Here is a 144,179-nt window from a genome sequence, read left to right as displayed (position 1 = left end):
TTTGCCTTTATACAAAGGAACTATGCATGCTCTCTGCCAATCCCTAGGTACCTTACCCTCTTCCATACATTTATTAAATAATTGCACCAACCACTCCAAAACTATATCCCCACCTGCTTTTAACATTTCTATCTTTATCCCATCAATCCCGGCTGCCTTACCCCCTTTCATTTTACCTACTGCCTCACGAACTTCCCCCACACTCACAACTGGCTCTTCCTCACTCCTACAAGATGTTATTCCTCCTTGCCCTATACACGAAATCACAGCTTCCCTATCTTCATCAACATTTAACAATTCCTCAAAATATTCCCTCCATCTTCCCAATACCTCTAACTCTCCATTTAATAACTCTCCTCTCCTATTTTTAACTGACAAATCCATTTGTTCTCTAGGCTTTCTTAACTTGTTAATCTCACTCCAAAACTTTTTCTTATTTTCAACAAAATTTGTTGATAACATCTCGCCCACACTCTCATTTGCTCTCTTTTTACATTGCTTCACCACTCTCTTAACCTCTCTCTTTTTCTCCATATACTCTTCCCTCCTTGCATCACTTCTACTTTGTAAAAACTTCTCATATGCTAACTTTTTCTCCCTTACTACTCTCTTTACATCATCATTCCACCAATCGCTCCTCTTCCCTCCTGCACCCACTTTCCTGTAACCACAAACTTCTGCTGAACACTCTAACACTACATTTTTAAACCTACCCCATACCTCTTCGACCCCATTGCCTATGCTCTCATTAGCCCATCTATCCTCCAATAGCTGTTTATATCTTACCCTAACTGCCTCCTCTTTTAGTTTATAAACCTTCACCTCTCTCTTCCCTGATGCTTCTATTCTCCTTGTATCCCATCTAGCTTTTACTCTCAGTGTAGCTACAACTAGAAAGTGATCTGATATATCTGTGGCCCCTCTATAAACATGTACATCCTGAAGTCTACTCAACAGTCTTTTATCTACCAATACATAATCCAACAAACTACTGTCATTTCGCCCTACATCATATCGTGTATACTTATTTATCCTCTTTTTCTTAAAATATGTATTACCTATAACTAAACCCCTTTCTATACAAAGTTCAATCAAAGGGCTCCCATTATCATTTACACCTGGCACCCCAAACTTACCTACCACACCCTCTCTAAAAGTTTCTCCTACTTTAGCATTCAGGTCCCCTACCACAATTACTCTCTCACTTGGTTCAAAGGCTCCTATACATTCACTTAACATCTCCCAAAATCTCTCTCTCTCCTCTGCATTCCTCTCTTCTCCAGGTGCATACACGCTTATTATGACCCACTTCTCGCATCCAACCTTTACTTTAATCCACATAATTCTTGAATTTACACATTCATATTCTCTTTTCTCCTTCCATAACTGATCATTTAACATTACTGCTACCCCTTCCTTTGCTCTAACTCTCTCAGATACTCCAGATTTAATCCCATTTATTTCCCCCCACTGAAACTCTCCTACCCCCTTCAGCTTTGTTTTGCTTAGAGCCAGGACATCCAACTTCTTTTCATTCATAACATCAGCAATCATCTGTTTCTTGTCATCCGCACTACATCCACGCACATTTAAGCATCCCAGTTTTATAAAGTTTTTCTTCTCTTTTTTAGTAAATGTATACAGGAGAAGGGGTTACTAGCCCATTGCTCCCGGCATTTTAGTCGCCTCATACGACACGCATGGCTTACGGAGGAAAGATTCTTTTCCACTTCCCCATGGACAATAGAAGAAATAAAAAAGAACAAGAGCTATTTAGAAAAAGGAGAAAAACCTAGATCTTTCTTTCAACACACTGGCCGTATCCCACCGAGGCAGGGTGGCCCAAAAGGAAAAACGAAAGTTTCTCCTTTTACATTTAGTAATATATACAGGAGAAGAGGTTACTAGCCCCTTGCTCCCGGCATTTTAGTCGCCTCTTACAACACGCATGGCTTACGGAGGAAGAATTCTGTTCCACTTCCCCATGGAGATAAGAGGAAATAAACAAGAATAAGAACTAGAAAGAAAATAGAAGAAAACCCAGAGGGGTGTGTATATATGTGCTTATACATGTATGTGTAGTGTGACCTAAGTGTAAGTAGGAGTAGCAAGATATCCCTGTTATCTAGCGTGTTTATGAGACAGAAAAAGAAACCAGCAATCCTACCATCATGCAAAACAGTTACAGGTTTTTGTTTCACAGTCATCTGGCAGGACGGTAGTACTTCCCTGGGTGGTTGCTGTCTACCAACCTCTACCTCTACCTCTCCATGCATTCACTCAACATTTCCCAAAATCTCTCTCACTACACTTCTCTCTTCTCCAGGTTCATATATGCTTACTATAACCCACTTTTCACATCCAACCTTTATTTTACTCCACATAATCCTTTATAGTTCCTCTTTCCTGCCATAACTTATCCTTCAACATTATTGCTTCTCCTCCTTTAGCTCTAACTCTATTTGAAACCCCTGACCTAATCCCATTTATTCCTCTCCATTGAAACTCTCCCTCCCCCTTCAGCTTTGTTTCACTTAAAGCCAGGACATCCAGCTTCTTCTCATTCATAACATCCACAATCTTCTCTTTCTTATCATTTGCACAACATCCACGCACATTCAGACTTTCCACTTGACAGTTTTCTTCTTATTCTTTTTACTAATTATCACAGGAAAGGGGGTTACTAGCCCATTGTTCCCGGCATTTTAGTTGACTTTTACAACACGCATGGCTTACGGAGGAAAGATTCTTATTCCACTTCCCCATGGATATAAAAGTAAAAGTAATAAGACCAAGAACTATTAAGATAAAATTAAAGAAAACTCAGATGAGTGTGTATAAATAAACATGTACATGTATGTGTAGTGTGACCTAAGTGTAAGTAGAAGTAGCAAGACGTACCTGTAATCTTGCATATTTATGAGACAGACAAAAGACACCAGCAATCCTACCATCATGTGAAACAATTACAGGCTTTAGTTTCACACTCACCTGGCAGGACAGTAGTACATCCCCTGGGTGGTTGCTGTCTACCAACCTACTACCTATATATGTATGTATGTAATTTTTTTTTTTTTTTTTTGTCGGCCCAGGAACTTTTTGATAGCACCTGATATGGTAATGCACAGACTATACAATAATCCATAGGCATTCTACATATGTAACTTCTTTCAGATATTGAGGCTGTACCTGAGGAGATGGTGTGCAAAATCTGCATGGATAGTATAATTGATTGTGTTCTACTAGAATGTGGACATATGGTAGCTTGTACCCAGTGTGGGAAACAGATGTCAGAGTGCCCTGTTTGTCGCCAGTACGTTGTTCGTGTTGTTCGCACTTTCAGGGCCTAAAGAACTGATATTCACTATTGGACCTTTCACTTTGGCCTTAGTATTTTAATTGATAAGTATTAATATTCTTTGGGGACTCCAAATAAATTCTGTGTTTTTTTAGTTGTGGGGATATGAAATAAAGGTAATTTTTATTGAATTTTGCACACTTGATGTTTCCTGATGTGTTATGATGCATATATAGTAATTGCTGTAGAAATGAAAGGATGAATGAGCTTGGAAATGGGACATCATAAAGAATACAGATTTAGGTAATAGGTTGTGGATTTGGTGTAGTAATTATGGTCGCATGGAAAAGGATTAGTTTGTATTTAGTAAATATAAATTCTGTTTATTTTAATCTGTAAATTTAGTAAAAAACAAAAAGATTGAAAAATGTAAAAATCCTAACTGAATAAGATGGATGTAAATGGTATTGGTGATGCTGACAGACTAAAATGCTGTGCACACATTTATTCATAAATGTCCTGAACTGTACGCAAGTGTCCTTTTCCAGTGAATTTGGAGTTTTCAAAGGGGGATAATTACTTATGATGAATTCTTTATATATTTTAAAACCAGATATGTAAGTACATACTTTTTGTCATTAACATCTTAAGAACTAGCTGTGCATGCTTGAATTTCTCAAGTTTCTTGAAAAATAATTAAAATGTCACTTTATCAATAGGTACAGTACTAAAAATTGTCAGTTTATGTAAATACCTTCTGACAAACATTGTTTATTGTAAACATTTACTGTTTCTCATTGGTATGTAATGTTTTACCAAATTGTTCAGTTATGACCAAGTGCAGAGGAACTAAGTGTGATTTGTAAGTAAAATGTTGTGATCAGACATTCTCAGTGCCAGTTAAGTGTGGTAATGTATGTGAATGGTATATAATACCCGTAAGTTGCAGAATTAGGCACATGCAACATGTGGGTGTGTGTATTTGTAGAAGTTTCACCATCCAGTGGCTTTAATCAATACAATACAGTGACATAATGTGAAGAAAGTAGAACTGTATAGAAAAGATTAGGTAATCAGTCCCTCAAGACTGTGGTGCTCTTCAGTTCAAAGGTTGAGGGACTGATTACCTCATCTTTTGTATATAGTTCTACTTTCTTCAGATTATATCCTTGTATTGATAAAACCACTGGATGGCAAAACTTCTATAAATAAAGATACCCAAATGTTATACATGTCAAATTCTTCAGTGTGGTAGTACATTTTCCTCTCATTGCACCTACTAATTCACTTGGTCAATTGATGTTTAACACCTTACATTCAGCAATTTTTAAACTTGCATTAGCTGTTTCAAGACTACTATAAAATCTTCAACCTTTATCAATTACTGTGCAGCCAGATTTTGTAAGACCTTTTTTTTTTTCCAGATGTTTACTTCAGATATACAGCATTAATATAATACTCAAGCTCATTGAGAACTTGATTGTCAGTTTTCATATTTTGCTCAGTCAGCATTCTTCATCTTGCTTTAGTTTCTGAAAATATTTTAATTGTAATGTATTATTTCTCTGTAATGAAATTGTGTGGAATACTAGTGCATATATAAAACTTCTGAGACTTTATTTTTCCAAAGTGAGGTTGCAACTTGCCTACTTAAGTTTGAAATGTTTTGTTTTATTCTGGCCCTGATAAACAGGGGATGGTATTCACTCTGAAGGCATAAATTGCCAATTTCTGTAAATTTTTAATTTGTTTGAATTGTTCAGACTAACCTGCGCACATAAAAAAAAAGAGCTAGTACTTTGTGGTTTATGAAGTTTTAACTGAATTTTGTATAGATGAATGATTGATACAAAGAGTTTATACCTCAGTTTAGCATGTGTAGTAATCTTTGTTTGGACTTGAGAGGTTTATTGTTGAGTTGATTGATTAATGCATTCGCTTTAGTGTTGCAACACTAGGGAAGACTTACTTTTATTAAAAAATACAAGTGTAAGTGGTATAATATATTAAAGAACATCATCCAATGTGGCAGTTAGTTGTTTATTGATAAGTGAGCTACAGAAAGTACTCTATATATACAGCATTTTCCAGCCTTCTAACCCCCCCCCCCCCAAAAAAAAATACTTTTGATTTTGAAATGAAGCTAATTTGGCTTGCAGGAAATGTCTTTTGTTTTACTTTGTACTACAATATTGTGCATGTCGTATTTAACATTTCTGGAAAAGTGCAGTGAAGAATTTTCAAATACACAGTTAATTTTCTTTTTCATGTTTCTCTGTGACTATGTAAACTTGGAAGTTGATAACTTTTACCACACAAGTCCCTCCCATAATGTGTATATAGTCTGAATAATAAACATTACATGCATATTTTGACCATAATTTAGTTTCTCCTTGGGTATACTGTGATTGGATAATACCATAATTATTCAGTTTTACAACAAAATTGTATTAAAATTCATCTTTTAAACACACCATTTTTTTTTTCTTTTAATGTTTGGAAAATGCTCATTTATTAAATTGTCCTACCAGAAGTGCTGAGGCAATACTCTGACCTGCAGAATCCTTGCACTCTGAGAGTGTACGTACTGTGCTTCCCACCTCCAGGAACTGGCTGATCAGATTGTCCTGAAACCCTTCATAAATATTGCAGATATTTTGTACAAGAAAGTTTTGGCTTTGAGCCATCTTTGTTGTGGGATATATCTTGCCATTGCTTTCCCTCCAAACCAATTCAATGTGCTCATAGACCTACTTTTACCTCAGTTTCAAATACCCTCCTGCAGCTTGCCTGCCTCCTTTTTCTCGGTCCTTAATCCCTACCATCCAGCTCACCCAGCACTTTCCTGCCACTTCTAGGAGGTTAGTGGCAGAGGTTCTCAAGCCCATGCTTCTTCCCACTCCTCAAGTATCCCAGGTCTTTTACAGTCCACTCTAATGATTACATTGAAATCTTGATCCTTCCAGTGTCCCTTATATCTTGCTTTATCCTTCAGTGCTTTTCTAAAACCAATCCTCCTTCCTTCCCTTTCCCTACCTAAATGAAGGGGCAAGGAAAGAGGTTACACCCATTTCACTCCCCATGTCAATTTCTATACAATTTTTATTCCTTTGCAAAAGTTACAATGTGTGATTTACATGTTATAAAATGTTAAGTACAAAGAAAGCCAGTAACATGCCTGAGCATTTTGGGCAGAGTAATCCTAATGTTTATGCACTACTTATAACCAGACATAGGTTATAGGGTGATAAATTTTTATTATTCATTATTTTACCTTATTACTAAAGTGAGGTAGACAAAAACAACGAACAAGACTCCAGGTCTCCTCTAAGACAGCGATTCCTCCAAAGATTTTGAGTAAAAGTTCACACACTCAAATGCATTAAACCCTGTTATGATGCCAGACAGTGATTATGTATGAGTGATGGTGAAAGTGTTGAATGATAATGAAAGTTTTTTCTTTTCTTTTTGGGTCCCCCTGCCTTGGTGGGAAATGGCCAACATGTTACAAAAAAAAAAAAAAGTTGGTTAACAAGTTTGGTAGGGTATGTAAAGGAAGGAAATTAAAAGTGAATATAGGAAAGAGTAAGGTGATGAGGATAAAAAAATAAGGTAATGGAAGATTGGATATCAGATTGAAGGGAGAAAGTATGGAGGAGGTGAATGTATTCAGATATTTGGGAGTGGATGTGTCAGTAGATGGGTCTATGAAAGATGAGGTGAATCATAGAATTGATGAGGGGGAAAAGGCGAGTAGTGCACTGAAGAGTCTGTAGAGACAACGTTATCCATGAAAGCAAAGAGGGGAATGTATGAGGGTATAGTTATACCATCGCTCTTGTATGGGTGGTGAATGTTGCAACAAGAAGGCTGGAGACAGTGGAGATGTCATGTCTGAGGGCAATGTGTGGTGTGAATATACAGTAATGTAGAGAATCTGAAGTTGGGAGATTAGAAGGTGCGGGATTACCATAACTATTACCCAGAGGGCTGAAGAGAGGTTATTGAGATGGTTTGGGCATGTACAGAGGATAGAATGACATAGAATGACTTAGTGTATAAATCTGTAGTGGAGGGAAGGTGAGGTAGGGGTCAGCCTAAGAAAAGTTGGAGGGAGGGGGTAAAGGAGGTTTTGTGTGCGAGGGGCTTGGACTTCCAGCAAGCGTGCATGAGCATGTTAGATAGGAGCGAATGGAGACAAATGGTTTTTAGGACTTGACGTGCTGTTGGAGTGTAGGCAAGGTAACATTTATGAAGGGATTCAGGGAAACCAGCAAGTTGGACTTGATTCCTGGAGATGGGAAGTACAGTGCCGACACTCTGGAGGAGGGGTGTTTTTGTTGTAGTTTTATAACTGTAGTGTCAGCATGCCTCTGGCAAGACAGTGATGGAGTGAATAATGGTGAGTTTTTCTTTATTGGGCCACCCTGCCTCAGTGGGAAACGGCTGATGTGTTAATAAAAAAAAAAAAAATAATTTGTGGGTTATCTGTGAACCCACCACCTTGTACTGTCTACCTTGCTGAGTGTCTTGCTTCGCTCACTGTCTTACCTATAGTATATTTCAGGCTTCTTAAATCTCCCAAGTTCAACACCTTGACCTAGTGAACAAGTTAATCGAACTAAAAAAAAAAAAAAAAACACCCATCCAAGGAGGTACTACCATCCTGTCAAACGAGTGAAATGGAAAGCTGTTTGTTTGCACTTTGGCAGGATTGCTGATCTTTTCTGTCTAATGAACAGGTAAATTTTACAAACTTCTATTTACATTCAATATACAGTGGACCCCCGGTTTACGATCAGCTCCCAATGCGACCAATTATGTAAGTGTATTTATGTAAGTGAGTTTGTATGTGTATGTTTGGGGGTCTGAAATGGACTAATTTAATTCACAATATTCCTTATGGGAACAAATTCAGTCAGTACTGGCACCTGAACATACTTCTGGAATGAAATAATATCGTAAACCAGGGGTCCACTGTATACATAAAGCCCTTTACTTTCCTATATGCTTCTTAATACTATACTTAATCTTGTAGTACAGTATTTCATTGCTAACCTAGGAGGCCTAGTCAGAGAGAGGCTACAGAAAAGGCAATCCCCAGAACTAATAACACACATCTGTCCTCCTGGAAGTGCAGGCCTCTGAGAAAAAAAAAGTGATCACATTAAGCATTGAAACCCAGATACTCTCAATGAAAAATACTGTAGATAAAAATCCCATAGACTGCAAAAAAAACTGTTTCGTTATCTAATCTACTTGGTAAACACGTTGATCAACTCTAGCATCAGCTAGCTGAGTTAGTAATAAACTGTATGATAAAGCAGCCTTGATACTGTTAAGGCTCTTTATCAAAGAATTTGCCCTTGCCTCCATTTCCTAGGACTGTATGTACCTGATTGCCTCCTAGTCTTTCAGTGACTGTATGACCCCTATGGGTTTTGCACTACCCCTAAACCCCTGTGAAGGTAATAAAAAATAATGCCATAAAGAGCCCAGTGTTCCACAAACGATCTCACAAGAGCCCTATCATAAACACTTTTAAATGTAATTCAAGAAGAGTTGACTGTAATTATCTTGTTACCAAAAGTGCAATCATGTTAGGCAAACCCAAAGTTAACTTCAGTCTTGAGATTTCATAACCTCTCAATAAGGAAAGATTAAATTCTGTCTTCTTTAAATCAGGAAAGAGAAATTTCTGCAAAAACACTGCCTTGCAAGAAGACCCAGGTTCAATTCCCTGAAACATGCATGCTAGGGAATTGAACCTGGGGCCTAGTGATTGTGAGACTAATGCTCTCGCCAGTGAGGTATACAGTGAAATGTCTAGCATAGGTAAAAATATAAGGTCCTGTTCCAGTCTAAGAGACAACAAGTATAAACCTCTAAGCTACATGTATTGAGATGTACCTGCCTAACTAGAGATTAACTAGCCATGTTTTGCTCCTGTACCCCTCAAAGGAGGTTCCTTGATGCTATAATATCTATTTCTACAAGTACATGTACAAGGTATACAGGCCTAGCTGACATCAATGACATACTACTATATAAAAAGTCGCTTGTTATGCTGAGCATTTCAGGCAAATTAGGTCAGTTTTGTCCCAGGATGTGACCCACACCAGTCGACTAATACCCAGCTACCCATTTTACACTGATGGGTGAACAGGGAGAGCAGGTGTCTTACGGAAACACATCCCTAGTGTTCTCCAGCCATACCAGAGATTTGAACTCCAGACCTCAGTGTGTGAGCTGGTGAGGATCCTTTGATCTAGGGAATTGGATCTGTGTTCCAGTTCCCTGAATTGAGCCTGAATACCTCCCATCCTCCCCACAGGCGCTGTATAATCTCTGGGTTTAGCACTCCCCATGATTATAGTAATAATCTCTTACTGTAACATTTTTATACTAGCTTCATAAGGTATTTAGTCCCGTTGAAAGGCTTGTAATTATCTCGTATTCCCCAGGCACTGCAGTATTTAACCCTATAAGTTTAGTGCTACCTCCTAAATATTTTTTATTAGTCAAAGCTCTTCTTCTTTTTTTTTTTAACGTGACAAAGTACATCCGTAAGTGAACAGCATACGGAAAGGCCTTCATAGTATACTATCAAATCTTGGACGTACAGCCTCTGCTCACTTAGCGACGTACATGTTTACTGTCGACTCGGACTAACGACTGACTGACCAGTATGCCTACCTAAATAATTTGTATTAGAGCTGATTTCCTCTTACGACCTGCTCGACATACGACCATTCGACTTACGACCGTGTTTTTTATGCCAAATTTCTGGCAAATAAACAACTGTTTGTGTTGTACACAGCGTTTATCCTAAACCTTACAGTATAAAATGCAGTACTAACAGCATAAAAAGTAAAGTAAAAAATGAAATGCCAAAATAAAACAATAAAATAGTCATTACAAAAATGTGGTGTTGATATTCTGTAGTAAGGTTCGACTTACGTCCATTTCGACTTACGACCGGTTTGTATCCCATGGATATAAAAGGAAAAATAATAAGAACAAGAACTATAAAGATAAAATAAAACTCGGATGAGTGTGTATAAATAAACGTGTACATGTATGTGTAGTGTGACCTAAGTAGAAGTAGCAAGACATGCCTGTAATCTTGCATATTTATGAGACAGACAAAAGACACCAGCAATCCTACCATCATGTACAACAATTACAGGCTTTAGTTTTACACTCACTTGGCAGGATAGTAGTACCTCCCTGGGTGGTTGCTCTCTACCAACCTACTACTACTACTATGTGCGAGTTATTTGTGTATCGTTCCAGTCACGGTATTGTGCCTTTTTTGTTATTTACTATCATTTATTATAATAATAATAATAATTACACCAACTTTTATTATATTTTCCCTTTATTACCTCTTGCATACTCTTAACACTTACTGCTCTCTGATTTTTACAATTTTAGCACACCCTGCCCTCCAGTGCTGTATGACCTTTGTGCAGTCTGTGACCCTAGTGTAGTACAGGTGCTATACAGTTGGCATGCAGTCTTAATGACCTTAGTGTAGTAGATAGAATTTAAACCCCTAAATATGTATATATATATATATATATATATATATTTTTTTTTAACAAGTTGGCTGTCTCCCACTAAGGCAGGGTGACCCAAAAAGAAAGAAAATCCCCAAAAAGAAAAAACTTTCATCATCATTCAACACTTTCACCTCACTCATACATCATCATTGTTTTTGCAGAGGTGCTCAGAACACAACAGTTTAAAAGCATATATGTATAAAGATACACAACATATCCCTCCAAACTGCCAATATCCCAAACCCTTCCTTTAAAGTGCAGGCATTGTACTTCCCATTTCCAGTACTCAAATCTGGCTATATAAAATAGCCAGTTTCCCTGAATCCCTTCACTAAATATTACCCTGCTCACACACCAACAGCTCATCAGGTCCCAAATAACATTTGTCTCCATTTACTCCTATCGAACACGCTCACACATGCTTGCTGGAAGTCCAAGCCCCTCACCCACAAAACCATCTTTACCCCCTCCCACCAACCTTTTCGAGGACAACCCCTACCCCACTTTGCTTACCTGAAGACCTGGAGAGGGTTTCAGGGGTCAACGTCCCCGCGGCCCGGTCTGAGACCAGGCATCATGGGGGATCAGGGTCTGATCAACCAGGCTGTTACTGCTGGTCGCACGCAAGCTGACATACGAACCACAGCCCGGTTGGTCAGGTACTGACTTTAGGTGCCTGTCCAGTGCCTTCTTGAAGACAGCCAGGGGTCTATTGGTAATCCCCCTTATGTATGCTGGGAGGTAATTGAACAGTCTTGGGGTCCCGGACACTTATTGTGTTGTCTCTCAGTGTACTCGTGGCGCCCCTGCTTTTCATCAGGGGAATGTTGCATCTCCTGCCGAGTCTTTTGCTTTCATATGGAGTGATTTTTGTGTGCAAGTTTGGTACCAATCCCTCCAGGACCTTCCAAGTGTATATTATCATGTATCTCTCTCGCCTGCATTTGAGGGAATACAGATCAAGGACCTTCAACCATTCCCAGTAGTTTCGGTGCCTTATCGCACTTGTGTGTGCCGTGAAAGTTCTTTGTACACTCTCCAGGTCTGCAATGTTGCCAGCCTTGAAGGGGGCCGTTAGTGTACAGCAGTATTCCAGCCTAGAGAGCACAAGTGATTTGAAGAGAATCATCATGGGCTTGGCGTCCCTAGTTTTGAAGGTTCTCATTATCCATCCTATCATTTTCCTAGTGGATGAGGTAGATACATTGTTGTGGTCTTTGAAGGCGAGATTCTGACATTATCACTCCCAGGTCCTTCACATTACTTTCTGCTCTATTGTATGGTTAGAATTTGTGGTATACCCTCCTCTTCAAGGGGGGCTCCTTGGCGTGGTGAAGAGGCTCTTGGTCTGAGGAATTAGCCCTGTCGGTCTTCTTCCTCAGACCGAACCTAATTACCCCCCATTCTCCCCTCCCCTATCCCATCCTCCCCATCCTCCCCTTTTTCCATTCCTCCTCCTCCTCCTCACCCCTCCCTTTTGCCCTTCCTCTTTTTAGCCTTCGTGATTTCTCCCACAGGCGCGCTAGTTCCTAGGTAGGGGAAAGGACACCGGGGTCCATCCCATTCCGTTGAGGTTTCTTGGCGGTGGCGTAGTTTGCCGTGGAATCTGGATTGCCTAGGGATGTCCCGATCCCTCTCCGGTATCCCGGAGTAGCTTTGGGTGTCTTTTGGGCGACGGGTGTATCTCTGGAAGCCACCTTTCGGATTCCGGGGGTGGTGGCTGAAGGAGGTATGCTTTGTGGCGGATATCCGGCCGCCCTCTCTTTTGTCCACCGAGGTAGCTCGGCAGATGTGAGGTTGCTATCCCAGATTGCTGGTTTACTGGCATGAAGGGTAGGGTATGGCACGGGTTCCATGCTGCATCTGCGCTACTAGCGGTGTCGAGTCCTCTTGGGCGCGGAGGGAGATTTCTGGCCCTTTCATTCCTCCTAGGAACTATCCCTCCCCGGTCCCCCCTTTTTTTTTCTTTTTTTTATTTTTATTTTCTTTTCTTCTTTCTTTTTTTTTCTTAAAAACAAAAAGAAAGAAGTAACCTAACCATGGCAGCCCTAGTCCATGAACCTGGTACCCCCGGGCCCCTTCTTGATACCGCACCCCGTTCTGACCCCGCCTCGTCTTTGGACCACTCTTCAGACATTCCTCATGCCTCTGTACCTATTGCCGGTGCTGTTTCCTCACCCGCTTCAGGTACTGAGGCCTCGACTGACTCCTTCGATTTATCAGACCTTCGCTCTCCTCTGACTATGCTTCCAGCCTCTCCCTCTACGGTGCGGCAATTTTCAAATCGCCGACCCGTTCCACGTCGGACCAACTCTGGTCCCACGCCTAAACGTCAACGACAATTACCTGCTGATGATACTTCTCCACCTTCACCTTCTCGTTCTTCTCAGAAACGATCGACACGTCCTTCACTACCTTTCCACGCTCAGTTTCAGACTGAACAGTGGACTAAATTCTTCACTTTACGACCAACTTCCTCTACTGCCTATCTTTCTGACCATAGTATTGGCAAGGCACTCCTACGCCATGTTGGTAAAGATATTTCTTTTCATGCTCTTAAGAGCGGTACGCGCATCATTACCGTACAGAATGCTACCCAGGCTCGTGAGCTCTCTCGTCTTTCCCATATAGATACTGTTCCTGTCACCCTTGAAAAACATCATTCCCTCAATTCTTGTAATGGTACCGTTATTCTGCCCCATACCATAGTTCAACAAAATTTCCAGACATGTGGCACCGACATTCTAGAACAGCTGGAACTCCAAGATCTCCCAATCCTCAAGGTAGACACTTACGTTCTTCCTGCCCGTGGGCGGAGACGATATCCTAGCAATGTGGCTCGTTTAACTTTTGACAGCCGAGAACTCCCATCCTCCGTTTATATAGCAGGACATCGGTTACAAGTTCGAAAGGTGATCCCTACACCACAACAGTGTAGAAATTGCTGGCGATTTGGCCATCCAGCGAAATATTGCAGATCTATCGCCGAATGCCCAGTCTGTGGTGCCGATGACCATTCTAATACGTCTTGCAATCGATCTCCCTCTTGCCTTAACTGTCATGAGGCTCACCCTTCGTACTCTCGCCGTTGTCAGGTCTATTTAAACGAGCGGGAAATCCGTTACCTCAAAGAGACAGAAGGTCTCCCTTATGCCATGGCAGTTTCTCATCTCCGCCTCCAAGGGAGACTCCCACGTGTTTCTTATTCCCGTGTTTCAAAACGTCCCCCCACTTCTGGTATCCCATCTTCTACACCCACCTCTGTGGTTACCTCTCCCATAATCACTCCTGTATCTAATCCTTTTGCTGTCCTCGGCTCAGACGTCCCTACTTCAACGCCTCAGTCTAATCTCGCTTCTTCGAGTTCTCTCTTACAAGCCTCAGTATCGACGAGACCTCGTACGACACCTCTTCCCAATCGTCCCTCTACTTCTCAAAAGTCAAAAAAAGGTCCGGTAACACCTCCTACCCATCTTCCACCTCCTCATTTTACCCTCCCTGTCTCTGTCCCTAGTTCTTCCCCTCTCACTGGCTCAGTTACAAGTGCAGAGGTTCACCCTCCTCCTCGTAATGTACCTTCCTCCCCTGTTCCCTCCCAAGTTTCTTCCTCTTCTGCCACCTCCCAGGTTCCTGTCTCTTCTGTCCCCTGCCACGCTTCTCCAGTTCCCTCCACCCTTTCGCCCCCCCCTACCTTGGTACAGTCCAATACAGTTCCAATCTTTACTCATCCTCCCCCTACCATTCCCAATATTGTCTCCCATACGACATCTCTGAATTCCGAAACACTTGAAGCAATCTCTGAATATACTGCAGAGACCAAACCATCAATGGACACTGATCCACCTTCCGCTCTTTCTCTCTCCTCTGCTCCATCTGCGCAACTCCTTTCTTCACAGCGCACCGTTCCTTCGCTGCTTGAACATTTTCCACTGCCTCCGCATGTGGACTTTTCTAACCCTTCTAGTCCGTAGGAACCCTTACCTGTGGATTTCAAGTATCTTTATCATTGCCAATCATGGCCTTTTTACAGTGGAATATACGCGGCCTCAGGGGTAATCGGGGTGAGCTTCAGATGTTACTCTCCCAGTTTGCCCCTGTCGGTGTTTGCTTACAGGAACCAAAATTACACTCTGCTGTTATTTCTCACATCTCAGGCTATAATTTATTGTATTCTTCAGATCCTTTTCCTGATGGGACCTTTAATGAAAGTGCCCTTCTTCTCCGCACTGATATTCCGTACCATCAGCTATTTATTCATACTTCGCTGCATTACACAGCAGCCCGTATCCACTTACATAGGTGGTATACGCTCTGTTCTTTATATCTCTCTCCTTCTCGGGCATTATCTATTCCGGATTTTGCCTTCCTTGTTTCGTCATTACCGCCACCGATTCTGTTACTTGGTGATTTTAATGCCCACCATTTCCTCTGGGGAGGGTCTCACTGTGATTCCCGTGGAATTCAGTTAGAGGCTTTTCTTACCACCCACCCCCTCCATGTTTTAAATACAGGTACTCACACCCATTTTGATCCTCGGACTCATACTCTCTCTTGCATCGATCTCTCAGTTTGCTCTTCCTCCGCCGCATTAGACTTTACTTGGTCTGTTCTCCCGGACTTACATGACAGTGATCATTTCCCAATCATTCTTACTTCCCCTTCATATTCGCCACCTCTTCGCACCCCACGCTGGCAATTTAATCGGGCAAATTGGAACCTTTACTCACACCTGACTGTTTTTAAAGAGGTTCCTTCTTCGTCCTCCATCGATGAGCTTTTACACCTCTTCTCGTCCTCCGTTTTCACCGCAGCTTCTCATTCTATACCCCAAACTTCGGGCAGGCATTCTCAGAAATGCGTGCCTTGGTGGTCTCCTGCTTGTGCTCGTGCAGTACGTTTGAAACGCGCTGCATGGGGCAGGTACCGGTACAATAGAACCACAGAGCGACTCCTTGATTTTAAACAGAAGCGTGCGATCGCTCGCCGTGTCATCCGTGACGCTAAACGCACTTGCTGGCGAGATTATGTCTCCACCATCACCTCTGCTTCCTCTATGAGTGCAGTCTGGAAAAAAGTACGAAAACTGAGTGGTAAATATTCTCCTGACCCGGCTCCTGTTCTGCGGGTTGCCGGTGTTGATATAGCAAACCCACTAGATGTTGCCAATGAAATTGGCAATCATCTGGTCCGTATTTCTCAGGGACTCCATCTATGCCCCTCATTTCTTTCCTCAAAGTCTGCCAGAGAGTTAGCACCCTTGGACTTTTCTTCTCTCAGAGAAGAACAGTATAATGTGCCTTTTACACTTCAAGAACTGGAGGCAACACTCTCAGCTTGTCGATCATCGGCAGCTGGGCCCGACGACATTCATATTCGTATGCTACAACATTTACATCAGTCAGCCCTTGCAGTCCTATTGCGCCTTTACAATCTTATTTGGTCACAAGGAGTTCTTCCACAGCTGTGGAAATCCGCCATTGTTCTCCCTTTCCGCAAACCAGGCACTACGGGACATGAAACCTCCCACTATCGTCCCATTGCTCTTACCAGTGCAGTTTGCAAAGTAATGGAACGTCTAGTAAATAGACGTTTAGTGTGGTATTTAGAGACACACAACAGTCTCTCCACTCGTCAATATGGCTTTCGTAAGGGACGTTCTACCATAGACCCCTTACTGCGCTTGGATACGTATGTTCGTAATGCCTTTGCGAATAACCACTCAGTTATTGCCATATTTTTTGACCTTGAGAAGGCATATGACACAACTTGGAGGTATAATATTTTAGCCCAAGCCCACTCCTTAGGCCTTCGAGGCAATCTACCATCCTTCCTTAAGAACTTTTTAACTGACAGGCATTTCCGTGTTCGGGTTAATAATGTGCTCTCCCCGGACTTTGTCCAAGCTGAAGGTGTCCCCCAGGGATGTGTTCTGAGCACAACACTTTTTCTCCTTGCTATTAATGATTTGGCCTCTAGTCTTCCATCAAATATTTGGTCATCACTCTATGTTGATGACTTCGCTATTGCCTGTGCAGGCGCTGACTGTCACCTCCTTACAGTTTCTCTCCAGCATGCAGTCGACCGTGTTTCCAATTGGGCCACCACACATGGGTTTAAATTTTCCAGCACTAAAACCCACCAAATCACTTTCACTAGACGCTCTGTCATCTCTGATCATCCTTTGTACCTCTATGGCTCACGTATCCCTGAACGTGATACAGTCAAGTTTCTGGGCCTCCTCTTTGATCGTAGGTTATCCTGGAAACCTCACATTACCTCTCTGAAGGCAACTTGTCACAGCCGGCTGAACCTTCTTAAAACCCTTGCTCATCTTTCGTGGGGAGCTGATCGTCGAACCCTCCTTCACCTACATTCCACCCTTATTTTATCGAAACTTGATTATGGTGACTAGATCTATTCAGCGGCATCTCCTGCTACTCTCTCTAGCCTTAACCCCATTCATCACCAAGGATTACGTTTATGCCTTGGTGCTTTTCGCTCTTCCCCTGTCGAAAGCCTCTATGCAGAAGCGAACGTTCCATCCTTATCCAATCGCCGTGATGCCCATTGCCTGCGCTACTATGTATGCTCTCATGATCTCCGCAATCCTTCCATTTATAGAATGGTCACTGATATTAGTAGATATTCTTTATTTGTTCGCCGCCCCTGCTTACTCCGACCCTTCTCTCTTCGCCTTCATTCGCTCTTGTCTTCTCTTCAACTACCACCTTTCTATGTACATGTAGCATCTCACTTTTCCCTACCCCCCTGGGAAGTTCCAGCTGTTCGAGTCTGTTCTTTCTCCCTCCCTTGCTCGAAAGTCCAACTGTCTACGGTCGCTTCCCGCTCTCTTTTTCTTGACCACTTTCACTCTCATTCTCATGCCATTGCTGTGTACACAGATGGCTCTAAGTCTTCTGACGGCGTAGGATTCGCAGCAGTGTTTCCGGACAGCGTCGTACAAGGGCATTTACTATCTTCAGCTAGTATTTTTACTGCTGAATTATATGCCATCCTTACAGCACTTATCCGTATTGCATCTATGCCTGTGTCATCATTTGTGGTTGTCTCAGACTCCCTTAGTGCTTTACAGGCTATAAAAAAATTTGATACACCTCACCCCTTAGTCCTCCGTATCCAACTTTGGCTACGCCGCATCTTTACTAAGCATAAAGATATTGTTTTTTGTTGGGTCCCTGGTCATGTTGACGTACAGGGCAATGAACAGGCAGACACTGCTGCGCGGTCAGCAGTACATGACCTACCAGTTTCTTATAGAGGTATTCCATGTACGGACTATTTTGCTGTAATATCTTCCCACCTTCACACCCGTTGGCAACAACGTTGGTCTACTATGCTCGGCAACAAACTTCAGTCTATTAAACCGAGTATAGGTTACTGGCCGTCTTCTTATCACCAGTGTCGAGGTTGGGAGACTACTCTCTCCCGTCTTCGCATTGGCCATACTCGTCTTACTCATGGATATCTCATGGAGAGGCGTCTTGCTCCTCTCTGTGAGAATTGCCAAGCTCCATTATCAGTCAGCCACATTCTGTTGGACTGCCCACTTTATCAACGAGCACGCAGAATTTACCTCTGTCGTCGTCTTCGCCCCGCTGCTCTCTCTTTACCTTCCCTTCTCGCTGATGGACCCACCTTTCATCCGGACTCTCTCATTGACTTTTTGACAACGACTGACTTACTTCACAAATTCTGATACTTTCAGCCCTTTCTACTTGTATCTCTTGCTACCCTCTACCCCCGTACTATCCCCTGCCCCGCTGTTTTCTGTAACCTGCTGATCATCCCCCCTCCCTTCTGCCATCCAATTCCCTTGCTTCCTTCCCTACCCTGCAGCGCTGTATAGCCCTTGTGGCTTAGCGCTTCTTTTTGATTATAATAATAATGTGGTATACCCTGACACATTATTAATTTTTTCAAGTTTTCAATATCTGAGTAGTTGAAATTTCTCCTTGTTGAGCTTCAAATTGTTTTGAGTGGCCCATTCGAAGATTTGGTTGATGTCCGCTTGGTCTCACATTGTCTTCAATGGAAGTCACTGCCATGGTGATCCGGGTGTCATCCGCAAAGGAAGACACGGAGCTATGGCTTGCATCTCTATGTCAGAAATGAGGAAGAGGAATAGAATGGGAGGAAGTACTGTGCCTTGTGGAACAGAGCTTTTTACCATGGCTGCCTGGGACTTTACTCTATTTACTATTACTCTTTGTGTTCTATTTGTCAGGAAGTTGTAGATCCATCTACCAACTTTTCCCATTATTCCTTTATCCCGCATTTTGTATGCTATTACACCATGGTCACACTTGTCGAAAGCTTTTGCAAAGTCTGTGTATACTACATTTGTATTTTGTTTATCCTCTACAGCATCCAGGACCTGTCATAGTGGTCCAGTAGCTGGGACAGGCATGAGCGACCTGCTCTAAACCCGTGTTGCCCTGGGTTGTGTAACTGATGGGTATCTAGGGGGTTGGCTATCTTGCTTCTTAGAACCCTCTCAAAGATTTTTATGATATGGGATGTTAGTACTATCCTTCCCCTACAGATTTATACACTATCCATGTCATTCTACTTTGATCTATTCTCTGTAAATGACCAAACCACCTTAACCCCCTCTTCAGCCCTCTGACTAATACTTTTATTAACTCCACACCTTCTCCTAATTTGAACACACTGAATTCTCTGCATAATATTTACACCATGCATTGCCCTTACACAGGACATCTCCACTGCCTCCAACTTATGTCATCTCTCACCCTAATCTTGCCACCCTCAACACCATTGTTAATGAGGAGCTGATCAAAATATCGACTTGGATGACAGCCAATAAACTTACGCTTAATGCTGACAAAACCTACTACATTATGTTTGGTAGCAGAGCAGGAGATGCGCAAATTAACATTAAGATCAACAACACTCTAATTGCCAGGCATAATGAGGGCAAATTCCAAGGCCTATACCTCGACAACAACCTGAACTTCAGCACCCATATCCAACACATAACCAAAAAAGTATCCAAAACAGTTGGGATCCTCTCCAAGATACGATACTACGTGCCGCAAAATGCCCTTCTCACACTATACCACTCACTTATTTATCCATACCTCACCTATGCTATTTGTGCTTGGGGATCAACTGCAGCAACACACCTAAAACCAATAATAAACTAACAAAAAGCCGCAGTAAGAATAATCATTAAATCCCATCCCTGGCAACACACCCCCCCACTCTTCATAGATCTAAACTTACTCCCTGTTCAGTTTACCTGGAGTTTACCTGGAGAGAGTTCCGGGGGTCAACGCCCCCGCGGCCCGGTCTGTGACCAGGCCTCCTGGTGGATCAGAGCCTGATCAACCAGGCTGTTGCTGCTGGCTGCACGCAAACCAACGTACGAGCCACAGCCCGGCTGGTCAGGAACCGACTTTAGGTGCTTGTCCAGTGCCAGCTTGAAGACTGCCAGGGGTCTGTTGGTAATCCCCCTTATGTATGCTGGGAGGCAGTTGAACAGTCTCGGGCCCCTGACACTTACTACTGTGCAATCTACATCTACAGGACCTTAAATTCCAATATTAACCTTGACCTAAAACGCTTTCTTGATAGTTGTGACAGAACCCATAGGCACAACACCAGACGCAAACATCTCTATGACATTCCCCATGTCCGACTAAACCTTTACAAAAATTCAATGTATGTCAAAGGCCCTAAAATCTGGAACACCCTACCTGAAAATTCTAAAACTGCAGACACATTCATCACCTTCAAAACTACCATCAGAAAACATCTTATCTCCCTGATACACCCTGTCAACTAATTACACGAATACCACCTGGTGGTTAACACTTACACTTTCACTCACCCATTTGACCATAAACAGAAATATCAATCTCAATCTCAAAATAATGAATCTTAACTAGTCATAAGTTGACCTGTGATACTCCAATACTGAAACTATGTATAGTGCCAAAACAAAAGCATTCACATTGCTAAACTCACAAACTAGTATTTAGTCACTTAGCCATAATACCAACTTACCTCATAATTTTGTAATATTTTAAACCTAAGATTTAATTTAAGTCTGCCCGAAATCCCTAGCCATGCTAGGTGTTCTAGTGGTACACTCTGTAATTATCATTTTACTACATGTAAACCACACAATAACCAAATTCTGTAAACTCAGCATTGTAATCCTTATAGAGAATAAACTTTGAATTGAATTGAACCGCCTCCTCGCTACAGCATTTACAACCCAAGCTTCACACCCATATAAGAGTGTTGGTACCACTATACATTCATACATTCCCTTCTTTGCCTCCATAGATAATGTTTTTTGTCTCCACATATACCTCGATGCACCACTCGCCTTTTTTCCTTCATCAATTCTGTGGTTAACCTCATCCTTCATAAATGCATCTACTGACAAGTCAACTCCCAAATACGTATCTGAAAACATTCACTTCTTCCATACTCCCTCTCTCAAATGTGATATCCAATTTTTCTTTATCTAAATCACTTGATACCCTCATCACCTTACTCTTATCTATGTTCACTTCCAACTTTCTACCTTTACACACACTCCCAAACTCATCCACTAACCTTTGCAACTTTTCTTTAGGATCTCCCATAAGCACAGTATCATCAGCAAAAAGTAACTGTGTCAACTTCCATTTGTACTTGATTCCCCATAACTTAATTCTGCTTTTCTCCCCAACACCCTAGCATTTACTTCTTTTACAACCCCATCTATAAATATAAACAACCATGGTGACATTACACATCCCTGTCTAAGACCTACTTTTACCAGGAAGTAATCTCCCTCTCTTCTACACACCCTAACCTGAGCCTCACTATCCTCATAAAAACTCTTTACAGCATTTAGTAACTTACCACCTATTCCATATACACATACGTACTTGCAACATCTGCCACATTGCTCCCCTATCCACTCTATCATATGCCTTTTCTAAATCCATAAATGCAATAAAAGCTTCCCTACCTTTATCTAAATATACATTTCACATATATGCTTCAATGTAAACACTTGATCTACACATCCCCTACCCACTCTGAAACCTCCTTGCTCATCTGCAATCCTACATTCTGTCTTACCTCTAATTCTTTCAATTATAACCTTACCGTACACTTTTCCTGGTATACTCGGTAAACTTATTTCCCCATAATTTTTACAATCTCTTTTGTCTCCCTTCCCTTTATATAAAGGGACTATACATGCTCCATGCCAATCCCTAGGTACCTTCCCCTCTTTCATACATTTATTAAACAAAAATACCAACCACTTCAGCACTATATCCCCCCATCGTTTTAACATTTCTATCATGATCCCATCAGTTCCTGCTGTTTTACCCTTTATTCCCTCAAGGAAGGTTCCTTGATGCTGGTGAGGGGCTCTTGATCTAGGGAACTGGATCTGTGCTCCAGTTCCCTGAATTAACTCTGAATACCTTTCACCCCCCTCACGGGCGCTGTATAATCCTACGGGTTAAGTGCTTCCCCCTTGATTATAACAATAATAATTTACCCCTGATGCTGGTTAAGGCTTTCAATCCAAGGAATTGGATCGAATCTCCTTTCTTGGATCAAACCTGATTACTTCCCATTCATCAGGTGCTCTATGACTTAGGATTTAGTGCGCTTCCCATGAGTGTAATAAAGAATATATAGAACCTCAACCAAGAATACAGTATATAATTAAAGAAGATAAACTATCAATTAAGAATAAACACTTCATTAAACTACGTCAAAATAAACACACTAATAAAGAATAAAACTACGTCAAAGAATAAACTACAATAGTCAGCGCTGTATGACCCTTGTAGGTTTAGCGCTTAGTTTTGACTACACTAGTATGTCAAGCCCCTCAAGGAAGGTTCCTTGATGTTGGTGAGGGGCTCTTGATTTAGGGAATTGGATCTGTGCTCCAGTTCCCCGAATTAAGCCTGAATGCCTTCCACATCCCCCCCCCAGGCGCTGTATAATCCTCCGGGTTTAGCGCTTCCCCCTTGATTATAATAATAATAATAGTATGTCAAGAAAAACTACGTCAATAAATAAATAAACTACGTTAAAATACTCCTTGATGCTTGTGAGGGGCTCTTGATCTAGGGAATTGGATCTGTGCTCCAGTTCCCTCAACACACAACCCAGGATATAAATAACCATAATTTAAACCTAGAAGAGCTGTATAATCCACCGGGTTTAGCGCTTCTCCCTTGATTATAATAATAATAATAAACCTAGAAGATGATTGATCACGTTGACCCTGATCTAAACCTCCATAATCTGACACCCAATCAAAACCTATTGGAAAGTAACTGCCTTTATTACACAGCATCACAAGCCAGCACTATCCTGAACAATGCTAAAAGTCTATCAGTATTTAACTACATCATCAGGTCCTTAAGCAAACACTATGATGACCTCCTGGCACTCCTTGAATCACTAAAGACACCCTTCTCCTGCATTATTCTTACTGACACCTGGCTTAAGCAGGACACAATAGATATCTACCCTCTACCAGGATACACAGCAATTCACAACTGCAGACCATACCAAGTTGGGGGTGGTATTGCAATCTATTACTCTAACCAATTATCTTGTATTAGCACCACATGCTTTAGTGATGAATATGGAGAATACATTTTTGCTAATTTTACTGTAAAAAAACTCAAGACACCTATAATAATCGGTGCCATTTACCGGATACCCCACACAAACATCCCAAATTTCAGTGAGAAGCTAAAGGAACTAATAACAAACAGACAAATGAATAAGCACCACCTTCTCTTAGCTGGAGACTTCAACATCAACCTTGGCATACTAGATGATCAGTGTAGACAGCCTGTACTGTCAGAACACACAGCCTAGCCATCTGCTCTCACTAGTTCATATTTCGCGGCATTTAGGTGCTGCCCTCTGTAGGCTCACCCAGGTCGGTGGGAGGCTCAGCCCAGCCGCTCTCACTCCTCGGCCGACTGACTTGAGAGACACAGGTGCTTCCCCTCCACGGACTGGCTCGCGGTCACTCCCTCACACTGCCCGTTGTGTACTCACTCCTGCCCAATTAAAGCCAAACTAGTCCACGGCCATATCATTGCTACCTACGCTACCTTCATCGGCACTAAACCGCTGTTCAGCAGTAAGAACAGCAATAACAGTGGTGACAGCGGAGTCAGCGGCATTGTGAGCCTCCTCAGGGTGGAGGGGTCAACACCATCGGTCGACGCCAGTCAACATCATCCGTCGTCATCCAACGCCCCTGCTGGCCTAAAGAGTTATCTGTTACTCCCAGTGTCTTGACGGGACCTGAGATAGATCTTCGTCCTAGATTTTTTCCACAAAATCTGGACATAGGCATCACAGCGTCACCTCCAGCCTTAGCAGTCACGTGTTCACCTCATCGCCCTCTCTACAGCCCTTCAACACTCTCCAGCACCATTCTCCTGCCTCCTACAGCGTCCCTACGCCCTTCTCAGCTACAAGAAGTAGAGGTGAGGTCGTTTAGTGTGTTGGCTTCGTGTGGCTTCCCGCGTGACCACGAGGCAGCTCTGGGGTTGGTCCATACCCTAGACAGCTTGTACACATACCAGCCTCCTCTACAGCCTTCTCTGCTACGCAACGATGTCCATCTCGCCGTCCATGTGTGTTGTGTTCTTCCCAGTTTCCTCCAAGAAGTTCTACCTGGCTTAACCACGTGGGAACCCAGTTGGCTTAGCCCCTAAGACAGCTCAGTTCAGCCCCCACGCCGTCTACAGCAGCTCGTGACTCATCATTGTGTCTACAACTACTCGGTGTCTACGTATCTCCAGCCAGTGCAGTTTTTTTTTCAGCCCTGCGGACAACCTGTATATAGAAGATTTTAGTTCCAGTGCTGACGTCTCCGGACTCTCTCCTCGATGAAACAGCGAGGGCAAACCAGTTTTCTCTTCCCCTGGTTGGGAGAGTTTTTTTTTTTTGCCTGTTACATTTTTATGTCCATTTTTGATTTACTAGTGAGCAAAAGCCAGTCCCTCTCTGGGGTAGCTAGTGTATGTAATTCCTTTATACCTACGGGCCCACCAGTATTGTCACGTCGGGACGACGCGAGGTGCGTGGCCGAGCAAATGTAGACAGCCTGTACTGTCAGAATACACAGCCTAGCCGTCTGCTCTCACTAGTTCATATTTCGCGGCATTTAGGTGCTGCCCTCTGTAGGCTCACCCAGGTCGGTGGGAGGCTCAGCCTAGCCGCTCTCACTCCTAGGCCGACCGACTTGACAGACACAGGTGCTTTCCCTCCACGGACTGGCTCGCAGTCACTCCCTCACACTGCCCGTTGTGTACTCACTCCTACCCAATTAAAGCCAAACTAGTCCACGGCCATATCATTGCTACCTACGCTACCTTCATCGGCACTAAACCGTTGTTCAGCAGTAAGAACAGCAATAACAGCCTGTAACTGATTTCATCAACAATATGAACAACACACTTCTCATACCAACAATAACTAAACCAACCAGGCTCACTGAAACAAGTGCAACCATAATAGACCACATATGGACCAATATACTAGCCCCCCTTAAATCAGGGATAATCACAGATAGCACTACAGACCACTACCCTACCTTCCTCCTGACAAACATTAGTAAACCACCACTTGAATACAACAAAGTCTCATTTAGACTCCATGACGAGGCCTCAATAAGGAAGTTCACAGCTGACCTAGAGACTGTTGCTGGCCTACAGAATTCTCCAAGGCCAATGGTATTGACGATTGGACAGACATTTTTCCTAACAAATTACTTAGACTATACAACAAACATTGTCCTATAAAAACGAAACAGATCACAAACAAACGGCTTGGTTGCCCATGGCTAACCAGCACCATTCTGAAATCCATTGACAAGAAACACCAATATGAAAAGCAATATAGACAGGGCTTAATACACAAAGATATTCTTAAACACTATTCATCAGTTCTCACCAAAGTAATAAAGAAAGCCAAACAACTATACTACTCCAGTAGATTCACTGACACAAGAGGAGATATAAAAAAAGACCTGGAAAACACTCTCAGATTCTAGGGACCCACAAACTGAAAAAACCAAGAATATTGTCCTAACTAAACCTAATGAAACACCACTACATCCCACTGACACAGCTAACAAGATAAACGACTTCTTCTCAACCATAGGATCTAATCTCGCCAATAAAATCCCACATACTAATGCCCATGCCGGGGACTACCTAGATGGGAATTTCCCAAATTCCTTCTATCTTGCACCAACTGAGCCCACGGAAGTCACCGAGATTAGTCAGAAATAAGTCACTCTGTCTGACTTTTTTGGGTTATCCTAGGTTCTCTACACATATGCTGCTATGTATGATAATTCTATGTAACTGTATTGTGTATACCTGAATAAATTTACTTACTTACTTACTTACTTACTTAAAAATAACTCAGGGAATCTGTCTCATGTCCCACCATTACTGTACAAGCGAGTGGCCCATGTCCTTTCGCATGCTATTTCATTACTTTTTAACAAGTCACTAGAAACTAGTACCTTCCCGAAACTACTCAAGATGACAAGGGTTACACCAATACATAAAGGTGGTGACCCTACAGACTTAAACAACTATAGGCCAATATAAAACTTACCATTGCTATCCAAAATCTTTGAGAAACTCGTGCACAGGAGGCTATATTCATTTATAAGGGCACAAAACATACTCAACCCCTGCCAATTTGGATTCAGGAAAAATAAAAGCACTAATGATGCAATCATAAAAATGCTAGATCTGCTTTACACAGCATTGGAAAATAAGGAATATCCACAAGGAATTTTTATTGACCTAAGAAAAGCTTTTGACACAGTAGACCACGACATCCTACTCCACAAACTTGACCATTATGGTATAAGAGGCCATGCGCTTGCATATTTCAAATCTTACCTTACTAATAGGTATCAGTATGTCACCATTAAAGACACAGCATCAACAACACGGCCACTTGAGACTGGAGTTCCGCAGGGAAGTGTTCTTGGGCCCCTGCTCTTCCTCATTTACATCAATGATCTTCCAAACGTATCCCAACACCTGAAACCCATTCTTTGCTGACGACACGACTTATGTCATCTCTCACCCTAATCTTGCCACCCTCAACACCATTGTTAATGAGGAGCTGATCAAAATGTCGACTTGGATGACAGCCAATAAATTTACGCTTAACACTGACAAAACCTACTATATTATGTTTGGTAGCAGAGCAGGAGATGCGCAAATTAACATTAAGATCAACAACACTCTAATTGCCAGGCAGAATGAGGGCAAATTCCTAGGCCTATACCTCGACAACAACCTGAACTTCAGCACCCATATCCAACACATAACCAAAGAAGTATCCAAAACGGTTGGGATCCTCTCCAAGATACGATACTACGTGCCGCAAACTGCCCTTCTCACACTATACCATTCACTTACATATCTATACCTCACCTATGCTATCTGTGCTTGGGGATCAACTGCATCAACACACCTAAAGCCAATAATAACCCAACAAAAAGCTGCAGTAAGAATAATCACTAAATCCCATCCCTGGCAACACCCCCCCCCCCGCCACTCTTCATAGATCTAAACTTACTCTCTGTTCAGTACATCCACACTTACTACTGTGCAATCTACATCTACAGGACCTTAAATTCCAATATTAACCTTGACCTAAAACGCTTTCTTGATAGTTGTGACAGGACCCACAGGCATAACACCAGACACAAACATCTCTACGACATTCCCCGTGTCCGACTAAACCTTTACAAAAATTCAATGTATGTCAAAGGCCCTAAAATCTGGAACACCCTACCTGAGAACTCTAGAATTGCAGACACATTCATCACCTTCAAAACTACCATTAGAAAACATCTTATCTCCCTGATACACCCCGTCAACTAACTACACAAATACCACCTGGTGGTTCACACTTACACTCGCTCACTCATTTGACCATAAACAGAAATATTAATCTCAGTCTTAAAATAATGAATCCTGTGATACTCCAATACTGAAACTATGTACTGTGCCAAAACAAAAGCATTCACATTGCTAAACTCACAAACTAGTATTTAGTCACTTAGCCATAATACCAACTTACCTCATAATTTGACTACCGCCCACAGGATGGGTATGGGGTGCATAATAAACATATTAAACTAAAACCTCATAATTTGTAATATTTTAAAATTAAGAATTAAACTAAGTCTGCCCGAAATGCCTAGCCATGCTAGGTGTTCTAGTGGTACACTCTGTAATGCCTAGTCATGCTAGGTGTTCTAGTGGTGCACTCTGTAATGCCTAGTCATGCTAGGTGTTCTAGTGGTACACTCTGTAATGCCTAGTCATGCTAGGTGTTCTAGTGGTACACTCTGTAATGCCTAGTCATGCTAGGTGTTCTAGTGGTACACTCTGTAATGCCTAGTCATGCTAGGTGTTCTAGTGGTGCACTCTGTAATGCCTAGCCATGCTAGGTGTTCTAGTGGTACACTCTGTAATGCCTAGTCATGCTAGGTGTTCTAGTGGTACACTCTGTAATGCCTAGTCATGCTAGGTGTTCTAGTGGTACACTCTGTAATGCCTAGTCATGCTAGGTGTTCTAGTGGTACACTCTGTAATGCCTAGTCATGCTAGGTGTTCTAGTGGTACACTCTGTAATGCCTAGTCATGCTAGGTGTTCTAGTGGTACACTGTAATCATTATTTTACTACATGTAAACCACACAATAACCAAATTCTGTAAATTCAACATTGTAATCCTTATAGAGAATAAACTTTGAATTGAATTGAATTTGAATTGAATACCTTCCATCCCCCCCACAGGCGCTGTATAATCCTACGGGTTTAGCGCTTCCCTTATTTATAATAATACGTTAAAGTACACCAAAGAATAAACAACATCAATAATAAAGCAAACAGTCAATAAACATTATATAAAATGCCTTAATAAACTATTTTAATAAACATTAAATAATACACTAACTTAAAGAACAAACTACCTTAAACCTCTATTAAGAATAACTTGTGTGAAAGAATAACTATATCCTAAATAAACCAAGAATAAACTATCTTAATGAAGAATAAACTACGTCAATAAATAAGATTACGTGAATAAAAAAACTACAAAGAATAAACTACACCAATGATTAAACTATCAATAAAGATTAGCTACGCCAATTAAGAATAAACTTCGCCAATAAAAATATAAACCTACAATAAAGAATAAACTACACCAATAAAGACTAAACTACGTCAATAAAGACTAAAAACTACCTTAAAGAATAAAATCCGCCTAAAATAAGCAAGTTCCCAGAATAAACTACGTCAATAAAGACTAAACAATATACACAACCTAACCAACAAACACCACAAAAAAACACCTAAACGAAATAAACCAAAATAAAATATTACAATAAAGCGAAACAAGAATATATTCCCACTAATAAATGAATGAATCTCCATCCCCGAGACAAGGATCCTATTTAAAAGAATCAAATCCTCTTATGAGTTAATTATAAAGGATGTGATCCTCCTGTGAGCTTATGATCCTCCTGGGTCCAGTTTGTTGTTGTCTGGGTCAGCTGGACACAGGAAGACGCTCAATTAAAATGGACCAACATTTTCTATGACATTTAGAGCGAAATGGCGTCTCTCTGGAGGAAACTACGTGAGTTATGTGCTGGTGGGATTGTTGTAGTTGTGGTGGTAACTGGTAGTAGTGTTGGGATTGTTGTAGTTGTGGTAACTTAGTGGTGGTAGTAGTGTTGGGATTGTTGTAGTTGTGGTAACTTAGTGGTGGTAGTAGTGTTGGGATTGTTGTAGTTGTGGTGGTAACTGTTAGTGGTGGTAGCTATGTTGGGATTGTTGTAGTTGTGGTAGTTATGTTGGGATTGTTGTAGTTGTGGTGGTAATTGTTAGTGGTGGTAGTTGTTGGGATTGTTGTAGTTGTGGTAGTAACTGTTAGTGGTGGTAGTTATGTTGGGATTGTTGTAGTTGTGGTGGTAACTGTTAGTGGTGGTAGTTATGTTGGGATTGTTGTAGTTGTGGTGGTAACTGTTAGTGGTGGTAGTTATGTTGGGATTGTTGTAGCTGTGTCAGTAACTACCCACAAAGGGGTCAGTAAAGCAACAGCAAAGAACTACAGACCAATAGTACTAACATCCCATATCATAAAAATCTTTGAAAGGGTCCTAAGAAGCAAGATCACCACCCATCTAGAAACCCATCAGTTACACAACCCAGGGCAACATGGGTTTAGAACAGGTCACTCCTGTCTGTCTCAACTATTGGATCACTACGACAAGGTCCTAAATGCACTAGAAGATAAAAAGAATGCAGATGTAATATATACAGACTTTGCAAAAGCTTTCGACAAGTGTGACCATGGCGTAATAGTGCACTAAATGCGTGCTAAAGGAATAACAGGAAAAGTCGGTCGATGGATCTATAATTTCCTCACTAACAGAACAGAGAGAGCAGTCGTCAACAGAGTAAAGTCCGAGGCAGCTACGGTGAAAAGCTCTGTTCCACAAGGCACAGTACTCGCTCCCATCTTGTTCCTCATCCTCATATCCGACATAGACAAGGATGTCAGCCACAGCACCGTGTCTTCCTTTGCAGATGACACCCGAATCTGCATGACAGTGTCTTCCATTGCAGACACTGCAAGGCTCCAGGCGGACATCAACCAAATCTTTCAGTGGGCTGGAGAAAACAATATGAAGTTCAACGATGAGAAATTTCAATTACTCAGATATGGTAAACACGAGGAAATTAAATCTTCATCAGAGTACAAAACAAATTCTGGCCACAAAATAGAGCAAAACACCAACGTCAAAGACCTGGGAGTGATCATGTCGGAGGATCTCACCTTCAAGGACCATAACATTGTGTCAATCGCATCTGCTAGAAAAATGACAGGATGGATAATGAGAACCTTCAAAACTAGGGAGGCCAAGCCCATGATGACACTCTTCAGGTCACTTGTTCTATCTAGGCTGGAATATTGCTGCACACTAACAGCACCTTTCAAGGCAGGTGAAATTGCTGACCTAGAAAATGTACAGAGAACCTTCACGGCGCGCATAACGGAGATAAAACACCTCAATTACTGGGAGCGCTTGAGGTTCCTAAACCTGTATTCCTTGGAACGCAGGCGGGAGAGGTACATGATTATATACACCTGGAAAATCCTAGAGGGACTAGTACCGAACTTGCACACGAAAATCACTCACTACGAAAGCAAAAGACTTGGCAGACGATGCAATATCCCCCAATGAAAAGCAGGGGTGTCACTAGCACGTTAAGAGACCATACAATAAGTGTCAGGGGCCCGAGACTGTTCAACTGCCTCCCAGCATACATAAGGGGGATTACCAACAGACCCCTGGCAGTCTTCAAGCTGGCACTGGACAAGCACCTAAAGTCGGTTCCTGACCAGCCGGGCTGTGGCTCATACGCTGGTTTGCGTGCAGCCAGCAGTAACAGCCTGGTTGATCAGGCTCTGATCCACCAGGAGGCCTGGTCACAGACCGGGCCGCGGGGGCGTTGACCCCCGGAACTCTCTCCAGGTAAACTCCAGGTGGTAGTTATATTGGGATTGTTGTAGTTGTGGTGGTAACTGTTAGTGGTGGTAGTTATGTTGGGATTGTTGTAGTTATGGTGGTAACTGTTAGTGGTGGTAGTTATGTCAGGATTGTTGTAGTTGTGGTGGTAACTGTTAGTGGTGGTAGTTATGTTGGGATTGTTGTAGTTGTGGTGGTAACTGTTAGTGGTGGTAGTTATGTTGGGATTGTTGTAATTGTGGTGGTAACTTAGTGGTGGTAGTTATGTTGGGATTGTTGTAATTGTGGTGGTAACAGTGGTGGTAGTTATGTTGGGATTGTTGTAGTTGTGGTGGTAACTGTTACTGGTGGTAGTTATGTTGGGATTGTTGTAGTTGTGGTGGTAACTGTTAGTGGTGGTATTTATGTTGGGATTGTTGTAGTTGCAGTGGTAACTGTTAGTAGTGGTAGTTATGTTGGGATTGTTGTAGTTGCAGTGGTAACTGTTAGTAGTGGTAGTTATGTTGGGATTGTTTTAGTTGTGATGGTAACTGCCAGTGGTGGTAGTTATGGTGGTAACTGCCAGTGGTGGTAGTTGTGGTGGTAACTGTTAGTGGTGGTAGTTGTGTTGGGATTGTTGTAGTTGTGGTGGTAACTGCCAGTGGTGGTAGTTATGTTGGGATTGTTTTAGTTGTGGTGTTAAGTGCCAGTGGTGGTAGTTGTGTTGGGATTGTAGTTGTGGTGGTAACTGCCAGTGGTGGTAGTTATGTTGGGGTTGTTTTAGTTGTCGTGGTAACTGCCAGTGGTGGTAGTTGTGTTGGGATTGTTGCAGTTGGGGTGGTAACTGCCAGTGGTGGTAGTTATGTTGGGATTGTTTTAGTTGTGCTGGTAACTGCCAGTGATGGTAGTTATGGTGGTAACTGCCAGTGGTGGTAGTTATGTTGGGATTGTTCTAGTTGTGATGGTATCTGCCAGTGGTGGTAGTTAAGTTGGGATTGTTCTAGTTGTGGTGATAACTGCCAGTGGTGGTAGTTATGTTGGGATTGTTTTAGTTGTGGTGGTAACTGTCAGTGGTGGTAGTTATGGTGGTAACTACCAGTGGTGGTAGTTGTGGTGGTAGTTGTGTTGGGATTGTTGTAGCTGTGGTGATAGCTATGTTGGGATTGTTTTAGTTGTGGTGGTAACTGCCAGTGGTGGTAGTTGTGTTGGGATTGTTGTAGTTGTGGTGGTAACTGCCAGTGGTGGTAGTTATGTTGGGATTGTTTTAGTTGTGGTAACTGCCAGTGATGGTAGTTATGGTGGTAACTGCCAGTAGTGGTAATGTTGGGATTGTTCTGGATGTGGTGGTAACTGCCAGTGGTGGTAGTTAAGTTGGGATTGTTCTAGTTGTGGTGATAACTGCCAGTGGTGGTAATTATGTTGGGATTGTTTTAGTTGTTGTGGTAACTGCCAGTGATGGTAGTTATGGTGTTAACTGCCAGTGGTGGTAGTTATGTTGGGTTTGTTCTAGTTGTGGTGGTAACTGTCAGTGGTGGTAGTTATGTTGGGACTGTTATAGTTGTGGTGGTAACTGCCAGTGGTGGTAGTTATGTTGGGATTCTTGTAGTTTTGGTGGTAACTGCCAGTGGTGGTAGTGTGTTGGAATTGTTGTAGTTATGGTGGGAACTGCCAGTGGTGGTAGTTGTGTTGGGATTGTTGTATTTGTGGTGGGAACTGCCACTGGTGGTAGTTGTGTTGGGATTGTTGTAGTTGTGGTGGTAACTGCCAGTAGTGGTAGTTGTGTTGGGATTAATGCAGTTGTGGTGGGAACTGCCAGTGGTGGTAGTTGTGTTGGGATTGTTGTAGTTGTGGTGGTAACTGCCAGTGGTGGTAGTTGTGTTGGGATTGTTGTAGTTGTGGTGGTAACTGCCAGTGGTGGTAGTTGTGTTGGGATTGTTGTAGTTGTGGTGGTAGTTGTGTTGGGATTGTTGTAGTTGTGGTAACTGCCAGTGGTGGTAGTTATGTTGGGATTGTTGTAGTTATGGTGGTAACTGCCAGTGGTGGTAGTTGTGTTGGGATTGTTGTAGTTGTGGTGGTAACTGCCAGTGATGGTAGTTATGGTGGTTACTGCGAGTCACAGTAATTAAGTTGGGATTGTTCTAGTTTTGGTGGTAACTGCCAGTGGTGGTAGTTATGTTGGGATTGTTATAGTTGTGGTAACTGCCAGTGGTGGTAGTTGTAGATGAATGGTTCAGAGAACCGACATGTTGATAAATTAGACACATGTGCAACTCTTGGGTATCTTTATTGAGGAAACGTTTCGCCACACAGTGGCTTCATCAGTCCATACAAAGGAGAATCTTGAAGAACAGGAGGAGAATGAGGTAATCAGTCCCTCAACCTTGAGTCGATGTGGTCAGTCCATTAATCTATTCAAGATTGATGGACTGACCACATCGACTCAAGGTTGAGGGACTGATTACCTCATTCTCCTCCTGTTCTTCAAGATTCTCCTTTGTATGGACTGATGAAGCCACTGTGTGGCGAAACGTTTCCTCAATAAAGATACCCAAGAGTTGCACATGTGTCTAATTTATCAGGTGGTAGTTGTGTTGGGATTGTTGTAGTTGTCGTGGTAACTGTTAGTGTTGGTAGTTGTGTTGGGATTGTTGTAGTTGTGGTAACTGCCAGTGGTGGTAGTTATGCTAGGATTGTAGTTGTGGTAGCTGCCAGTGGTGATAGTTATGTTGGGATTGTTCTAGTTGTGGCAGTAACTGCCAGTGGTGGTAGTTGTGTTGGGATTGTTGTAGTTGTGGTGGGAACTGCCAGTGGTTGTAGTTGGGATTGTTCTAGTTGTGGTGGTAACTGCCAGTGGTGGTAGTTATGTTGGGATTGTTTTAGTTGTGGTCGTAACTGCCAGTGATGGTAGTTATGGTGGTAGATGCCAGTGGTGGTAGTTATGTTGGGATTGTTATAGTTGTGGTCGTAACTGCCAGTGGTGGTAGTTATGTTGGGATTGTTGTAGTTGTTTTGGTAACTGCCAGTGATGGTAGTTGTGTTGGGATTGTTGTAGTTGTGGTGGTAACTTAGTGGTGGTAGTTGTGTTGGGATTGTTGTAGTTCTGGTGGTAACTGCCTGTTTTGGTAGTTATGCTAGGATTGTTTTAGTTGTGGTGGTAACTGCCAGTGTTGGTAGTTATGGTGGTAACTGCCAGTAGTGGTAATGTTGGGATTGTTCTAGATGTGATTTGAACTGCCAGTGGTGGTAGTTAAGTTGGGATTGTTCTAGTTGTGGTGATAACTGCCAGTGGTGGTAATTATGTTGGGATTCTTTTAGTTGTTGTGGTAACTGCCAGTGATGGTAGTTATGGTGTTAACTGCCAGTGATGGTAGTTATGTTGGGATTGTTCTAGTTGTGGTGGTAACTGTCAGTGGTGGTAGTTATATTGGGACTGTTATAGTTGTGGTAACTGCCAGTGGTGGTAGTTGTGTTGGGATTGTTGTAGTTGTGGGAACTGCCGGTGGTGGTAGTTGTGTTGGGATTGTTGTATTTGTGGTGGGAACTGCCACTGGTGGTAGTTGTGTTGGGATTGTTGTAGTTATGGTGGTAAGTGCCAGTGGTGGTAGTGTTGGGATTGTTGTAGTTGTGGTAACTGCCAGTGGTGGTAGTTGTGTTGGGATTGTTGTAGTTGTGGTGGGAACTGCTAGTGGTGATAGTTTTGTTGGGATTGTTGTAGTTGTGGTGGTAACTGCCAGTGATGGTAGTTATGGTGGTAACTGCCAGTCACGGTAGTTAAGTTGGGATTGTTCTAGTTTTGGTGGTAACTGCCAGTGGTGGTAGTTATGTTGGGATTGTTGTAGTTGTGGTGGTAACTGCCAGTGGTGGTAGTTGTGTTGGGATTGTTGTTGTGGTAACTGCCAGTGGTGGTAGTTGTGTTGGGATTGTTATAGTTGTGGTAACTGCCAGTGGTGGTAGTTATGTTGGGATTGTTGTAGTTGTGGTGATAAATGCCAGTGGTGGTAGTTGTGTTGGGATTGTTGTAGTTGTGGTGGTAACTGTTAGTGTTGGTAGTTGTGTTGGGATTGTTGTAGTTGTGTTAACTGCCAGTGGTGGTAGTTATGCTAGGATTGTTGTAGTTGTGGTAGCTGCCAGTGGTGATAGTTATGTTGGGATTGTTCTAGTTGTGGCAGTAACTGCCAGTGGTGGTAGTTGTGTTGGGATTGTTGTAGTTGTGGTGGGGACTGCCAGTGGTTGTAGTTATGTTGGGATTGTTCTAGTTGTGGTGGTAACTGCCAGTGGTGGTAGTTATGTTGGGATTATTCTAGCTTTGGTGGTAACTGCCAGTGGTGGTAGTTATGTTGGGATTGTTTTAGTTGTGGTCGTAACTGCCAGTGATGGTAGTTATGGTGGTAGCTGCCAGTGGTGGTAGTTATGTTGGGATTGTTATAGTTGTGGTGGTAATTGCCAGTGGTGGTAGTTATGTTGGGATTGTTGTAGTTGTGGTGGTAACTGCCAGTGATGGTAGTTGTGTTGGGATTGTTGTAGTTGTGGTGGTAACTGTTAGTGGTGGTAGTTGTGTTGGGATTATTGTAGTTGTGGTGGTAACTGTTAGTGTTGGTAGTTGTGTTGGGTTTGTTGTAGTTGTGGTAACTGCCAGTGGTGGTAGTTATGCTAGGATTGTAGTTGTGGTAGCTGCCAGTGGTGATAGTTATGTTGGGATTGTTCTAGTTGTGGCGGTAACTGCCAGTGGTGGTAGTTGTGTTGTGATTGTTGTAGTTGTGGTGGGAACTGCCAGTGGTTGTAGTTATGTTGTGATTGTTTTAGTTGTGGTGGTAACTGCCAGTGGTGGTAGTTACGTTGGGATTGTTCTAGCTGTGGTGGTAACTGCCACTGGTGGTAGTTATGTTGGGATTGTTTTAGTTGTGGTTGTAACTGCCAGTGGTGGTAGTTACATTGGGATTGTTCTAGCTGTGGTGGTAACTGCCACTGGTGGTAGTTATGTTGGGATTGTTTTAGTTGTGGTCGTAACTGCCAGTGATGGTAGTTATGGTGGTAGATGCCAGTGGTGGTAGTTATGTTGGGATTGTTATAGTTGTGGTCGTAACTGCCAGTGGTGGTAGTTATGTTGGGATTGTTGTAGTTGGGGTGGTAGCTGCAGGTGATGGTAATTGTGTTGGGATTGTTGTAGTTGTGGTGGTAACTTAGTGGTGGTAGTTGTGTTGGGATTGTTGTAGTTCTGGTGGTAACTGTCTGTGGTGGTAGTTATGCTAGGATTGTTGTAGTTGTGGGAACTGCCAGTGGTGGTAGTTGTGTTGGAATTGTTGTATTTGTGGTGGGAACTGCCACTGGTGGTAGTGTTGGGATTGTTGTATTTATGGTGGTAAGTGCCAGTGGTGGTAGTGTTGGGATTGTTGTAGTTGTGGTGGTAACTGCCAGTAGTGGTAGTTTTGTTGGTATTGATGTAGTTGTGGTGGGAACTGCCAGTGGTGGTAGTTGTGTTGGGATTGTTGTAGTTGTGGTGGTAACTGCCAGTGGTGGTAGTTATGTTGGGATTGTTGTAGTTGTAGTGGTAACTGCCAGTTGTGGTAGTTGTGTTGGGATTGTTGTAGTTGTGGTGGGAACTGCCAGTGGTGATAGTTATGTTGCGATTGTTGTAGTTCTGGTGGTAACTGCCAGTGGTGGTAGTTTTGTTGGGATTGTTGTAGTTGTGGTGGTAACTGCCAGTGATGGTAGTTATGGTGGTAACTGCCAGTCACGGTAGTTAAGTTGGGATTGTTGTAGTTTTGGTGGTAACTGCCAGTGGTGGTAGTTATGTTGGGATTGTTATAGTTGTGGTAACTGCCAGTGGTGGTAGTTATGTTGGGATTGTTGTAGTTGTGGTGGTAACTGCCAGTGGTGGTAGTTGTGTTGGGATTGTTGTATTTGTGGTGGTAACTGTTAGTGTTGGTAGTTGTGTTGGGATTGTTGTAGTTGTTTTAACTGCCAGTGGTGGTAGTTACGCTAGGATTGTTGTAGTTGTGGTAGCTGCCAGTGGTGATAGTTATGTTGGGATTGTTCTAGTTGTGGCAGTAACTGCCAGTGGTGGTAGTTGTGTTGGGATTGTTGTAGTTGTGGTGGGAACTGCCAGTGATTGTAGTTATGTTGGGATTGTTCTAGTTGTGGTGGTAACTACCAGTGGTGGTAGTTACATTGGGATTATTCTAGCTGTGGTGGTAACTGCCAGTGGTGGTAGTTATGTTGGGATTGTTTTAGTTGTGGTCGTAACTGCCAGTGGTGGTAGCTATGTTGGGATTGTTGTAGTTGTGGTGGTAACTGTTAGTGGTGGTAGTTGTGTTGGGATTGTTGTAGTTCTGGTGGTAACTGCCTGTGGTGGTAGTTATGCTAGGATTGTTGTAGTTGTGGTGGTAACTGCCAGTGGTGATAGTTATGTTGGGATTGTTGTAGTTGTAGTGGTAACTGCCAGTGGTGGTAGTTATGTTGGGATTGTTGTAGTTATGGTGGTAACTGCCAGTGGTGGTAGTTATGTTGGGATTGTTGTAGTTATGGTGGTAACTGCCAGTGGTGGTAGTTGTGTTGGGATTGTTGTAGTTGTGGTGGTAACTGCCACTGGTGGTAGTTATGTTGAGATTGTTGTAGTTGTGGTGGTAACTGCCAGTGGTGGTAGTTGTGTTGGGATTGTTGTAGTTGTGGTGGTAACTGCCAGTGGTGGTAGTTCTGTTGGGATTCTTTTAGTTGTGGTGGTAACTGCCAGTGATGGTAGTTATGTAGGCCAGACCAACAAGGGGGTGGCACAGCCATATACTACTCAGACCAACTAGAATGTATCACTAATACTTGCACAAGAGATGAACATGGGGAATATATAATAGCCAAATTCAAATCCAAATACCTACGAAAACCTCTCACATTGATAAACATCTACAGAGTTCCACAGTCAAACATTAGCCAATTTAGTCAAAACCTAGGAAGTATGATAACTGATGCACGCATGAACAAAGATCACTTACTACTCTCAGGTGACTTCAATATAAATCTCCTGCAAGACCAGGACCCACACGTTACTGAATTCACAAACACAATGAGTAACTGTATGTTGCTACCAACAGTAACAAAACCTACAAGAGTTACAGAGACTAGTGTTTCCCTACTTGACCACATCTGGACCAACACCATATCCCCTTTAAAATCAGGCATAATTACAGATAATACCACAGACCACTACCCTACTTTCCTCATAACAACTCTTGGTAAATTACCCCAAGACACTACTAAAGTCACCTTCAGACTTCACAATGAGGCAGCCATTAATAACTTCACAACAGCATTAGCAAACATTGATTGGCACACTGAGCTAGAAATCAATACAGATATTGACGAATGTATTAATAATTTTCTAAAAAAGACTCAATACCTCTATAACAAGCACTGCCCTAAAAAAACTAAGCAGATGACAGCTAAGAGACTGAACAGTCCCTGGCTAACACCCAGCATTCTCAAATCCATAAATACAAAACACCAATATGAAAAACAGTACAGAATGGGTCACATAACCAGAGACCAAACAAAACGTTACTCGTCAATCCTAACCAGCCTGATAAGAAGGGCAAAAAAATTGTATTATGAGAACAGATTATCCAACTTACGAGGTGATATAAAAAAGACCTGGAAAACCCTATCAGAAATTCTGGGAACAAAAAAGATATCACGAAATAGCGAAATAAAATTAGCAAAATCAGATGAACCCCAACTCCCACCAACAGAAACAGCAAACAGACTCAATGATTTCTTCTCCACTATAGGACAAAACCTTGCCAATAAAATCCCAAGCTCAGATACCCCACCAAATGACTACCTCACCGGCAACTACCCGAACACACTGTTCCTAGCTCCGACTAACCCATACGAAGTCTCCCTTATTATCAACGCACTAAAAAACAAGGCAGGAGATTTAAATACCTTACCACCCTTTATATACAAAAAAGTGTCACAAGTGCTATCACCAATCATTGCAACACTCTTTAACAAATCCATTGAATCCTCCACCTTCCCTACAGTACTCAAAATAGCAAGGGTCACCCCGATCCACAAAGGAGGAGACCAAACAGAGTTGAATAACTATAGGCCAATATCCAACTTACACCCTCTCTCAAAAATCTTCGAAAAATTAATTCATAAACGAATCTACTCCTACCTTATCTCCCAAAACATACTCAACCCCTGCCAATTTGGATTCAGGCCTAATAAAAATACTAATGATGCTATTATACACATGCTAGAACATATATACACTGCAATAGAGAAAAAAGAAGTCCCACTGGGGATCTTCATTGACTTACGTAAAGCTTTTGATACAGTTGACCATGACTTGCTCCACGTAAAATTATCACACTATGGTATAAGAGGGCACTCCCTCAACTACCTCAAGTCATACCTCAGCAACAGAAGCCAATATGTGTACGCAAATGGGGCAAACTCTTCTGCACAACCAATTACAGTTGGTGTCCCACAGGGAAGTGTCCTTGGCCCTCTTCTCTTTCTCCTATACATAAATGACCTACCAAATGCTTCTCAATTACTCAAACCCACACTATTTGCTGATGACACAACATACGTCTTCTCCCACCCGAGCCCAGTCACGCTAGCCAATACTGTAAATACCGAATTACAGAAAATATCTACCTGGATGAGTACTAACAAACTTACACTAAACATTGACAAAACCTACTTCATTCAGTTTGGTAACAGAGCTACAGATGTCCCTCTTAACATAATGATAAACGGATCACCTATCACAAAGCTAACAGAGGGAAAATTCTTAGGAATCCACCTTGATAATAGACTCAAATTTCATACACATATACAACAAATTTCTAAGAAAATTTCCAAGACTGTAGGCATACTATCGAAGATACGGTACTATGCTCCACAGTCAGCCCTCCTGGCCCTATATCACTCTCTTATTTACCCCTATCTCACCTATGGAATTTGTGCATGGGGCTCAACAACAAGTAACCATCTCAGACCACTAATTACCCAACAAAAGGCTGCAGTTAGAATGATAACAAATTCTCACTACAGGCAGCACACTCCACCAATATTCAATACACTCAACCTACTCACCATACAAAACATCCATACTTATTACTGCACCTATTACATACATAGAACACTCAACTCTGATATTAACCCTCCCCTCAAACATCTCCTTGCCAACCTCAACAGAACACATGACCATAACACAAGGCACAGATCACTCTTTGATATTCCTCGTGTCCATCTCACGCTATGCAAAAACTCAATGCACATAAAAGGCCCTAAAATCTGGAATTCATTACCTGTAAATATAAAAGAAACACTACCTGTTTATAAATTCAAGTCTCTTCTCAAAGATCACTTACTCACCCAAAACCAAATAAATACTGAATAACTGAACCTTATAAATTGTATATCTTAAATGTTTCTCACAATTATATCACATAAATGTTAAACCTAAAACCCAATCTAACTTTATTATTTTTTAAATTCACTACCTAACAGAATACTCCATTCTACTGAATTTACAACAATGCATGCAACCATATGACCTGTCTTTGTAATACTCACTTGTGCTTTATAGTAATCAGTTTACATTAATGTTTTTCACTGATTTCATCATTGCTTAGTTAATCTTAAGTTAATTTTAAGCCAGCCCGTAATGCTATGCATAGTATATGCTCAAATTATAAAATAAATAAATAAATAAATAAATGGTGGTAGCTGCCAGTGGTGGTAGTTATGTTGGGATTGTTCTAGTTGTGGTGGTAACTGCCAGTTGTGGTAGTTATATTGGGATTGTTATAGTTGTGGTGTAAACTGCCAGTGGTGGTAGTTGTGTTGGGATTGTTGTAGTTGTGGTTGGTAACTGCCAGTGGTGGTAGTTGTGTTGGGATTGTTGTAGCTGTGGTAGTAACTGCCAGTGGTGATAGTTATGTTGGGATTGTTGTAGTTGTGGTGGTAACTGCCAGTTTACCTGGAGTTTACCTGGAGAGAGTTCCGGGGGTCAACGCCCCCGCGGCCCGGTCTGAGACCAGGCCTCCTGGTGGATCAGAGCCTGATCAGCCAGGCTGTTGCTGCTGGCTGCACGCAAACCAACATACGAGCCACAGCCCGGCTGATCCGGAACTGACTTTAGGTGCTTGTCCAGTGCCAGCTTGAAGACTGCCAGGGGTCTGTTGGTAATCCCCCTTATGTGTGCTGGGAGGCAGTTGAACAGTCTCGGGCCCCTGACACTTATTGTATGGTCTCTTAACGTGCTAGTGACACCCCTGCTTTTCATTGGGGGGATGGTGCATCGTCTGCCAAGTCTTTTGCTTTCGTAGTGGGTGATTTTCGTGTGCAAGTTCGGTACTAGTCCCTCTAGGATTTTCCAGGTGTATATAATCATGTATCTCTCCCTCCTGCGTTCCAGGGAATACAGGTTTAGGAACCTCAAGCGCTCCCAATAATTGAGGTGTTTTATCTCCGTTATGCGCGCCGTGAAAGTTCTCTGTACATTTTCTAGGTCGGCAATTTCACCTGCCTTGAAAGGTGCTGTTAGTGTGCAGCAATATTCCAGCCTAGATAGAACAAGTGACCTGAAGAGTGTCATCATGGGCTTGGCCTCCCTAGTTTTGAAGGTTCTCATTATCCATCCTGTCATTTTTCTAGCAGATGCGATTGATACAGTGTTATGGTCCTTGAAGGTGAGATCCTCCGACATGATCACTCCCAGGTCTTTGACGTTGGTGTTTCGCTCTATTTTGTGGCCAGAATTTGTTTTGTACTCTGATGAAGATTTAATTTCCTCATGTTTACCATATCTGAGTAATTGAAATTTCTCATCGTTGAACTTCATATTGTTTTCTGCAGCCCACTGAAAGATTTGGTTGATGTCTGCCTGGAGCTTTGCAGTGTCTGCAATGGAAGACACTGTCATGCAGATTCGGGTGTCATCTGCAAAGGAAGACACGGTGCTGTGGCTGACATCCTTGTCTATGTCGGATATAAGGATGAGGAACAAGATGGGAGCGAGTACTGTGCCTTGTGGAACAGAGCTTTTCACCGTAGCTGCCTCGGACTTTACTCTGTTGACGACTACTCTCTGTGTTCTGTTAGTGAGGAAATTATAGATCCATCGACCGACTTTTCCTGTTATTCCTTTAGCACGCATTTTGTGCGCTATTACGCCATGGTCACACTTGTCGAAGGCTTTTGCAAAGTCTGTATATATTACATCTGCATTCTTTTTGTCTTCTAGTGCATTTAGGACCTTGTCGTAGTGGTCCAATAGTTGAGACAGACAGGAGCGACCTGTTCTAAACCCATGTTGCCCTGGGTTGTGTAACTGATGGGTTTCTAGATGCGTGGTGATCTTGCTTCTTAGGACCCTTTCAAAGATTTTTATGATATGGGATGTTAGTGCTATTGGTCTGTAGTTCTTTGCTGTTGCTTTACTGCCCCCTTTGTGGAGTGGGGCTATGTCTGTTGTTTTTAGTAACTGTGGGACGACCCCCGTGTCCATGCTCCCTCTCCATAGGATGGAAAAGGCTCGTGATAGGGGCTTCTTGCAGTTCTTGATGAACACAGAGTTCCATGAGTCTGGCCCTGGGGCAGAGTGCATGGGCATGTCATTTATCGCCTGTTCGAAGTCATTTGGCGTCAGGATAACATCGGATAGGCTTGTGTTAATCAAATTTTGTGGCTCTCTCATAAAAAATTCATTTTGATCTTCGACTCTCAGTCTGGTTAGCGGCTTGCTAAAAACTGAGTCATATTGGGACTTGAGTAGCTCACTCATTTCCTTGTTGTCATCTGTGTAGGACCCATCTTGTTTAAGTAGGGGCCCAATACTGGACGTTGTTCTCGATTTTGATTTGGCATAGGAGAAGAAATACTTTGGGTTTCTTTCGATTTCATTTATGGCTTTTAGTTCTTCCCGCGATTCCTGACTCCTAAAGGATTCTTTTAGCTTAAGTTCGATGCTTGCTATTTCTCTGACCAGTGTCTCCCTACGCATTTCAGATATATTGACCTCTTTTAGCCGCTCTGTTATTCTTTTCCGTCGCCTGTAAAGGGAGCGCCTGTCTCTTTCTGTTTTACATCTACTCCTCCTTTTTCTTAGAGGAATAAGCCTTGTGCATACATCGAGTGCTACCGAGTTAATCTGTTCTAGGCATAAGTTGGGGTCTGTGTTGCTTAGTATATCTTCCCAGCTTATATCGGTTAGGACTTGGTTTACTTGGTCCCACTTTATGTTTTTGTTATTGAAGTTGAATTTGGTGAATGCTCCCTCGTGACTAATCTCATTATGTCGGTCTGGGGCTCCGCACATACATGACTGAACCTCAATTATGTTGTGATCTGAGTATATTGTTTTTGATATGGTGATATTTCTTATCAGATCATCATTGTTAGTGAAGATGAGGTCTAGTGTATTCTCCAGTCTAGTAGGCTCTATTATTTGCTGGTTTAAATTGAATTTTGTGCAGAGATTTAAAAGCTCGCGTGAGTGTGAGTTTTCATCAGAGCTGCCTCCTGGTGTTATTACTGCAACAATATTATTTGCTATATTCCTCCATTTTAGGTGCCTTAAGTTGAAATCCCCCAGGAGCAAGATGTTGGGTGCAGGAGCTGGAAGGTTTTCCAGACAGTGGTCAATTTTTAACAGCTGTTCCTGGAATTGCTGGGATGTTGCATCCGGAGGCTTGTAGACTATCACAATGACTAGGTTTTGGTTCTCGACCTTTACTGCTAAAACTTCCACTACATCATTTGAGGCATTTAGCAGTTCTGTGCAAACAAGTGACTCTGCAATGTACAGGCCAACCCCCCCCTTTTGCCTGTTCACTCTGTCACATCTGTATAGGTTGTAACCTGGGATCCATATTTCGTTGTCCAAGTGATCCTTTATGTGGGTCTCAGTGAAAGCCGCGAACATTGCCTTTGCCTCTGCAAGCAGTCCACGGATGAAAGGTATTTTGTTGTTTGTTGCTGGCTTTAGACCCTGTATATTTGCAAAGAAGAATGTTATCGGACTGGTGGTATTGTTGGTACTGGGGGGGGATTTTTTTTCCGGCATTAGTATCTGTATCTGTTGGTTTGGAGTGGAGGCCATCGACTGTGGTTCCACTCCAGGAATGACTGGATTTGGTGTACGATTTCTGCCATTTCCTGCCAGTTTTTTTTCCTTCCTGGCACTAAAAAACCTCTCCCTCTTGAGTGGTTGTGGCTACCCAGGTTTTCCCATGGCCTGGATGTTTTGTATCTTTTTGTCCCCTTTAGATGGTATGCCTGGCAATTTAAGTTATAGCACAGTCTTTCCTGTACTGAAGAGGTACACAGTTCAGGGTGAAAAAGCTTACAGGAAGGGAGTTTGCATTTTCCTGTTGTCATATGGGCATGGCATTTCCTAGGGTGGTCATAGTTGCACGTCCCATCTGTTTTTCCAGATTTCCCATGCCAGCAGATACCGAGTGCATAGTATGTGCACAGGCTTGGTTTCCGTTTGCCTTGGGTTTCTGTGACTGTATTCCCTGTTGGTGCATGTTTCCCTGTCTTACTTCTATCCTCCCTAGCACCAACAATGGAGCTCCCACCATTTGTTTTTGGTAATATATCCTCACTATTGCTAGTGGAGTCCTCTTGTTTGCTATTTCCTGCGGTATTTCTAGTTTGCAATATTGGTTTTATCTTATCTTTGACTACACTTGTTTCCCTACTATGGCTCCTGTCCCCTATGCGGTCATTCATATGTATTCCTTCCTGCGTATAATTCCCGACTACCTGGACAAAATCTCCAGCTTCACCATTACTGTCTCCCAGGACAGCATCTCCAGCTTCCCCATTACTGTCTCCCAGGACAGCATCTCCAGCTTCACCATTACTGTCTCCCAGGACAGCACCTCCAGCTTCACCATTACTGTCTCCCAGGACAGCACCTCCAGCTTCCCCATTACTGTCTCCCAGGACAGCACTATCAGCCCCCCATTTACTGACTACCAGGACATCATCTCCAGCCTTATAGTTTCTGACTACATGGCCAGTATCAAGGGCAGTACCATTCAGCCCAGACTTTTTATGTTCCCATCTGTTGTAGAAAGCTTCCAGGTTTTCTATGAAAGCAGCTTTGATGTTGACCTCTTTTAATACCCTTGTGATTTTAGTCCACAGATTTATCTCATTTGGGCATACCCAAAAACACTTCCCTGTTTTAATACTGCTTGTAGCTAGTTCTTGGATATCTGCACAAGGGGCGTGACACCAATTTCCACAGAAATGACAATTTATGCATGTGGAAGCCCGTTTGTTTGACTGACCACAGACTACACACAGCTTCATAATGATTTGAATGGTTGATTTACTGCAATTCTACTAGCAACCTCTTGAATATTCTATTAATAACCTGCTAGGTGGTGCACAACGAAACCGTTTGAAACCAGTCCAGGGTTCGGACCAGTCAAGGGTTCGGACCAGTCAAGGGTTCGGACCAGTCTATCTGATCTGATCAGTGGGTCACTTATTTAAACCATACTGGTCGGTGATTTGAGCTAACACATGAAGGATCTACTGGAAATTATCTACCCGAGTAATATGTGATTTGATTGATACAAAAGTATAACTTGCGTGTTGAAGAGCCGGTGACTGCTGGCACTCCTACAATGACGAACGGTCGAGCCTCCACCTTTGTTTATCAATCGCTGTATCTAGCTTCTCTATTTTTTTTTTTTCCGTCTCCACCACAATAAATGCTATATTATCACTATAGTTGACTGGTGCAAATTTTGGAGGAAGGGCGCTTTTTCTGTAGTAATAATTGCTTCTCGTTGTGTATATTGCGACCGCTGGTAACTACAGGTTATATGAAATTCACAGTAACGTCTGGTATTTCAAGAAAAAGAAACTAATGAAAGTCACTCCACTTCACTAAGTACCATTATAATACTGGTTAGTTGCTACTACAACACTGTATTCTGCTATTCACTGGTATCACTAGATTATATGCGAGTACACTAGCAGGCCAGGAAGATTATTAAAAACAGCTGACCTGTGGTAAGTTTCTGGCGACTTCTGGCACCTGCCTCTATAGGCTTATCACTTCATTTACAAATTCACCTGTTTTCAAATGACACTTTAGCCTTTATCATCAATATACTAGGGAGCCACTGTAGTATACACTATACACTATGTATACTCAATGCTTTCAGGGAGACTTTCTTTCCTCTGACACAAAGTTCAATATTATTATTTTTCCACACGGGACAGGCCTATGATTCCCCTCTGGCAGTAGTGGTGGTAGTTGTGTTGGGATTGTTGTTGTGGTGGGAACTGCCAGTGTTGGTAGTTGTGTTGGCATTGTAGTTGTGGTGGTAACTGCCAGTGGTGGTAGTTTGGGATTGTTCTAGTTGTGGTGGTAACTGCCAGTGGTGGTAGTTATTTTGGGATTGTTTTAGTTGTGGTGGTAACTGCCAGTGATGGTAGTTATGGTGGTAACTGCCAGTGGTGGTAGTTTTGTTGCGATTGTTCTAGTTGTGGTGGTAACTGCCAGTTGTGGTAGTTATGTTGGGATTGTTATAGTTGTGGTGGTAACTGCCAGTGGTTGTAGTTGTGTTGGGATTGTTGTAGTTGTGGTAGTAACTGCCAGTGGTGGTAGTTACATTGGGATTGTTCTAGTTGTGGTGGTAACTGCCAGTGGTGGTAGTTGTGTTGGGGTTGTTGTAGCTGTGGTGGGAACTGCTAGTGGTGATAGTTATGTTGGGATTGTTGTAGTTGCAGTGGTAACTGCCAGTGGTGGTAGTTGTGTTGGGATTGTTGTAGTTGTGGTGGGAACTGCCAGTGGTGATAGTTATGTTGGGATTGTTGTTGTGGTGGTAACTGTCAGTGGTGGTAGTGTTGGGATTGTTGTGGTTGTGGTAACTGCCAGTGGTGGTAGTTATGTTGTGATTGTTGTAGTTGTGGTGGTAACTGCCAGTGGTGGTAGTTATGTTGGGATTGTTGTAGTTGTAGTGGTAACTGCCAGTGGTGGTAGTTGTGTTGGGATTGTTGTAGTTATGGTGAGAAGTGCCAGTGGTGGTAGTTGTGTTGTTATTGTTGTAGTTGTGGTGGGAACTGCCAGTGGTGGTAGTTGTGTTGGGATTGTTGTAGTTGTGGTGGGAACTGCCAGTGGTGGTAGTTGTTTTGGGATTGTTGTAGTTGTGGTGGTAACTGCCAGTGGTGGTAGTGTTGGGATTGTTGTAGTTGTGGTGGTAACTGCCAGTGGTGGTAGTTGTGTTGGGATTGATGTAGTTGTGGTGGGAACTGCCAGTGGTGGTAGTTGTGTTGGGATAGTTGTAGTTGTGGTGGTAACTGCCAGTGGTTTACCTGGAGTTTACCTGGAGAGAGTTTCGGGGGTCAACGCCCCCGCGGCCCGGTCTGTGACCAGGCCTCCTGGTGGATCAGCGCCTGATCAACGAGGCTGTTGCTGCTGGCTGCACACAAACCAACGTACGAGCCACAGCCCGGCTGATCAGGAACTGACTTTAGGTGCTTGTGCAGTGCCAGCTTGAAGACTGCCAGGGGTCTGTTGGTAATCCCCCTTATGTGTGCTGGGAGGCAGTTGAACAGTCTCGGGCCCCTGACACTTATTGTATGGTCTCTTAACGTGCTAGTGACACCCCTGCTTTTCATTGGGGGGATGGTGCATCGTCTGCCAAGTCTTTTGCTTTCGTAGTGAGTGATTTTCGTGTGCAAGTTCGGTACTAGTCCCTCTAGGAATTTCCAGGTGTATATAATCATGTATCTCTCCCTCCTGCGTTCCAGGGAATACAGGTTTAGGAACCTCAAGCGCTCCCAGTAATTGAGGTGTTTTATCTCCGTTATGCGCGCCGTGAAAGTTCTCTGTACATTTTCTAGGTCGGCAATTTCACCTGCCTTGAAAGGTGCTGTTAGTGTGCAGCAATATTCCAGCCTAGATAGAACAAGTGACCTGAAGAGTGTCATCATGGGCTTGGCCTCCCTAGTTTTGAAGGTTCTCATTATCCATCCTGTCATTTTTCTAGCAGATGCGATTGATACAATGTTATGGTCCTTGAAGGTGAGATCCTCCGACATAATCACTCCCAGGTCTTTGACGTTGGTGTTTCGCTCTATTTTGTGGCCAGAATTTGTTTTGTACTCTGATGAAGATTTAATTTCCTCATGTTTACCATATCTGAGTAATTGAAATTTCTCATCGTTGAACTTCATATTGTTTTCTGCAGCCCACTGAAAGATTTGGTTGTTGTCCGCCTGGAGCCTTGCAGTGTCTGCAATGGAAGACACTGTCATGCAGATTCGGGTGTCATCTGCAAAGGAAGACACGGTGCTGTGGCTGACATCCTTGTCTATGTCGGATATGAGGATGAGGAACAAGATGGGAGCGAGTACTGTGCCTTGTGGAACAGAGCTTTTCACCGTAGCTGCCTCGGACTTTACTCTGTTGACGACTACTCTCTGTGTTCTGTTAGTGAGGAAATTATAGATCCATCGACCGACTTTTCCTGTTATTCCTTTAGCACGCATTTTGTGCGCTATTACGCCATGGTCACACTTGTCGAAGGCTTTTGCCAAGTCTGTATATATTACATCTGCATTGTTTTTGTCTTCTAGTGCATTTAGGACCTTGTCGTAGTGATCCAATAGTTGAGACAGACAGGAGCGACCTGTTCTAAACCCATGTTGCCCTGGGTTGTGTAACTGATGGGTTTCTAGATGGGTGGTGATCTTGCTTCTTAGGACCCTTTCAAAGATTTTTATGATATGGGATGTCAGTGCTATTGGTCTGTAGTTCTTTGCTGTTGCTTTACTGCCCCCTTTTTGGAGTGGGGCTATGTCTGTTGTTTTTAGTAACTGAGGGACGACCCCCGTGTCCATGCTCCCTCTCCATAGGATGGAAAAGGCTCGTGATAGGGGCTTCTTGCAGTTCTTGATGAACACAGAGTTCCATGAGTCTGGCCCTGGGGCAGAGTGCATGGGCATGTCATTTATCGCCTGTTCGAAGTCATTTGGCGTCAGGATAACATTGGATAGGCTTGTGTTAATCAAGTTTTGTGGCTCTCTCATAAAAAATTCATTTTGATCTTCGACTCTCAGTCTGATTAGCGGCTTGCTAAAAACCAAGTCATTTTGGGACTTGAGTAGCTCACTCATTTCCTTGCTGTCATCTGTGTAGGACCCATCTTGTTTAAGTAGGGGCCCAATACTGGATGTTGTTCTCGATTTTGATTTGGCATAGGAGAAGAAATACTTTGGGTTTCTTTCGATTTCATTTATGGCTTTTAGTTCTTCCCGCGATTCCTGACTCCTAAAGGATTCTTTTAGCTTAAGTTCGTTGCTTGCTATTTCTCTGACCAGTGTCTCCCTACGCATTTCAGATATATTGACCTCTTTTAGCCGCTCTGTTATTCTTTTCCATCGCCTGTAAAGGGAGCGCCTGTCTCTTTCTATTTTACATCTACTCCTCCTTTTTCTTAGAGGAATAAGCCTTGTGCATACATCGAGTGCCACTGAGTTAATCTGTTCTAGGCATAAGTTGGGGTCTGTGTTGCTTAGTATATCTTCCCAGCTTATATCGGTTAGGACTTGGTTTACTTGGTCCCACTTTATGTTTTTGTTATTGAAGTTGAATTTGGCGAATGCTCCCTCGTGACTAGTCTCATTTTGCCGGTCTGGGGCTCCACGCATACATGTCTGAACCTCAATTATGTTGTGATCTGAGTATATTGTTTTTGATATGGTGACATTTCTTATCAGATCATCATTGTTAGTGAAGATGAGGTCTAGTGTATTCTCCAGTCTAGTAGGCTCTATTATTTGCTGGTTTAAATTGAATTTTGTGCAGAGATTTAAAAGCTCGTGTGAGTGTGAGTTTTCATCAGAGCTGCCTCCTGGTGTTATTACTGCAACAATATTATTTGCTATATTCCTCCATTTTAGGTGCCTTAAGTTGAAATCCCCCAGGAGCAAGATGTTGGGTGCAGGAGCTGGAAGATTTTCCAGACAGTGGTCAATTTTTAACAGCTGTTCCTGGAATTGCTGGGATGTTGCATCCAGAGGCTTGTAGACTACCATAATGACTAGGTTTTGGTTCTCGACCTTTACTGCTAAAACTTCCACTACATCATTTGAGGCATTAAGCAGTTCTGTGCAAACAAGTGACTCTGCAATGTACAGGCCAACCCCCCCCTTTTGCCTGTTCACTCTGTCACATCTGTATAGGTTGTAACCTGGGATCCATAGTTCGTTGTCCAAGTGATCCTTTATGTGGGTCTCAGTGAAAGCCGCGAACATTGCCTTTGCCTCTGCAAGCAGTCCACGGATGAAAGGTATTTTGTTGTTTGTTGCTGGCTTTAGACCCTGTATATTTGCAAAGAAGAATGTTATCGGACTGGTGGTATTGTTGGTACTGGGGGGGATTTTTTTTCCGGCATTAGTATCTGTATCTGTTGGTTTGGAGTGGAGGCCATCGACTGTGGTTCCACTCCAGGAATGACTGGATTTGGTGTACGATTTCTGCCATTTCCTGCCAGTTTTTTTTCCTTCCTGGCACTAAAAAACCTCTCCCTCTTGAGTGGCTGTGGCTACCCAGGTTTTCCCATGGCCTGGATGTTTTGTATCTTTTTGTCCCCTTTAGATGGTATGCCTGGCAATTTAAGTTATAGCACAGTCTTTCCTGTACTGAAGAGGTACACAGTTCAGGGTGAAAAAGCTTACAGGAAGGGAGTTTGCATTTTCCTGTTGTCATATGTGCATGGCATTTTCTAGGGTGGTCATAGTTGCACGTCCCATCTGTTTTTCCAGATTTCCCATGCCAGCAGATACCAAGTGGTGGTAGTTATGTTGGGATTGTTGTAGTTGTGGTGGTAACTGCCAGTGGTGGTAGTTGTGTTGGGATTGTTGTAGTTGTGGTGGGAACTGCCAGTGGTGATAGTTATGTTGGGATTGTTGTAGTTGTGGTGGTAACTGCCAGTGGTGGTAGTTGTGTTGGCATTGTTGTAGTTGTGGTGGTAACTGCCAGTGGTGGTAGTGTTGGGATTGTTGTAGTTGTGGTGGTAACTGCCAGTGGTGGTAGTTTTGTTGGGATTGTTGTAGTTGTGGTGGGCTCTGCCAGTGGTGGTAGTTGTGTTGGGATTGTTGTAGTTGCAGTGGGATCTGCCAGTGGTGGTAGTTGTGTTGGGATTGTTGTAGTTGTGGTGGTAACTGCCAGTGGTGGTAGTGTTGGGATTGTTGTAGTTGTGGTGGTAACTGCCAGTGGTGGTAGTTGTGTTGGGATTGTTGTAATTGTGGTGGGAACTGCCAGTGGTGGTAGTTGTGTTGGGATTGTTGTAGTTGTGGTGGTAACTGCCAGTGGTGGTAGTTGTGTTGAGATTGTAGTAATTGTGGTGGTAACTGCCAGTGGTGGTAGCTATGTTGGGATTGTTGTAGTTGTGGTGGTAACTGGCAGTGGTGTTGTGTTGGAATTGTTGTTGTGGTGGTAACTGCCAGTGGTCGTAGTTGTGTTGGGATTGTTGTAGTTGTTTTGGGAACTGCCGGTGATGGTAGTTATGTTAGGATTGTTGTAGTTGTGGTGGTCACTGCCAGTGGTGGTAGTTATGTTGGGATTGTTGTAGTTGTGGTGGTAACTGCCAGTGGTGATATGTTGGGATTATGGTAGTTGTTGTGGAAACTACCAGTGGTGATAGTTGCATTGGGATTGCTGCAGTTGAGATTGTGGTTGTTATAGTGGGAACTGCCAGTGGTGTTAGCTATGTTAGGATTGTGGTAGTTGTGGTGGGAACTGCCAGTGGTGATAGTTGCATTGGGATTGTTGTAGTTGAGATTGTGGTTGTTATAGTGTGAACTTCCAGTGGTGATAGTTACATTGGGATTGTTATAGTTGAAATTGTGGTTGTTATAGTGGGAACTGCCATTGGTGATAGTTATGTTGGGATTGTGGTAATTGTAATTGTGGTAGTTATGGTGGGAATTGCCAGTGATAATAGTTATGTTGGGATTTTGGTAATTGTAATTGTTGTAGTTATGGTGGGAACTGCCAGTGGTGATAGTTACATTAGGATTGTGGTAGTATGGGTTGTGGTAGTTATAGTGGGAACTGCCAGTGGTAATAGTTACATTGGGATCAAATCAAAATCGTAATCAAAATTTTTATATCCTTGTGCGGTATACAATGTGTAGTTTACATGTATAAAATTATTGTTATGCACAAAGCCTCTATCATGCATGAGCATTTTAGGAAGATTAATCCTTATGCTTGCACACTACTTAAAACCAGACATTGGTTATGGAGTGGCAAATTTTGGTTATTTATTACAAAAAATAGGTAGCTAAAATATTATATTTAGAAAGATTTAGATTAGAGGTAGCAAAAATTATTACAATCGGTACAATTTACAGTTGTACAATAATACAGTTTTAAGTTAAACTGATTTAGTGATCTTAAGTTAAATGGGATTTCTTGAATAGTTCCAAACTGGTTCTATGATTTAAAGCTGTGGAAAGATTATTTAAGAGATGGTTAAGAAAAGGAAGTACAGTGGACCCCCAAGTTTCTTGATTAATCCCTTCCAAAGAGCCTCCCGAAAGTAGAAATTCACGAAACTCGAAACCATTTTCCCCATAAGAAATAATGGAAATAAAATTAATCCGTTCCAGACACCCAAAAATATTAAAATAATTTTTTTTTTTTAAATTAAATAAATATTTACATACAGAAAACAATCAGAAATCAAGTACTACATGCATATAAAAAATAATAACATTACACTTACCTTTACTGAAGGCTTCTGGGTGGATGGAAGATGGGAGGGGATAGGAGGAAGGTGTACACTATTGTTTGGAAGGAGAATCTCCTTCCATTAGGACTTCAGGTAGCAAGTTCTTTTCTGGGGTTACTTCCCTTCTTCTTTTAATGCCACTGGGAACAACTTGAGAGCCACTGGACCCCTGTCGCACAAAATATCTGTCCAGAGAGGTCTGTTTCTGGCATTTCTTTATGATTTGCCTGAAGTGGGACAAGGTTTTGTCACTGAACATGTTGCAGATGTGGCTTGTTTCAGCTTGGTCAGGGTGATATTTTTCAACAAAACTTTGCAACTCATTCCACTTCGAACACATGTCCTTAATCACCGAAGAAGGCACCTCCTTCACTCTCTTTTTCTCCTCTGAAGCAAGTTCCTCATATGTGGTCTGATGCTGTTCCAGTTGAAGCTCTTGCAGTTTGTCAGTGGTTAGCTCTTCCCTGTGGTCCTCCACCAACTCTTCCACATCCCGTCACTCACCTCCAACCCCATGGACTTGCAAAGTGCCACATCACCTTCCACAACAGGCAGAGGGTCAACAGGGTCAGGGTCTGCCTCAAACCCTTCAGAGTACCTCTGGATTGTGTTCTTCACTTTCTTTACCAAAGGCCTTGCACTAGCTTTCCTTGGGCCCTTGGTGACTTATTTAGCAGTTGCAATCACAAAAAACAATGGATTATTACGTATGAACCCGCGGGAGGATGGTCACATGTTGGTAAACAATGGCACACTGAGCATGAATGGCATGCTCTAATCACGAAACTCGAGGCCAAATTTTACCAAAAAAACTTGCCGAAAGTCGAATTTCACAAAAGTTGATGCTGCCGAAACTCGGGGGTTGACTGTACTTGGATGAGTTTTTTTTTTTTTTATAAGAAAGTGTTGTTGTAGTTACATTTGGGTGACGAGGTGATTTTAATTATAGCTCTAAATTAATTGGCAGATAGGGGACCTTTTGCTGATTTGGGCAATGAATTCCAGATCTTGGGGTCCTTTATGCATGTATTTTTGCATGAATGAGGTGGACATCAGGGATGTTGAAGAGTGTTATGTCTGTGTGTTATGTCAAAGGCCCTAAAATCTGGAACACCCTACCTGAAAACTGTAGAACTACAAACACATTCATCACCTTCAAAACTACCGTTAGAAAACATCTTATCTCCCTGATACACCCCATCAGCTAACTACAGTGGACCCCTGAGTTTCGTGATTAATCCGTTCCAGAGAGCCTGCCGAAAGTCGAAATTGCCGAATGGCAAAACCATTTTCCCATAAGAAATAATGGAAATAAAATTAATCCATTCCAGACACCCAAAAATATTAAAATAATTTTTTTTTTTTTTTTTCAAATTAAATAAAGATTTACATGCTGAAAACAATGAGAAATCAAGTACTACATGCATATAAAAAATAATAATAACATTACACTTACCTCTACTGAAGACTTCTGGGTGGACGGAAGACGGGAGGAGGGGATAGGAGGAAGGTGTACACTATTGTTTGGAAGGAGAAACACTTCATTAAACCAGTCTAGGAAAATATCCCTTGTGACCCATGCCTTACTGTTAGCCTTCCACATCACACACAAATTACTCTTGGCGACACTGTATTTCTTGAACACTCTGGGATTTTCAGAGTGATACACCAGTAAAGGCTTCACTTTAAAATCCCCACTAGCTTTACTACAAAACATGAGAGTAAGCCTATCCTTCATAGGCTTGTGTCCTGGGAGTGCTGTTTTCTCCTGCGTGATGTAGGTCCTCTTTGGCATTTTCTTCCAAAAGAGGCCTGTTTCATCACAATTAAAACACTTGTTGGGGTTTGAATTCTCCAGTGTCTATGCACTTCTTAAACTCCTGTACAAACTTCTCAGCTGCAATTTTGTCAAAACTGGCAGCCTCACCATGCCTTATCACACTGTGAATGCCACTACGCTTCTTAAATCTCTCAAACCAACCTTTGCTGGCCTTAAAATCACAAGCATCACCACTTGTTGCAGGCATTTTCTTTACGAGATCGTCATGCAACTGCTTTGCCTTTTCACATATTATCGACTGCGTAACACTATCTCCTGCTAACTGTTTTTCGGTAATCCACACCAACAATAACCTCTCCACTTCTTCGAGGATTTGTGATCTCCTTTTTGTCAGCATATCTACCCCTTTTGCAACAACAGCACACTTTATTTCCTTTCCTTTCGCCATGATCGAAGTGATGGTTGAATGGGGTTTGCCATACATCCTGGCAAGCTCTGTAACACGCACTCCACTCTCATATTTTTCAATGATTTCCTTCTTGAATTCAATCGTGTCTCTCACTTTCTTTACCAAAAGGCTTGCACTAGCTTTCCTTGGGCCCACGGTGACTTATTTAGCAGTTGCAATCACAAAAAACAATGGATTATTACGTATGAACCCGCAGGGTGATGGTCACATGTTGGTAAACAATGGCACACTGAGCGTGAATGGCATGGGAGACTGGCTTTGTGTGCGTGGTGACAGGCGGAAGGGTACCAGACAGTCACCAAATCACGAGTCTAATCACGAACCGCGAGGCCAAATTTTGCCGAAAAAACTTGCCGAAAGTCGGATTTCACGAAAGTCGATGCCGCCAAAACTCAAGGGTCCACTGTACATAAAAACCACCTGGTGGTTCACACTTACACTCAATCACTCACCCATTTGACTATAAGCACAGAAATACGAATCTTAATCTTAAAATAATGATTCCTAACTAGTCATAAGTTTGCCTGTATAGAATATAGAAACTGTGTATTGTGCCAAAACAAAAGCATTCACATTGCTAAACTCACAAACTAGTATTTAGTCACTTAGTATTTAGTCAACTTACTCCATAATTTGTAATAATTTAGGGTTAAGAATTAATCAAAGTTTGCCCGAAATGCCTAGCCATGCTAGGTGTCCTAGTGGCCCCCTCTGTAATTAGTATTTTATTACATGTAAACCACCCAATAACCAAAATCTGTAAACCCTGCATTGTAATCCTTATAGAGAATAAACTTGATTGATTGATCAAGGAGAAGTTTGAGAGAAGGGTTTATATTTGAGTTTAATGTTTTATATATATGCTGTGGTATCTTGACATTGAAAATTAATCTGTTCCAGAAGGTTGTTCAAGTACTGTAGTGAGTTGTACAAATATTGAATCAATTTTTCTCATAAGAAATAATGTAAACTAGATTAATCCATTCCAGACCCCAAAAAAATACCAGTTATAAAATATTTTAAGTGAAAATATTGCTTATTTAAACCTGTATAATAATATTTGCATGCATAAAATTGTACATGAAAACTAAAAAAAAAAAAAATACTTGAAAAAAAATGAAAATTTAACTGCACTTTGCCTTTACTGAGGAGTGCTGATGGCCTAAGAGGGAGGTGGAGAGAGATTAATGTTTGGAAAGGTTGTCACCTTCCATAAAAACATCAGGTAACTGCCCGTCTGGTGATTTTTCTCTTCTCAGTCTCTGTGCAGTAGCACTTGAAGATGTTGGGAATTCACTAGCATCTGATTTTTATCTTTGCTAAAGAAGCTGTCCAGTGTTGTCTGCTTTTCACGGCTTTTCAAAAATTTTCTAAAGTGGTGAACAACATTGTCACTGAACAGGTTGGTGCTCCTGTTCACAACAGTAATGTTAGGAGGCCATTTTTCCACCAGGCTCTGTGTTTGAGCCCTGTGATAACCCAGTAAAGTCAAAGTCAGTGTGTCATTAGGTACTGTCTGTCTTATTTTCATTGGGGTCTTATAATCTTGTCCTCCAGGATACAACCTACAACAGTTGGCTAACTATTACTGCTAGGTGAACAGAGGCAGCAGGTGTAAGGAAGTGCCCTCAGGTTGTGAGCTGAGGACTCACTTCCAACCAAGCTTTGAGCTCAAAAGGTAAACTGAAAATGGTTCATAATATACCTTGTAATGAGAAGCCCATTTGAACAGTAACTTCAGTGAAGGTATATCCTGTGATCCATGCATAAAATGCTCTGTTATAACAAGGGGATTTCTGCAAGCACACCAAAATGTCAACCATCTCAGTACAAACATTGCATCAATTGCAGCAATGGTTTCAAGTTGGAAAAATTCAGATTCAGGAAGGATATAGGAAAGCACTGGTTTGGTAATAGAGTTGTGGATGAGTGGAACAAGCTCCCGAGTACAGTTATTGAGGCTAAAACGTTGTGTAGTTTTAAAAATAGGTTAGATAAATACATGAGTGGGTGTGGGTGGGTGTGAGTTGGACCTGACTAGCTTGTGCTGCTGGGTCTGGTACAGTGCTCCATCCTTGAGTGGGGATGACCAGACTGGGTGGGTCATTGGGATAATCCGGAGGGTGGGTCATTGGTCTAATCTAAGGGGGGGACATGGACCTGCTCTGCATGGGTCAGTAGGCCTGTTGCAGTGTTCCTTCTTTCTTATGTTCTTATGATGAAATAAAAATAGTATAATTATTATTATTCATATGAGGATAATTGATAGTGAACAGTAGTAAAAAATTGCCAAGTTAAAGCTCCTGTATAGACTGCAGTGCCTGATTACTCCAGCAAACAAGGTCCCATATTTAGCTCCTGTATAATGTAAGGTAGACCACTGCTGTTCTTCATGGTATTCTGCCATAACAAAAAATGAAAAACATTATAAATTTGCCAAAATGAGAAGGGGACATTTATTTTGGATCTGGATCCAAAAGAATATGTAGGCCTGGATGAAAGCATTTGAAGCTCAACTTTGTATACAAAATTGCTAACAGTCAGTAAATGGAATATCTTGCTGCAGTTTCTAAAAGGTTTGGAATTGAAGCAGTTTAACTCTTCACTGCTGATAACTTATTAATGTAAAATGTGAGTGACTTTGAGCTTAATCTCCTGATATATTTAAGGATATTGGTCTCTTAAGATAGCAAGAGAGAGAGTGCTTCTTCAGCTGGCTTCAAAACTCATGTTTTGTAGTTGAATGTTTGGTTTAGTTTTGGGCTGTGTATATCCAAAATTTGGCACTTTTACTGAAGAAATCAAGACATTGGTGATAATGTGAATATATCTTCTGATTCACATCAGATCTTCAACACAAATACATGTATTTAACTACTTGAGAAACTTATGCCACACTCTGTACTGTCTTTTCTCATGCATTGATATAGAAGGAGCTGTGGTTATGCAATACAAGGGTACCTTTTAGGGATCACACAGCGACTGAAATACATATTTTTTTTTTCCATTTGAGGTTGATCTTCACTAGATTTTTATTGAATTGTTACAGGTGGGGGAGGCAGTGGAGGAGGGAGTCCCAATCATGTGAGCTATGCCAGGAGAGGTCTCCCACCACAGGCTGGTCAACAAGGTGCCCAGTATGCATCCCAGGATGCAGGTGCTCCTGTCATGAATTCCACCCAGATCATTCGGACAGCACCGTACACCATCACTCAAGCTGATGAGCAATGTTTTATGTGTGATGTTGGTGAGTGGATTTATGTCATCTCTATATGTGACAAACATTGTTTTGTGTGTGATGTTGGTGAGTGGATTATGTCATCTCTATATGTGACAAACATTGTTTTGTGTGTGATGTTGGTGAGTGGATTATGTCATCTCTATATGTGACAAACAGTGTTTTATGTGTGATGTTGGTGAGTGGATTTATGTCATCTCTATATGTGATGAAGTGTGAAAGAAAAATATTTAAATTTTAAAGAATAAAGAATAAAAGAATAAAGATTTTATTTCTTTGCAAAGGGTGCAATGTATAATTACAATTTTGATTTGTTAAGTACAAAGAAAGCCACTATCATGCCGGAACACTTCGGGCAGACTGATCCTAGTACATAATAACTACTTATGTCTAGACAAGATGAGAGTGGTTAACCTTTTAATAAATCTTTATTTTATCTTAATACTAATGTGAGGTAAAGGTGGAGGTTTATGAAAATAATTATCTTGAAGCTGCACTTAACCCCTTGACTGTCGCAACCCCCAATCCTGAGGTGTCTCCTGGTGTCGCAAAGTTTAAAAAAAAAATTACTTTTTCTTATGAAATAATAGAGAATCTTTTCCCGATTGTAATGATACCAAAAAAAACGAAATTTGATGGAAAACTGACGGAATTATGCTCTCGCGAAGTTAGCGACCTCGGCGATATTTACAAATCGGCGATTTCGCCCACTTTGAGCCCTATTTTCAGCTGATTCCGTTGTTCCTGTCGACCAAACTCATAGCTATTTCTTTAGAACTCTATTTTTTCTATCGATTGAGTACAAGAAACTGCCCATTTACCGATTTCAACTACCCAATAATGTGGTCAGAAATTTTCAATTTGGCCAATTTCACGAAAATTAAAAAATATGACAATTTCAAAATAAGGTCCAGAATGAACAATGCAGACATTCCTGGCTCTAAAATAACATATTCTTTGTTCATCAGTCATGTCTCCAGGCCCCTCTGATATTACTCTTGCTTTCTATTTTGAATTTTTATTCAAACAAAAAATAGAAGACTTACTATTATGCAGACTACTGCAATACTGTAATTATTGTATAAATAACATCAACCCATTCATGACTGCATATTAGAATGGCTAGTTGGACATTTATTGGACAATGGCATCATTTGTTTACTTCTGAACATTGGCAAAAATCAAACATTTCCCCTACTTTGAGCTCCATTTTTAGGTTCTTTTTATAGTAAAATCAATCAAAATCACCTCTATTTCTATAATATGTTTTCCATTCTATCAAATGAGACCAAGAAAACGAGAATACAAACATAAATACTATATGAAAATAGACCACAAAGTCGGCATTTTAATTAAAAAAAACGGTCGGAGTTTTTTTTTTCTCATGCACTGCGTGCTCCAGGATTTTTTTTATGTGGTGCACACTGACCACACAGACCCATTCTCTCACATGTGGGCCTACCAGCTTTCTCCTGCTTGATTTGAAGCCGCTAGAATTTATGAGTATATATTTATTTATTTATTTATTTATTTATTATAAATTTGTGCACACATACAGAGGTACAAAAAAATACAGATAAGAGCAGTATGCCAAAGCCACTTATACTATGCATAGCATTACGGGCTGGCTTAAAATTAACTTAAGATTAATTAAGCAATGATGAAGTCAGTGATAAAACATTAATGTAAACAGATTACTATAAAGCACAAGTGAGTATTACAAAGACAGGTCATATGAAGGATTCTGTTAGGTAGTGTATTTAAAAAATAATAAAGTTAGATTGGGTTTTAGGTTTAACATTTATGTGATATAATTGTGAGAAACATTTAAGATATACAATTTATAAGGTTCAGTTATTCAGTATTTATTTGGTTTTGGGTGAGTAAGTGATCTTTGAGTAGAGACTTGAATTTATAAACAGGAAGTGTTTCTTTTATATTTACAGGTAATGAATTCCAGATTTTAGGGCCTTTTATGTGCATTGAGTTTTTGCATAGTGTGAGATGAACACGAGGAACATCAAAGAGTGATCTGTGCCTTGTGTTATGGTCATGTGTTCTGTTGAGGTTGGCAAGGAGATGTTTGAGGGGAGGGTTAATATCAGAGTTAAGTGTTCTATGTATGTAATAGGTGCAGTAATAAGTATGGATGTTTTGTATGGTGAGTAGGTTTAGTGTATTGAATATTGGTGGAGTGTGCTGCCTGTAGTGAGAATTTGTTATCATTCTAACTGCAGCCTTTTGTTGGGTAATTAGTGGTCTGAGATGGTTAACTGTTGTTGAGCCCCATGCACAAATTCCATAGGTGAGATAGGGGTAAATAAGAGAGTGATATAGGGCCAGGAGGGCTGACTGTGGAACATAGTACCGTATCTTCGATAGTATGCCTACAGTCTTGGAAATTTTCTTAGAAATTTGTTGTATATGTGTATGAAATTTGAGTCTATTATCAAGGTGGATTCCTAAGAATTTTCCCTCTGTTAGCTTTGTGATAGGTGATCCGTTTATCATTATGTTAAGAGGGACATCTGTAGCTCTGTTTCCAAACTGAATGAAGTAGGTTTTGTCAATGTTTAGTGTAAGTTTGTTAGTCCTCATCCAGGTAGATATTTTCTGTAATTCGGTATTTACAGTATTGGCTAGTGTGACTGGGCTCGGGTGAGAGAAGACGTATGTAGTGTCATCTGCAAATAGTGTGGGTTTGAGTAATTGCGAAGCATTTGGAAGGTCATTTATGTATAGGAGAAAGAGAAGAGGGCCAAGGACACTTCCCTGTGGGACACCAACTGTAATTGGTTGCGCAGAAGAGTTTGCCCCATTTGCGTACACATATTGGCTTCTGTTGCTGAGGTATGACTTGAGGTAATTGAGGGAGTGCCCTCTTATACCATAGTGTGACAATTTTACGTGGAGCAAGTCATGGTCAACTGTATCAAAAGCTTTACGTAAGTCAATGAAGATCCCCAGTGGGACTTCTTTTTTCTCTATTGCAGTGTATATATGTTCTAGCATGTGTATAATAGCATCATTAGTATTTTTATTAGGCCTGAATCCAAATTGGCAGGGGTTGAGTATGTTCTGGGAGATAAGGTAGGAGTAGATTCGTTTATGAATTAGTTTTTCAAAGATTTTTGAGAGAGGGTGTAAGTTGGATATTGGCCTATAGTTATTCAACTCTGTTTGGTCTCCTCCTTTGTGGATCGGGGTGACCCTTGCTATTTTGAGTACTGTAGGGAAGGTGGAGGATTCAATGGATTTGTTAAAGAGTGTTGCAATGATTGGAGATAGCACTTGTGACACTTTTTTATATATAAAGGGTGGTAAGGTACTTAAATCTCCTGCCTTGTTTTTTAGTGCATTGATAATAAGGGAGACTTCGTATGGGTTAGTCGGAGCTAGGAACAGTGTGTTCGGGTAGTTGCCGGTGAGGTAGTTATTTGGTGGGGTATCTGAGCTTGGGATTTTATGGGCAAGGTTTTGTCCTATAGTGGAGAAGAAATCATTGAGTCTGTTTGCTGTTTCTGTTGGTGGGAGTTGGGGTTCATCTGATTTTGCTAATTTTATTTCGCTATTTCGTGATATCTTTTTTGTTCCCAGAATTTCAGATAGTGTTTTCCAGGTCTTTTTTATATCACCTCGTAAGTTGGATAATCTGTTCTCATAATACAATTTTTTTGCCCTTCTTATCAGGCTGGTTAGGATTGACGAGTAACGTTTTGTTTGGTCTCTGGTTATGTGACCCATTCTGTACTGTTTTTCATATTGGTGTTTTGTATTTATGGATTTGAGAATGCTGGGTGTTAGCCAGGGACTGTTCAGTCTCTTTGCTGTCATCTGTTTAGTTTTTTTAGGGCAGTGCTTGTTATAGAGGTATTGGGTCTTTTTTAGAAAATTATTAATACATTCGTCAATATCTGTATAGATTTCTAGCTCAGTGTGCCAATCAATGTTTGCTAATGCTGTTGCGAAGTTATTAATGGCTGCCTCATTGTGAAGTCTGAAGGTGACTTTAGTAGTGTCTTGGGGTAGTTTACCAAGAGTTGTTATGAGGAAAGTAGGGTAGTGGTCTGTGGTATTATCTGTAATTATGCCTGATTTTAAAGGGGATATGGTGTTGGTCCAGATGTGGTCAAGTAGGGAAACACTAGTCTCTGTAACTCTTGTAGGTTTTGTTACTGTTGGTAGTAACATACAGTTACTCATTGTGTTTGTGAATTCAGTAACGTGTGGGTCCTGGTCTTGCAGGAGATTTATATTGAAGTCACCTGAGAGTAGTAAGTGATCTTTGTTCATGCGTGCATCAGTTATCATACTTCCTAGATTTTGACTAAATTGGCTAATGTTTGACTGTGGAACTCTGTAGATGTTTATCAATGTGAGAGGTTTTTGTAGGTATTTGGATTTGAATTTAGCTATTATATATTCCCCATGTTCATCCCTTGTGCAAGTATTAGTGATACATTCTAGTTGGTCTGAGTAGTATATGGCTGTGCCACCCCCTTGTTGGTCTGGCCTACAGTTGTGTATGGCTGTGTAACCAGGAATGGCATAGACATCTGTACTATCAGGCTTTAGCCAGGTTTCAGTTAGTGTAATGATGGACATATTGGCATGTAAGGAATTTAGTAATGCTATGAGGTCATCGTAATGCTTGCTTAATGATCTGATATTGTAGTTAAAGATAGTTATGTTGTTGTTGGCACTGAGAAGTGCCTTTGATTGTTCTGCAGTGTAGTAATTACAGTAACTGTTTGATTCATTTAAGTCATTAAATAAGAGGTTGGTATCAGGATCAATGCTTGTAATCATAAGATTTGTAGTGAATCTATAGTTAGAATTAAGTATAAAACAAAGTAAATAGTCTTAAGCTAAAAAAAAGCACCTGAATTATTTAACAAATGTAAAATAATGAGCTAAGGGACTAATACAAATAAAGTGATGATCATATAATAGTGCTTGGGAATATGATAGTAGGTAGTACTATAAAGGTAATTTTTTAAAGTTATAATTATAGTTTAAAATTATAATAAAAAGGGACTAATATAGGTTGTGAATAAATGAGCTTTGGAATATAATGGCAAGATTGTGAGCTTATTCTACTTTAGCACCTGAGAATAGCACCTTGATTATTTTAACAGTTGTGGATATATAAACTAGGATAGTTATATAAAGCTAAAATAAAGGAGAAAATATAAAAGGGACTAAAATTAAGTAATGGTAAGCAAAGTTAAATGGACAGATGGTAGGAATTATAATATAAACTTATAATATGAAAATACAATTTGAAATGGTACTTGCAATTGCACTAGAGTCTGGTATGGGTTGTTGACAAGATCAAGGTTATAACTATAGATTTAAATTGACAAAATAAAATTCACAATTAAAGTACAAAAGAATAATAGTAAAAAATCACAATGGTAATGTCTTGGTTATAATATGATAGTAAGATGGTAGACAGGTACCCAGGTACACAGGTACAAAGGATAATACAAGGTTGGGGTTGAATATAAAAACTTGAAAATTTGGCAACAAAATGTTATGGGAAGTATAAAATAATGTTTAATGTACAAAAGTAAAATTGACTGGTAGTAAATATGGTGTTTAATAAAATTTTAGTAAGTAATAATGATTACAAAAAAGTGAAATAGTAATGTTTATTTCATTCAATATTGCACTGGTAGTTATACTTGAGGTTATATGGCAGTACAAGGTAATTAAGAGTAATCTAGGATAGTAAATGTGGTATTAAAACAGGTAAAGGTAATTAGTCAAGTAATGGTTATTAAATGTCAAAAATGTTAAGAGTAAATTGAAATTTTAGTAAAAATGATATTTATTAATTTTAGTAAGTAATATCAATTGTAGTATTTAAAAAAAATATGAGGTAGTAATATGGACAGAGAAAGTATCAATTCAGCTAATGTTCAAGCGAACAATAGTAAATAAGAAAATCACATAAGGTGATTTATGCTTACTAGTAAAATCACAAAATGAGGTAGTTGATTATTTAAATACTAAGAGATTGTACAATGAAATTTGAACAATAATGGAGCAAAACATACACTACACTACGTAGACTTTTAAGTTGGACACGGTACCTTGTAAGACGTATGTATACGGCCGCGACAGTCAAAGGGTTAATAAAAACAATATTACAATTAATGGTTCAAACAGTAATATTTCATGGATTGGCAGATGTTTTAATAGACTAGAGGTCATATATAATATTTGGAAGAGTTGCTTCAAACTGTTTAGAAGTTGTTTTGGTTGGTTTGGTTAGTATTGAAAGATGAGATGATTTTTAAGCATAGCCTTAAATTTGTATGTAGTCAGGAGATCCTGTACCTGTTCAGGTAGTGAATTCCAGATCTTCGGGCCCTTTATGTGCATTGTATTTTTTCATAGTGTGAGACTTGTGTGCATTTTAACCCTTTCGGGGTTTCAGCCATACTAGTATGGCTGAAAGTTTTCCATCAAATTTCATACTTTTGGTGTCATTATGATCGGGAAAAGATTCTATCTTTTCATAAAATTTTTTTTTTTTTTTTTTTAATTTTTGTCGGCCCTGAGAACAAGTCTCTGAGAGGGCCTGGCGACCCTCAAAGGGTTAAATAAAGAAACTTTAGGGGCAGATTGTATATCCATTATGAGGAACTCTTCTCAGAAGCTTTTTAAAATTAGTCAGCCCATTAATGTTCTGTATATTTTAAGTAAATCTAATCATAAAAACTGTAAGTGAGATTTTTTTTTTTTTAACAAGTTGGCCGTCTCCCACCGAGGCAGGGTGACCCAAAAAGAAAGAAAATCCCCAAAAAGAAAATATTTTCATCATCATTCAACACTTTCACCTCACTTATACATAATCACTGTTTTTTGCAGAGGTGCCCAGGACACAACAGTTTAGAAGCATATACGTATAAAGATACACAACATATCCCTCCAAACTGCCAATATCCCAAACCATTACTTAATAAGTCCTAAGTTTCCTCTCCTAGGTGCTGGTTATCTATGAATTATTTAGGTAGATATTTTATGCATTCATGTTTGTGTGTCATTTTTTTTTAAATTAGAAGGATCTAATTTTGGTCAACCTTTGCAGCTCAAGAAAGAGTAGACCCTCTTGTTGTTGAGTCACAGTTTGTGAAGACAATAGATGACATTCTCAACAGTCCCTCTACTCTACCATACTTCATGCAGTTTCTTCAAGGTTGGGGTGCTGATAAGTATGCGCGGTTTTGGCTGGATACCAACAACTTTAGAGCTGCTGCCATAACGCGTATTAGTAGCCAAGATTTTCAAAATACCTGTGATAAACCTACTTCCATGGTTGGTAATGTAGCTGATAAATTTAATGAAAAGAATTGTAATAAAACACCAGACAGAGATGAAGGAATATATTGTGAGAGTAATAGTCAAGTCTATAATACACAATCACCTGGAAAAGTTAGTTTGGGTTGCTTGAAAGACAACCGCCACTGCCAGAACAAAAATCTAATACTGCCAGATCTGGTAAGTGGCATTAAAAATGCGAGTGACGTTACTCCCCTTAACACTCCTGATGGAAGCTCTTCGAATGTGTTAACTTGTCAGGCTCGAACTTCTCACCAAGAACCAGTTAGTGTTAGAAAAAAAGAAAAGGCATACATCCAAAAAAAGAATATTGAAACCGAGTGCAGCAAGAGTGTGTTGCAAGACAGTAGTGTGGAGGAGAGGAGTAACTCTCGACCAAGTGCCTCAGTGTCCCACCAGGCTCACAAACTAAGACAAAGTATAGCAGATGATGCCATGAGAATTTTTAACAAGTATCTGGCCAAGGAGGCGGAATGTTCGGTGGGAGTGAGTGATGCCATTGTATATAACATTTTCAAAGCTATTTCTGTTGTACAGGAAGATATTGATGCCGATTGCTTTGTGCCAGCTCAGAAGATTGTCATCACTGCTTTGCAACAAGAGTAAGTTGTGATTACATTCACCATCTTTCTAACATTTAAACACTCATTACTTTTACAAACACATTCATTTTATATTACCTTTTCACATTAGTTCATGTAAGTAATGGAGGGATTTGGATGTATTTCTAGTAAATTGTAGACTGACCTTTTATAAAACCTTTTTACTCTTACGGCTTTTTGCCATAACTATTTTTATAAATATGAAAGTGAATCCAGACAGTTGTTATTCCTACTTATGAGCAAGTGTGAATGACCCTCTTGCATATCCAGAATTGCACTGCTTCACATCTCATCTCCTCACTTTCCTTGGGAATGAGTCAGGGCTCTCCAGTTAGTTAAGGATATGAGTTTCCCTGCTGGCTGGAGGCAATAACAACAGTTTCACATATAATGTGCACCTCCTTAATGGAGCCTTGGAGTACTGAAGGTTTAAACTACTATGGTGACATCATCCCTCTTGTAGGCCTACTTTTATTGGAAAATATTTCCGTTTTCTCTAACATACTCAAACATGAGCCTCACTTTCCACATAGTTTTTTTTAACGCATTAATTTTACATGCTAAGAGCTGTTATCCTACTTCAGCTCATTTCAAAGCTTAGCCCTGTTATACTCCAAGGTAAAATGGAGAAGAATCCCTCCTTCCTAAGCCATGCATGTCATAAATGGTGACTGAAATGCTGGGAGCAAGGGATTAGTAACCCCAATTCCTATATAAATTACTAATTGTTGAAATAATAAAGCCTTTATAAAGTGTTTTTATTTTTCGGGTCACCGTGCCTCGGTGGGAGACGGCCGGTGTGTTAAAGCTATGTTATATTAACCCTTTGACTGTTTTCGACGTATAAATACGTCTTACGAGCCAATGTTTCTGACGTATATATACTCAATAATTCTAGCGGCTTCAAATCAAGTGGGAGAAAGCTGGTAGGCCCACATGTGAGAGAATGGGTCTGTGTGGTCAGTGTGCACCACATAAAAAAAATCCTGCAGCACACATTGCTTAATGAGAAAAAAAAAACTCTGATCGTTTTTTTGGAATAAAACGCCGACTTTGAGGTGTATTTTCGTATAGTATTTATCGTTGTATTCGCGTTTTCATGGTCTTAGGTGATAAAATGGGAAACATATTACAGAAATAGAGATGATTTTCATTACTTTTACGATGAAAACGACCTTGAAACTGAGCTCAAAGTAGCGGAAATGTTCGATTTTTACCAATGTTCAAGAGTAAATAAATCACACCACACGTCCAATACACGTCAACTGGTGAGTCTAATATTCTTTCACTAGTGCACTGATATTATTTATACCATTTTTACAATAATGCAGTCGTCTGCATAACAGTAAATTTTGTATTTTTTTGTATGAATAAAAAATCAAAATAGAAAGCAATAATAATATAAGAGGGGCCTAGAGATGTGACTAATGAACAGAGCATATGTTATTTTAGTGCCACGAATGTCTACCTTGTTTATTCTGGACCCTATTTTGAAATTGGCATCTTTTTTATTTTGCGTGAAATTGGCCAAATTGCCAATTTCTGACCACCATATTGGGTAGTCCAAATTAGTAAATGGGAGGTTTCTTGTACTCAGCTGATAGATAAAATGGAGTTCTAAAGAAATAGCTATGAGTTTGGTCAACTGGATCAATGGAATTGGGTGAAAATTGGGCTCAAAGTCGGCGAAATCGCCGATACGCATATGTCGCCGAGACCGCTAACTTCGCGGGAGCATAATTCCACGAGTTTTCGACCAAATTTCGAACTTTTGGTGTCATTACCATCGGGAAAAGATTCTCTATCATTTCATAAGAAAAAATAATTTTTTTTTTTTCAAAAATTGAGCGACATAGAATGACAGTTTCAGAGAGGGGCCTGAAACAGTCAAAGGGTTAACCCTTTGACTGTTTCAGTCGTATATATACGTCTTACGAGCCACCATGTTTGACGCATATACGTATACTCATAAATTCTAGCAGCTTGAAATCAAGCAGGAGAAAGCTGGTAGGGCCACACGTGAGAGAATGGGTGTGTGGTCAGTGTGCACCATATAAAAAATCCTGCAGCACACAGTGCATAATGAGAAAAAACTGACCATTTTTTTAATTAAAAGGCGAACTTTGTGGTCTATTTTCATATAGTATTTATGGTTGTATTCTCGTTTTCTTGGTCTCATTTGATAGAATGGAAAGCATATTATAGAAATAGAGGTGATTTTGATTGATTTTACTATAAAAAGAACCTAGAAATGGAGCTCAAAGTAGGGGAAATGTTTGATTTTTGCCGATGTTCAAAAGTAAACAAATGATGTCATATTCCAATAAATGTCCAAATAGGCATTCTAATATGCAGTCATGAATGGGTTGACATTTTTTATACAATTATTACAGTATTGCAGTAGTCTGCATAACAGTAAATCTTCTATTTTTTGTTTGAATAAAAATTCAAAATAGAAAGCAAGAGTAATATCAGAGGGGCCTGGAGACATGGCTGATGAACAAAGAAAATGTTATTTTAGAGCCAGGAATATCTGCATTGTTCATTCTGGACCCTATTTTGAAATTGTCATATTTTTTAATTTTCGTGAAATTGGCCAAATTGCAAATTTCTGACCACATTATTGGGTAGTTGAAATCAGTAAATGGGCAGTTTCTTGTTCTCAGTCAATAGAAAAAATGAAGTTCTAAAGAAATAGCTATGAGTTTGGTTGACTGGAAAAATGAAATTAGCTGAAAATAGGACTCAAAGTGGGCGAAATCGCCGATTCGTAAATATTGCTGAGGTCGCTAACTTTGTGAGAGCATAATTCCGTCAGTTTTCCATCAGATATCGTTCTTTTGGTGTCATTACAATCTGGAAAAGATTCTCTATCATTTCATAAGAAAAAAATAATTTTTTTTTTAAGGGGGTTGGGGGGGTATTTTGCGACACCAGGAGACACCTCAGGATTTGGGGCTGCGACAGTCAAGGGATTAATGGTATACAAAGTCAGTAAGTGAATGATTAATACATTTGGGTAGCTTTGTAGTGGAGATGTTTCACCAGACAGTGGCTCTCTAAGTCCAGTACAGAGAATAATCACTCTTTGATGTTCCTCGTGTCCATCACACGCTATGCAAAAACTCAATGCACATAAAAGACCCTAAAATCTGGAATTCATTACCTGTGAATATAAAAGAAACACTGTCTGTTTATAAATTCAAGTCTCTTCTCAAAAATCACTTACTCACCCACAACTAAATAAATACTGAATAATTGTATCTCATAAATTGTATCTCATACATGTATCTCATTATTGTATCTCATAAATGTCAACCTGTGACCCAATCAAACTTTGTTACTATTTAACTTCATTACCTAACATAATACTCCATTCTAGTGATTACACAGCAACACAGTAAATGACCATATGACCTGTCTTTGTAATACTCATTTGTATTAAATTGTTATGTTTTACAATAATTTTTGTACCACTGAATATATCATTGCTTAGTTAATCTTAAGTTAATTTTAAGCCTGCCCATAATGCTCTGCATACAAGGTGCTTTGGCATGCTGCACTTTAAAAATTGTATTCCTTGTACTTCTCTGTATCATGTTCAAATTAATAAATAAATAAATAAATAAAAATAAAATACTGGAGATGGAAGATCATGTGAAGCAGCAGCTTGAGGGGAATTATTCCATCGGTCTTGTAGGAGTTGGTCAGTCCCAAACAACAACTATTGAGTCTGACAGACTAATCACCTCAAAGTACTACTTCATGCCTTCTTCCACTGTCTTCAATATTATTCTCTGGATTGGACTGATAAAGGCACTGGTTGATGAAATATCTTCACAGTAAAGATAGCCAAGTGTTGTACATGCACTTCTTTCACCAAAGATGTCACTTCTCACTTACTGGTAATTGCCATTTTTCTTTGTATTTTCAAGATTTTTACCAAAATTCCTGGCTAGCGATTACTACCTCAAACACCAAATTGACGTCCTCACCAGCGGGTCAGTGCGACTAGCAGATATTCTCTACAGTGACTCGGCCTTCCCCTATTTTATGGAGGTTTGTATTTATGATATCCAGGTAAGAGATTTACTTTTGAGAGGAATAAAATAGATATGTACTGAATGTTGGAGCAAGGAGAAGACTAGAGGCAGTGGAGATGTCATGTTTGAGATTAATGTGTGGTGTGAATATTATACAAGAATTTGAAGTGTTTAGTTGTCAAAGGTATAATTCAGAGGGATGAGAAGGAGCTGTTGAGGTGGTTTGGGCATTTAGAGAGGACGGAGAAAAATTGGACAACTAGTAATAGTAATAAAAATAACAATAATTTTTTTTTTCTGCTGTATATAGGTAATATAGTTTACATTATTTTTTATTAATACCTTTGAAGAGTTTCGAGAGTTTATCTACTCTCTGAGCCCGGCCATGGGCCAGGCTTGTCTGGTGCTTGCCTGGTCAACCAGGCTGTTGCTGCTGCAGGCCCGCTGTCCCACATATCCATCACAGCCTGGTTGATCTGGCACCTGGTAAAGATACTTGTCTAGTTTCCTTTTGAAGGCTTCTACACTTTTTCCAGCAGTGTTTCTGATATCTTCTGGGAAGATGTTGAAAAGTCTGGGGCCCCAGATGTTGATACAGTGTTCCCTTATTGTCCCCACTGCACCCCTGCTCCTCACTGGGTTTATTTTACACTTCCTCCCATATCTCTCACTCCAGTGTGTTGTTATGGCAGTGTGCAGATTTGGGACCAAGCCCTCGAGTACCTTCCAGGTATATATTATCATGTACCTCTCTCTCCTCCGCTCCAATGAGTACATGTTTAAGACTTGCAGGCGTTCCCAGTAGTTTAGGTGCTTTACTGGCTCAAGTGTGAGCCGTAAGTGTTCTCTGTATTTGTTCCAGCTCCGATAATTCTCCTGCCTTGAATGGGGCCGTCAGCACTGAGCAATATTCTAAGTGAGGGAGCACTAGCGATTTGAAGGGTGTCACCATCAGCATTATTTCCCTTGTGTTGAAAGTTCTCAATACCCACTCTGTCATCTTCCTGGCTGTCGTGATCTTTGTCTTGTCATGGTCTTTAAAAGAAAGGTCCGTTCCTAACGTTCTATTTGGTGACCCTCTTGAGTGTTGTATATAGTGCTCCTTTTGAGTTCTTCATTCTTTCCATACCTAAGCAGCTGCAACTTATCACCATTGAACGTCATGTTGTTCTCCACTGCCCACTGGAAAACCCTGTTTATGTCTTCCTATACTTTTTCAGTGTCCTCTACTGTACTGACTTTCATGCTTATTTTAATGTCATCTGCAAATGATGATACAAAAGTGTGCCGGGTGTTTTTGTCTATGTCTGCTATAAGGATAAGGAACAGCAAAGGTGCCAGGACAGTGCCTTGGGGTGCTGAGCTTTTGACCTCACTGATGATGGATCTTGCCCTGTTCACTACTACTTTTTGTGTTGTGTGTGCTAGGAAACTGAAAATCTATCTGCCTACATTCCCCGTAATGCCCATGGCCTTCATTTTGTGCGCTATCACTCCATGATCACATTTGTCAAACACCTTTGCAAAATCTGTGTAAATCACATCTGCGTTTTGGTCGTCTTCCAGTGCCTCCGTAATTCTGTCATAATGGTTCAGCAGCTGTGACAGGCATGATCGTCCTGCTCTAAAACCATGCTGGTTTGGGTTATGTTGGTTGTGCTGGTCCATGAAATTTGTAACCTGCCGTCTCATCACTCTTTCGAAGATTTTTATGATGTGAGAGGTTAGGGCTACTGGTCTGTAATTTTTAGCTAGTGCTCTACTACCTCCCTTATGCAAAGGAGCTATGTCTGCACTCTTTAAAGCCAAAGAATACATTGACCATTTCCCACCAAGGCAGGGTGGCCCAAAAAATAAAAACTTTCATCATTCACTCCATCACTGTCTTGCCAGAGGCATGCTTACACTACAATTGTAAAACTGCAACATTAACACCCCTCATTCAGAGTGCCAGCACTGGACTTCCCATCTCCAGGAATCAAGTCCGGCCTGCCAGTTTCCCTGAACCCCTTCATAAATGTTACCTTGCTTACACTCCAACAGTGCATCAAGTCCTAAAAACTATTTGTCTCTATTCACTCCTATCTAACACGCTCATGCGTGCTTGCTGGAGGTCCAAGCCCCTCACATACAAAACCTCTTTTACCCCCTCCCTCCAACATTTCCTTGGCCGACCCTTACCTAGCTTTCCCTCCACTACAGATCTATACACTCTAAGTCATTCTATTACATTCCATCCTCTCTGCATGTCCAAACCATCTCAGTAACCTCTCCTCAGCTCTCTGGATAATAGTTTTGGTAATCCTTCACCTCCTCCTAATCTCCAAACTGCAGATTCTGCATTGTATTCACACCACATTTTACTCTCAGACACGACATCTCCACTGCCTCCAGCCTTCTCCTTGTTGCAACATTCACAACCCATGCCTCATACCCACACAAGAGCATTGATATAACTATACTCTCATACATTCCCCTCTTTGTTTTCATGGATAAAGCTTTTTGTCTCCACAAACTCCTCAGTGCACCACTCACCTTTTTCTACCTCATCAATTCTATGATTTACTTCATCTTTCTTAGATCCATAAACTGATATGTCCACTCCCATATATCTAAATACAGTCACCTCCATACTCTCTCCCTCCAGTCTGATATCCAGTCTTCTGTTACCTATTTTTTTATCCTCATCGCCTTACTCTTTCCTATATTCACTTTTAACCTCCTCCTTTTACATACCCTACCAAACTCATCAACCAACCTCTGCAACTTCTCTTCAAAATCTCCCAAAAGCACAGTATCATCAGCAAAGAGCGACTGTGACAGCCCGCACTGCATTAGATTCTTTATCTTTTAACCCCACACCTCTTGCCAACACCCGAGCATTCACTTCTCTTACAACCCCATCTATACATATGTTGAAGAGCCATAGTGACATCACAAATCCCTGTCTAAGCCCTACTATTACTGGGAAATAATCCCCCTCTTGCCTGCATACTCTAACCTGAGTCTCACTATCTTCATCAACACTCTTCACTGCTTTCAGTAACCTACCTCCTATTCCATACATTTGCAACATCTGCCACATTGCCCCCCTATCCACCCTATCATATGCCTTTTCCAAATCTATAAATGCCACAGAAATCTTTTTACCCTTATCTAAATACTGTTCACCTATATGTTTCACTGCAAACACTTGATCTACACACCCCGTACCCTTCCTAAAGCCTCCTTGTTCCACTGCTATCCTACTCACCGTCTTACTCTTAATTCTTTCAATAATAACTCGACCATATGCTTTACCAGGTATACTCGACAGACTTTTTTCTTTTTTTCAATAAACCGGCCATATCCCACCAAGGCAGGGTGCCCCGAAAAGAAAAACGAAAGCTTCTCTTTTTAAATTTAGTAATTTATACAGGAGAAAGGGTTACTAGGCCCTTGATCCTGGCATTTTAGTTGCCTCTTACAGCATGCATGGCTTACGGAGGAATAATTCTGTTCCACTTCCCCATGGAAATAAGAGGAAATAAACAAGAACAAGAACTAGAAAGAAAATAGAAGAAAACCCAGAGGAGTGTGTATATATATGCTTGTACATGTATGTGTAGTGTGACCTAAGTGTAAGTAGAAGTAGCAAGACGTACCTGAAATCTTGCATGTTTATGAGACAGAAAAAAAGACCCCAGCAATCCTACCATCATGTAAAACAATTACCGGTTTCCGTTTTACACTCACTTGGCAGGACGGTAGTACTTCCCTGGGCGGTTGCTGTTTACCAACCTACTACCTACAACTCAACAGACTTATTCCCCTATAATTTTTACATACTCTTTTGTCCCCTTTGCCTTTATACAAAGGAACTATGCATGCTCTGCCAGTCCCTAGGTACCTTACCCTCTTCCATACATTTTTTTTTTTTCAACAAGTCGGCCGTCTCCCACCGAGGCAGGGTGACCCAAAAAAGAAAGAAAATCCCCAAAAAGAAAATACTTTCATCATCATTCAACACTTTCACCACACTCGCACATTATCACTGCTTTTGCAGAGGTGCTCAGAATACAACAGCTTAGAAGCATATACAGTACGTATAAAGATACACAACATATCCCTCCAAACTGCCAATATCCCAAACCCCTCCTTTAAAGTGCAGGCATTGTACTTCCCATTTCCAGGACTCAAGTCCGACTATATGAACATAACCGGTTTCCCTGAATCCCTTCACTAAATATTACCCTGCTCACACTCCAACAGATCGTCAGGTCCCAAGTATCATTCGCCTCCATTCACTCCTATCTAACACGCTCATGCACGCTTGCTGGAAGTCCAAGCCCCTCGCCCACAAAACCTCCTTTACCCCCTCTTTCCAACCCTTTCGAGGACGACCCCTACCCCTCCTTCCTTCCCCTATAGATTTATATGCTTTCCATGTCATTCTACTTTGATCCATTCTCTCTAAATGACCAAACCACCTCAACAACCCCTCTTCTGCCCTCTGACTAATGCTTTTATTAACTCCACACCTTCTAATTTCCACACTCCGAATTTTCTGCATAATATTTACGCCACACATTGCCCTTAGATAGGACATCTCCACTGCCTCCAACCGTCTCCTCGCTGCTGCATTTACCACCCAAGCTTCACATTCATATAAGAGTGTTGGTACTACTATACTTTCATACATTCCCTTCTTTGCCTCCATAGATAACGTTTTTTGACTCCACATATACCTCAACGCACCACTCACCTTTTTTCCCTCATCAATTCTATGATTAACCTCATCCTTCATAAATCCATCCGCCGACACGTCAACTCCCAAGTATCTGAAAACATTCACTTCTTCCATACTCCTCCTCCCCAATTTGGTATCCAATTTTTCTTTATCTAAATCATTTGATACCCTCATCACCTTACTCTTTTCTATGTTCACTTTCAACTTTCTACCTTTACACACATTCTCAAACTCATCCACTAACCTTTGCAATTTTTCTTTAGAATCTCCCATAAGCACAGTATCATCAGCAAAAAGTAACTGTGTCAATTCCCATTTTGAATTTGATTCCCCATAATTTAATCCCACCCCTCTCCCAAACACCCTAGCATTTACTTCTTTTACAACCCCATCTATAAATATATTAAACAACCATGGTGACATTACACATCCCTGTCTAAGACCTACTTTTACCGGGAAGTATTCTCCCTCTCTTCTACACACCCTAACCTGAGCCTCACTATCCTCATAAAAACTCTTTACAGCATTTAGTAACTTACCACCTATTCCATATACTTGCAACATCTGCCACATTGCTCCTCTATCCACTCTATCATATGCCTTTTCTAAATCCATAAATGCAATAAAAACTTCCCTACCTTTATCTAAATACTGTTCACATATATGCTTCAATGTAAACACTTGATCTACACATCCCCTACCCACTCTGAAGCCTCCCTGCTCATCCGCAATCCTACATTCTGTCTTACCTCTAATTCTTTCAATTATAACCCTTCCGTATACTTTTCCTGGTATACTCAGTAAACTTATTCCTCTATAATTTTTACAATCTCTTTTGTCCCCTTTCCCTTTATATAAAGGGACTATACATGCTCTCCGCCAATCCCTAGGTACCTTCCCCTCTTTCATACATTTATTAAACAAAAGTACCAACCACTCCAACACTATATCCCCCCTTGCTTTTAACATTTCTGTCATGATCCTATCAGTTCCAGCTGCTTTACCCCCTCTCATTCTATGTAATGCCTCATGTACCTCCACCACACTTACATTCTGCTCTTCTTCACTCCTAAAAGATGGTATACCTCCCTGGCCAGTGCATGAAATTACCGCCTCCCTTTCTTCCTCAACATTTAAAAGTTCCTCAAAATATTCTCGCCATCTACCTAATACCTCCCTCTCCCCATCTACTAATCCCCTACTCTGTTTTTAACTGACAAATCCATGCTTTCCCTAGGCTTTCTTAACTTGTTTAACTCACTCCAAAATTTTTTCTTATTTTCATTAAAATTTCTTGACAGTGCCTCTCCCACTCTTTCATCTGCTCTCCTTTTGCACTCTCTCAACCACTCTCTTCACCTTTCTTTTACTCTCCATATACTCTGCTCTTCTTATAACACTTCTGCTTTGTAAAAACTTCTCGTAAGCTACCTTTTTCTCTTTTATCACACTCTTTACTTCATCATTCCACCAATCACTCCTCTTTCCTCCTGCCCCCACCCTCCTATAACCACAAACTTCTGCCCCACATTCTAATACTGCATTTTTAAAATTATTCCAACCCTCTTCAACCCCCCCACTACTCATCTTTGCACTAGCCCACCTTTCTGCCAATAGTCGCTTATATCTCGCCCGAAACTTCCTCCTCCCTTAGTTTATACACTTTCACCTCCCTCTTACTTGTTGTTGCCACCTTCCTCTTTTCCCATCTACCTCTTACTCTAACTGTAGCTACAACTAAATAATGATCCAATATATCAGTTGCCCCTCTATAAACATGTACATCCTGGAGCCTACCCATCAACCTTTTACCCACCAATACATAATCTAACAAACTACCTTCATTATGTGCTACATCATACCTTGTATATTTATTTATCCTCTTTTTCATAAAATATGTATTACTTATTACCAAATTTCTTTCTACACATAGCTCAATTAAAGGCTCCCCATTTACATTTACCCCTGGCATCCCAAATTTACCTACTACTCCCTCTATAACATTTTTACCCACTTTAGCACTGAAATCCCCAACCACCATTACTCTCACACTTGATTCAAAACTCCCCACACATTCACTCAACATTTCCCAGAATCTCTCTCTCTCCTCTACACTTCTCTCTTCTCCAGGTGCATACACGCTTACTATAACCCACTTTTCACATCCAATCTTTATTTTACTCCACATAATCCTTGAATGTATACATTTGTAGTCCCTCTTTTCCTGCCATAGCTTATCCTTCAACTTTATTGCTACTCCTTCTTTAGCTCTAACTCTATTTGAAAATATATTAAATAAAAACACTAACCACTCCAAAACTATATCCCCACCTGCTTTTAACATTCCTATCTTTATCTTATCACTCCCAGCTGCTTTACCCCTTTCATTCTACCCGCTTCCCCCACACTCACAACTGGTTCTTCCTAACTCCTATAAGATGTTATTCCTCCTTGCCCTATACATGAAATCACAGCTTACATTTAGCAATCAACATTTAGCAATTCCTCAAAATATTCCCTCCATCTTCCCGATACCTCTAACTCTCCAGTTAATAACGCTGCTCTCCTATCTTTAACCCTTTGACTGTCGCAGGCCCCTTTCTGAAACTGTCATTCTATGTCGATAAATTTTTGGGGGAAAAAAAAATTTTTCTTATGAAATGATAGAGAATCTTTTCCCGATGGTAATGACACCAAAAGTATGAAATTTGGTCGAAAACTCACGGAATTAGGCTCCTGTGAAGTTAGCGGTCTCGGCGACATATACGTATCGGAGATTTCGCCTACTTTGAGCCCTGTTTTTAGCCAGCTCCGTTGTTCCAGTTGACCAAACTCATAGCTATTTCTTTAGAACTCCATTTTATCTATTAGTTGAGTACAAGAAACCGCCCATTTACTGATTTGAACTACCCAATAAAGTGGTCAGAAATTGGCAATTTGGCCAATTTCACACAAATTAAAAAAGATGCCAATTTCAAAATAGGGTCCAGAATAAACAATGTAGACATTCTTGGCACTAAAATAACATATCCTCTGTTCATTAGTCACGTCTCTAGGCCCCTCTTATATTACTATTGCTTTCTATTTTGATTTTTTATTCATACAAAAAATACAAAATTTACTGGTATGCAGACTACTGCATTATTGCAAAAATGGTATAAATAATATAAGTGCACTAGTGAAAGAATATTAGACTCCACAGTTGACGTGTATTGGACGTGGTGTGATTTGCTTACTCCTGAACATTGGTAAAAATCGAACATTTCCACTACTTTGAGCTCAATTTCAAGGTCGTTTTCATCGTGAAAGTAATCAAAATCATCTCGATTTCTGTAATATGTTTTCCATTTTATCACTTGAGACCATGAAAACGAGAATACAACGATAAATACTATACGAAAATACACCTCAAAGTCGGTGTTTTAATCCAAAAAAAACAGTTTTTTTTTTCTCATTATGCACTGCGTGCTGCAGGATTTTTTTTATGTGGTGCACACTGACCACGCAGACCCATTCTCTCACATGTGGGCCTACCAGCTTTCTCCCGCTTGATTTGAAGCCGCTAGAATTTTCACGTATTAATACGTCAGAAGCAGTGGCGCGTAAGACGTATACGTATATATGATGTAAACAGTCAAAGGGTTAACTAACATAGCCATTCGTTCCCTAGGCTTTCTCCACTTATTAATCTCACTCCAAAACTTTTTCTTATTTTCAACAAAATTTATTGATAACATCTCACTCACTCTCTCATTTGCTCTCTTTTTACTTTGCTTTACCACTCTCTTAGCCTCTCTTTTTCTCTCCATATACTCCTTCCTCCTTGCATCACTTTTACTTTGTAAAAACCTCTCATATAATAAAATAAAATTTTCCTAGGTAGTAAGTTGGTAGACAACAACCACCCAGGGAGGTACTACTGTCCTGCCAAGTGAGTGTAAAGCGAAAGCCTGTAATTGTTTTACATGATGGTAGGATTGCTGGTGTCTTTTTTCTGTCTTATAAACATGCAAGATTTCAGGCATGACTTGTTATTTCTACTTACACTTAGGTTACACTACACTTGCATGTACAGTCATACAAATATACACCCCTCTGGGGTTTCTTCTGTTTTCCTACTAGTTCTTGTTCTTATTTCCTCTTATCTGCATGGGGAAGTGGAACAGAATTCTTCCTTCATAAGCTATGCGTGTCGTAAGAGTCGACTAAAATGCCGGGAGCAAGGGGCTAGTAACCCCTTTTCCTGTATACATTCCTAAAGTTAAAAAGAGAAACTAGACATTGGAGGATTTATAAATTTGTTGTTGAAGTTAGGAAGAGTAGGATTTGTCTCAAGATGGGTTGGAGGGATTGGGGGGGGGGGTAAATGAGGCTTTGAGTTGAAGAGGCTTGAGCATCCAGCAGGCTTGTGAGAGTGTGCTAGATTGGAGAGAATGGAGACCAGTGGTTTTTACTAGACTAGCTATTGGAGTGTGAGCAAGGTAACATTTATGAAGGGATGCAGGGAAACTGGTTAGCCAGACCAAGTCCTGGAGGTGGGAAGGGTAGTGCCTACACTCTGAAGGAGAGGTGGAGATGTTGCAGTCAGTGGGTCATCTGAATTGTGTTGCTAGCACACCTCTGGCAAGACAGATATTGAATGAATGATGGTGAAAGGTTTTCTTCTTTTAGCTACACTTTTTTGGTAGGAGACAGGCAATGAGGTAAAAAAAAAAAAGGGATGTTTTGCTGCATCTTACATTGTACACGGTATTGCAAATGAAAGTTTTTTGAGGGATACGTAAGGATTTATTTAATTATTTTTATAAACTTTTTTTTTTTTTTAAGATCGTGTAAACAATATATGCCATATAACTTATTTGTTTATCCATTACACAGTTTCCCAGCAAACGCTAAGGTTGTATGTGTTGGGCAGCAACCTTTGCTATTCAATAGGTGCAACATTTATCACATTATAAGCAATGCTCTGTTTACAGTGTAGACAGTGTTTCACTCTAATTAAACTCTCAGTATAATGGACCTCCATACAACAATATAATGGATTTTTAAAATGATCTACCTACCTGGAGGTAGGCAAATTTTACTCAGTTATTTTTAATGTACAGTGGACCCCTGATTAAGTTATAATCAGATTAAGTAATGTTTATGCGTCAGAATATTGGCTCGGTTAAAGTCATTTGTCCTGAACATGTCCGCACGCCATGAGTGGCCTGGACACTCCATGTACAGCCAGTGTGCCATTGTTTACCAGCCAGTGAGGACGATTCCACGCGTACATGCGATACATTTTGTATTATTCCATTGTTTTTAGTGCTTGTAACTGCTAAATAAGTGACCATGGACCCAAAGAAAGCTTCTAGTGCCAGCCCTTTGGTAAAGAGGGTGAGAAACACTATAGAATTCAAGAAAAAGTTTGCAGAAAGATACGAAAGTGGTGGTGGTAGAGGGTGGTAGTGATGGTGGTACACCAGCCAGGGTATTTCCCTACACACTAGCCAGGGTACTTTCCCATACACCAGCCAGGGTACTTCCCCACACACCAGCCAGGGTACTTCCCCACACACCAGCCAGGGTACTTCCCCACACACCAGCCAGGGTACTTCCCCACACACCAGACAGGGTACTTCCTCACACACACGTGATTTGATTTGAGTGGGATTTTTGCATGAGTGAATAGATTTATCAAAGCTTATTGCTTGGGAAGCATTAAAAATTGGGTTGGACAAATACGATTGTGTTAGTGGGATGGTTCGTGAAGGACCTGCCTGGTATGGGCCAACAGGCCTGCTGCATTGTTCGTGCTTTCTTATGTGCAAACATTTATGGATGAACATCACCCTGACACAGCTGTTGCGGGCCATGCTGCCAACATCTACAATGACAATGTTGTGCCCCATTTTAGGGAAATCTGAAAGAGATGCCAGAAACAGAGCTCTCTGGGCAGATATATAGTGCCACATGTGTGCAGTGACTTTTAAGCTGGTCCTAGTGGAATTAAAAAACAAAGAAGGGAAGTAACCCCAGAAAAGGACTTGGTACCTGAAGTCTTTATGGAAGGGGATTCCCCTTCCAAACAATAGTACACCTCCAGCCTCTCCCCTCCTCCCGTCTCATCACTCATTAATAAGTCTTCAATAAAGGTAAGTGTCATTTTAGTAATGTTTTACTCTGCATGTCTCATTGTTTTCTGTGTAGGGAAATGTATATTTCATGTAGAAAAATTATTTTGTTTAATACTTTTGGGTGTCTGGAACAGGTTAATTGGATTTCCATTATTTCTTATGGGGAAAATTAATTCGGATTAAGTCAGATTCGATATAAGACACTCTCTCTGGAATGGATTAATTACGTTATCCGGGGGACCACTGTATATTTCATTTTAACTCAAAATTGTGTGTACAGTACTATAGTAGGTATACTCTTGTACGTTAGTGCTTTATTTTTGCTATTTTCTTTTTTATTCTGATTTAACAAGTACTGGGGCAAAACTCCCAATAGTCCATTATACTGAGGGTTTACTGTATGTTTGCAGTGAAACCTCTAGTACAAGATTTCATCCAGGATCAGACTTTATCACGTATGGATGAAATGCTGTAATAAGTCTCATTGCAAATACAGTGTTTTTCTCACTACCTGTCAACTTCCAACATTGCTCACTATTAGATCTATTAGTGAATTCACTGGCTTAATGAAGCTCCACTTAGATCAAAGTGTCATCTATAACTGAAGATTGCTCGGTACTTAGTGCATTTTTAACGTAGTTGTAGGTGCTGTAAGATCACACTAAACAGGTGATATCACAATATGCAAAATAACCAAAAGTGAAAAAATCATGAAATTTCACTGTGGTTATTTTAACGTGGTTGTGGGTACAGTCTCTCCTTGAACATTTACATTTCCTCTGTGCTAATACCCCTAGGTAAGGTTTGTCAGCAAACAGGACAAGTGTTTCCTGATGTGGATCTTAGCTGAAGCTTTTGGTCGTCTGACCGAGGCCTTCCACTGGCTTACCACTCCACCCCTTTAAAAATTATGGTTATGATTATGACTATATGATTATATTTTTAGGATATGTCTCCCTGCTAATACCCTTTCCCCAACATCCTCTTTTATATCTGGTGGTGAAAATGACAACTGCAGAGAGGAACTTCATTGAAATGTTTCTCCTAGGAAAAAATGTCTGATTGACTGAAGGAACCTATCCACAGGATTGACTGGAGGAACCTGTCCACAGGTGAAGTGACACAATAAAGTTCTACCCTGCAGTTGTCTTTTTAAACATTTGTATATCCTTTGTCATTTGTCTTTGCCTCTTTTATACCTCTCCTGCCACTGTCTCTTTCCCCTACATGTTTTTTGTTCTTCATGCCATCACCTTTCCCTAAATGCTACACTGCACAAATAACCAACATATATGAGAATGAAACTTATGATGAGACGTTCACTCCAACTTGGACTATTAACTGTCCAAACGTAGATCTACGTTCGCTTGCGTAGCACTCTGAACGTAGAGTGCTTTCTTATGGAGAAAATCAAGGTTGGAGCGCTACGCACGCAAACATAGATCTACGTTTAAACAGTTTAAGGGTTAAGTAATTAATGATCCAAGTTGGACCGAAATGTCATAAGTTTCATTTTCCTATGTGCAGGTTATTTATGTATTGTTCCAGTCGTGGTATTGTGCCTTTTTATTCTTCCCTAAATATGTAATTATACATACCCTCCATGCTAATACAACTGCCACAGTATTTCTCATCATTGCTGCCAGCATAGAGCAACTTGTTTTCTGATTTACTATCTGTACTGTGTCATAGATGTTTGTGGATCTGTGACTTCAATACAGATGTTCCTCGCTTTATGATTGTTCAACTTATGATATTTCAACTTTTCAATGGTGTGATAGTGTTATTCATTCATTTACTTTTCAATACTGGTATTTAGTTACAGTAATTATTTGCTTATTTACTTATACAGTGACAGTAGTTATATTTATTTGTTTAGCATATATTCATATTCGACTTAGTATATTTTCAACATACTGTGGGTTCGTCGAAATGTAACCCCATCGTAAGTCATGGAGCACCTGTACAGTATTTATTATTTATTTCAGAGTCATGGCTTTATTTGGTCTTACTCTTATTCATGTATATAGTTATGTCTTTCAGTTCCATCACACAATTGGACAGATCATCATCTAAACCTATCATTGATATATTGGCTTGATTTTGGCAGTACGTGGAGCAAGAGGGTGGACGGAACATGCTCCAGCTGTGGGTGGCAGTGTCAAACTTTCGTCAACAACTGGTGGAACAAGGAGATACATATGACCCCAAGCAGGCACAAGCTGATGCCATGATTCTTTATGACAAGTGAGTTGAGAGTGAGGCGACCTAGAGGCTGAATCAGTGTTAGTCAGGTGTTGGAGAGAGGGTAGACATATTGTAGCAGCACAATTTTTTTTTAACACGTCGGCCATTTCCCACCGAGGCAGGGTGACCTTAAAAGAAAGAAAAACCCAAAAAGAAAAAACTTTCATCATCATTCGACACTTTCACCATCACTCATACGTAATCACTGTCTTCACAGAGGTGCTCAGGTATGACAGTTTGGATGTCCCTCCAAACTGCCAATATCCCAAACCCTTCCTTTAAGTGCAGGCATTGTACTTTTGATTTTCAGGACTCAACTCTGGCTAACTGGTTTCCCTGAAACCCTTCACAAAATATTACCCTGCTCACATTCGAACAGCTCGTCAGGTCCCAAAAACCATTCGTCTCCATTCACTTCTATTTCACATGCTTGCTGGAAGTCCAAACCCCTCGCCCACTAAACTTCTTATACTCCTTTCATTAATGGTATATAATTCCAACAAGATGAGAAATTTGAAATGGGCAACACCTGGGTAACTTGATTTGAAGACATTTCATCAAGCAGTGACTTTTTCAATTCATTACAGAGATGAGGCTGAGGGACTGATAACCTAATCTACTACTGTTTTCATATATCATCTGTGCATTGAACTGAAAAGTCACTCCTTGGCAAAGCATTCTCAACTAAAGATACCCCAGTATTGCAATGTGTCTAATTCTTCATAAAATTGTGAAATTATTACCGACAGTAAACCCTCAGTTTTACAAATCTCAGTTCACACACACTTCTTCAGACATACTGAACAAAATCTGCTGGTTCACTTATACTGGTGGAAGCAGTGCTGTATGACCCTTACAGGTGTAGCCTGGGAGCAATGGGCTAGTAACCCCTTCTCCTGTACAAATTACTAAATTTAAAAAGAAAAACTTTCATTTTTCTTTTTGGGCCACCCTGCCTTGGTGGGATACAGCCAGTTTGTTGAAAGAAGAAGAGTAATGCTAGGGTGTTGGGGAGAGGGGTGGGATTAAATTATGCAGAATCAAATACAGTATGGGAGTTGACACAGTTACTTTTTGCTGATGATACTGTGCTTTTGGGAGATTCTAAAGAAAAGTTGCGAAGGTTAGTGGACGAGTTTGGGAGTGTGTGTAAAGGTAGAAAGTTGAAAGTGAACTTAGATAAGAGTAAGGTGATGAAGGTATCAAATGATTTAGATAAAGAAAAATTGGATATCACATTGGAGAGAGGGAGTATGGAAAAAGTGAATGTTTTCAAATATTCGGGAGTTGACTTGTTAGTGGATGTGTTTATGAAAGATGAGGTTAACCATAGAATTGATGAAAGAAAAAAGGTGAGTGGTGTATTGAAGTATCTGTGGAGACAAAAAACATTATCCATGGAGGCAAAGAAGGGAATGTACAAAAGTATAGTGGTACCAACACTCTTACATGGGTGTGAAGTTTGGGTTGTAAATGCTGTAGTGAGGAGGCAGTTGGGGGCAGTGGAGATGTCCTGTCTAAGGGCAATGTGTAGTGTAAATATTATGCAGAGAATTTGGAGTGTCGAAATTAGGAAGTGTGGAGTTACTAAAAGTATTAGTCAGAGGGCTGAAGAAGGGTTGTTGAGGTGGTTTGGTCATTTAGAGAGAATGGAACAAAGTAGAATGACATGGAGAGCGTATAAATCTCTAGGGGAAGGAAGGCGGGGAAGGGGTCATCCTCGAAAAGGTTGGAGGGAAGGGGTAAAGGAGGCTTTGTGGGTGAGTGGCTTGGACGTCCAGTAAGCTTGCGTGAGTGTGTTAAATAGGAGTGAATGGAGAAAAGTGGTTTTTAGGACCTGACGAGCTGTTGAAGTGTGAGCAGGGTAATATTTAGTGAAGGGATTTGTGGAAACCAGTTAGCCGGATTTGAGTCCTGGAAATGGGAAGTACAATGCCTGCACTTTAAAGGAGGGGTTTGGGATATTGACAGTTTGGAGGGATATGTTGTGTATCTTTATACGTATGTATATGCTTCTAAACTGTTGTATTCTGAGCACCTCTGCAAAAACAGTGATTATGTGTGAGTGAGGTGAAAGTGTTGAATGATGATGAAAGTATTTTCTTTTTGGGGATTTTCTTTCTTTTTTGGGTCACCCTGCCTCAGTGGGAGACGGCCGACTTTTTGAAAATATATAAATATATAAATAAATATATATATATATATATATATATATATATATATATATATATATATATATATATATATATATATATATATGAAGTATATATGTGAACAGTATTTAGATAAAGGTAGGGAAGTTTTTATTGCATTTATGGATTTAGAAAAGGCATATGATTGAGTGGATAGAGGAGCAATGTGGCAGATGTTGCAAGTTTATGGAATAGGTGGTAAGTTACTAAATGCTGTAAAGAGCTTTTATGAGGATAGTGAGGCTCAGGTTAGGGTGTGTAGAAGAGAGGGAGAATACTTCCTGGTAAAAGTAGGTCTTAGACAGGGATGTGTAATGTCACCATGGTTGTTTAATATATTTATAGATGGGGTTGTAAAAGAAGTAAATGCTAGGGTGTTTGGGAGAGGGGTAGGATTAAATTATGGGGAATCAAATTCAAAATGGGAATTGACACAGTTACTTTTTGCTGATGATACTGTGCTTATGGGAGATTCTAAAGAAAAATTGCAAAGGTTAGTGGATGAGTTTGAGAATGTGTGTAAAGGTAGAAAGTTGAAAGTGAACATAGAAAGGAGTAAGGTGATGAGGGTATCAAATGATTTAGATAAAGAAAAATTGGATATCAAGTTGGGGAGGAGGAGTATGGAAGAAGTGAATGTTTTCAGATACTTGGGAGTTGACTTGTTGGCGGATGGATTTATGAAGGATGAGGTTAATCATAGAATTGATGAGGGAAAAAAGGTGAGTGGTGCGTTGAGGTATATGTGGAGTCAAAAAACGTTATCTATGGAGGCAAAGAAGGGAATGTATGAAAGTATAGTAGTACCAACACTCTTATATGGATGTGAAGCTTGGGTGGTAAATGCAGCAGCGAGGAGACGGTTGGAGGCAGTGGAGATGTCCTGTCTAAGGGCAATGTGTGGTGTAAATATTATGCAGAAAATTCGGAGTGTGGAAATTAGGAGAAGGTGTGGAGTTAATAAAAGCATTAGTCAGAGGGCAGAAGAGGGGCTGTTGAGGTGGTTTGGTCATTTAGAGAGAATGGATCAAAGTAGAATGACATGGAAAGCATATAAATCTATAGGGGAAGGAAAGAGGGGTAGGGGTCGTCCTCGAAAGGGTTGGAAAGAGGGGGTAAAGGAGGTTTTGTGGGCGAGGGGCTTGGACTTCCAGCAAGCGTGCATGAGCGTGTTAGGAGTGAATGGAGACGAATGATACTTGGGACCTGACGATCTGTTGGAGTGTGAGCAGGGTAATATTTAGTGAAGGGATTCAGGGAAACCGGTTATTTTCTTATAGTTGGACTTGAGTCCTGGAAATGGGAAGTACAATGCCTGCACTTTAAAGGAGGAGTTTGGGATATTGGCAGTTTGGGGGGATATGTTGTGTATCTTTATACATATATGCTTCTAAACTGTTGTATTCTGAGCACCTCTGCAAAAGCAGTGATAATGTGCGAGTGTGGTGAAAGTGTTGAATGATGATGAAAGTATTTTCTTTTTGGGGATTTTCTTTCTTTTTTGGGTCACCCTGCCTCGGTGGGAGACGACCAACTTGTTGAAAAAAAAAAAAATATTTATATATATATATATGATGTTGATTATTATTATTATTATTATTATTATTATTATTATTATTAGTATTATTATTATAAAAATCATAACTAAGCGCTAAACCAGGAAGGGTGATACAGAATTGCAGGGTAGGGCGTGCTAAAGTTTTAATATGTTTGATTTGAGTCTAGCGAGGGTGGAGAGTGTAACAGAGGTAGAGTTAGTAAGAGCAATGTGAAGTGCTGAAGGAAATGTGATTAAAGTTTGTGTAAATACAACTTTGAGAATATGTAGTATGCAGTAGTATAATCTCCAAAGCTCCCAGGATTTTTGGATTCTTATATGCCTTTTGTCATACTGTACATATTTCTAAATATACCATTTTTTCAGGTATTTCTCTCTTCAAGCGATGTGTCCACTTGGGTTCAGTGATAGTGTCAGGTTCATCGTTGAGGGAAATATTTGTCACGAGACAGGACCTCTTCCCTCCTGTTTTGACATACCACTTCGAGTGGTACTACATATACTAGAGAGGGTGAGTATCTCATTATGAGCCTCTTCAAATCACAGAATGGGTGAGGTTTAAACCTGTAGCAAGTGAGTCCTAAAACTGGCAGACCAGTGCATTCCGTGATTTATTTGCAATAGTGTTATTACAATTTTGTGAGTCACGAATGCTTTGTAGGGGTGCCTGTGTGCTGGGGATGGTCTTCTGATCTCTGGAATTGGAGCTACCTTTTGCTTTCTTGGATCAAACCTCATTACCTCCCATTCCCCAAACACTACACTTCTGGTTAATTGTTTCTCTGAATATAGCGATGCATTTAACAAAATACAGTGGACCCCCGCATAACGATATTAATCCGTTCCTGAGAGCTCTTTGTTATGCGAAATTATCGTTATGCGAATGAATTTTCCCCATAAGAAATATTTTTTTTATTTTTATTATCACACTGGCCGATTCCCACCAAGGCAGGGTGGCCCGAAAAAGAAAAACTTTCACCATCATTCGCTCCATCACTGTCTTGCCAGAAGGGTGCTTTACACTACAGTTTTTAAACTGCAACATTAACACCCCTCCTTCAGAGTGCAGGCACTGTACTTCCCATCTCCAGGACTCAAGTCCGGCCTGCCGGTTTCCCTGAATCCCTTCATAAATGTTACTTTGCTCACACTCCAACAGCACGTCAAGTATTAAAAACCATTTGTCTCCATTCACTCCTATCAAACACGCTCACGCATGCCTGCTGGAAGTCCAAGCCCCTCGCACACAAAACCTCTTTTACCCCCTCCCTCCAACCCTTCCTAGGCCGACCCCTACCCCGCCTTCCTTCCACTACAGACTGATACACTCTTGAAGTCATTCTGTTTCGCTCCATTCTCTCTACATGTTCGAACCACCTCAACAACCCTTCCTCAGCCCTCTGGACAACAGTTTTGGTAATCCCGCACCTCCTCCTAACTTCCAAACTACGAATTCTCTGCATTATATTCACACCACACATTGCCCTCAGACATGACATCTCCACTGCCTCCAGCCTTCTCCTCGCTGCAACATTCATCACCCACGCTTCACACCCATATAAGAGCGTTGGTAAAACTATACTCTCATACATTCCCCTCTTTGCCTCCAAGGACAAAGTTCTTTGTCTCCACAGACTCCTAAGTGCACCACTCACTCTTTTTCCCTCATCAATTCTATGATTCACCTCATCTTTCATAGACCCATCCGCTGACACGTCCACTCCCAAATATCTGAATACGTTCACCTCCTCCATACTCTCTCCCTCCAATCTGACATTCAATCTTTCATCACCTAATCTTTTTGTTATCCTCATAACCTTACTCTTTCCTGTATTCACCTTTAATTTTCTTCTTTTGCACACCCTACCAAATTCATCCACCAATCTCTGCAGCTTCTCTTCAGAATCTCCCAAGAGCACAGTGTCATCAGCAAAGAGCAGCTGTGACAACTCCCACTTTGTGTGTGATTCTTTATCTTTTAACTCCACGCCTCTTGCCAAGACCCTCGCATTTACTTCTCTTACAACCCCATCTATAAATATATTAAACAACCACGGTGACATCACACATCCTTGTCTAAGGCCTACTTTTACTGGGAAAAAATTTCCCTCTTTCCTACATACTCTAACTTGAGCCTCACTATCCTCGTAAAAACTCTTCACTGCTTTCAGTAACCTACCTCCTACACCATACACTTGCAACATCTGCCACATTGCCCCCCTATCCACCCTGTCATACGCCTTTTCCAAATCCATAAATGCCACAAAGACCTCTTTAGCCTTATCTAAATACTGTTCACTTATATGTTTCACTGTAAACACCTGGTCCACACACCCCCTACCTTTCCTAAAGCCTCCTTGTTCATCTGCTATCCTATTCTCCGTCTTACTCTTCTCCTAATTTCCACACTCCGAATTTTCTGCATAATATTTACACCACACATTGCCCTTAAACAGGACATCTCCACTGCCTCCAACCGTCTCCTCGCTGCTGCATTTACCACCCAAGCTTCACACCCATATAAGAGTGTTGGTACTACTATACTTTCATACATTCCCTTCTTTGCCTCCATAGATAACGTTTTTTGACTCCACATATACCTCAACGCACCACTCACCTTTTTTCCCTCATCAATTCTATGATTAACCTCGTCCTTCATAAATCCATCCGCCGACACGTCAACTCCCAAGTATCTGAAAACATTCACTTCTTCCATACTCCTCCTCCCCAATTTGATATCCAATTTTTCTTTATCTAAATCATTTGACACCCTCATCACCTTACTCTTTTCTATGTTCACTTTCAACTTTCTACCTTTACACACATTCCCAAACTCATCCACTAACCTTTGCAATTTTTCTTTAGAATCTCCCATAAGCACAGTATCATCAGCTAATTCTTTCAATTATAACTCTACCATACACTTTACCAGGTACACTCAACAGACTTATCCCCCTATAATTTTTGCACTCTCTTTTATCCCCTTTGCCTTTATACAAAGGAACTATGCATGCTCTCTGCCAATCCCTAGGTACCTTACCCTCTTCCATACATTTATTAAATAATTGCACCAACCACTCCAAAACTATATCCCCACCTGCTTTTAACATTTCTATCTTTATCCCATCAATCCCGGCTGCCTTACCCCCTTTCATTTTACCTACTGCCTCACGAACTTCCCCCACACTCACAACTGGCTCTTCCTCACTCCTACAAGATGTTATTCCTCCTTGCCCTATACACGAAATCACAGCTTCCCTATCTTCATCAACATTTAACAATTCCTCAAAATATTCCCTCCATCTTCCCAATACCTCTAACTCTCCATTTAATGGAAATCAAATTAATCCGTGCAAGACACCCAAAAGTATGAAAAAAAAAATTTTTACCACATGAAATGTACATTTTCCTACACACAAAGAGAAGGATACATGCACAATAGTAGAGTAGTACATGCACAGTATATATTGTGCATGTACTACTCTACTAAATGAAGAATAAATGACACTTACCTTTATTGAAGATGCAGCAATGACTGATGAGACAGTGTGTCCTTGGAGTGCCTTTTCCTCCTGAGTACTGTAGGTCCTGTTTGGCATTTTCTTCCAGAACAGGCCTTATCACACTGTGTATGCCACTACGATTCTTAAATCTCTCAAACCAACCTTTGCTGGCTTTAAATTCACCAATATGAGCACTAGTTCCAGGCATTTTTCCCTGTTCACCTGGGTGTTAGTCGACTGGTGTGGGTTGCATCCTGGGAGACAAGATTAAGGACCCTAATGGAAATAAGTTAGACAATCTTCAATGACACTGACTTTTTTGGGTTATCCTGGGTGGCTAACCCTCTGGGGTTAATTGTTTCTTGGTATTCTCAATAAGCCACACCAACAACGGTGCTACAGCAGCAGCAGCAGCACCTGACAGTGCTACAGCAGCAGCAGACGGTACTACAGCAGCAGCAGCTGACAGTGCTACAGCAGCAGCAGATGGTGCTACAGCAGCAGCAGACGGTGCTACAGCAGCAGCAGCTGATGGTGGTACAGCAGGAGCAGCAGCAGCTGATGGTGCCACAGCAGCAGCAGCAGCTGACAGTGCTACAGCAGCAGCAGACGGTGCTACAGCAGCAGCAGACGGTACTACAGCAGCAGCAGCAGCTGACGGTGGTACAGCAGCAGCAGCAGCTGACGGTGCTACAGCAGCAGCAGCAGCTGACAGTGCTACAGCAGCAGCAGACGGTGCTACAGCAGCAGCAGACGGTACTACAGCAGCAGCAGACGGTACTACAGCAGCAGCAGCAGCTGACGGTGGTACAGCAGCAGCAGCAGCTGACGGTGCTACAGCAGCAGCAGCAGCAGCTGACAGTGCTACAGCAGCAGCAGCATCAGCAGTTGACCATGGTACCACAGTATTTCGATAATATTTCTCACCCTTTTTACCACAGGGTTGGCACTAGAAGCTTTCTTGGGGCCCATGGTCACTTATTTTGCAGGTAAAATCACCAAAAACGCTGTAATAATACGAAATGTTCCGATTGTATGCTTAGATGTTACCGTGGAGGCTGGCTTGTAAACAATGTCACCGGCGGAACATGTGAGGCTGGCTCAGACCTCACATAGACGCGTCTCGGACGAATAGCGTTGAGCGAGTTTTTTAGCGCTATGCGAGGCAAAATTTTAGTGATAAAATGTATCGCTATGCGGATTTAACGTTATGTGATGCCAACGGTATGCTGGGGTCCACTGTATAACATCCTCACCCCTCCTGTTTAGGTAATCATTACCTGGTAAGGTAATTATTCCACTGGAGACAGTGGAGGATGACATAAACATTACCTCAACATTGGTATTGAAACTGGAGACAGTGGAAGATGAGATAAACATTGGTATTGAAACTGATGACAGTAGACGAGCTCCTTAACCTTGAAAATGTTTACTGCCTCTCAAAGTTAGGTGTTAACACACATGCCTAATTCATCAATAAAAAGCTGTGTTTCACACTCTGGGCTTACCACTAGTCTTATCTTTGAATTTAGTAATTACTTAATGAATTGCAGAATTTATTCCTAAATGTTGTTGCAGGATTTCTTGCCTGGTTATTTATCCTCCAACCTGCACATCAAGTACCTGAGTGAGTTAATTAACACGGTGAAAACCAGTGTGGAGCTGCTCGGCCGAAAGAAGCGTTCTGGTGAGTACAGCTATAGTTAGAATGTAATCCTTACCTTTGTAATGTTAACTAGTGTTTAGAGATTGTATTAGGCAATATATCTACGTGGCCATTTAGTATTACAGGAGAGCCTCACATATTCGGCACACTCTTTTCAGTGTTCCACATTTTCATTGGTTTTCAGTTGAGCTATTGAAATTGCTGGCCCACAGATGGCTCCAACTTCACCCTGTTCCATATTTTTATGTCTCATAACAATAAAAAGGCTTTCAAGAGCTGATGTAGGTAACAGCTCTTAGCTTGTAAGTACATAAGTCTACTCCCAGATATCTCAGCACATCCTTCATATTCTCTCCACTCTGATATCCAATCTTTAATTGCCTAGATTTTTGTTACTCTCATTATCTTGTTTTTTCCTGTTTTCACATGTAATATCCTCCTTTGACATACCCTCCCAAATTCATTCACTAACATTGCAACTTGTCTTCAGAATCAGTGCTAAACCTGTATGGGTCATACAAGGAGTGGACAGAGAAGGTAATGAGGTTTGGGTCACCTTACCTTGGTGGGAAACAGTCGATGTGTTAAAAAAAAAAATTGCACTGAAGCGTAGCCTCAATTCCTTATAATCTGAGCCTGTGACTGGCGTGAAGTTATGAACAAGTGTTTCCTCCCTGCTGTATGGCTCCTACAGGTTTAGTGCTTCCCCATTAAGATAATCCTGTCTATAATAAATGTGTCTTCTCTGTAGGTTCTGAGAGTACATGCAGTAGTGAGCAGAGCAGCAGCTATGGTGGGGCAGGAATCAGCACTCACAACACACTCCTGGCGATGGATACATCAGCGCCCCATCGCTTCCGCAACTTGGATGACCCCACACTTGCCATGAGGATAGATGAAACGCAAATTACCGACCCAGACTCACTCTGGCGGAGGAAAAATTTTAGGTAGTATTTGTGTGTTGTTCTCTTTATGTTCTAATATCTATATTGTTATCCATGAAGGCAAAGAAGGAAATATACGAGAGTAAAGTGATACTAACACTCTTATATGGGTGTGAAGCTTGGGTTGTGAATGCTGCAGTGAGGAGGCGGCTGGAGGTAGTGGAGATGTCATGTCTAAGGGTATTGTGTTGTGTAAATATTATGCAGAGAATTCGTAGTGTAGAAATTAGGAGGAGGTGCGGAGTTACTAAAAGTATTAGTCAGAGGGCTGAAGAGGAGTTGTTGAGGTGGTTTGGTCATTTAAAGAGGATTGATCAAAGTAGAATGGCATAGAGAGTGTAAAAATCTGTAGGAGAAGGAAGGCAGGGTAGGGGTTGTCCTAGGAAGGAGTGCAGGGAGGGAGTAAAGGAGGTTTTGTGTTTGAGGGGCTTGGACCTCCAGCAAATGTGCATGAGCATGTTAGATAGGAGTGAATGGAGACAAGTGGTTTTTGAGACCTGACGAGCTGTTGAGTGTGAGCAGGGTAACATTTTGTGAAGGAATTCAGGGAAACCGGTCAGCCGGACTTGAGTCCCGGAGGTGGGAAGTACAATGCCTGGACTTGAAAGAAGGGGTTTTGGATATTAGCAGTTTAGCCTGTTAACTGTCCAAATGTAGATCTACGTTGTCACTGCTAGTGCTCTGAATATTTAAATTTTTTTTCTTAATAAGGAGGGCAATATTCTATGTGTAATAAGACCAAAAAAAAAAAATTTAGAGTCAGTACTTACCGAGATATAAGACTACCAAGTTGGCACTGATGCTCACCTGATGGCAACATGGAGTCCTGCCGCTTGCAGTAGTGTTGCTGACATGCCTTTTTTTTCTCATGATATATAATTTTTATGTTCTGATAATTACAATATGTAGTAGTTCTTGTGATTTTATAGCCTGTCTTTGTTCTGACACTGATATTAGGTACTGAAATAGTACTCAAATTGTCACAAACACAATGACAGATGAATATTTTCACCTGCCTTGGTCACATATGCACATTAACATTGTCTCTATCTGTCTAGCTCTGTCTATGTTTATCTCAGTCTCTGCTTATCTATCTTTCTGTCTGCCTGTGTTTGTCTTCCTGTCTCTTTGCTCGTCTCTTCTTTCTGTCTCAGAGAGAGCCGCTCATGAACCAGCAGGTATTATACACGATGCAGAGTCATCGTGTCTGATTCCTGATCAAGTGAAAATGCGCGTTACTTGCCAGTCGTGCTTTTTTTTTTTTTTTTTTATTCGCCGGTATTCTCCCGGCCCGGGTCTTTTCCAAGTAGTGGTGACCCGGCCTTGGCTCCCTATCTGGGGAGTGTCTCAAGACTTAAGTCTCCCATGGGAGGAGGTACAAGTACCTCCTCATCTTTGGGACCAAGTGTCCCCAGGCCTAGCCACATTCCCCGCCCTCACGGGGCTCGTAGAGAGAAGCTAGGCCTTTGGTGTCTACCATCTGCCCCGCCCCAAAGGGGCTCATGGGGATAGCAGTCTTATGAGCTGCAGATGGTAGCAAGCTCAGGCCGTAGTCGTGCTTATTATGCCTTATATCTACAAGCACAGTACAGTATAGCACTTTGTCTGGATTTTTCGGGTTCTTCTTCTTTCAACAAACTGGCTGTATCCCACCGAGGCAGGGTGACCCAAAAAGAAAAACAAAAGTTTCTCTTTTAACTTTAGTAATGTATACAGGAGAAGGGGTTACTAGCCCCTTGCTCCCAGCATTTTAGTCGATTCTTACGACACACATGGCTTACTGAGGAAGAATTCTGTTCCACTTCCCCATGGAGAATTTTTTGGGTAATCCTAGGTAATTTACACTATGTATAACTGTACTTATGTGTACCTGTGAGATAGAGGCAGATAGACAGATAAATACAGACAGATAAATACAGACAGATAAATACAGACAGTGAGATAGAGACAGCGTGAGTCAATCATCCAGCCAGCCGGCCTGCCGAATACATATTACACCTTTCAGAATTGTTTCTCTTTACTTAGGACATAGGTTATAGGACATCCTGGCATGATGACACCACCAATGGTATCAAAATTAAAAGGTGTGACACAAATGTTGCATATGTTGCACATCAAGGTTTTTGATATTTCCTCGGCCACTTGTGTCCACATCCATCTCAAAGACACTAAACTCAGGGTCAGTATCCCTTTCCTCTTAAAAGGGGAGTGTTAATACAACATGACATTAGTGAATCCCTGGTGTTTGCCATGATGTTTGCTCTAGCTGGCGCTCAATTGAACTGGTGCTACCACAAGGTATTAAGTGGTCCCAGATTTTTTTTAATACAGGTCTCCCTCCACATTTGCGAGTTCCACTTTTGTGGGCTTCGAACTTTCACAAATGTCCAGCCGCCCAATCATATTTAAAATGTGTCATTACATATGTTAGGAATTGTGGTGGTGGCAGAGTTAGTTTGGAGATAGGACAAGATAGTTCTTCAGTATGACACTAATATAAATTCTACAGCTTATTTATCTATCACTATTCATATAATATGACATAATAAACAATATTAATAACATAGAAACATGACATATACTCTAGAATAAATAAAATATGTCATTAAGTATGTCACAAGTGTTGCTGTGTTGTTGTTGTTGGTTGTAAAAGGGCCACTGAGAGCATAAGCCGTACATAGTGGTGGTGGAGGCGGCAGCAGAGGCAGCGGTGTTGTCAGTCACCCTATATAACTCCAACAACATTGGAGGAGTTAGGTTCGTGCTGTCCTTTTTCTATCGATTAATTGCTTAACTTACTTGCTACACTGTTAATGCTACACTTTATCACTGGCTGGCGCTATAGCCTTTATCAGCTTATGCTGCTATAGTATCGTACATATTGTTGAATCACTGAAGAAGGCACTTTCTCCCCTCTCTCTTCCTCCTCCACTTTGGTACTCTGCTACAAGTTCTTTCTTGAATTCTAGAGTCTTTCTCACCTTCTTTACCAAAGGGATGGCACTAGTACAATATTTTACAATGTTTTCATGTGTTTTATGATTGTTCATGGTTCAATAGGTTAAGGAAGTAGTATTGTTAGGCCAAGTAAATTCTATTATTATATTTCCCTACAATATATTTGTGCACCAAACATTCGCGATTTTTCAACATTTGCGAGGTTCTCGATCCCCAAACCTCACAAATGTGGAGGGAGACCTGTATTGCGCACACCGAGTGTTAAGACCCATTCTATGCTGACCAGGCATCTCATAAGAACATAAGAAAGAAGGAACACTGCAACAGGCCTACTGACCCATGCAGAGCAGGTCCATGTCCCCCCCCCCCAGATTAGACCAATGATCCCCCCCCCCAGATTAGACCAATGATTCTCCCCCCCCCCCCGGATTAGACCAGTGATCCCCCCCCCTCGGATTAGCCCAAAGACCCACCCAGTCTGGTCATCTTCACTCAAGGATGGAGCACTGCACCAGACCCAACAGCACAAGCTAGTCAGGTCCAACTCACACCCACCCTCACCCACTCATGTATTCATCTAATCTATTTTTAAAACTACACAACGTTTTAGCCTGAATAACTGTACTCGGGAGTTTGTTCCACTCATCCACAACTCTATTACCAAACCAGTGCTTTCCTATATCCTCCCTGAATCTGAATTTTTCCAACTTGAAACCATTGCTGCGAGTCCTGTCTTGGCTGGAAATTTTCAGCACGCTATTTACATCCCCTTTATTTATTCCTGTTTTCCATTTATATACCTCGATCATATCCCCCCTAATTCTACGCTTTTCGAGAGAGTGCAGATTCAGGGCCTCAGTCTATCCTCATAGGGAAGATTTCTGATACATGGGATCATCTTTGTCATCCTCCTCTATGTTTTCCAGAGCATTTATATCCATTCTGTAATACAGTGGCCAGAACTGAGCAGCATAGTCTAACTGAGGCCTAACCAAGGATATATAGACTTGAAGAACAACCTGAGGACTTCTATTATTTATACTTCTAGATATGAAGCCAAGAATTCTGTTAGCTTTATTGCGAACACTAATGCACCGTTGTCTTGGTTTTAGATTACTACTAACCAGAACTCCTAAATCCTTTTTGCAATCAGTAGTATTAAGATCAACATTATTTAGTTTATATGTGGCATGGTTATTTAACTGTCCAACTTTGCATTTGTCAATATTAAACTGCATCTGCCACTTCTCCGACCATTGCATCAGTCTATTCAAATCATCCTGGAGTGCTCTAGTGTCCTCATTAGAATGAATTGGACGGCCTATTTTGGTGTCATCAGCAAATTTACTTATGTCGCTATTTATTCCCTCATCTATGTCGTTTATGTAAATTGTGAACAACAACGGGCCCAACACTGACCCCTGAGGAACACCGCTTGTGACGTGCCCCCATTCTGATTTCTCCCCATTTATGCAAACTCTCTGCTGTCTATTTGTCAGCCATGTCTCTACCCAATTGTGTCAAATTTGGAGGCAGGAAAAATAAAACGATCTACGTTTGGAGCACTATTAATAAGAACATAGATCTACGTTTGGACAGTTAACCCTTTCAGGGTCGCCAGGCCCTCTCCGAGATTGTTCTCAGGGTCGCCAATTTTTAAAAAAAAAATTATTTTTTCTTATGAAAAGATAGAGAATCTTTTCCCGATCATAATGACACCAAAAGTATGAAATTTAATGGAAAACTTATGGAATTATGCTCTTGCGAAGTTAGCGGTCTCGACGATGTTTACACATTGGCGATTTTGCCTACTTTGAGCCCCATTTTCGGCCAATTCCAGTGTACTGGTCGACAGAAATCATAACTATTTCACTAGAACTCCATTTTTTCTATCGAATGAATACAAGAAACCACCCATTTACCAATTTCAACTATCCAATAAAGTAATCAGAATTTAGCAATTTTGCCAATTTCACACAAATTTCAAAAGATGCCAATTTCTGAATAGGGTCCAGAATAAACAAGAAAGACATTCCTGGCACTAAAATAACATTTCCTCTGTTCATTAGTCACATCCCCACACCCCTTTTACAGTCTTTTGCTTTCCACTTTGAATTTTTATTCTCACAAAAATAAAAGATTTACTGTTATGCAGACTACTGCATTAGTGTAGAAATGGTATAAATAATATCAGCGCACTTGTGAAAGAATATTAGACTCATCAGTTGACGTGTATTGGACGCGTAGCATGATTCGTTTACTTTTGAACTTTGGTAAAAATCGAACATTTCTGCTACTTTGAGCTCAATTTCAAGGTACTTTTCTTTGTAAAACCAGTCAAAATCATCTCAATTTCTGTAATATGTCTTCCATTCTGTAAAATGAGACCAGGAAAACTAGAATACAACAATAAATACCATACAAAAATACAGTGCAAAGTCACTGTTTTAATCCAAAAGCACTGTCAAAGTTTTTTTTTTTCTCATTACGCACTGTGTGCTGCAGGATTTTTTGTATACTGCGCACACTGACCACATAGACCCATTCTTTCATATGTAGGCCTACCAGCTTTCACTAGATTTGAGGGCGCTAGAATTTAGGCATACTAGTACGTCAAAAGCCCTGGTGCGTAAGCCGTACTAGTACGTCCGAAACCCTGAAAGGGTTAAGGGGTTAGAGCAGGGATGGGCAAACTGCTGCCCACCAAAGGTTTTCATGCGACCCACCAAGATCAAGTCATATGCTCATGTATATGCAGCTGAATGAGCAAAACTTTGTTCATTTTCCTTTGTTGAAAACACGAGCTGTTACACAAACATTATCAGACAAGTATAGTTCTCAGTTGATGGCATTGAAAAGTTTGCCTACCCCTGGGTTTGAGAGACATCTAACCTGTCATAAATACATGCCTCTGGCAAGACTGATAGTATAAACAATGGTGAAAATGTTCTTTTTTTGGGGTTACCCTGCCTTGGCGGGAGACAGCCAGCCTGTTAAAAAATAAAAAAACATAAGCTGTCATTAATTCACTCACCTATTCCAAAATTTGTGCTACATCACAGTTCGGATGACCCAATGAACTGCAGCATCCTCACCCCTCCTTCAGAGTCCAGGCACTGTGCTTCCCATTTCCAGGACTTGAATCCAGCCAAGCTAGAGTCCTGGTTAACTAGATAGAGTACAGTATGCAGTACAATTTGTATAGTAGATCTATAGAGGTGACCTCACTGAAGGGGCAAATATCTAGCAGAATTGTCAGTTAGACATGTGTAGGGGTGGACTGTAGCTGGACTATCTCTTTCTCATTCTCACTCTCCTATTCTTATTCACGTATGGTCACTACTTGCTCACTGTTATGGTTGAGTGTGTGGTATGGGAGAAGACTGGGGTGGCAGATGTGTAGGGAAGGGCAGCATTTGCACTGCTTCTTGCTCTCATTCTCACTTCCACCCAGTGAGGGCAAATGGGTTTTAAGAAGTAGGTACATATTTGGGAAACTTGAGAAGTAAATACATGCTATGTACTTACATACTGGTAGGTACTTTTATTTATAAAATGATTCACTTAGACAGTAGGCTTCTTCAATGGAATATAAAGGTGACTGAGTACGGAGACAGCAGGAGCAGTGGGGAGGTAAAAAATTATGTGATCAGTCCATCAACCTTGCACATGTGTTCTACTCTTCTACTTGTCTATATATTTTTTAACACATTGACCATATCCCACTGAGGCAGGGTTACCTGAAAAAGAAACACTTTCACCGCCATTCACACTATCACTGTCTTGCCAGAGGCACACAGATACAACAGTGTAGATGTCCCCCCAAACAGCAAGTATCCCAAACCCCTCCTTTAGATTGCAGGCATTTTACTTCCCACCTCCAGGATTCAGGTCCAGCTAACCTGTTTTCCTGAATCACTTCACAAAATATTACCTTGCTCACACTCCAACAGCTCGTCAGGTCCCGAATAGCATTTGTCTCCACTCCTATCTAACATGCTTGCATATGCCTGCTGTTTGTCCAAGCCCCTTGCACATAAAACTTCTTTTACCTCCTCCCTCCATCCTCTCCTAGAATGACCTCTACCCCACCTTCCCTCCACTACAAATTTATACACACTCAAAGTCATCCTATCTTGCTTCATCCTCTAAATGTGGTGTGAATGTTGCTGTTCAATATATATAACAGTTTTGTTTATACATTTGTGCATTTGTGTTTATTCAAGCTTTTACCTTACAGCAAGATGAGTTGTGGCTATATCAATGAGCTCGGAAGATTCGAGTCTGATCTCCAGCCAGACCCAGATCGCAAAACTGAATCCAAGTTCTCCAAAACGCTAAAGAAATTTGTGAACATGGATGAAGATAAGGTTAAAGAAGACATGGCCTACAAAGTAGCAGAGATGATCATCAAGGATGTGACCAGTGTGACCCTGAGATCACAACACAGCAGTAGGTCAAGCGTGGAGTCCTCGGTACCTCCTCTCTCTCCATCTTCCATTTCTCAAGACAATTTCAGTGATGTATTTCCCTCGTGATTACAGAACACATTCATTGTTCATTATGCATACTCTATAATATTCCTTACTAAATACCAGTATCTCACTCATTTTATTAATTCTGTTAACATAAGACAGAAGGTTTGACTTGGCATTTGCTAGGTTATTTTATTGGCTAGAATAACAGGTGAGTACAGTATGCTTTTTACTGTATGAAGAAACTTTTATCTACTTTTGAATTCATGTAACCTTTGTTTTATATTTCATCTTGTAAATAAAATATTTTGTGTAAAAAATGCTACATTATATGCTATGCTTTTTTTTTTATACAGAATCTCTTTATTTCTCTCACATAAGAAATTATGTGAACACTTAGTTTTACGTATCCAGTTTGTGTACACTTTTTTTTTTTTCAACAAACCGACCGTATCCCACAAAGGCAGGGTGACTAGCCCCTTGCTAGAAGGGGTTACTAGCCCCTTGCTCCCGGCATTTTAGTCTCCTCTTGCGACGTGCATGGCTTACGGAGGAAGAATTCTTTGTGTACACTTACCAGTCATAAAACAGCCTTGATGCTTGTGTGCAGGTTGATGGAATCTCTCTTGATCAAGTTCGGTGTATTTACTCTACCATAAGTCCAGTGTCCCAGCTGTTATACTTCAGGCAGGAAGATATTCAAGTTATCAGGTGACTCAGTTGCAGTAGGGGGGTTGTAAATGGTGATAACAACAAACTGGTGGAAAAGAACACTTGTGTATAAATCAGGATGTTTATTAGAGGAAACGTTCTGCCTTAAGTGGCTTTATTAGGACTGATGAACTGTCCACAAGTGTTCTTTTCTACAAAGGTTCTCTTAACTTATAATGGCCTGATGTTACATACATCCACACTTATAAATGTCCCAAGTTACACACATCCATACACAGAAATGTACCAGGTTATGCACATTCACACTTAAAAGGGTCCTGAATTACACTTATCTACACACAAATATCCAGAGTGACATACTTCCACACTTACAAAGGTCCCAAGTTACACACACACATGCACACACACTTACAAACACAATACTAAGGAATCAATTCAAGTCTTACAATTTCCAAGCCCCAACAGTAACACTCATGAAGCATAACCATCCTCTGTACTATTGTTTACTATATAAACAGCTCATTTCTTGGTTCAGAAACCAAGAAGGTAACTTGTTTGTATATTGAGTAGCTCCTGTATTATTACACTATTCAAGCTTTTACCTTACAGCAAGATGAGTTGTGGCTATATCAATGAGCTCGGAAGATTCGAGTCTGATCTCCAGCCAGACCCAGATCGCAAAACTGAATCCAAGTTCTCCAAAACGCTAAAGAAATTTGTGAACAACAACATGTCAACAACATGAGCTAGACAGATGGGCAGTACCTGGGTATTTTCATGTGAAAATATTTCTCCAACCAATGACTGTGTCAGTTCAGTAGTGAGAGGATATTTGAGGACAGAATATAAAGTAAATAGTCCTACAGTCTTGCAGGTGTTGCATATGTCTAATCTTACCTCAAATATGGTATACACAATCTTGTAGTATATTAACATTATATACCTGGGTATTTTTTTTAATTATTTACTAAGTCTAGGTACTCTCAAAGGAAGCTGTTGGTTAAGGACTTTAGAATATGAACGTAAATAGGTTCAGGTTCACTGTATCTCTTGGAAAAAGACACTTGGGTGAAATAGGAAAGAACTACATGATAATATGTGGGAAAATAATGAAAGTCTCATAGCTTGATCATTACATTCTCATTAGATCCTCATTTAACAGTATAGATTGCTGTTAAATGAGAATTTAACAGCAATCCAGACAGCAACTCATGTAAGCTCAAATTCCCACAAAAAAAAAAAAATCTCAAAACCTCTATAATAAACATTGTCTTCAAAGCAAAATAGGTCACAAGAGACTAAATAGTTCATTGCTAACCAACCAAATCCTCAAATCCTTTGACATAAAAAGTATAACTATGAAGAACAATACAGATTATGCTTAATACTCAGAGAACTAACTAAAATATATATGTCAACACTGACCAAGCTTATAAAGATATCCAGACAACTGTATTATGATCTCAGGTGTAATGAGGTAAAAGGAGATACAGTGGTCCCTCAATAATCGTCCGGCCTGAAAGTCGTCCATTTCAGAAATAGTCCTGTTTTTCCGTCAAAATATTGGCTCGCAAATGGTTTTGTAACTCGCTAATAGTCCTAATAGTCCTTTGTCCCAGACGTGTACTCACGCTCTGAGCCGCCTCGGCCTTTCCTTCCCAGCCAGTGTGCCATTGTTTACCAGTGAGTGACGGTCCCCTCACATGTTCCTACAAAATATTTCATAATATTCCATTGATTTTAGTGCTTGCAAGTGCTAAATAAGCTACCATGGCTCCAAATAAAGCTTCTAGTGCCAGCCCTTTGGTAAAGAATGTGAGAAACACATAATTTATGAAAAAGTTTGTAGAAAAATACAAAGATGGTGATGGTAGAGTGGAAGCAGTTGTGTTAGTGGTTGATGAACATAAGAAAGGAGGATCACTGCAGCAGGCCTGTTGGCCCATGCTCGGCAGGTCCTTTACAATTCATCCCACTAACAAAACATTTTCTCAACCCAGTCCTCAATGCTACCCAAGAAATAAGCTCTGATAACTCTATCCACTCATTTGCAGCCAACAATATTAATAACATAGAAACATGGAATATACTCTTGAATGAATAAAATAAGTCATTACGTATGTCACGAGAGGTGTTGTATTGTGTTGTTGTTGGGCAGCCAACAGGCCTGCTGCAGTGATCCTCCTTTCTTATGTTCTTATGTTCATCAACCACTATCACAACTGCTTCCACTCTACCACCACCATCTTTGTATTTTTCTACAAAATTTTTCATAAATAATGTGTTTCTCACATTCTTTACCAAAGGGCTGGCACTAGAAGCTTTCTTTGGTGGTAGTGATGGTGGTAGAAGGTAGTAGTGATGGTGGTAGAAGTTAGTAGTGATGGTGGTACAAGGTAGTAGTGATCGTGGTAGAAGGTAGTAGTGATGGTGGCAACAGTTGTAATAGTGGTAGAAGGTCGTAGTGATGGTGGTAGTGGGTTCCTTCTTTAGTGATTCAGTGATTCTACCAACTCCTCCAATGTTGTTGGAGTTATATAGGGCTACAAAAACCACCGCCAACTCAGCTGCTGCTTCACCACCATTATGGACGGCTTACACTCAGTGGCCCTTATATACCCAACAACAACACAATACAACACCTCTCGTGACATACGTAATGACTTATTTTATTCATTCAAGAGTATATTCCATGTTTCTATGTTATTAATATTGTTTATTATGTCATATTAGTTGAATTGTGATAGATAAATAAGCCATAGAGTTGATATTAGTGTCATATTCTCCAACAATAAACTTGCCATCCCTCCCTCACACAAACAAATAGCCAATAAGAACATAACAATGGAAGAACACTGCAGGTCTACTGGCCCATACAAGGCAGGTCCTTATCAAAATGACCTCCACCCAAAGCTACCCAAGAATTTACTCCCGTACCCAATGATACAAATCAAACTCAGCTCTTCCAACTCGTATATTTGTCTAATCTCTTCTTAAAGCTACCCAAGGTCCTAGCCTCGATCACCCTACTGGTAAGTGTGATGTTAAATAAGAACTTAAGAAAGTAGGAACACTGGAACAGGCCTGCTGGCCCATACTAGGCCGTTCCTTCACAAATCCAACCCACTAACAGAACAAATGCTACCCAAGCAATAAACTCAGGTGCAAGTCCGACTCAAATCCAACCCCTCTCACTCGTGTATTTATCCAGCCTAAATTTGAAACTACCCAAGCCATAGCTTTTAGAACATTGGAAAGGAGGAACACTGCAATAAGCCTGTTGGCCCATACTAGGCCGGTCCTTCACAAATCCAACCCACTAACAGAACAAATGCTACCCAAGCAATAAGCTCAGGTGCAAGTCCAACTCAAATCCAACCCCTCTCACTCGTGTATTTATCCAGCCTAAATTTGAAACTACCCAATGTTTTAGCTTCGATCACCCTACTAGGCAGACCATTCCACTCATCAACTACCCCTATTACCAATGTTCATTTATACATTTTATTAGTGCCCTAGAGTCTTATGGAGGGGGATTCCCCTTCCAAATAACCTCTCTTCCCTCTCTCCTCCTCCCTGTCTTCCATTCATCAACAACAGCCTTCAATATAGGTAACTGTCATGTTGAATGTTCATTCTTTTGTGCATGTAAATCTATCTTTTAGGTAAAAAAAAAAATTTTGTTGATTCTTCTAGGTGTCTGGAACGAATTAATTGGATTTACATTATTTCTTATGGGGAAAATTGATTCGAAAATCGTCCATTTCGATAATAGTCCCACTTCCAGGAACGGATTATGGACGATTATTGAGGGACCACTGTATAAGAAAAATCCTGGAAAACACTTTGTCATATTTTGGGTTCAAGTAAATTTTCTAAGACCAAAGTTTTTTTTTTTTTTTTTTTTTTTTAACACATCGGCTGTCTCCCACTGAGGCAGGGTGACCTGAAAAATAAGGAACGTAAAGTTTTTCTTCATTTTAAATTTAGTAATGTATACAGGAGAAGGGATTACTAGCCCCTTGCTCCTGGCATTTTAGTCGCTTCTTATGACACGCATGGCTTACGGAGGAAGGATTTTTCTCCATTTCCTCATGAGCTTCCAATCAAAATCAATGAAACAGTAAATAAACTAAAAAAAAAAAACTTCTTGACTGTTGAATCAAATCTAGCCAGCAAAATACTAAACTCTCATACCCAAGTTAAAGATTACTCCACTGATTTCTCAAGCGCACTCTGTTCTCAACCGATTATGCAGAGGTAACTTTGATTATTTTTTTTTTTAATCACTGGCCATCTCCCACCAAGGTAGGGTGACCCAGAAAAGAAACTCTCACAATCACTCACCCCATTACTGTCTTTCCAGAGGTGCACAGATACAACAGTTCAGATACCCCTCCAAACAGCAAATATCCCGCCCCTCCTTTAGAGTGCAGGCACTGTACAATACCATATTTACTAAAAAATGAGTCAGGAAACAAAGTCAGTATGCCACTAATAATGGTATATTGGTCCACCATTCATATATAAGAAAGCTGGCATGTGGTATCACCTTTTCTTTTTTTTCTTTTTTCAACAAGTCGGCCGTCTCCCACCGAGGCAGGGTGACCCAAAAAAGAAAGAAAATCCCCAAAAAGAAAATACTTTCATCATCATTCAACACTTTCACCACACTCACACATTATCACTGTTTTTGCAGAGGTGTTCAGAATACAACAGTTTAGAAGCATACACATATAAAGATACACAACATATCCCTCCAAACTGCCAATATCCCAAACCCCTCCTTTAAAGTGCAGGCATTGTACTTCCCATTTCCAGGACTCAAGTCCAACTATATGAAAATAACCGGTTTCCCTGAATCCCTTCACTAAATATTACCCTGCTCACACTCCAACAGATCGTCAGGTCCCAAGTACCATTCGTCTCCATTCACTCCTATCTAACACACTCACACACGCTTGCTGGAAGTCCAAACCCCTTGCCCACAAAACCTCCTTTACCCCCTCTCTCCAACCCTTTCGAGGACGACCCCTACCCCACCTTCCTTCCCCTATAAATTTATATGCTTTCCATGTCATTCTACTTTGATCCATTCTCTCTAAATGACCAAACCACCTCAACAACCCCTCTTCAGCCCTCTGACTAATACTCTTATTAACTCCACACCTTTTCGTAATTTCCACACTCCGAATTTTCTGCATAATATTTACACCACACATTGCCCTTGAACAGGACATCTCCACTGCCTCCAACCGTCTCCTCGCTGCTGCATTTACCACCCAAGCTTCACACCCATATAAAAGTGTTGGTACTACTATACTTTCATACATTCCCTTCTTTGCCTCCATAGATATCGTTTTTTGACTCCACATGTACCTCAACGCACCACTCACCTTTTTTCCCTCATCAATTGTATGATTAACCTCATCCTTCATAAATCCATCCGCCGACACGTCAACTCCCAAGTATCTGAAAACATTCACTTCTTCCATACTCCTCCTCCCCAATTTGATATCCAATTTTTCTTTATCTAAATCATTTGATACCCTCATCACCTTACTCTTTTCTATGTTCACTTTCAACTCTCTACCTTTACACACATTCCCAAACTCATCCACTAACCTTCGCAATTTTTCTTTAGAATCTCCCATAAGCACAGTATCATCAGCAAAAAGTAACTGTGTCAATTCCCATTTTGAATTTGATTCCCCATAATTTAAAACCCACCCCTCTCCCGAACACCCTAGCATTAAATAACAAAAAGGCACAATACCGTGACTGGAACAATACACAAATAACCCGCACATAAAAGAGAGAAGCTTACGACGACGTTTCGGTCCGACTTGGACCATTGACAAAGTCACACTAACAGAGGTGGAGCAGGACGGCTATATATAGGCAGGAAGAGGTGGTAGTAGTAGTAGTAGTACAAGAATTGTATATAATACCGACAGGATGAAATTAAGACACATGCACAACGCCCGGGCATCCCCATCGTAGACGTTTCGCCATCCAGCCAGCCACTGGATGGCGAAACGTCCACAACAAAGACAACCAGACGCCGCACATGTGTCTTAATTTCAACAGTAGTTGTAGTAGAAGAAGAAGAGGTAGTAGTAGTGGTAGCGGAAGAAGTGGGAAATAAGGAAGACGAGCCAGTCAAATACAAAGTAAGGGGAGCACTGCAAGAGAGCTAGATACCCACAGAGGGAGAGCAAGCGCACAGAGGTGCGTGAAAGGGGAAGTGGTGAAATAAAATAAATGAAGAAGGAACAGAAACACGAGACAGGAGAGAGAAAGACAACCCAGAGGAGAAAAGGAGAGAGGAAAGGGGAAGAGGAAGAAGAAAAAGAAAAAGAAAAAGTGAGGATTCAGGTTAAGTCACGGGTGTTCTGAAGTTTGGAGCATTTTACAATGTAGTAAAGCTTCTCTCTTTTATGTGCGGGTTATTTGTGTAGTGTACCCTAGCATTTACTTCCTTTACAACCCCATCTATAAATATATTAAACAACCATGGTGACCAGAGTGTTTTTTATCATAAGCTAGCAAGGGCTGTCATTACATAAAAATGAAGATCCACCAGAAATCTATAACTCTCAGTCTGTTTCTAACTTGCTGTTATTATCCAAAATTATTGAAATAATATTACATAATCAAATGTGCTTATTTATAGCTAACATAATATTCTTAATCTCTGCCATTTTGATTTCAGGCCAGAAAAAGTATAAAAGGATGTGATAATGAAAATGTTTGACACACTACATTCACCTTGAAAAATATAATAAATATGCAAAGATCCACTTTAGTGATCTAAGAAAAAGTGTTTGGTACTATAGATCATAACATCGTGCTGCTGTAACTAGAACATTATAGAATCAGAGGCCACACACACACTCATAAAAAAAGTTTTTCCACAACAACAGAAACCAACATGTGACCATTAATGACAGTGTATCAACACCTCAACTTATCAATATAGGTGTGCCATAGGGCAGCATTCTAGGCCCTCTGTTAATTCTTATCTGCATCAGTAACCTGCCCAGTGCCTCTCAGGAGCTTAAACCAAATGACACAATTTTTGTCATCTTGCCAAGATTGTTAATGACAATCTCAGATATGTACTTGGATAACAGTGAACTCTCACTCCATATTGATAACATCTACATAGTGTTTGGGATAAAACTAAAATATACAATTAAAAAAAAAAGGTAAATAATGCACACATTGAAGGAGAAGATGGGGGAAATTCATATATGCAATCGGCCCTCTGTATCCACGGGTTCCGCATCTGCAGATTCTACCCACTGAAGATTGAAAATATTAAAAAAAAAAATCAGAAAGTTCCAAAAAGCAAAATTTGAATTTGCCACATGCCTCAACCTAAGTCTGTAGAAGTGTTTCCATACTAAACAGTATTCTAAGCTCCTATTTATGATCTAATAATGAATCGTGTAAACTATTTTGTAGAAAATAATGAGTAAATAACAAAAATAATCTTTAATTATAAAAATTTGTTGCCGCTTAGCACCCGTAGGCTAAGGTAAACCAGGCAATGGAGTCGTACAAACTGCAGTTAGTATCAGTAGGCTAATTTGCCTGTTTACCATCAAACCACCCGGTATTAGTATTTTTACTCGCTACAGACGATCCTGATATTAAGGGAACATTAAATTTTAAAGGAAAGGTAATATTGCGGTATATTAAAAGGGGTTCAAAAGCATTACATACAGGTATACAGTAGTATTCACAAAAGCCCCCATTTTCACATTGTAGGTTTGTTTTGGTCGTGTGGCAGTACAAATGTACTCTTATTAAATAGCAAAACCAGTAAACGTAAAAACATAAGCATTAAGTATTTTTAAAATACATAAAAAAAATTGCAAATCAATGTGCAGTCCTAGCTGCAGCCACATCCACTTGCACACATCAAGACAGTGACTCGGTGAGTAAAACGAGAACATGGCCAATCAGATCCAAATCATGTATCGAACGTGACTCACATGAGTGATAGTGTCCTGCGAATGTTCATTTGCAGCTAAACAGAGTGACGGTGAAAGACAAAAATATTGCCAAGCACAAGAAAACTGAAGAACCATTCAGTACACAAAGACAAAAAATGGAAATTAAAAACCCCAATGGAAATAAGTCACTTGTCTGACTTTTTTCGGTTATCCTAGGTAATTTATACGTATGTTACTATGTATTATAATTTGTGTAACTGTACGTGTATTTATGTGTAGCTGTACCTAAATAAACTTATTAATTTGAAAAACTAAGTGTTGATTTAAGAATAGAGTAGAATATGTCTTTGTTCATTGCTGAACATTCTTCATTACGAGAAGTTGATCATTCAAGTTCACTCTACAAAGAACATTTTGCCAACAGTTCTGGATGTACGAACCTTTAAAGCTCAGGATTGGGATTTCTCGGATCTAAAATAATTGCCTGTATACTGGTACATACCTTTTCTAGTGCTGGTTCATGTAAATATTGCTCATTTTAGCTTGTTTTAGGCAGTAGAATTGCAAAGACTGGGAAAACATTAAGTGTGTGAGTATCATTATTATACCGTAAACAATACAGCGTAACTAGTACTGTACAGTGGACCCCCACCTTACGATATTAATCCGTTCCTGAGAGCTCATCGTATGCCGAAATTATCGTAAGGTGAATTAATTTTCCCCATAAGAAATAATGGAAATCAAATTAATCCGTACAAGACACCACAAAGTATGAAAAAAAAAAATTTACCACATGAAATATTAATTTTAATACACACAAACTGACACTTACCTTTATTGAAGATCTGGTGATGATTGATGGGATGGGAGGAGGGGAGAGTGTGGAAGTTGTTAATGTTTAGAAGGGGAATCCCCTTCCATTAGGACTTTAGGTAGCACATCCTTTTCTGGGGTTACTTTCCTTCTTCTTTTAGTGCCACTAGGACCAGCTGACCGTGGTGCAGCAACAGCTGACCTTGGTGCAGCAGCAGGTGACCGTGGTGCAGCAACAGCTGACCGTGGTGCAGCAACAGCTGACTTTGGTGCAGCAGCAGCTGACCGTGGTGCAGCAACAGATGACTGTGGTGCAACAGCAGCTCACTGTGGTTCAGCAACAGCTGACTTGTGCAGCAACAGCTGACCGTGGTGTAGCAACAGCTGACGGTGGTGTAGCAGCAGCTGACTGGTGCAGCAGCAGCTGACCGTGGTGCAGCAGCAGCTGACCGTGGTACAACAGCAGCTGACCGTGGTTCAGCAACAGCTGACTGGTGCAGCAACAGCTGACCGTGGTGCAGCAACAGCTGACCGTGGTGCAGCAACAGCTGACCATGGTGCAGCAACAGCTGACCGTGGTGCAGCAACAGCCAACTGTGGTGCAGCAGCAGCTGAAGGTGGTGCAGCAGCAGCTGATCGTGGTACGATAGTACATACTTCTCACCCTTTTTACCACAGGGTTGGCACTAGAAGCCTTCTTTGGGCCCATGGCTTATTTAGCAGTTACAAGCACTATAAACAATGGAATAATACAAAATGTATTGAATATATGCATGCAACCGGCCACCCTGGCTTGTAAACAATGACGGCAGGGCAGCTGAGGCACTCAGGCTGGATGGACAGGTTCAGGACGAGTCATGTTGGTCAGAAACAGCTGATGGTGGTGCAGCAGCAGCTGACCATGGTTCAGCAACAGCTGACTGTGGTGCAGCAGCAGCTGACCGTGGTGCAGCAGCAGCTGACAGTGGTGCAGCAGCAGCTGACAGTGGTGCAGCAGCAGCTGATGGTGGTGCAGCAGCAGCTGACTTTGGTACAGCAGCAGCTGACAGTGGTGCAGCAGCAGCTGATGGTGGTGTAGCAGCAGCTGACGGTGGTGCAGCAGCAGCTGACGGTGGTGCAGCAGCAGCTGATGGTGGTGCAGCAGCAGCTGACGGTGGTGCAGCAGCAGCTGACTGTGGTGCAGCAGCAGCTGACGGTGGTGCAGCAGCAGCTGACGGTGGTGTACCAGCAGCTGACGGTGGTGCAGCAGCAGCTGACGGTGGTGCAGCAGCAGCTGACGGTGGTGCAGCAGCAGCTGACCATGGTATGATAGTACATATTTCCCACCCTTTTTACATATGATCGCTTGAGAGATGGTATCTCCTGCTATCTGTTTTTCGTTTATCCACACCAATAACAGTCTCTCAACATCTTCGAGTACTTGCGATCTCTGTTTTGAAAACAAACTTGCACCTTTTGCAAGAACAGCTTCCTTGATTGCCGTTTTGTTGGCCACAATAGTAGCGATGGTTGATTGGGGTTTGGTATACAACCTGGCCAGCTCCGAGACACGCACTCCACTTTCGTACTTAGCAATTATCTCTTTCTTCATTCCACAGTAATTTTCACCTTTTTTACTGCATAGTTGGCACTAGAAGCTTTCTTGGGGCCCATGGTAACTTATTTTGCAGGTACAATCACTAAAAACACTGTGATAATATGAAATGTACCGATTGTATGCGTGGATGCGACTGCACTGGCTGTCTTGTAAACACTGGCACCCACGGGGCAGCTGAGGCATGCTCAGGCCACACGTGAGACACGTCCCGGACTGGGACAAATCGCGTGAGGCGAATTTTTTAGCGCGAGGCGAGGCAAAATTTTTGCGTTAAAATGTATCGTATGGCAGATTTAACGTAACGAGATGCCATCGTGAGATGCGGGTCCACTGTATTTACATAGCATTTACATTGTATTAGGTATTATGTATTAGGTATTATAAGTAATCTAGAGATGATTTAAAATATACGGGAAGATGTGCATAGGTTATATGCAGATACTACACCATTTTATATATGGGACTTGAGCATCCATGGATTTTGGTAACCGCAGGGGATCCTGGAACCAATCCCCCACAGATACCGAGGGACGACTGTGTAAACCTTGATACCAATTTAAAACTCAACACTTATCCAATACATCTTTAAGAAAAATTCTAAAATAGTGGGCATTCTTTCAGATCATACATTACTATATACCTCAAGCAACATTAGTCCCTCTGTACTATACTAATCTATTGTTACCTCATTTATAGGGATCTAAAAGAGCAAATCGCCAAAAAAATATTGTAACTCAACAACACTCTTTTCAGTAATTAGAAGATCAGTCAGTCAGGTTCCAGATGACACACAAATACTGTATAGTAGGCATCATAAATATGCATGCACATGAACAGAAATTGAGACCTCTTATCATAACCTATTGTTTTAGAAATAAAATCCTTAAATATAGTATATGGGTTCCTTATCAACACTATCATTTCACAGAATTATCCTTTCTCGTGTTGAACTCTTTAAGTCTCCTAGGCACCAATAAGGCTAACTTACTGAAGATAGAAGGGTCAATGCCCTACTACACTTGCTTGCCAGCACTCCAGATTTTGGGGTCAGAGGAGACATCCATGCCACGAAGTTTACGTTTAATAGGATACCAAGTGTTCTCTATTGGATTTGAATCCCTTGAGTTTCCAGGTCAGTCATCAAAGTATGGTAAATCACAATCACTGTTTATGTCTGGATGTGTGGCAAGAGCACCGTCTTCCATACATAAGTTGCCCTGACACCTCTCGAAACTGTCAGGCATATAGTCTGATAAATGCTTAATTATGCATGTACATATTTATGACACTGTATATACAGGAAATATACATATTAACGCCTTGCTAAAACTCCACTTAAGAGAGCTTCAACGGTGTATAGGCACAGTACAAGAAACAAATATCTCTTTGATTATCTCACATGTTTGACTCATCCTGAGTAGAAACTCCATGCCAATAAAAGGCCCAAAAAATATGGAACACTCACTCTGCCAGATTATTCTAAAAGTTCACTATCTGCTAAGTGATTCAAATCTATTGTCAGGTATGTTTAATGAAGCTTGCTTATCTAGACTGAAATCAGTATTCATACTTTTGCAATTATTGTTTTTATACACACTGGCCATCTTCCACCAAGGTAGGCAACCCAAAAAAGAGGAAACTTTTTCAATGTCATTCATTCAGTCACTGTCTTGGCAAAAGTGTGTTGACATCACAGTTCAGATGACTCTCCAAACTGCAACATCCCCCACACATCCTTCAGAGTGCAAGCACTGTGCTTTCCACCTTGAGGACTCAAGTTCAACTGACTGGTTTCCCTGAATCCCTTCATATATGTTACCTTGCTAGCACACCAACAACACATCAAGTCATAAAAAAACACTTGCCTCCAAAGCTACCTAATGCACTTACACAAGCCTGTTGGATGTCCATGCCCCTATCACTCAAAACCTCTCTTGTGTGTTCTCCCCAACCCTTTTGCTCCATTCTCTGATTGTCTAGAACACCTCAACAACCCCTCCTCAGCTCTTTGAATAATTCTTTTGGTAACTCAACACCTAATCTCAAAACCTTGAATTCTATGAATAATATTCACACTACTCATTGCCCTCAAACACATCTCCACTTCCTCCTCCTCGTTGCAACATTTAAAACCCATGTTTCACACGCACTACAATGTTGGTACTACTGTATTCTGATACATTCCCACATTTTGCCTCCATGGATGAGGTTCCTTGTCTCCACAGATGCCTTATTTGGCATCTGTAGAGACAATATCCACTCATGTCACCAATATATTTCAGATTAATTATTTTTTAACACCAACTGTCTCCAGATAAAAAAAATCTTTCAACACTCTGGCCATCTTCCACTGAGGTAGGGTGTCCCAAAAAAGAAGAAACACTTTCACTATCTTTCACTCCATCACTGTCTTGCCAGGAGCATGCCAGCACTACAGCTTAGACACCATTCCAAATGCAGCATTCCCACCTGTCCTTCAGAGTGCAGACGCTGTACTTCCCACCTCCAGGACTCAAGTTCTGGAGGTGGCAAGTATCCCCCCAAATAATTATTACAACTAAAATTTTTCATACAGTTTTGTATTACTATCTTCTCATGTTAACATTGCTGTTTTCAATATACCGAGCTTTGTTATTAAAAATAATCATTACATATAATACTCTGATCTTCCACTACCACTCCCATCATCCCCCCCTCCCCCCATATATATTTTGGCCTTCTTCCCTTTTCGCTTCAGTGTTGCTCATCAGTGGTCCAAGTCGGACTGAAATGTAATTATTTTCCCTCTCCTGAGTGCAAGTTATTTGAATATTATTTCAGAACTTAATTACTTTAAACTTAGCATTCCAGTATTGTAATAAAGTTGGTAGAATTACCGACAATATGTAAAGTAAAAGGACACAAGTGCAACTAATGTGACATTTATTGTGGCAACGTTTCGCTCTCCAGGAGCTTTATCAAGCCAGGAGCTTGATAAAGCTCCTGGAGAGCGAAACGTTGCCACAATAAATGTCACATTAGTTGCACTTGTGTCCTTTTACTTTACATTCCAGTATTCTGTCTTCAGCTATACAACAATAGTGTCTAAGTAGTTTTTAGTTTTAGTCTGTCCAAAATAATCTGCATAACCAGGAGCTTTTCAGAATGTATGAAATAATTTTCACTTTATTATCTATCAATTTTATGTTTTGAAAATAATATTTGATTGTGTATTTGGAGGATGGGTTCAGTGAACCTGTATCGTAGTTGTCTTACCAGTGCAATGTCTCTGCTGATGTGACTTACAGAATCATAATAACAAATCAAGGAACGGGTGGGGTTTGAACCCATGGCAAGCTGGCCAAGTAGTTAACACACTGGACTGTGAGTTTTAGGACTCATGTGTTGCAGTTACAAAGTTTTCGTAACAACCCCACTAATAGAGTTACTGTTACTATTGGGTAATTGTCATCTCTCAGCATGGTCTTTCCCACTAACAATATGATTATTAGTATCATGGAGGAGCGCTAAACCCATGGGGATTATGCAGTGCCTGTGAGATGGGGAGGGAAGGTATTCGTGCTCAATTCAGGGAACTGGAGCACAAATCTAATTCACTAGATCAAGAGCTCCTCAAGAGTATCAAGGAACCTCTTCTGAGGGGTTTACCTAACAGAAAATTTCACTTCATGAAGATGTGATCCCCTGACGTGATTTCTCTCTGTTGATAGACTGAATTCCATGATATCTTATTTTTACAGTTTACATTGTTAGTTGAAGGAACAAATTCCCACTGTGAATGTTAGATGAACGTTGACATGAGCCGACAAGTAGGAAAAATGACACTGTATTTAGAATGCAACTTTCATTTACAACATTTTATCCAATAATGAACTTTTATCCTGTAAATTTGATAAGTCCAAACCTGGATAAACCATTATGAAAAACTTTTAACTGTAACCAAAATGACAAACAATGTTTAGCTTCCCCTTGTTTTTCTGACACTTCCTTATCTCTAGTGCTTTAGCAGAAATTTCTGGAGTTATCTTCTTAGTAATAAGAGATGATTGTTAAAAATAATGTATCAATCCAGGGTGTAGGAAGTGCCCAAGGAAGGTTAGAAAAAGGTTATGAGAAGTACTGAGAGGTTAGGCTTGATCTTCCTGGACACACATACTCGAGCACACAGAGTTGAGATTGATCGGTGCCAGAGGCATTGTAAGTCAGTTAAGGTTCGTGAGTCAGTTAAGGTTCGTGCGCGTTGAAGTTAATATTGTGGCTTGAGCAATTCTTTATTAACGAGCAGTTTTGAGGTATAATATTATAAAGCACTAGTTTAACATAAAACACTATTACCTCTACATAGGTAGAGTGTTTTTTTCATTAGCCTGTTACTAGTGTTGTAACATGGAAGAGTTCGAGATTACAAAAATAAACACTAAAATTTTTAATCTTTACCTTTAGAAATATTTTGCATAAAAATATAACAAGGAGTCTGACTCCTGCTCTTATCTTTGGTATAGCTACTTTATACAAAGTCATATACAACATACAAAGTCACATAATCGATGTAAAAGTAAATCATCATTACCCTAAGTGCCCCAGTGTCATGTCACTGCCATCTTCAGGTGTCTTACGACACTACCGATCCCAGTGTTAAGACACTCCTTCATCATGTCCTATAACACCACCTTGTCTCCGCATTATAACACCCTTCTCTTGTGTATCACACGACACCCTGTTGCCCTGTCACATATGACACCCTTCTCTCTGTGTCAGACGACACCCTTTGCTCCGTGTTATAACACTCCTTCACCATGGTACACCCACGACACTGCCTTGTCCCCATGTTTTTACACTCGGTCTCTTTACGTCCTTTTCACTGCGTCATTTAACACTAACTCACCAGGTTACAACACCGACTTTTTTTCTAAGAATACTTGTGTGTCACCTGTCACACTCACCGGGTTACCCAACCCTGATTTTCCGTGTTCCCTGACACACAATTCTCACCAGGTTACACACCGCCTGGCTTTCCATGTGTCTGTGTCATGGCACACAACACTCACCGGGTTTACAATACGCTGGCTTCCCACGTGTCTGTCCTCGGACACAGAGACCCACAGGTCCCTGAGGTCTGCTACAGAAGCCTAAGTCAGCAGGTGTCCACTCTGTGAGGCAGTCTGGTGAACACACTCAACTGCCAGTAGATGTACACTGTGAGGCAGTCTGGTGAACACTCAAAGTCACCAGCAGGTGTATTCCATGAGAGTCTGGTGAACACTGTCAATCAGGCTGGCTCAGCAGTCCCCACATTGGGTTTGATGGCATACCCAGTGGTACTGCAGGCCGTCAGGTTAACTTCTTAACCACCGGTTTGGTAGGAGGCCACAATGTATAACTTTAACAATAACAATAACAAGTTCATTTTAGCATGATACATGTTTGTACAAAGGAGTGTAACAATTTGGTGAATATGCCAAAGGCCCCTTTATATGCACAGCATTTTGGGCAAACTTAAGATTAATAAGACAATAACAGTGCTGTAATTTTACATATAGTCATTAGGTGAGTTACAGTGAATACAAGAAAATCAAATATTCAACTAGTTCACGCTATATGGCTTTAGTAAGTTTGGTAGAGAATAATTACAGTTTTGATATAGTATATACAAATTACAGTATTACAATTTAGTGCAATTTAAAACAATGAAGTTTAAAGAATTTTAAGTTTGAAGTAATGATTAAATATTTGAGCAATCATCAAGCACGATTTACACTTCAAGTTTCGAACAGCTCCCAAATCAAACAATTACGTAAGTGTATTTTTGTAAGTGCTTTTGTAAGTGTATTTTTGGGGGTCTAAAACAGACTGATCTATTTTACGTTATTCCTTATGGGAACAGATTCATTCGGTATCAGCACTCGAGCCTTCTGGAACAAATTAAGTTCGTTACTGAGGTACCACTGTATTACAATTTAGCAGAATTTAAAACAGTGAAATTGAAACAATTATAAGTTTGAAGTAATGAGTAAATAGTTGAGCAATCATAGAGCACAATTTACAATAATGAAATCAAAACAATTTTAAGTTTGAAGTAAATGATCAAATAGTTGAGCAGTCATAAATTATTTAGGAGTTTTTTGAGTACCTGGTAGGTATTAAGTAAAGTGTTTGTCTGGTTAATTTTGGGCGATGAGGTGATTTCTAAGTAGGGCCTTAAATTGATTTGCAGGTAAGGGCCCTTAACCCGTAAATGGTCCAAGCAGATCTACGTTCACACGTGTAGTGCTACAAAAGTAGATCTTAGTTTTTTACATATTTTCAAATATAACAAAAAAAAAAGTAGATCAAAGTTTTTTTACACATTTTCAAATGTAGAAAAACAAAAAGAAGATTACCTTTTTTTACATACTTTCAAATGTTGAAAAAACGTATACAGTGGGCCCCCGGTTTACGATATTATTTCATTCCAGAAGTATGTTCAGGTGCCATTACTGAATGAATTTGTTCCCATAAGGAATATTGTGAATTAGATTAGTCCATTTCAGACCCCCAAACATACACGTACAAATGCACTTACATAAATACACTTACATAATTGGTCACATTGGGAGCTGATCGTAAAGCTGGGGTCCACTGTATATACGTGTGGACCGTTTACAGGTTAAGTATGTTCTGGCAATGAATTCCAGATCTTCAGGCCCTATATGTGCATAGCATTTTTGCATATGGAGAGATGAACACAAGGGATATTGAAGAGTGCTTTGTGCCTTGTATTATGCCTGAGTGTTCTGTTATAGTTATCAAGGAGGAGTTTGACAGGGGGGTTAATATTTCAGTATAATGTTCTGTGTGTAGTAGTAAGCACAATAATAAGTGGATGTTTTGTACATTAAGCAAGTTAAGGCTCTTAAAAAGCGGTGGAGTGTGCTGTCTAGTGCAGGAGTTGGTAATCAGTTGCACTGCAGCTTTTTGTTGGGTTAATAAAGGTTTAAGGTGATTTGCTGTGGTTGAGCTCCATGTACAATACTATAGGTGAGGTAAGGGTAAATTGAATGATTGTTAAAGAGCAAGAAGAGCCATTTGGGGTACATAGTACCATATCTTTGAGAGGATGCCTACTGTTTTGGAGACTTTCTTGGATATTTGCTGTATGTGGGTATGTAATTTGAGACTGCAGTCAAAGTGGAGACCTAGAAATTTGCCCTCTGTGTGTCTTGAAATGGGCGAACCATTTATCAATAACTTTAGTCACTGTTGTAGCCCATCATGGACTTTTGTGAAGTCAGCAACTGACAGTGGTCCAGGGCAGATTAATTTTTTTATATACATACAATCAGCCATCTCCAGTTAGAGTAACCCACAAAATAGAGGACACACATTCGCAATAGATCATTCATATGCTGTCTTGCCAGAAGTACAGTGACATCACAGTTCGGTGACCCTTTGAATTGCAACATTCCTAGTCCTCGTTTAGAGTGCAGTTACTGTACTTTCCATCTCCAAGACTAGATTCTGGTTACCCAGTGTCCCTGAATCCCTTCATGACTGTTACCTGCTAACACTTCAACAACAAGTCAGTCCGTGAAAACCATTTGTCTCCTCTCTGCTCTAATGCTCACACATAAGCCTAGTAGATTTTCAAGCCAGCTCAGACTAAAACATCTTGAGTTTTACTCTAAATATCAGGTTAATAGTGAACTTATAATCCATCTTCCCTAACCCACTCTGACAGTCTACAGGAAAATTTCAAGGAATAATTTCCCAGAGAAACCAGTACAGTACAAATCATAGATCACTTTAATGTCTGAAGGAAGAGGGAGGGGGGGCTATTGTTTCTCTTAAGTAATAACATTTTAGCTTATACCCCAGACCTCACACAGGAGGATACCTGTAATTCAAAATTCTATATCTAACTTACTGATGACAAATTCAAATAAATATTTAAGGGCCAAAGAAACTACTGTACAGTACAAGTAGGACAACTTATATATATTACTATATTTAAATCTGCATTATGCTTGAATATTGGGAGCTAAATATTTTGCTTATTTTTCATTCTTGCTTTCACAAATCAGAAGAGAGTTTCAAGAAGTTACGCAAATATCTACTTTGGGTAACTTGGAGATTTCTCTAACCTGGATTACCAGTAGGGTGAGTATTCTTCCCAGTGGCAGGAGTATTCTCCTCAGTTGATGGATTAGGCTTCCCAGTGGTGGACCAGGCTTCCCAGTGGTGGACCAGGCTTCCCAGTGGTGGACCAGGCTTCCCAGTGGTGGACCAGGCTTCCCAGTGGTGGACCAGGCTTCCCAGTGGTGGACCAGGCTTCCCAGTGGTGGACCAGGCTTCCCAGTGGTGGACCAGGCTTCCCAGTGGTGGACCAGGCTTCCCAGTGGTGGACCAGGCTTCCCAGTGGTGGACCAGGCTTCCCAGTGGTGGACCAGGCTTCCCAGTGAGAATGCAGACTTGTCTTGTGATGCCAGGTTAACCAGACAGTATAGTCATTATAGCATGGTTAAGCTGGTATTTTGTATATAATACGTATATGTACTTTATTGATGGGCACATCACAAAATATCTAAACACATTAGTGCTAAGAGAAAGAGATTGAGAATATTAAAGTGTAAATAAACAAATATGTATGCATGTTTATAATCTCATATATAATATGTACAGGTACTATACATATATAATCATAATCAGTGTATATTTATACAGTGTATGTGTACACAAACATATATATGTTTCATATACACATATATACACAACCTGTATATATCAATCAATCAATCAAGTTAATTCTCTATAAGGATTACATTGCGGGGTTTACAGATTTTGGATATTGTGTGGTTTACATGTTTTAAAATACTAATTACAGAGGGGGCCACTAGGACACCTAGCATGGCTAGGCATTTCGGGCAGACTTAGATTAATTCTTAACTTTAAATTATTACAGATTATGGTATTAAGGCTAAGTGACTACATTATAGTTTGTGAGTTTAACAATGTGAATGCTTTTGTTTTGGCATTAATTGTTCCCTTAATTGAACTGAGGGAGGGAAAGTTTTTACAGTTAGGTGAGTTCCCCATTGACAGTTGAAGTTATCAATGATTATTGATAACTTCAACTGTCAGTTAATGTTAACTAGTTGTATACGTACATCATATTATCGTTGTTTATAACACTGCTACGTCTTCATTAGTTCAAGTTTAGATTTAATGCAGAATTAATTAATGTTAGGTTTTTCCCAAAACTCTTCAAAACACATGCAAATATTACATATACATGAGGGCCCCGTTTGTATGGCTCTTAGGTTCTCGATGTCGTGTGGTAAATGAAAATTGATGGGAGGGTGGAAAAGAGCATTTTTTTTTCATTATCGAACATTTCTAAAATGCCTGATAACGTGTTTACGCTATCATGTATTAAGTGCTCAATACTAGGCATACGGAAAAAGATAAAACAGTAAAATAAATATGCAGTACATACAATATTTACCTTAAAATATTGTGCTGGTCGCCCTTCCTTTACGCAACTGCTGTGCGAAAACTGCAGAAAAGTGGTAAAAGCACTGAACATAATGAACAATGGTTCAATTGAAAACCAATGAAAACATGGAACACCGAAAAGAGAATGGCAAATACGCAGGGCTCTCCTGTAATTCGAAGTGCAAATTCGAATAGCATGACCACTTCACGGGATTCATTATTTGCACTAATCGAGACCTAGGTGTACTAAATATCAATGCATTTGATCCCAGTGTAACTGAGATTCAGGCTGTGTCGGTGCAGATTCCCCACTTTACTACTTAGTGAAATTGGAATTGTTGGATTCCATGTGATAACTGGAGAATGCATCTTCTCAGCTTCAAACATTCATCTCTGATTTGCTTGCATTAACTAGAGAATAACTCTCCTGATCAGCTTCAAACATTAAATACTGGTGTATCTCACATATTGAGAGGTTTGGAATTGGGAAAATTGAAGTGTTGGTTTTGATGCGATAAAATTGTAAATGATTCGTTCAGATGCCTCAGTTCTTCAATGATAATAACTTGAGAATGCAACTTTTGAGTAATTTTAAACTTAAAGTGCATATTGGTCTGTATGCAATTGCTAGGTAATGCTACTTCTGCTTGGCTGTAAACCCTCGAAGCTGGTTCATTTTAGTGTAAGGTTCAACTTGGTTTCCGGTTGTGCCTTTTCTGCTACGCTTCAGATCTTCAATGCTGATATTTAATTGCATAGCAAATTTATACACTACTATGTACAATAACTTTTGGATGCATGAGGTAGAGAAGGAATTGGGTTAATGGGATAGTACAGGGATATCTCTCTAGGATAGCACAGTTACCAAAACACATGCAGTTTGTTTAGGATTGAGAGTATACTGGCTTTTTTTTATATACATATGTAACACACCAGCAATCTTCCACTGAAGCAAAGCAACCCTAAAAAGAAGAGACAGAAGTTTTTATTCTTTTTATATTTAGTAATTTATGTTCCCATCATTTTAGTCACCTCTTATGACACGCATGGGTTATGTTTTTATGGATAAGATTTTTTTTAACACTCCAGCCATCACCCACTGAGGCAGGAGTGACCACAAAAAAAAAAGGAAATACTTTCATTGTCATTCATTTAATCAGTGATAACAAAAAAGGCACAATACCGTGACTGGAACGATACACAAATAACCCGCATATAAAAGAGAGAAGCTTACGACGACGTTTCGGTCCGACTTGGACCATTTACAAAGTCACACTAACCAGAAGTACTACTACTACTACTACCACCACCTCTTCTTGCCTATATATAGCCGTCCTGCTCCACTTCTGGTTTGTGTGACTTTGTAAATGGTCCAAGTCGGACCGAAACGTCGTCGTAAGCTTCTCTCTTTTATGTGCGGGTTATTTGTGTATTTAATCAGTGTTTTGGCAGAAGCCTGCTGACATCACAGTTCAGATGACCTTCCGAACAGTAACATTCCCATCCTTCCTTTAGTATTCAGATCTCTTAACATCCTTAAATATAGGTCACAAGTTTTCTATTTTTTTTTTTTTTTTTTTAACAAGTTGGTCATCTCCCACCAAGGCAGGGTGACCCACTGAGGCAGAATGACCCACCGAGGCAGGGTGACCCACCGAGGCAGGGTGACCCAGCGAGGCAGGGTGACCCACCGAGGCAGGGTGACCCACCAAGGCAGGGTGACCCACCGAAGCAGGGTGACCCAAAACAGAAAGAAAATCCCCAAAATGAAAATACTTTCATCATCATTCAACACTTTCAACTCATTCACACATAATCACTGTTTTTGCAGAGGTGCTCAGAACACAACAGTTTAGAAGCATATACATATAAAGATACACAACATATCCCTCCAGACTGCTAATATCCCAAACCCCTCCTTTAAAGTGCAGGCATTGTACTTCCCATTTCCAGGACTCATTTCCGGCTCACTACATAACAGCTCGTCACTGTCTCCATTTGCAGCTCAGGTTGCTCAGAATATTTGATGCTTTACACCACATGTTTAGAAGAATATGACATATACATATAAAGATACACAACATATCCCTCCAGACTGCTAATATCCCAAACCCCTCCTTTAAAGTGCAGGCATTGTACTTCCCATTTCCAGGACTCAAGTCCGGCTATATAAAAATAACTGGTTTCCTTGAATCCCTTCACTAAATATTACCCTGCTCACACTCCAACAGCTCGTCAGGTCCCAAATACCATTCGTCTCCATTCACTCCTATCTAGCACGCTCACGCACGCTTGCTGGAAGTCCAAGTCTATTCATATTTGATGCTTTAAAAATTTGTTTGTTAAGAATAATGTCTTCACCATTTTCTTGTGTGTATGTGTGTGAAGGAGGGGGATGACCATCACAACAATTTTTTTTTAATGCAGTTGCCATCTCCCACCTAGGCAGTGTGACCCAAAAAGAACCTGGATGTTAGCCAACTGATGTGGGTTGCATCCTGGGGACAAAATTAACCTAAGTTTTCCCAAATTGCTCTGCATAACCAGAGGCTTTCTACAGTAGGACCCCCATATCTGTGGGGATATACTGAAGTGTGAGCATGGTAATATTTTGTGAAGGGATACAGGAAAACTGATTAGCTGGACTTGAGTTCACTTTAAAGGAGAGGTTTGGGATATTGGCAGTTTGAGGGACATCTAAGCTGTTGTATCTGAGTGCCTCTGCAAAGACAGTGATTATGTATGAGTGATGGTGAAAGTTTTGAATGATGATGAAAGTTTTTGTCTTTCTTTTTGGGTCACCCCGCCTTGGTGGGAAACAGCCGACGTGTTGAAAAAAAAAAGTACCGAAATTACAGATAGTACCAAACCCTGTAAGTCGTTTTTTACATACATACCTGTTATAAAGTTTAATTGATAAATTTTGCACAATGAATTGAGAATTAGCACTTTTTCACTGATAGGAAACACTTAACGACTTCCCTTAGGCTTTGATGAACTGCCACCATAACTACTTTTGCACTTTGTGGTCATTATTAAGCAAAATTAAGGGTTATTTTCAGCCCATGGTAAACCAAGAATAACTGAAACCACAGAAACAGGACCCACGGATACGGGGGTCCTACCGTATAAAGTAAAGAACAAAGATTTTATTTCTTTGCAAAGGGTACAATGTGTAATTACAATTTTGATTTGTTAAGTACAAAGCCACTATCATGCCAGGGTATTTTGGGCAGACTGATCCTAGTACATAATAACTACTTATGTCTAGACAAGGTAAGAGTGGTTAACTTTTTAATAAATCTTTATTTTATCTTAATATGTACTAATGCGAGGTAGTCAAGGTGGCGGTTTATAAGAATAATTATCTTGAAGTTGCACATAATAAAAACAGTATCACAAATAATAGTTCAGACAGTAATATTTCATGGATTGGCAGATGTTTAAATAGACTAGAGGTCATGTAATATTTGGGAGAGTTACTTTAAACTGATTAGAAGTTGGTTTGGTTAGTATTGAGAAATGAGATGATTTTTAAGCATAGCTCTAAATTTGTATGTAGTCAGGGGCTCCTTTATTGGTTCAGGTAGTGAATTAGAGATCTTCGGGCCCTTTATGTACATTACATTTATGCATAGTGTGAGACTGACACGAGGGATGTCGAAGAATGCCTCATGCCTTGTATTGTGACTGTGTGCTGTTGTATCTGTCAAGGAGAAGTTTAGTGGAGGGTTTTTATTTGAGTTTAATCTTCTCTTTCAACACACCAGCTGTATCCCACCGAGGCGGGGTGGCCCAAAAGGAAAAACGAAAGTTACTCCTTTTACATTTAGTAATATATACAGGAGAAGGGGTTGCTAGCCCCTTGCTCCCGGCATTTTAGTTGCCTCTTACAACACGCATGGCTTACGGATGAAGAATTCTGTTCCACTTCCCCATGGAGATAAGAGGAAATAAACAAGAACAAGAACTAGAAAGAAAATAGAAGAAAACTCAGAAGGGTGTGTATATATATGCTTGTACATGTATGTGTAGTGTGACCTAAGTGAAAGTAGAAGTAGCAAGACGTACCTGAAATCTTGCATGTTTATGAGACAGAAAAAAGACCCCAGCAATCCTACCATCATGTAAAACAAATACAGGCTTTCGTTTCACACTCACTTGGCAGGACGGTAGTGCCTCCCTGGGTGGTTGTTGCCTAACAACCTACTACCTACTAGATTATGATTATTATTATTATTATCATTTACACTATAATTGTCTTGCCAGAGGTGCACAGTAAGAACATTTCTGATGTTCCTTCATACAGCAATTATCCCAAACCCCTCATAGCCACATCAATATTCTCACCTGATAATGTTCTGTAACCTGGGTCTCCAGCAGTCAGGTCCAACCTTCTTATATCTTCCATAACTGGGTCTTCCCCAACACCTAATACCGTATCATAGCTATTGTGATTTTGCAAGTTGAAGTAACGTACAGTACAGTGATTTGTTTTCATTGCCCCCAGCACCATCATGGTAGGTGCGCCACGTAATTCCTTGTGTAAATGTGTAATGACTCCTATTATGCATACATTTAGTTTAATACAGCCTCTCCTCACTTAACAGAGTTCCGTTCCTGAGACCACATCGGCAAACAAATTCGTTGCTAAGTGAAGGGCATACTATAATGGTAGTGGGTTTGTGTCAGCTATCTTTGATATTGTTTTAAAGTCACTTTTGCACCATTTATAACATTTCTGCTATATTTTTAAAGTTTATAGAGTAGTGTACGTCTACTGTATATTGTAATAAACAGAATAGAGGAAATCAGCTCTAATATACATTATTTAGGCATGCATACTGGTCAGAGAGCCTGTCATAAGTCCTAGGCATTGGTAAACGAGTATGTCGTTAAGTGAGGAGAGGTTGTATTTGAATTACAGTAGACTGTCGGATAACATGTGATTTGTTAACATGTTTTCACCTTAACATGGCTGCAGAATTATTGCACATTTTCGGTGAACGTGCTATGTAAATCATATTACACAGTGGAGTATGTTTGGAAAAATGGACACATGCCTGGTTCTTTTCCTTCCATTTTGCAGTGATTTATACAGGCAAGTCTATTGTTTTACGGGGATGCCTACTTAACATACATAGCCTCCTTTGCCTCAGTGCTCCATTTATACGTATCCAGTACCATACCTCAGCCACATGCCTCTGCCATACTTCTTGCTCTATCCATTCGCTGCGGCACACCCAGCCAGCTCTACCCACATAACTCCCCCATGCCCACAGGCTTCATTATTGCCCACACCACCACCCACCCAGTGACCCATTATCTACACCACTACCCATGCTGGGCCACCAGCACAACCGCACCTTTCACCTGCATTACTCCTCTACAGCTTCAAGCCCACACACCCCCACTCCCATTGCCACATGTTCACACCTTATGTTTTCATGGCCTACACTAACATGCAGTCCATGCACCTAGTCATTTAGCCACTCACCACCCTCATTACTGCCACACCATCAACTACACATTCACCCACCCATTCACCCACCCAGTCACCCACACCAGGACACTGACACTGCTACCCACATGATCAACATCACACCACCTCGTAGCTTCCAGCCTCCCCATCCCCCCCCTATACCCCTTCACTTCATACACCATCCTTCACCTCCCAACACCAGTTTCCAGCTTCTGTCTCCACCCCTCTTCCACATGGTCTCCATCTCCCATGTCGACAGCCCCCTCAGGCTCCACTCTCGACACTGAGCTTCCCCTCACCACAGTCAATCCACCCCCTCCTTTATAACCCCCATACAGTTGCAATGAGTGAGATATCCCAGCAATAAGGCATCTCTGTGTAGTATCAGAGATTCTGATGTCATGTCAACCCATGGTCAGCTGTAGTGTTGCTATCTTTTATGATCTTTCTTGACGTCTTAGAATCTCTTGTATATCTGGTCATTTGTTAGTGTTATGTAATTTTATTTTGCATTTAACCCTTAAACTGTCCAAATGTAGATCTACGTTTTTTCAACATTTGAAAGTATGTAAAAAAAAGTAGATCTCCTTTTTTTTTTTTTTACATTTGAAAATGTGTACAAAAACTTTGATCTACTTTGTTTTTTTGTTATATCTGAAAATATGTAAAAAACGTAGATCTACTTTTGGAGCACTACGTATGTGAACGTAGATCTGCTTGGACAGTTTAAGGGTTAATGTAAGTTAGCACACAAAGCATTTTTTAAATGTTTATTGCTAATCTGTTTAATACAATATAATTGGTAGCTTAAACTTAATTACTTTAATCATAAACAAACCCACATCATCATCCACTACAGTAACATTATCATCCACTACAGTAACATCATCATCCACTACAATATCATCATCATCCACTACAGTAACATCATCATTCACTACAGTAACATCATCATCCACTACAGTAACATTATCATCCACTACAGTAACATCATCATCCACTACAATATCATCATCATCCACTACAGTAACATCATCATCCACTACAGTAACATCATCATTCACTACAGTAACATCATCATCCACTACAGTAACATCATCATCCACTACAGTAACATCATCATTCACTACAGTAACATCATCATCCACTACAGTAACATCATCATCCACTACAATATCATCATCATCCACTACAGTAACATCATCATCCACTACAGTAACATCATCATTCACTACAGTAACATTATCATCCACTACAGTAACATTATCATCCACTACAGTAACATCATCATCCACTACAGTAACATCATCATCCACCACAGTAACATTATCATCCACTACAGTAACATCATTCACTACAGTAACATCATCATCCACTACAGTAACATTATCATCCACTACAGTAACATCATCATCCACTACAGTAACATCATCATTCACTACAGTAACATTATCATCCACTACAGTAACATCATTCACTACAGTAACATCATCATCCACTACAGTAACATTATCATCCACTACAGTAACATCATCATCCACTACAGTAACATCATCATCCACTACAGTAACATTATCATCCACTACAGTAACATTATCATCCACTACAGTAACATTATCATCCACTACAGTAACATCATCATCCACTACAGTAACATCATCATCCACCACAGTAACATCATCATCCACTACAGTAACATCATCATCCACTACAGTAACATTATCATCCACTACAGTAACATCATCATCCACTACAGTAACATCATCATCCACTACAGTAACATTATCATCCACTACAGTAACATCATCATCCACTACAGTAACATCATCATCCACCACAGTAACATCATCATCCACTACAGTAACATTATCATCCACTACAGTAACATCATCATTCACTACAGTAACATCATCCACTACAGTAACATTATCATCCACTACAGTAACATCATCATTCACTACAGTAACATTATCATCCACTACAGTAACATTATCATCCACTACAGTAACATCATCATCCACTACAGTAACAGCATCATCACTACAGTAACATCATCATTCACTACAGTAACATCATCATCCACTACAGTAACATTATCATCCACTACAGTAACATCATCATTCACTACAGTAACATTATCATCACTACAGTAACATCATCATCCACTACAGTAACATCATCATCCACCACAGTAACATCATCATACACTACAGTAACATTATCATCCACTACAGTAACATCATTCACTACAGTAACATCATCATCCACTACAGTAACATTATCATCCACTACAGTAACATCATCATCCACTACAGTAACATCATCATCCACTACAGTAACATTATCATCCACTACAGTAACATTATCATCCACTACAGTAACATCATCATTCACTACAGTAACATCATCATTCACTACAGTAACATCATCATCCACTACAGTAACATTATCATCCACTACAGTAACATCATCATTCACTACAGTAACATCATCATTCACTACAGTAACATCATCATCCACTACAGTAACATTATCATCCACTACAGTAACATCATCATCCACTACAATATCATCATCATCCACTACAGTAACATCATCATCCACTGCAGTAACATCATCATTCACTACAGTAACATCATCATCCACTACAGTAACATTATCATCCACTACAGTAACATCATCATTCACTACAGTAACATCATCATCCACTACAGTAACATCATCATCCACTACAGTAACATCATCATTCACTACAGTAACATCATCCACTACAGTAACATCATCATCCACTACAGTAACATCATCATCCACTACAGTAACATCATCATCCACTACAGTAACATCATCCACTACAGTAACATCATCATCCACTACAGTAACATCATCATCCACTACAGTAACATCATCCACCACAGTAACATCCACTACAGAAACATCATCATCCACTACAGTAACATCATCCACTACAGTAACATCATCATCCACTACAGTAACATCATCATCCACTACAGTAACATCATCCACTACAGTAACATCATCATCCACTACAGTAACATCATCATCCACTACAGTAACATCATTCACCACAGTAACGTCATCCACTACAGTAACATCATCATCCACTAGAGTAACATCATCATCCACTACAGTAACATCATCATCCACTACAGTAACATCATCATTCACTACAGTAACATCATCATTCACTACAGTAACATCATCATCCACTACAGTAACATCATCATCCACTACAGTAACATCATCATCCACCACAGTAACATCATCCACTACAGTAACATCATCATCCACTACAGTAACATCATCCACTACAGTAACATCATCATCCACTACAGTAACATCATCATCCACTACAGTAACATCATTCACCACAGTAACATCATCCACTACAGTAACATCATCATCCACTACAGTAACATCATCATCCACTACAGTAACATCATCATCCACTACAGTAACATCATCATTCACTACAGTAACATCATCATCCACTACAGTAACATCATCCACTACAGTAACATCATCATCCACTACAGTAACATCATCATCCACTACAGTAACATCATTCACCACAGTAACATCATCCACTACAGTAACATCATCATCCACTACAGTAACATCATCATCCACTACAGTAACATCATCATCCACTACAGTAACATCATCATTCACTACAGTAACATCATCATCCACTACAGTAACATCATCATTCACTACAGTAACATCATCATTCACTACAGTAACATCATCATCCACTACAGTAACATCATCATCCACTACAGTAACATCATTCACCACAGTAACATCATCCACTACAGTAACATCATCCACTACAGTAACATCATCATCCACTACAGTAACATCATCATCCACTACAGTAACATCATCATTCACTACAGTAACATCATCATCCACTACAGTAACATCATCCACTACAGTAACATCATCATCCACTACAGTAACATCATCATCCACTACAGTAACATCATTCACCACAGTAACATCATCCACTACAGTAACATCATCATCCACTACAGTAACATCATCATCCACTACAGTAACATCATCATCCACTACAGTAACATCATCATTCACTACAGTAACATCATCATCCACTACAGTAACATCATCATTCACTACAGTAACATCATCATTCACTACAGTAACATCGTCATCCACTACAGTAACATCATCATTCACTACAGTAACATCATCATCCACTACAGTAACATCATCATCCACTACAGTAACATCATCCACTACAGTAACATCATCATCCACTACAGTAACATTATCATCCACTACAGTAACATCATCATCCACTACAGTAACATCATCATCCACCACAGTAACATCATCATTCACTACAGTAACATTATCATCCACTACAGTAACATCATTCACTACAGTAACATCATCATCCACTACAGTAACATTATCATCCACTACAGTAACATCATCATCCACTACAGTAACATCATCATCCACTACAGTAACATTATCATCCACTACAGTAACATTATCATCCACTACAGTAACATTATCATCCACTACAGTAACATCATCATCCACTACAGTAACATCATCATCCACCACAGTAACATCATCATCCACTACAGTAACATCATCATCCACTACAGTAACATTATCATCCACTACAGTAACATTATCATCCACTACAGTAACATTATCATCCACTACAGTAACATCATCATCCACTACAGTAACATCATCATCCACCACAGTAACATCATCATTCACTACAGTAACATTATCATCCACTACAGTAACATCATTCACTACAGTAACATCATCATCCACTACAGTAACATTATCATCCACTACAGTAACATCATCATCCACTACAGTAACATCATCATCCACTACAGTAACATTATCATCCACTACAGTAACATTATCATCCACTACAGTAACATCATCATTCACTACAGTAACATCATCATTCACTACAGTAACATCATCATCCACTACAGTAACATTATCATCCACTACAGTAACATCATCATTCACTACAGTAACATCATCATTCACTACAGTAACATCATCATCCACTACAGTAACATTATCATCCACTACAGTAACATCATCATCCACTACAATATCATCATCATCCACTACAGTAACATCATCATCCACTACAGTAACATCATCATTCACTACAGTAACATCATCATCCACTACAGTAACATTATCATCCACTACAGTAACATCATCATTCACTACAGTAACATCATCCACTACAGTAACATCATCATCCACTACAGTAACATCATCATTCACTACAGTAACATCATCCACTACAGTAACATCATCATCCACTACAGTAACATCATCATCCACTACAGTAACATCATCATCCACTACAGTAACATCATCCACTACAGTAACATCATCATCCACTACAGTAACATCATCATCCACTACAGTAACATCATCCACCACAGTAACATCCACTACAGTAACATCATCATCCACTACAGTAACATCATCATCCACTACAGTAACATCATCATCCACTACAGTAACATCATCCACTACAGTAACATCATCCACTACAGTAACACTACAGTAACATCATCATCCACTACAGTAACATCATTCACCACAGTAACATCATCCACTACAGTAACATCATCATCCACTAGAGTAACATCATCATCCACTACAGTAACATCATCATCCACTACAGTAACATCATCATTCACTACAGTAACATCATCATTCACTACAGTAACATCATCATCCACTACAGTAACATCATCATCCACTACAGTAACATCATCATCCACCACAGTAACATCATCCACTACAGTAACATCATCATCCACTACAGTAACATCATCCACTACAGTAACATCATCATCCACTACAGTAACATCATCATCCACTACAGTAACATCATTCACCACAGTAACATCATCCACTACAGTAACATCATCATCCACTACAGTAACATCATCATCCACTACAGTAACATCATCATCCACTACAGTAACATCATCATTCACTACAGTAACATCATCATCCACTACAGTAACATCATCCACTACAGTAACATCATCATCCACTACAGTAACATCATCATCCACTACAGTAACATCATTCACCACAGTAACATCATCCACTACAGTAACATCATCATCCACTACAGTAACATCATCATCCACTACAGTAACATCATCATCCACTACAGTAACATCATCATTCACTACAGTAACATCATCATCCACTACAGTAACATCATCATTCACTACAGTAACATCATCATTCACTACAGTAACATCATCATCCACTACAGTAACATCATCATCCACTACAGTAACATCATTCACCACAGTAACATCATCCACTACAGTAACATCATCCACTACAGTAACATCATCATCCACTACAGTAACATCATCATCCACTACAGTAACATCATCATTCACTACAGTAACATCATCATCCACTACAGTAACATCATCCACTACAGTAACATCATCATCCACTACAGTAACATCATTCACCACAGTAACATCATCCACTACAGTAACATCATCATCCACTACAGTAACATCATCATCCACTACAGTAACATCATCATCCACTACAGTAACATCATCATTCACTACAGTAACATCATCATCCACTACAGTAACATCATCATTCACTACAGTAACATCATCATTCACTACAGTAACATCGTCATCCACTACAGTAACATCATCATTCACTACAGTAACATCATCATCCACTACAGTAACATCATCATTCACTACAGTAACATCATCATCCAGTGACTACAGTAACATCATCATCCACTACAGTAACATCATTCACTACAGTAACATCATCATCCACTACAGTAACATCATCATTCACTACAGTAACATCATCATCCACTACAGTAACATCATCATCCACTACAGTAACATCATCATCCACTACAGTAACATCATCATCCACTACAGTAACATCATCATCCACTACAGTAACATCATCATTCACTACAGTAACATCATCATCCACTACAGTAACATCATCATCCACTACAGTAACATCATCATTCACTACAGTAACATCATCATCCACTACAGTAACATCATCATCAGTAACATCATCATCACTACAGTAACATCATCATTCACACTACAGTAACATCATCATCATCACTACAGTAACATCATCATTCACTACAGTAACATCATCATTCACTACAGTAACATCATCATTCACTACAGTAACATCATCATCCACTACAGTAACATCATCATCCACTACAGTAACATTATCATTCACTACAGTAACATCATCATTCACTACAGTAACATCATCATCCACTACAGTAACATCATCCACTACAGTAACATCATCATCCACTACAGTAACATCATCATCCACTACAGTAACATCATCATCCACTACAGTAACATCATCATCCACTACAATAGACATCAGCCACTACAATAGACATCAACCACTACACTAACATCATCCACTACAGTACCATCATCATCCACTACAGTAGACATCATCAGCCACTACAGTAGACATCATCAGCCACTACAGTAGACATCAGCCACTACAGTAGACATCATCAGCCACTACAGTAGACATCATCAGCCACTACAGTAACATCATCAGCCACTACAGTAGACATCATCAGCCACTACAGTAGACATCATCAGCCACTACAGTAGACATCATCATCCACTACAGTAGACATCATCAGCCACTACAGTAGACATCAGCCACTACAGTAGACATCATCAGCCACTACAGTAGACATCATCAGCCACTACAGTAGACATCATCAGCCACTACAGTAGACATCATCAGCCACTACAGTAGACATCATCAGCCACTACAGTAACATCATCAGCCACTACAGTAGACATCATCAGCCACTACAGTAGACATCATCAGCCACTACAGTAACATCATCAGCCACTACAGTAGACATCAGCCACTACAGTAGACATCATCAGCCACTACAGTAGACATCATCAGCCACTTGTTTTACCCTTTGCAATGATAATTGTTTCAGATGAAGGTAAAAACATGCACAACACTTTCGGGAAACCTCGCTTACAATTAAAAAGATCACGAAGTAGTTCTGTAGCTGGGTTGGTAGCGCACTCACCTCACACAATAATAATAATAATAATAATAATAATAATAATAATAATAATAGTAACAATAATCTTTATTTCTATAAGTACATATGCATGGTATACAGACCATAGCTGACATCAATGACATACTACTGCATAGAAAGCTGCTTGTTATACAGAGCATTTCAAGCAAATTAGGTAAATTTTGTCCCAGGATGCAACCCACACCAGTTGACTAACACCCATGTACCTGTTTTTCTACTGGATGAACAGAGACAGCAGGTGTCTTACGGAAACACCTCCAAATGTTTCCACCCCTACCAGGGATCAAACCATCAACCTCATTGTGTGAGCTGAGTGCACTAGTAATCAAGCTGGTGGCCCGGTGGCCTGGTGGCTAAAGCTCCCGCTTCACACACGGAGGGCCCGGGTTCGATTCCCGGCGGGTGGAAACATTTCGACACGTTTCCTTACACCTGTTGTCCTGTTCACCTAGCAGCAAATAGGTACCTGCGTGTTAGTCAACTGGTGTGGGTCGCATCCTGGGGGACAAGATTAAGGACCCCAATGGAAATAAGTTAGACAGTCCTCGATGACGCACTGACTTTCTTGGGTTATCCTGGGTGGCTAATCCTCCGGGGTTAAAAATCCGAACGAAATCTTATCTTATCTTATCTTATCTTCAGTACCCGGTAAGGGTGGAAACATTAGGACATGTTTCCTTGACCTTTTGACTGTTTCGGTCATATATATACATTTTATGCGCCACTGTTTCTGATGTATTTATACGCATAAATTCTGGCGGCTTCAAATCAAGCGGGAGAAAGGTTGTAGGCCCACATGTGAGGGAATGGGTCTGTGTGGTCAGTGTGCACCACATAAAAAAATCCTGCAGCATGCAGTGCGTAATGAGAAAAAAAAACTCAGACCGTTTTTTTTAATTAAAACACCGACTTTGAGGTGTATTTTTGTATAGTATTTATCATTGTATTCTCGTTTTCATGTTCTCATGTGATAAAATGGAAAACATATTACAGAAATAGAGATGATTTTGATTACTTTCACGATGAAAACGACCCTGAAATTGAGCTCAAATTAGCGGAAATGTTCGATTTTTACCAATGTTCAGGAGTAAGCAAATCACACCACACGTCCAATACACTTCAACTGGGGAGTCTAATACTCGTTCACTAGTGCACTGATATTATTTATACCATTTTTACAATAATGCAGTAGTCTGCATAACAATAAATTTTGTATTTTTTTGAATGAAAAAAATCAAAATAGAAAACAATAGTAATATAAGAGAGGCCTATAGACGTGACTAATGAACAGGGGATATGTTATTTTAGTGCCAAGAATGTCTACATTGTTTATTCTGGACCCTATTTTGAAATTGGCATCTTTTTTTAATTTGTGTGAAATTGGCCAAATTGCCAATTTCTGACCACTTTATTGGGTAGTTCAAATCAGTAAATGGGCAGTTTCTTGTACTCAAGTAATAGAAAAAATGGAGTTCTAAAGAAATAGCTATGAGTTTGGTCAACTGGAACAACGGAATTGGCCAAAAACAGGGCTCAAAGTCTGCAAAATCGCCGATGTGTATATGTCGCCGAGACCACTAACTTCGCGGGAGCGTAATTCCGTGAGTTTTCGACCAAATTTCGTACTTTTGGTGTCATTACCATCGGGAAAAGATTATCTATCATTTCATAAGAAAAAATAATTTTTTTTTTTTCCAAAAATTTATTGACATTATGACAGTTTCAGAGAGGGGCCTGCGACAGTCAAAGGGTTAAAGACACCTGCTATCCCTGTTCGCCTCGTAGTAAATAAATACCTGGGTGCTAGGTGACTGATGTGGGTCACATCCTGGGGACAAAACCTAATTTTCCCAAAATGCTCTGCATAACAAGGGGCTTTCTATATACTGTACTATGTCTATGTCATTCATGTCAGCTATGGTCTGTATAAGTTGTACATGTACTTGTAGAAATAAAGATTAGTAGTAGTAATAGTAGTAGTAGTAGTAGTAGTGGTGATGCATACAGTATTATTACTACTACTGCTACTACTGCTACCACTGTTATTGCTAAAAGGTCCTCTGCTTGTGAGGGCCTCATTCATTACCTGCTTGTGAAGGCCTCATTCATTACCTGCTTGTGAGGGCCTCATTCATTACCTGCTTGTGAGGGCCTCATTCATTACCTGCTTGTGAGGGCCTCAGTCATTACCTCAACATTATATTCTACTCTGCTTTTTTTTTTTAATACGACTGTTTCCTACCAAGTTAGGACAACCTGAAGAAAGAATAAAGTTTTTATTTCTTTGCTGAGATTACAATATGTAATTATAATTTTGATTTGTTAAATACAAAGAAAGTCACTGTCATGCCAGGGCATTTCTGGCAGACTAATCCTAGTATGTAAACACATTGACCATCATTCATTCAATACCTGTCTTGCCAGAAGTGTAGACATTACTGGTTAAATGACTTTATTCCTGTGATTTATTTTCTCCATATGGGTTTATTACACTGTTGCATCTGGATTTATTTTTGTGTTAGAATATATTCAGCATTTGTTACCTGCAGCAGGTTAACCAGGCTGTGGGCTGACAAGCTGCTAACATCAATAGTCTGGTTGAACCAGGCACTCACCAAGGAAGTCTGGCCTTAGGCTGTGCTGCTATGGTAGACCTCTCAAACTGCTCACAGATATATATCACAGTTTTTTTTTTTTTTTTTTTTTTAACAAGTCAGCCGTCTTCCACCGAGGCAGGGTGGGTGACATTACAGTTACCCACTAATATATAACAGTGGGGGGGAAATAAATTTTTTTTTTTTTTAACATGTTGGCTGCTTCCTACCGAGGCAGACTGACCTAAAAAGGAAGAAATACTTTCATCATCATTCATTCCATCACTGTCTTGCCAGAGTCATGCCGATACTGCATGTAGAATTGGTAATTTTGAGATGCTAGCTGTCTGCCACCAAGTTAAGTTGACTCCCTCCCTCCCCATCCAAAAAAATACAATTATTGTGGCGAATTTTATAAGGGCTGTATTTTTTACGGATTCAAATTTCTAAGAAATATATAGCAAATATCATAGTAATTATGTAATGTAGGGCAGTGCATGCCTTTGAAGATGGTGCCCTCATACTCCAAGAAAGTGGAGTTACTTTTTTTCCCAGGTGCTCTGTGACTCCTACAGGTATAGTGCTTCCCCATGAATATGATAATAATAATCAATGGATTATTATTATTATTATTATTATTACAGTAAGCCTTCAATACAATGGACTTTGGTAATGCAGATCAAAATCCATTGGGTCACTCGATTTAGAAACAATTGACAAAAGTCTGTTGGTTTCAGAATTTTCCTTATTGTTACAATCTCTGCAAAAGAATCTCATCTCTGTCCAGCACACTTGTCATTACTAGCCACCCACTTCCCCCAGTTAGTCTGTTATATGGAGGGTTTACTGTACAGTGGACCCCCGGTTAACAATATTTTTTCACTCCAGAAGTATGTTCAAGTGCCAGTACTGACTGAATTTGTTCCCATAAGGAATATTGTGAAGTAGATTAGTCCATTTCAAACCCCCAAACATACACGTACAAATGCACTTACATAAATACACTTACATAATTGGTCGCATTCGGAGGTGATCGTTATGCAGGGGTCCACTGTATTTTGACATTCAGGGGAGTGCTAAACCCATAGGGGTCATATGGTGTCTAGGCAATGGGAGGCAATCAGGTTCAGTTCAAGGAAGAGGAAGAGCAATACAACACAATACAATATAAGTTTATTTCAATTTGATACATTGTTGACACAGTCAGGCCCCACTTATACAGCAGGTTATGTTCTGGGCTTCTGCTGTAAAGTAAAATACCATCTTTCTTCACCTTCAAATGCATATAAAAGCCTGATAACATGTTTACATTATGTATTAAGTGAGCAATAGAGCTAGGCCTAAAAAATGAATATATGTACAGTATGCACATTACTTATCACAGAACAATAAGAACAGAGTTTGTTCAAGAGGATCTATTATTATATCTGGGGTGGAGGGGTAGGGGTTGTCTCAGGGAGGGGAGGCTTGACCATCCAATAGGTTTTTATAAGCGTTAGATCGTAGGAATGGACACAAGTTGTTTGTGTGACTTGGAGTGGAGACCAGAACTGAGCTGCATAATCTAAGTGAGGCAGGCTGTTAGAGAGTGAGCAAGGTAACATTTATGAAAGGATTTAGGGAAAACTGGTTAACTGGACTAGAGTCCTGGAGGTGAAAGGTACAGTGCCTGCACTCTTAAGGAAGGGTGAGGATGATGTAATTGAGAGGGCCATTTCAAATGTGATGTCTGCATTTCTGCCAAAACCACTGTCAAATGAGTGATAGTGTATATATATATATATATATATACATGTATATATTTTTTTTTTAAGGGAAGAGGGGTTACCCAGTGTCAGTGGAAGATAGCTGGTGTGTTTAAAACAAAAAAAAATCTTTCATTGCCCTGTTTAACTTTTCCTGTTTGTGTTCATGCTGGTCACTGCTGCCATAACAGTCTGTTCAGTCTTGAGTCGGCTTTAGAATACTACTATAAGTGTTGTGAATACAGTGGGCATTGTTTTATTTCTCTTCTTTTTACTGTACCTCGTCTGTTTCTCCTCTAAGGTAGAGTAACACAAAGAAGGAAATAGATTAACCATCAGTTATTTAGTATCCCTATAGGAAGAGACTAGCATCTCTATGACCAAGATTCTTATTAATTCTGTTATACATGAAGGAAAGATTCAGTAAGATGACAGCTGTGAAGGCTCACAGACAGAATGATGACTGACAGCTGTGAAGGCTCACAGACAGAATGATGACTGACAGCTGTGAAGGCTCACAGACAGAATGATGACTGACAGCTGTGAAGGCTCACAGACAGAATGATGACTGACAGCTGTGAAGGCTCACACACAGAATGATGACTGACAGCTGTGAAGGCTCACAGACAGAATGATGACTGACAGCTGTGAAGGCTCACAGACAGAATGATGACTGACAGCTGTGAAGGCTCACAGACAGAATGATGACTGACAGCTGTGAAGGCTCACACACAGAATGATGACTGACAGCTGTGAAGGCTCACAGACAGAATGATGACTGACAGCTGTGAAGGCTCACACACAGAATGATGACTGACAGCTGTGAAGGCTCACAGACAGAATGATGACTGACAGCTGTGAAGGCTCACAGACAGAATGATGACTGACAGCTGTGAAGGCTCACACACAGAATGATGACTGACAGCTGTGAAGGCTCACAGACAGAATGATGACTGACAGCTGTGAAGGCTCACACACAGAATGATGACTGACAGCTGTGAAGGCTCACAGACAGAATGATGACTGACAGCTGTGAAGGCTCACACACAGAATGATGACTGACAGCTGTGAAGGCTCACACACAGAATGATGACTGACAGCTGTGAAGGCTCACACACAGAATGATGACTGACAGCTGTGAAGGCTCACACACAGAATGATGACTGACAGCTCTGAAGGCTCACAGACAGAATGATGACTGACAGCTGTGAAGGCTCACACACAGAATGATGACTGACAGCTGTGAAGGCTCACACACAGAATGATGACTGACAGCTGTGAAGGCTCACACACAGAATGATGACTGACAGCTGTGAAGGCTCACAGACAGAATGATGACTGACAGCTGTGAAGGCTCACAGACAGAATGATGACTGACAGCTGTGAAGGCTCACAGACAGAATGATGACTGACAGCTGTGAAGGCTCACACACAGAATGATGACTGACAGCTGTGAAGGCTCACAGACAGAATGATGACTGACAGCTGTGAAGGCTCACAGACAGAATGATGACTGACAGCTGTGAAGGCTCACAGACAGAATGATGACTGACAGCTGTGAAGGCTCACAGACAGAATGATGACTGACAGCTGTGAAGGCTCACAGACAGAATGATGACTGACAGCTGTGAAGGCTCACAGACAGAATGATGACTGACAGCTGTGAAGGCTCACACACAGAATGATGACTGACAGCTGTGAAGGCTCACAGACAGAATGATGACTGACAGCTGTGAAGGCTCACACACAGAATGATGACTGTGGATGACAGCTGTGAAGGCTCACACACAGAATGATGACTGTGGATGACAGCTGTGAAGGCTCACAGACAGAATGATGACTGACAGCTGTGAAGGCTCACAGACAGAATGATGACTGACAGCTGTGAAGGCTCACACACAGAATGATGACTGTGGATGACAGCTGTGAAGGCTCACACACAGAATGATGACTGTGGATGACAGCTGTGAAGGCTCACAGACAGAATGATGACTGTGGATGACAGCTGTGAAGGCTCACAGACAGAATGATGACTGTGGATGACAGCTGTGAAGGCTCACACACAGAATGATGACTGTGGATGACAGCTGTGAAGGCTCACAGACAGAATGATGACTGTGGATGACAGCTATCATATAATAAATGGTTATAATCATAACCATAATTTTTAAAGCTCCAGCTGTGGGTCATCATATGATTAAGACCCACGTCAAGTAACATTTGTCTTGCTTCCTGATATACCTTACCTAACCTAACCTGTCTTATGGGATAGTTATAATGTGTTGTGTGAGCAGGGTATATATTTTCTCTTGTGTTTGTTGAATGTGTTGCAAAAGCTGGAGCAAGCATCACAAATTATACTTTTTTATTGAATTACTAAATACCTCCAATATTTTAAAAACTGCATTCTTATTCTCATAAACTTGTAATCATAATTTAGATTTAAGGCTGTCCAAAATGCTTTGCATATCAAAAGGATTTCTATAAAGTGTTATATACATCAGTCACCCAAGCTGTACAATATACTGTACTCTATAGAAATAAAGTTTGTTAAGAGTGGCAAGAGATGACAATCAGTGGATGCTGGAGATTTTTTTAACACCAATCATCTTGCACCAAGGTAGGCTACGGTGACCCAAAAAGAGGAAACGAATTCACCATCATTAACCCTTTAAACTATCCAAACATAGATCTACATTCACATGTGTAATGCTCCAAAAGTAAATCTGCATTTTTTACATATTTTCAAATACAGTGGACCCTCACCTAGCGATATTAATTGGTACCCGAGAACGAATATTGTTAGGCGAGTTTTTTAGCATTAGCCGAGGCAAAACGTTAGCATTAAAATGTATCGTTAGCCGGATTTAACATTAGGTGATGCCATCATTAGCCGAGGGTCCACTGTATAAAAAAAAAAAGTAGATCAAAGTTTTTTTTTTACACGCTTTCAAATGTAAAAAAAAAAAAGATCTACGTTTTTTATATACTTTCAGATGTTGAAAAAACGTAGATCTACGTTTGGACAGTTTAAGGGTTAATTTAATCTGTGTCTTACCAGAACAATGCTGACCTCACCATTCAGATGACCTCTGAACTGCAATGTCCTCACTGTGTACACCTTGAACTATGTATGTTCAGTAATACACTTACCATCCAACTTACGACCGAGCTTTGTTCCAACAAACCGGTCGTAAGTCAAAATGGACATAAGTCGAACCTTACTACTGAATATCAACATCACATTTTTGCAATGACTTTATTTTATTGTTTTAGTCTGGTATTTCATTTTTTACATTACTTTTTATGCTGTTAGTACTGTGTTTTATACTGTAAGGTTTAGGATAAACACTGTGTACAACACAAACACTTGTTTATTTCCCAGAAATTTGGCATATAAAACACGGTCGTAAGTCTAGTGGTCGTATGTCGAACAGGTCGTAAGTCAGATGGTAGGTGTATTTTAACTTTCAAGGAAGGGGGAGAGGATCTTGATGCAGGTAAAAGGCTCTTGATACTATAAATTGGAGCTGCGCTTCCTTTGGATCAGACTTGATTACCTCCCACTTCCCCAAGCACGGTATAACTCATACAGGCTTGGTGCTTTACCATATTTTTTTTGTTTTTAACACATCAGCCATCTCCCACCGAGGCAGTGTGACCCATAAAAAGAAGAGACGAAAGCTTTTTTTTTTTTTTCAATAAACTGGCCATATCCCACTGAAGCAGGGTGGCCCAAAAAGAAAAACAAAAGTTTCTCTTTTTAACTTTAGTAATGCATACAATAGAAGGGGTTACTAGTCCTTTGCTCCCGGCATTTTAATCGCCTCTTACAACACTCATGGGTCATGGAGGAAGAATTCTGTTCCACTTCCCCATGGAGCTGTGCTATTATATTACAATAAATTTCATTAAGGTATTCTAATTTTAATGCTGGTTATGACTCATACAACTTGAAGTAAATTTTTGTAGTTATGAACATTCATAACAAAAGTAAATAATGTAATTGCTTTCTGTTTTGGTAACTTTTTTGTGTTCAGAACTACAATGCTTCAAAACTGTTAGAATTATATTATGAAATGTGATATTTATTTGCCTTATGGCACCAAAAGAAAATTGATATTGTTTTGCTGTTGTAGTATTGTATATGTTATGCCTTGTATACATGGATGTTAGGAAATACTTCTTTAGCCTTAGTGGTCAGGAAGTGGAATGACCTGGACAGGGAAGTTGTTGAGACAGATCTATACACAGCTTTAAGAGTAGGTATGATAGGCTCACACAGCCAGGAAAGTGCAAACCTAGTAGTAGCCATGGGAGAGGTGGGTCCAGGAGCTGAGACTCGACCCCTGCAACCACAATTAGGTGAGTACAGCAGTGTCCTGCTGACAGTAAATAAAGTCAAAATGGTCTCTATTATGGTGACCGTCTCATAACTTTCAAATATTGAACACTGCTTGGAGAAAAGTTCAACTTATACAGTAACAGCAAAATTTAGAGTTGTCCTGTAAAATCCTGATGTACATCTGTTGGGGATTTATTA

General features: G+C 40.5%; 2 protein-coding genes across 2 annotated transcripts in view; both read left to right on the top strand.

The window, feature by feature from the left end:
• The window catches only part of LOC128699898 (uncharacterized), a gene marked incomplete at its 5' end in the record, with an annotated part of 21,809 nt that extends 16,142 nt beyond the window's left edge, over positions 1 to 5,667 (top strand). The window contains 1 exon segment of the mRNA XM_070102257.1: positions 3,175 to 5,667. Within this exon segment, the coding sequence (XP_069958358.1) occupies positions 3,175 to 3,350 (176 nt within the window).
• Positions 5,668 to 29,478: 23,811 nt separating this feature from the next.
• On the top strand, positions 29,479 to 101,451 carry pkaap (A-kinase anchoring protein pkaap). The gene is made up of 9 exons (XM_053792720.1): positions 29,479 to 29,585; positions 58,542 to 58,739; positions 65,830 to 66,682; positions 70,618 to 70,741; positions 83,687 to 83,823; positions 87,940 to 88,084; positions 92,655 to 92,763; positions 93,494 to 93,689; positions 100,885 to 101,451. Exons 1-9 carry the CDS (start codon positions 29,561 to 29,563, stop codon positions 101,180 to 101,182), a joined length of 2,085 nt encoding a protein of 694 aa, XP_053648695.1. The 5' UTR covers positions 29,479 to 29,560; the 3' UTR covers positions 101,183 to 101,451.
• Positions 101,452 to 144,179: the final 42,728 nt, after the last annotated feature.

Source organism: Cherax quadricarinatus, chromosome 81, assembly GCF_038502225.1.
Source record: "Cherax quadricarinatus isolate ZL_2023a chromosome 81, ASM3850222v1, whole genome shotgun sequence".
Classification (NCBI taxonomy): Eukaryota; Metazoa; Arthropoda; class Malacostraca; order Decapoda; family Parastacidae; genus Cherax; species Cherax quadricarinatus.
The sequence above is the reverse complement of the archived record's forward strand: the minus strand, read 5'-3'. Positions and strand labels throughout refer to the sequence as shown.

What these genes read in the sequence shown, in the direction of transcription:
- pkaap (XM_053792720.1), top strand. Translation starts at nt 29,561, where the DNA reads ATGGCGTCTCTCTGGAGGAAACTAC. An exon ending in ATGTTTTATGTGTGATGTTG is followed by an intron (nt 58,740 to 65,829) that starts GTGAGTGGATTT and finishes CAACCTTTGCAG; the next exon opens with CTCAAGAAAGAGTAGACCCT. An exon ending in ATCACTGCTTTGCAACAAGA is followed by an intron (nt 66,683 to 70,617) that starts GTAAGTTGTGAT and finishes TGTATTTTCAAG; the next exon opens with ATTTTTACCAAAATTCCTGG.